This window comes from Xenopus laevis, chromosome 2S (assembly GCF_017654675.1).
Source record: "Xenopus laevis strain J_2021 chromosome 2S, Xenopus_laevis_v10.1, whole genome shotgun sequence".
Lineage (NCBI taxonomy): Eukaryota > Metazoa > Chordata > Amphibia > Anura > Pipidae > Xenopus > Xenopus laevis.
This window is the reverse complement of record NC_054374.1, coordinates 130,738,465-130,882,643: the sequence shown is the minus strand read 5'-3', so window position 1 is coordinate 130,882,643 and position 144,179 is coordinate 130,738,465. Positions and strand designations below refer to the sequence as shown.

The 144,179-nt window shown below is 39.9% G+C and overlaps 3 protein-coding genes across 4 annotated transcripts in view; 2 read left to right on the top strand and 1 right to left on the bottom strand.

The window, feature by feature from the left end:
• Positions 1 to 56,226, top strand: part of LOC108709852 (signal transducer and activator of transcription 6) — a 103,705-nt gene extending 47,479 nt beyond the window's left edge. The window contains exons 2-20 of the mRNA XM_018250056.2: positions 3,556 to 3,693; positions 6,350 to 6,467; positions 10,407 to 10,490; positions 14,026 to 14,187; positions 16,111 to 16,259; positions 17,083 to 17,211; positions 18,353 to 18,541; positions 20,851 to 20,938; positions 22,456 to 22,578; positions 28,921 to 29,013; positions 31,290 to 31,490; positions 31,714 to 31,808; positions 31,989 to 32,125; positions 32,815 to 32,961; positions 35,510 to 35,573; positions 36,116 to 36,217; positions 37,920 to 38,006; positions 39,849 to 39,983; positions 54,114 to 56,226. Of these exons, the coding sequence (XP_018105545.1) occupies positions 3,569 to 3,693; positions 6,350 to 6,467; positions 10,407 to 10,490; positions 14,026 to 14,187; positions 16,111 to 16,259; positions 17,083 to 17,211; positions 18,353 to 18,541; positions 20,851 to 20,938; positions 22,456 to 22,578; positions 28,921 to 29,013; positions 31,290 to 31,490; positions 31,714 to 31,808; positions 31,989 to 32,125; positions 32,815 to 32,961; positions 35,510 to 35,573; positions 36,116 to 36,217; positions 37,920 to 38,006; positions 39,849 to 39,983; positions 54,114 to 54,234 (2,349 nt within the window). The 5' untranslated portion in view covers positions 3,556 to 3,568 and the 3' untranslated portion in view covers positions 54,235 to 56,226. The remainder of the gene's footprint in view (positions 1 to 3,555; positions 3,694 to 6,349; positions 6,468 to 10,406; positions 10,491 to 14,025; positions 14,188 to 16,110; positions 16,260 to 17,082; positions 17,212 to 18,352; positions 18,542 to 20,850; positions 20,939 to 22,455; positions 22,579 to 28,920; positions 29,014 to 31,289; positions 31,491 to 31,713; positions 31,809 to 31,988; positions 32,126 to 32,814; positions 32,962 to 35,509; positions 35,574 to 36,115; positions 36,218 to 37,919; positions 38,007 to 39,848; positions 39,984 to 54,113) is intronic.
• A 6,309-nt stretch (positions 56,227 to 62,535) lies between these two features.
• Positions 62,536 to 95,125, bottom strand: nab2.S (NGFI-A binding protein 2 (EGR1 binding protein 2) S homeolog). The gene is made up of 7 exons (XM_018250055.2): positions 95,073 to 95,125; positions 83,193 to 83,988; positions 78,730 to 78,863; positions 76,509 to 76,560; positions 75,997 to 76,111; positions 72,704 to 72,898; positions 62,536 to 63,209 (listed from the first exon to the last, which is right to left on the bottom strand). The coding sequence occupies exons 1-7, from the start codon at positions 95,123 to 95,125 to the stop codon at positions 63,106 to 63,108; spliced, it is 1,449 nt and encodes a 482-aa protein (XP_018105544.2). The 3' UTR covers positions 62,536 to 63,105.
• Positions 95,126 to 116,740: 21,615 nt separating this feature from the next.
• nemp1.S (nuclear envelope integral membrane protein 1 S homeolog) lies at positions 116,741 to 134,572 on the top strand. 2 transcript variants are annotated; one of them, XM_041583251.1, is made up of 10 exons: positions 116,741 to 117,052; positions 118,848 to 118,969; positions 119,812 to 120,031; positions 121,756 to 121,828; positions 122,814 to 122,907; positions 123,679 to 123,793; positions 124,454 to 124,679; positions 126,801 to 126,974; positions 133,456 to 133,582; positions 134,039 to 134,572. In XM_041583251.1, the coding sequence occupies exons 1-10, from the start codon at positions 116,953 to 116,955 to the stop codon at positions 134,042 to 134,044; spliced, it is 1,257 nt and encodes a 418-aa protein (XP_041439185.1). In that variant the 5' UTR covers positions 116,741 to 116,952; the 3' UTR covers positions 134,045 to 134,572.
• Positions 134,573 to 144,179: the final 9,607 nt, after the last annotated feature.

The following is a 144,179-nucleotide window of genomic DNA, read 5'->3' as shown; positions in this document are numbered from 1 at the left end:
ATTATCGTAGTGTTAATGAATTTGCGCCTGGTGAAGTGGTGCGATGTGGGCGAAGTGCCCTTTAGTAAATCTGCCCCTTTGTATTTATTGAATATGGGACTAAAGTTCCAACTGCTTCTCTTTGTATTTAATCTATTTTGGGTGCCACTAATTCTCCCCCTCATCGTGTAATGTATTTCAGATGTATTTGTTATAGAAGCCAGTATTTTTCCTCTAAAAATTTGTTTTTTTTAAAAAAAATTCTCTGAAACACTAAAAATGTTAGATTTATTAATTGTAAAAACCACGAAAAAATCGAATACAAAACTTCTGCAAGTAAAAGCAGTTGTGGTCCCATAGAAGTCAATGGGAGTTGTACTGATCCTATTGGACCTCAGTGCTATTTGTTTATACTTTTTATATTTGGATCATTTAATAACTTTCATGGCATTCATTTATTATTAAAATTCTATTAAAATAGAATTAAAGGAAGCCATCTCCAATAGACTTCATTGTAATCAAATCATTCTAATCTTTTTTTCTCTGTAATTATAAAATAGTACATTGTACTTGATGGTAACTAAGCTGTGTGGATCCATAGTGATGGTTTTACAATCCTATTGATTTTAATTCAAGTTTAAATGATTTTTAGCAAACTTAAAGGGAGTCTGTCATGATTTTCATGATGTTTTTATTTCTAAATTACACTGTTTACACTGCAAATAATTCTCTCTACAAAATAAAATTTAATTACTGAACCAACAAGTGTTTTTTTTTAGTTGTAATATTGGTGTGGAGGTGCCATCTCGGGTCATTTTGCCTGGTCATGTGCTTTCAGAAAGAGCCTGCACTTTAGTATGGAACTGCTTTTTGGCAGGCTATTGTTTCTCCTACTCAATGTAAGTGAATGTGTCGCAGTGGGACCTGGATTTTACTATTTAGTGCTGTTCTAAGATCTACCAGGCAGCTTTTATCTTGTGTTAGGGAGCTGCTATCTGGTTACCTTCCCATTGTTCTGTTGTTAGACTGCTGGGGGGAAAGGGAGGGGTGATATCACTCCAACTTGCAGTACAACAGTAAAGAGTGACTGAAATTTAACAGAGCACAAGTCACATGCCTGTGGTCACATGACTGTGGGCAGCTGGGAAACTGACAATATGTCTAGCTCCATGTCAGATTTCAAAATTAGATATAAAAAAATCTGCTTGCTGTTTTGAGAATTGGATTTCAGTGCAGAATTCTGCTGGAGCAGCACTATTAACTGATGCATTTTGAAAAAAAAAAACATTTTCCCATGACGGTATTCCTTAAGGTATGGAGATACAAATGACAGAAAGGTCCCTTATCTGAAAACCCCCAGGTCCCAAGCATTTTGGATAATAGAGCTTATACCTGTATAAGATATTCACTACAAAGTGAGTGTTATTTATTAGAATAGTTGTATGCATTAATGCTGCTTATTTATAATTCAGAGGTTGAATTGGTGTTGGATGCCACTTCTGCTTTTGTTGACAAATGCTTTCCTGCTGAGCAGGAAGGTGTGATGTTGCATTTCTGTGTTTGCTTTTATTGTGAACCTGGCCAGATTTGGTGTCATAACACTTGGTCTTGTCCCTCTAACTTCATGACACTTCATCCAATGACTTTGACTTCTTGTGACCAATGATAGAACAGCGCACATGCCCTAGGCCCAACAACAAATGCCCTGAGTATGTATATTCACTAGTATTACTGCTCTTTCTCTGTCCATATAGGTTGTGCAAGAGAAATATTTCAGAGCAGTTTATTTCAAGCAGTGGGTTAGATAAAACCTATAAATCCATGTTATTCTGTTTGCTAAAAAAGATATTTGGAAAAGTAGGTATGAAGTGGTCAAATGTTGAAATAAATATTCTACACTGATCCAAATAAAAAAGAATTGGCATAATTAAGAAACATCACTGAAATCCATAATCCCACTTACAGTCAATGAGTAATTCAATATCCATGATTTGAGAAATGGAGTAAGTGACAGCATGTGAAGGGCACAGTAAAACTGATATAATTCACATTTTCCCTAGCGATTTCACTCACATCAGTCACAAAGTGACAAACTGGAACACTCAGAGCTGTGGTAATGACTGTTTACTTCCCTAAATGCAAACTTTTAGTAGATTGCCTATAATAATAGCTAAACTCCACACGCTCTGGGTATTTTAGGATGAACAAATAAATTATTGACCTCCTTTACAATGCAGGATGCAGAGTGCAAACTACAAAGAAATGTCACAATCGGCCTTTGTTGTGTAACTAGCTACATGCCTCTGTGCTTGTTTTTTGGATGGCCAAGACCTGGGCCCATGTATTGAGCGCTGACTGCATTAGTCATAAGTGAATAAGGGGAGGCATGTATGCACCCACCCCTTATCCACGTCTAACTTGAGCTTCATTTAAACACCTGCATCAGGGTCCTATCCTTACAACCTTCCCTAAGGTAGGGGTAAGGACAGGGCAGTGCCTCCTAATGCTACACTATGGGGCCCATATACTTAGCTCGAGTGAAGGAATAGAATAAAAAAAAACTTTGAATTTCGAATATTTTTTTTGACTACTTCGACCATCGAATTGGCTATTTCGATCTTCGACTACGACTTTGAATCGAACAATTCGAACTAAAAATCGTTTGAATATTCGACCATTCGATAATTGAAGTACTGTCTCTTTATAAAAACCTTCGACCCCCCTACTTCGCCACCTAAAACCTACCGAGGTGCAATGTTAGCCTATGGGGAAGGTCCCCATAGGCTTCCTGGCAATTTTATGGTGAAGAAAAATCGTTCGTTCGATCGATGTATTAAAATCCTTCGAATCGAACGATTCAAAGGATTTAATAGTTCGATCAAAAGATTTTTTGCGGTAAATCCTTCGACTTCGATATTCGAAGTCGACGGATTTACATTCGGCAGTCGAATACCGAGGGTTAATTAACCCTCGATATTCGACCATATGTAAATCTGCCCCAAAGTGTTGTTGGGTTGTTGAGTGTAGAGACCAGCAACCTGGGGAAGCAAGTTTACTAAAGGTTGCACTCTCGGCCCCTTAGCACTCTTGGCCCTAATGATAAGAAGCAGTGAATCTGTAAATAACATCTAAATAATAGGACAGACAGATCACCTGTCATATCACCTGTAATATATGTTATAGGCATTATGAAAAAAGGTCAGTAAAACATGCACTAAGGTGCAGGAATGGTTCCCCAGCAACATGTATTATAGAGCACCAAAGAACACAAGTGATCATCCAATTTTGATTTTTGCATTATAAAAACAAAATCAGTGTTGCCTTAAAATTGGTTGGTCTGAAAAGGGGTAATAGTGCTAAAATGCTAAAAAATCGCAAATATCATGGCACTTCAGCCATTAATTGTAAATGTGTTAGATAATTTATTTGGAAGGTAGCTTATGCAGCATATTCTGATGTAACAGAAATGAAACTGACTAGTTCCAGTATTTCACTTGTTATTAAAAAGCTGAAATAGGAAGGGCAGTTAGGTTTCTGTTTCATGTCATTTCTTTTTTTTTTTTTTTTTCTGTGCAGAACCCCAAATACAATGGCTCAAGTGTCTCTTTGGAGTTATGTGTCCAGAATTGGCCCTGAAAAGTTTGAAAATGTCTACCAGGATTTTCCAGTAGAAGTTCGGAGCCTCTTGGGTGATTACTTGGAGAACCAACCCTGGTACGTAAAATTCGGAACAAATTTGTTGATTTGTTGATTTGTCAAAATGTGAGAGTATCGTTTGCAACAGAAAGACTACTCCACTTTCTATTCATTCCTATGGGATTTTTAAAGGTGTATTTATGAAATGGTGAACTCTAACTTTCAACTACTAATAAATAGAAACTTGGTTAGTTTTTCTGTTGCAAATTGTAATCTCTCTCTCTCTCTCTCTCTCTCTCTATATATATATATATATATATATATATATATATATATCTCAGTAAATGGACTCGCACTCCATAATCAAGTGAATAAATGTGTCTTTATTCTTTAATGCGTATCCGTATACGCATTAAAGAATAAAGACACATTTATTCACTTGATTATGGAGTGCGAGTCCATTTACTGATATATTCAACAAAGTTGACCAAACGCACCCACATTGACTGCAGTCCGGTAAGAGTGCATACGCTGAATACAAGTTATATATATATATATATATACAAGATTTTCTTTGTAATAATAAAACAGTACCTTGTACTTCATCCAAACTAAGATATAATTAATCCTTATTGGAAGCATAACAACATTTTGAATGCATTTAATCTTTAAAGTCACAATCTTACTTTTACCAAATATTAGGATCAAAAATCTTACGTACGCAAAAAGTCTTGACAACATCATGCAACAATTTGAATCGCATGCCTTTTTCTAATTCTCGCCCGAAAAACTTGAAAATATCAGATTATAAAATGAAAACCACAAATTTTTCTGTTTATCGAACAAAAAACAGCGTCAAACAGCCCAAAACTCTTAACAATCATGAAGGCAAAAATCATGTTCCAATTGTAAAAGGGTCATTGACTTTTACATGACTACAACAGGTTTTAGTTGGAGTATGTTCATATTCTAATTTTTAGCAGCTTTGGGACATAATAAATCTAGACACATTCGAGGTTCTTTTTCCTCTACAAATTTAAATTTTTCCCATTAAAAACGTGACCAGGAAAATTTGAGGCTAAATAAATAGGCCCCTCTTGACATATTTAGCACCATTGGGTGCTTCATTCCCTCAGTTAAGTGAAGGATCTTCTCTGCAGATATGGAAAAAATGACTAGTAGTAACATTATGGTTAATGATTTAAATGATATGTGAGTGTATATGGATAATGACAATATATCACTTATACCAGAATTGAGTTATTCTGATGAGAATTTGAATGCACAGATGGCAAATTCAATGGTGACACAAGAATCAAAATCTTCTTCATTGGATATTAATAATCAATGTGGTGACAATGAATTGGAAATGATGTTTACATCATATTATATATATCTTTTCAATATGAATTCTACTAATAATGAAAATAAAATTCTTCAGCAAGAAAATAGGCTCCAAAGTAATAAATTGAAAGAACAAAATTAAATGTCTATTAAGATTAAAAATGCCTATGGTGATCAAACTATGAATTAGTCAAAATATGATTTAGAACCATATGAAATCGATGTGTTAAAGAAATACCGTAAATCAAAATTTAAGGATAATATCAGTAAGAAGCAAAAGAAGGCACTCAAAAAATTACAGAATAACAATGGGATATGTATAAAAAAAGCAGACAAAGGGGGAAAGTTGTCATTCTTGATAAAAATGATTACGTGAATATGGTGGAGGAAATCCTAAAAGATAAAAATACATATGAGTGAATCTCCTAGAGTCATATAAAAGGGAAATGAAATTTGGGGTATTAGATGTAGTTGAATACAAGTTTATATAGCATTGAGTACCCAATTATGGCCCACATTTACACATTGCCTAAAGAACATAAAAATTAAATTGCACCACCTGGGAAACTTTTATTCATTTACATATTTTAAAAAATATGTTGACGTTTCAGTCTGTTCCTAAGACCTTTCTATATATATATATATATATATATATATATATATATATATATATATATATATATATATATATATATATATATATATATATATATATATATATATATATATATACAGGGGCGCGCCGCCAATGAGGCGAGCTGAGACGCTCGCCTCAGGCGGCAACGCCGGAGCGGTTTCCAGGGGCGGCAAAAAGCCGCTCCTGCACCTTTAAGAGCCGAATTTCCGGTTTTTAAACCGGAAATTCGGCTTTACGAATGCGAGAGAGCGCAATTGCGCTCTCCGCATTAGTGTTCCTGCCTCCCCTCCCGACAGGTAAGTCGGCAAGGGGGGGCGGCATTGCAGGAGCCGCCTCAGGCGGCCCTAAGGTACGAATCGGCGCTGTATATATATGTAAATTAATAAAAGTTTGGACATTTTAACCTAAAACGTACCCAGTGCGCATCTCTACTTTTTGGATTTTTTCTATTTATGGCAAACGTGGATAGCACCTGGGTCATTTAAAATTGATGGTGTGCTGGATAAAATTGGGATTATATTATATATATATATATATATATATATACATACTATATACCAGGCATGGCGATAGACATCCTCCCTCCTGTCCACTTGCTGCACCAGTAATCATTCTTGCACCTCTGTTCAGGGGTCTTTGTAAAACTTTAGTGTGATGCCATGTCTGAAACTAAACTACAAACTTAAATTCTACAATTAGACATTTTTGTGCCTGTCATTAATAAAATGCAATGCAAGTTTCTGTTGCTCACAGGGATTACGTTACTGGATCAGATTTATTCAGCTTGGAGTTGGCAAATACTTTGAAACAGAGTTTATTGGAGGAAATTACGAAGATCTCCAGAAATACTGCAGTTCATCTGATTCATCAGGTAATGTTGCCCACTATTGGACCATTTCCCACTGTTAGTCTGAGCATGCAGTGCCAGTGAATTCTAGAGAGCATCTCTTTGCAGCTTGACTTCTCGTGCATTATTCCTTTTGGTTTCCCTGTTCTGATACTGGCCTGGTTCTTAAACCAGCTTCTGTTATACAGTTTGTTATTTTGGCTTTGACATGGCTTGTTCAATATACCTACTGGATTTTAAGTCTACACTCAGACTTTATGCTCTTTTCTCTGCTGCTATTTTCAGTACTAAACTACATCTCCCCTGCACATGACATGTATATTGATTATTAAGCACTTAAATCATTGTCAACAATTTGACCTGTATAGAGGGGTTGAAGATACAGCGCCTTATTTCTTTTGTTTCCTTTTTGTATGGAAGAGCAGCACCTATGATGTGTGGATCCACTAATCCACGTTTTGGGTAAAATAGATAAAAGAAGTGCTAGGTGCGCTGGACAACAGTGTTAGGATCTCCCAACCTATAAAGAAAAAAGCATTCCCAATGGTATAGTATGTTTGTGCCAGAACCTATTAAATTTGATAAATGAAACTACTCACAAAGGTTTAGCAGTTGTCATGCACGTAGGTGTTTAAATCCAGTAAATGCTTGCATCGAAAAAACTTTATACCTAGAGGGAAGAAACTCCAATAGTGCAGTATGGTAAGTAAAATAAAATCGGTGGGCGGTGAATACCGTCCGCGCTTACCCCACAGTGGCCCAGTGATTGCGAAACCAAGAGTGCCTGTCGGAAGTTCAAGAATTGTGCTCGCATTCAGCGCCATGTCTCTTCGTGCTCGCTGGGGTCAGGAGCGGCTCTTACGATCTTACGGCGTCCCTGCAGTAGAGATGTTAACCTCGAGGGCGAAGCGTATATTATAATTGGTCCGTTTAAGATAAATGGAGAGTTAAACACTATGTTAATAAATAATTGGCTTTATTTAAGATTAATACATCGCAACGCGTTTCATATTCAGCAATACTTCCTCAGGGGCAAAGGTTAATTCACACTTTCCGGTAGCCTTTTATTTGGCTGGTGGGTGGTTCTCTCAATTAGCACAATTAAGGATCTAAAACATTACATACATCAAATTTCCAATATAAAATCGATTAATCAATTAAAAAACATTTAAGATCAATGTCAATATTTAACCCTCTAGGTGCAAGTGTCTTTAGTTTGTGGATCCAAACTGTTTGTTCCTGGGAAATTGATTTAATTATATCACTCCCTCTCCAGTGAGTTCTTTTATGGATAATTCCTGCAAAGGTTAATAAGGATGGATCGGAGTTGTGATGGCTCTTAAAATAAGCGGACACACTGTGTGTTAATATACCTTTTTTAATGTTATTCATGTGTTCTCCTATCCGTGTCTTAAGACACCTGCCTGTCCTTCCTATATATTGTAAGTTACATGGACATTGTAGCAAATATATAACGTTAGTGCTGTTGCAAGTGATCAAACATTTGATGTCAAAGGTTTCATTAGTTACTTTTGATTGAAATTGGAAACATTTTTGTCCTTTAATTTTACAGGTTCTGCAGGCTTTGCATTTTTTGCACGGATAGAAACCTTTGTTGTCTTGGGCAAGAAATGTTTTAATTGTTTTCTTTTCTACTGGTATACAGCTGGGTGCTAAATTTTTTTTAAAGTTTGTGGTTTTTTGTATAATATTTTCGGTTTTTCTGTTAGGTGGTGGGACAGATCCTTATCTTTCTTTAGAATATGCCAATGCTTTTGTAAAATCTTTTCAAATTTGTTTTTAGAGCAGTTATAAGTAGTAATGAAAGGGATGGAATCATTATTATTATATTTTCGTTTCGCAGTGTTTTTTAACATTTCTCTGCGGTCTTTCTGATCACACTTGATTTTTGCTTCTTCCACTATTTTTTCGCTGTATCCTTTTTCCCTAAATTGTTTCCTTAGAATCTGACATTCCTTATCATAATCCTCTTTTTTGCTACAATTCCTTTTTACTCTGTTAAATTGACTCAGAGGAATATTATTTAACCATTTTTTATGGTGGCAACTACTTCTTAAAATGAAGCCATTGGTGTGCGTAGGTTTTCGATAAAGGCTGGTAATACGTTTATTGCTGTCAACCGGTATGGTGAGATCCAGGAAGTTAACGCTACTTTTGCTGACGCTGCTGGTTAGTTTGATATTAAAGTCATTTGAATTCAGCGTGTCTAATTTGACCTGTGTGTCATTGTACTTATACAAACTAAAGTGTATAGATAAAGCACTATTCTCATATTTCCCTTCATTCAGAGTGCCTCAATAAAGCATCCTTATCTTATATTCCTTTATCTAAACTATATTAACGTGAATTGTGGAAAGTTAAAGACTTTGGTTTATTTTACAGCCCCAAGGGTAGTTATGAAGTAGCTTTTATCCATTGCACAGGGATTCTGTACAAAGCTGTATGAGTTCATGCAATTAGCCATCTCACTAGTTCTCCTCTTCAATGAAGTTTCACGTTGACAAGAATCTGTCAGTGGAGACCATAGGGACTAAAATAAATTTGGGGGAGGTGGTTACTACCAAAAGGGGACTAGGAGACAGACTGGAACATTGCGGAGTGGGCAAAGAATAGACAGAAACAAAATAACTGGAATAGAATGGAGTAAGCAAAGATTATACAACTGGACATCCAGGAACAATGTAGAACAGAATAGGGCAGGGAATAGGCAGGGACAATATGAAGTTGTTGATGAACTAGACAGGAAGGAACTGAGCATGGCAAAACTAAAGTACAAGGTTAAGAGGGGTCCACGCCAGCACTCTTGGCCTTCCCAAAATCACATTATTGGTTCATAGTAATGAATGAATCAGCACCCTCCCAGCTACTAGAACAAAGAAAATTCACTGGCACACAAGTCAGGTGCTAGTAGGGCAAGAGCATGCAAGGTTATTGAGGAAGTCAATTTCTTTGTTCTAAAATTAAGGTACAGGAAACTAGACAAAGCTGAATAAACTGATCTTGAAAGGAGTTGCAGGAGCTGAGACAAGCAAGCGCTAGGGGACACAGGCTGCAGTTCTCACGCTCAAGTGGGAAAGGGGAGATTCTATACAGGGAGGGATCAGCTAATTCATTCAGTGGATCTAAGTAGTCAGTTGGGCTACTGGGATTTTATATGTGTCCCATTGTTACTGTAGCTATTCACATCCATCATGTGGTTTGTTGTGTTTTATTTTAGGGGGTACTCAGAGTATTTTTTGTAAATTTCCAGTAAGCAGCTCTGCCACATGCATGTGACATTACAAATGGAGATGGTTGAAGTTATTTTCAATCAGTTATGGGAGTACCAAAAGCCACCAAGAGCAACTTCATGGTTGCAATGAGCATTTTGGGTAGAAATGTTGCTTTTAGCCTTTTCTTTGCACTTTGCATCTTGCCACTAGTTAGTTAATGGACTCCATTATCTTTTTAGACTATGAATAGATAAGTAAATGTATTTATTTACACATATATTTATACATAATTAGCACCTCTTGTACTTGCAGTGCTGTACATCTGTACAATAAATTAATAGCACAAACAGGGAGGAGAAACCATTCCGTAAATAAATAGAAATAAATACAGTTAAAAAGAAGTGCCAAGTGGAGGTTCCTGCCCTGCAGAGAGTTACTTACAGGCAAATAGTACGGTAATAAGTGCTGATATTTTTCAATGGCTGGATCACTGAGCCCATAAGTGTTTTTTTTATTTTTATTATTATACTGTTTTTGTTATTGGGTTTTTATTGTTATAGTTTTATTATTATCCTTTATAGTTATAGCTCCAACAAATCTAATATAGCATTTTGAGGTTAATAGGTTTCCAACAAATTACATTTCCTAACTTTTGTAAATGTGTTAATTTAAAGAAAAACAGATTTAAGCATTTCTCTTTCCTGATTTTATTTTTCATTTCTGAATGCAGAAGATATTAAACCAGGATCCAGTGCAGACAGTGCTGCAGATTAAACATCTTTTGGAAAATGAAAAGGCGGTGGTCTTGAAACAGGTAAACACGCGTGTTGCATGAATTCATGGAAAATTCTGCAGCTTTTCAATTTATCCGTATCTAACATTATCAGAATATAAAATTAGTATCCAAGGTATCTTAGTGTGAACTGACCACATGTTCTGTTCCTTTAGTCCAGGGGTGCCCAAAAGTTAGATTGGGATCTACCAGTAGACCTTTAGCTGGTGATCAGTAGATCTCAAGATAGACAAATACAAGAGTCCTGGAAGAGAATTTCTGTTTGGTCAAGTGACAGAGAAGTGTTTTCAAATACAGGAGCTATAACCATGTGATCGAGTGTGGGCCATGACCTACAGGTAGACATCAAGGTTGCCTAAAATCCTACTGGTTACATGGCTTATTGGTATTCTGGTAAACTCTCACATGTACTACAGCTGCTCTTATTACAGGAGTAATATGTGATTCTTCTTACACAAAGAGTTTTGAAGAAGTAGCAGAATTTTAGCACAGAATAATCCATCCAATCCATGACTCAACTTTGTAAAATGAATCATGTCAACTCTAAGGAGCAGATTTATCAAGAGTTGAATTTCGAAGTAATGGGAGTTTTTTTGAACTCCCATAACTTTGAATAAAAAAAGACCAACCAAAATTGAGTAAAAAATGTAAGTTTTTTTCAGTGGGTGAATAGGCTGTATTCGAATCGTTTGAATAAAAGTAAGATCGTATTTGATTATTTTCCAAAAAAAAATTTGATTTTTCAGAGTCCACCAATTGACTCCAAATAGGTTCTACGAGGTCCTCCATAGGCTAAAACAGAAATTCGGCAGGTTTTAGATGGCAAATGGTCAAAGTTTTAAAGAGATAACACATGATAAATTTTCGATATAATTTTTTTCAAATTCAATTCGAATTTCCCTAGTCGAAGTCCACAAAAATAGCTCCAAATTCGAATTTTATTACTTCGAATTTTCAATTCGACCCTCGATAAATCTGCCCCTAAGAATATACATTTCAAAACATGTTTATCATGTAAGTTTAAATTTTTAAAGAGCGGAGATGATCTCTTTTGTGTGCTTTGCTCACCATTTTATACATGGGGTTTTCTTTATTTGTCTTGGTTGTACTTAAAGGTTAACCTTTATTTTACCTTAACAGTAGGGATGTGATAAAATGTTCAGTTGCCTGAATAAACCAAAATATATTAAGAGTTACATGGTTACTTAATAATAGTTTTCAATGATATTGTTATGGCCTATGCATGAAATCTGAGAGAAGTAAAGTAGTAATATAATAAAGTAAATGTTGTAAATAAAGTTGTTGGCCCTTCAACAGCAAAGTCACTTTGGTAACCCAAAATTTAAGTAATATTATAATTTTACAAACATAATTAAGACAGGACTCCTCGGGGGCCTCCACACTCATGGAACCCCCAGCAGTGACTGTCTGTACTCCTTCTACTGCATAGGTTCCCTAATTAGGCTTGGTGGGGTAAGGGGGAGACTCAGCCCTAAGCCTAAATCCAAAATATTTCTGGAAACCCAGTCCTATGGCTAATTAAAGTGGTCATTCTTCCAAAAACTGTGTTTGTGTTAGGGATGCACCTAATCCGCTATTTTGGATTCGGCCGAACCCCTGAATTCTTTGCGAAAGATTTGGCGGAATACCAAACCAAATTCGAATTTGCGTATGCAAATTAGGGGTGGGAAGGGGAAAACATTTTTTACTTCCTTGTTTTGTGACAAAAAGTCATGTGATTTCACTCCCCACCCTTAATTTGCATGGGCAATTTAGGATTCGGATTTGGTTCGGCCGGGCAGAAAGATTCTGCCGAATCCGAATCCTGCTGAAAAAGGCCGAATCCCAAACCGAATCCTGGATTTGGTGCATCCCTAGTTTTTGCCTAATAAAAGAAAATTGTAAGTAACATTACAATATACATTCAATATATATTTTCAATTGTTTTACATTATTTATAAATGTAATTGCTATGGAAAGTAGTGTTTGTTTGTCCCTTTCTTTTAAGGTGGCCAGAAGCAAAAATCATACAGATATCAACTGTTATACAGCCCTACCACTGATGACTCCGGTGGCCTGTATTCCCATCTTTGGGATCTGTTGGGATCACAAGTTGGGCATATGGGGAATGATCTGCTTGTTTGTCAGACTAACCAAACATGTGGATCTTTCAATGTCAATTTTCCTCCAGGTCTGTTAATCCTCTGGCTTTGACTTCATTGTCGAGTGGATCTTTCAATGTACGGGCAGCTCTAGCTGGTTCTAACTCTTAGGGGGTTATTTATCAAAATCCAAATTATTCTGATGTTTTAAATAAAAAAGTCAGACCAAACTAGAATCCATGATTTGCCCTTGTTTGTCAATTAAAAAATCAAAGAAATTGGATCTGGAAAAACTGCAACTTTTTCAGATTGTCGCACAAAAAATTTTTTTTACATTTTTTGGATTTGACGCCTGAAAAGTCTGATATTTTAGTGAAATCGACTAAAAAGCCTTAAATGTTTGGATTATCATACAAAACCCAGTGCAGACAAAAAAATCGCCAATTGCAAATAGGACCTCTGCCATTGACTTCTACAGGACCTCGACGGATTGAAGATGAAGTATTTTCGGATTTGGAATTTTTGCAGCCTCAGGGAATTATAAATCTTGAAAAAAAAAATTTCCAAGTAAAAATTCGCATTTTAAAGTAAGAGTATAGGGTTTTTAGCATTAGACTAATTTAATAAATAACCCCCTTAGAGTTTTCTGATTCTTTTTCTTTTTTTATATATTCAGATCTTTTAATCATTTTCATGGCATTCGTGGTTTTGGAGGAATAAAGTTTTATCATGGTTTAAAATAGCTCTAATGCCGCTAATATTTGACCTTAAATAAATGGGCCTCCCCGTCTGCTGCATGAGCTATCCCGTGAGAAAGGGTGCAAAGTGAGAAAGACATGACCATCTGCAAAAGACAGCAACAGCCTTAAAGGGGACCTGTCACCCAAAACAATTATTCAAAATCCTATTTTATCACATTAGTCAAGCAAAATGAACTTTAATTACACTGTATAAATTATTTGAATCTTGTTTCCTTCAGTCTGGGAATTCAAAATGATAGCAAGCAGGCAGGAACCATTTGGTGGACACTGTTTTTAAGGAAAGCCTTGCATCATCTCAGAATCTTGTTTGTGCACCAGAATGGGGGACTCTATGTCCATTCCCATGCCCTGGCTACACAATTAAATGGTAAAGAGAACGGGGGAATGTGTGGAGAGCAGTGACATCTAGTAAGTGCTGAATGGAAAGTGAAAGTAATTGTCTGCCCCGCCTCTATGCCCATGGCATAGAGGAGGGGCAGACAATATTTGATTGACAGATGAGATTTTAAAATGAGGTTACAACAGCTATGAATGCTTTAAAAAAAATAGAAATTGGATTTCATGTTTAATTTGAAAAGGACTTTTATTATACAGATTTTTGTGTCTGGGTGACAGGTCCACTTTAAGCCAAGAACATATATTAGTGTTTCAGGTTGTCACTGTTTTCCATTTTTCCAATTTTTTTCCATCTAGATTCCACGGTTAAGTGTGAGCCTCGTCCAGAGAAAGGAGGAAATGCTGTTTAATGTTCAGATAATGAAGCTAAAGCATAAGCTACAGCAAATTACAGTGTTTCAACAACAGTTAAGGCGTGCAAAGGAGAACATGGGCTTTCACAATCAAATGCATGACGTGGCAAGTCTACATATGATAACATTGTATTAAGTTTGAGGGTTTAAGATTGAAAGAGTAGTTGACTTGCATTAGGCTCATTGATTAGGGAAGACGGCACCTGCTTTATAGCACCAATCTCTGTACATGCTTACGTGCATATTAACATGCAGTTTATGGTAGAGTGACAGTTGTCTGAATTATTGTACTACTTGATGTAGCTGATTACATTTGGATCCAATAAGGGACCCTTCTGGTGCTACTGAATGATGCAATGACTACATTGCTAAAGGTAATAGATTCACCGCACACCTATTTCTTCAGGTACTGCACTGGTGGTGCTGGCTAACCGTCGACTTGGCTTGGCCCCTGGACATCTGTAAATATACAGAGCCACACATAATCACACCCATAGGAACAATGGGTAAGGGGGTGGGGCTTATGGCTTGAAATGTTGTGTGCACACTGCATATTGTATCCTGATGAAGGGAGGGTGTACCCACCCCCGAACAACATTGATACCTTTGGTGAAGCAATAAATGGGGTAAAACCCAGATTTATAAATCTAGTGTGTGCGGCTCCGTATATTCACTGTTATGTTTTGGTAGCCGAGGATGAGTAGAGTATGACACTGCTTTATTAGCAGGTTCATGCAGCCATTACACTTCAACAGTAACTTCAACTCTAATACTTTTAAGCAGTATAGAAAGTACCAGATTTGGACTAAAAATCAAAATAGGCCCTGGCATTTCAGTTCTACAGAGGCCCACCAGCCCCCACCAGCCCATTAAATAGTGTCTGTCTACGGCAACTTACAGCAGCCCCTCTGGCATTTGCCAGAACCGACAGATTGCCAGTCCGGGCCTGGAAAGTACTATGAACACAGTATAACTCTTGTGCACAGTAACACCTACAGGCCCTTTGTATAAACACCACCCATACATTGCTAAAGGAACATAATGGTTCCACTTGGATCACAAATAGAAAATCTCGACTTTTTATAGGCAGGTTTTATTGTATTATTAATACATGACATAACACAAATAAGAATGTGCAGACTGAGAGAGAAACATGCTGGGGGAATGCTAATCTGATATGCAAACACACTCACGTGCACACCCGAGCCCTATGAAGTAATTGACCCGGTGCTCGGACCCTGGGAAGTCGGCACTTCCGCAATACAACAGGAACGAAGAAAATAGGTACCGGCACACAGGTGCAATTCAAGTAGGGGACTAGACCCTTACGTGTTTATTAAGTCGACACAACGTTTCGGGGGCAATTCCCCCTTCGTCAGGTGATAATCTGAAACATGGCACAAATTGATCTTTTTATTTTACCCTGGAATAATGGCATTTTTTATGTGTATTTTTTTTAATTATAAGTGGGTCTTAAAATATAGCTATGCACAATAATCTGTAACAGGCAACCCAGACTGTGGTGCTTTGTGACAGGCCAAAAACATAGGACACCATTGTAGCATCCTTGTAGTTACACAACCTAGTTATTTTAGCATTATTCTTTCCAGTTTTCAGGCTCTTGCTAGTGATGGGCGAATAAATTCAACAGGTATGGATTTGAGGCGAATTTTCACAGCCAGCGAATACATTTGCAGAGACAAAATATAATTGTTCAGACGCCCATTAACTTTAATGCATTTGGACAAAAGAGTCGCATGTATAAAAATTGTCACATCGCGTCAAAATTGTCACACAACTAAATTATTTTGACACCTAATGACTTCAATGCGTTTTTTTAAAATTTTTGCCATTTCGCATATTTTTTCGCAATTTCGCAAATTTTTTAGCAAAGTGAAACGGAACAGATTCGCCCATCACTAGCTCTTGCTTGTCAGTGTTAATCATTGGGCATATAAAAAAAAAATACGTGTGTGTATATATATATATATGTATATGTATACAATCTCAATGAAGATTTTCTTTATAGCAATGGGAAGTGCTTGTAAAAGAATACTTCCAAATTTTGGAGAGTGCTCAAACTCAGGCCCTTAAAAGGATCAGTATCTGGAAAAGACAGCAACAGCTTGCAGGGAATGGCGCCCCATTTGATGAGAATCTGATTCCCCTGCAGGAAAGGTAAACAAGTTGAAATTCTTCTGCAAGGCAATTAAAACCATATTAAAGGGGTTTATCGTATAATAATTTTAAGATAAGATAAGAATGCTATCATGATATTATTTCCCTTTTGTAAACATTTCCATTTCATTCTCATTTGTTACTATGGAATTATTTCCACTCCATACTAAGTTTCCATACCTCATTAACTCTATTGTAGAAGAACCTTCAATACCTTGAAACTCATCAGCTGAATTTTTACATATTGAATATGCAACTGTTTCTTCATGCCTGTTTACCTGAAGCCAAGTGCCCCTGAAATATTTCTGCTTTTATAGAAGTTGGCTGCTTCATTAAATGGTTTATATTCCCTTTAAAATAATCACCACTTCTCTCAAATAATCTTATTAGTCCTAATTTTTCACCATTGTTTATTTAATGTTTGTCTACCTGATGGTAATAAAGGAGGATGCTAAAAAGGGGGCACCATAAAGAGGGAAAACTATATATGAACAAAGGGTAAAACTTAATGGATATACTATATGTCTTTTACACTGTAGTGCAGATATATTTTTATTTATTCACCCTGCTCCCTATTTGTTCCTACCAATCAGATAAAGAGACATTCTATACTTATAGTTATGAATTATCAACACTATATGAAGCTGACAGTCATCTATAAACAAATTTAAAAGCTGAGACCCAGCAAATGTTTTCATTGCACTGGAAAATGGAAGACTCGGCTAACCTGTACAAACCAGTTCTTAAAGAAACATTTTATAATATTAAGAGCTATGCTTGGGTGTGTTTGTTATGTCTAGTACCTTGATGTTTCTCTTTACAGAATGGAAAAAATATTTGCAATGTATCAAGATATTGATCGAGCACTGAAGGACTTTAGTTTATTGGGGGAGGAGGTGCCACCAGGGCTTCATGAAAACATGAACTCTTCCCTTCGGACTCTCATTACAAGGTCTGTTATCATTTCTGAACAATATGTCACTTACTTTTGTGTGCATGAGTAGTACCTTCCCATTATCAGTATTAAGTGAGGGGAGAAGTGAGCCTCAGCCAGGGCTGCTCCTGCCATGAGGCACGGTGAGAACCTTGACTCGGGCAGCAGCGAGCGGGCAGTCAATAAGCCACCTCTTGTAACTTTGAGAGCTGAATTTTCAGGGTTTAACCAGGAAATTCAGCTCCGATAGTGCGGAGAGTGCTATTGTGCTCAATGCACTAGCGATGCTGCCCCCCTTCGACCCGCTCCAACACTGATTTTTAAGCACAGAGTGGGAGGGGGCGTCAGCCCTGGAATTGCCCCTGGCATTAGCACTGCTCAGCCATCTGCAAATGTTCTGTTATAAATCACCCCCATTTCTCTGGCCCTCTTCTAATCCACTGAAAAGAAGTTTCATTCATATTTGTCTGCCCTAGTGTGAATGTACATTGTTTTTTAGGGCTATGGCCTTTATCATAAGCCATGAACTACCCAAACCTGGAATAACAACACTGACACTCTTTTTCACGTCAAACACACTAACACACACATAACTAATGAATGAATGCATTGACACGCGAACAATGGAAACAAGTAGCTTCATTTGCTTTTACCCTTTTCTACATCCAAGTGAATTTACATTTTGTGAAGTCAAAAATGTGCTTTCAGAGCACAATATTTGTTTCCAACATGGTAGTGAGTCAATCTCTGCATAGGCATCCATGCTGTGGAAGTTGTTAGGTCAAATGAAAGAAATTAAGCAAATTGCAATGGAATCTTGTACACACACATTGTACACTGTACAGATTTGATCACTATAGCAACTCAGTTCATGTGTTGTTCCAGCATTGCTTTTCGCAGAAACCATGGCAAGATGCTCAGAGAAGAGATATAGATATAGAAATATGTCGATTTGCACTATTTGGAAAGCTCAGTATGTGCATTAATGTCAGTTATTTTGGAAATATGAAGGAATTGCCAATAATTTATGAATTGGAATCAAATATTCTTATCCAGTTCTTGACTTCTGTGCTTGTAATATGATTTGAACAGTCCTATTGTAAGGAATATTTTTGTTACTAATTTAAACAGTATGTTTTATGTTTTTTCCTGTCTGTAGTTCCCTCTTGGTTGACAAGCAGCCCCCACAAGTGCTAAAGACACAGTCAAAGTTCCAAGCCAGTGTAAACTTCTTGCTTGGATCTCGACTACTCAGTGGTACTCCCAAAATGCCTGTAGTGAGGGCAACTATCATAACAGAAAAAAAAGCACAGGAGCTCTATCTGACAGCTGCCAGTGAGACCTGGAAGTGAGTATACAAAGGTGCTTCTTGAGTTGTCCTTTCAAACATTGGATCTATCCAAATGTGGTTTATAGGCTATTTAGATGAGAACAGATATAATTTAACAATTTGCATAGAAATATACTTTAACATCGGCAAGCAGTTGAATTGAATTTTTTTTTACAAGGAAAGATTAACATAGAAATTGAAGGCAGAAATCACCAGTTGGACCCAGTTGGATCTTATGGATTCCCTTAAAGGGGACCCATCATCCAAAAAAATAATTCCAAATCCTATTTTATCACGTTAGTCAAGCAAAATTAACTTTATTTACACTGTATAAATTATTTGAATCTTGTTTCCTATGGTCTGGGAATTCATAATTATAGCAAGCAGGAAGCAGCCATTTTGTGGACACTGTTAATAAGGCAAGTTTTGCATCATCTCAGAATGTTGTTTGTGCACCAGAATGGGGGACCTGATGTCCATCCGAATGCCCTGGTTACACAATTAAACTGTGAAGAGAACAAGGGGAATGTGGGGAGAGCAGTGACATCTAATTACTGAATGGAAAGTGGAAGTAACTGCCTGCCGCCTCTATGCCTTGAGTTTACAACAGCTATGAATGCTTTAATAAAAAATAGAATTTGAAAAGGACTTTTATTATACAGCTTTTTATGTCTGGGTGACAGATCCACTTTAAGTTATCAACAAACTAGGAATGCAGAACCTGGGTCCCAGCTCCAAATAATTGAGAAAGAAAATTAGAGACTGAATGAGGGAAAAATAAGTAGGTTTCAGGATTCAGTATATACTGTATATATTTTTCAGATAATCTCCATGCAGAAAATTGTGAGTCCAAGATAAACATGAGAATGCCTTAATTGCATCCTCGTGCTCACAGAATCCAAAAGGGTATTGACAAATTTGACCACAATCTCTTCATGTAATTGAATACCCTTGAAACATTTGATTAAATGAAGATATATAGCATGATAAAGCACATCAAGATAATGCATTTGAGTCTTTGTATTGAACTCTGCTTTACAACCTCTGCTCTACAGACCTCTGGTTTAGATGATGTTTTTGTGGTGCCACAGTGTCTTGACTAAAAAATAATATCAAAGCGATATGAGGAAGCCATTCAGGAATAAAGGAATCTTAAGGAGAGTTCTACTTCATATTAGGTGCAAGCAGTTTCCAAGGTTAAGATCCGTACAATATAGAAGGCCACAGGGAAAGCCCATTGAATGGTGGAGGAGGCTTAGAAGCCATTTTGATGGGTGATGTATCCTGTATCATGAGCCACTTAAAAATTCACTAGAATTTGAATAAGTAGAATAAAGTAACAGTCCTTACTTTTGCTAAGCATACATTGATTGGTCAAGTGATAAAAATGGGTACATTTGCCCAAAACATCCTACCAATTGCAGCAAAACTAGACATAATGAGTAGGGCCGACCATGTGAAGACTTTGGGCCAGATTCAATTCATTGAGAACATTCGTGAAAATTCATGTACGAGATTCAAATCAAGGAGAAAAAATGTTTCTCCAAATCTGTTTTTTTCCCCGTAGACTTCAATAGAGTTTTCATGTGAAAAAAATGAGATGTTTTCTGAATTGAGTTAAATCTTCAATTGAATCTCGTCTGTGAGTTTTCACATGATAAACCTTTATCTCACTGAATTGAATCCGGCCCATTGTATTCCTCCTTGAGAATACTCAGCTGACCAAAATGCTAAATTACTTACACACCTCTACCCACAGCAGTTTCTAAAAGGTTTACTTTCCTTCTGTTGAAAACTCTGGCACAGATGAGTTTCCTTGGTGCAAGGCTTGACAGAACCCTTGGTAACCAAGTTGCAGGCCACTCTGACAGAGGCACTCAGGAGGTCCTTTCTCCCTTCTACATTTCTGAGGCCCTCTTTGTGTTTAACCCAGCGTAGGCAATGGCTCTGTTTTTTGGTGTTATTAATGATCTTTTTAAACCATTCATATATATAACACTGATTTGCTTCTATAGTTTGACACCATGCTCCATATAAATGACATCCAGTGGGACAAAACAAGAGTTTGCTCTGGTCACAGCAGAACCTCAGAACAATACAAAGAGAGGGGCAACTGGAGTTGTTTTAATTGAAACAGATTCTAGTTATTAATGTCATAAGGAAGATTTTAGAATAAAAACTATAAACATTATTTTAATAATGATACACAAGGGTTATGTATTTCTCTCCAAAATCAATATGACTTAACCAGCATCTCTTTCCTTACACAGCAACAATTGTTTATCCAGCAAACAACACTACAAAAAGCTAATTTTGTTTCATTGCAGCGATGGCGCTGGTGAGATTGAGAATGGAAAATCTATCCTGGAGATTGCGCCAAACTCCAAAACGTGTGGTGCTGTTTTCAAAAATATGGTATGATAAATACAAGGCTCAATTTTGCTAGCCATTTTCTGTGCTTTATGTTACATCCATTGTACCAATATACAAATATATCAAGGAGATTTACCATCTCTAAATTTTGCCAGTATCTGTAACAGAACATATAATAATCCATGACATCACAGATCTCCAGATTCCAATTAAAAATCTTCTTTTTAAATTACTATCCAAGAACAAATATTAATAAAAATAGAATGACTGCTACCCTGGCTAATAATCCCATTCCATACAGTAAAACAATGCCACTTTAATTAGCCTTTCCCTAGCCCTGACTATGCCCCATATTTATTGTTCACCTTTTTGTCTTTATTTTAATTTATTCAATTCCCCCCCTTTTCTTCAATTGTTTATTTATTCTTCCCTTGCCCATGCAAGGGAAGAATCTATTATTATCAGACTCTGCTGCACCTATTCTACATATGATGGAAATAATATATCTGACCTACTATAATACTTGTATATACTGTATTATATGTATTATACTTGTATAGCCCAAATAATGTAGTTTTGCATGGACACATAACAGCAATTGTTGAGACAGTATACTAAGTTAACAAATGTGAAATATAAACATAAGCTGAAATGTTAGTTATACAGTAAGTGCAATAAAGGAAGTGGTAAATATTTGCACAACCACCTAAATAACAACAACTTCCCCATATCAAGAAAGAAAGTAATATTGCAATACATTGTAGCAAAGGTATACATGGGATAAACTCGGAGACAAACACAATGCTAGCGGTTATTTATGGCCTCCGAGTGCAAAAAAAAATGGACCCAATGCACCTGTTTCTTGCACTTTGCACACTGCCTTCCTTCCTTGCAGCATTGATGCAGATTTCAGGTGGATCTAAGTGTCTGAGCTACATTTATTATGGGTTGGGGGCACACTTAGGGGGCATGATCTGCAGAAGACATAAGCATCAGTGAACCCATTACATTTTTTACCAGCACAACAAATCCCCCAGGCAGAAGTGATTCCAAAAGGAGCACTCAGTGCACTCTTCCCATCCTTATTGCTCTTGCACTTCTGTCTGAGGATATCGTAAATGACTAGGTAGATGACTAGATACTAGTACTTGTGTTCTATAAACTTATATGACCCCCAATTACTTCCAAGAGGTATCCTTAGTATATTACTTGTCTAATATTTACTCTGAGGCTAGCCTAGGTACGTAGGAAAATTCAGAACTGCAGATATAGCAGAATACCTATTCTAAAAAAACTAATCCCATGCTGTGTTTTTTTTAACCTGCATTTCATAAGCCTGTTTCCAGTAACTAGATGTAACTGGGCCCCACAGCAAATTCAAGTTAAGGCCCTAACATGTTGCTAAGTTTACCAATTCTGCCAAGATAGATTTAAATTGCTCATTAATTACAGCCTCAATGGCCCCTCTAACCATCTGGGGCCCACCTGAAACCACAGGGTTTGCTTCCTCTGTAGTTACACCCATGCCTGTTTCTGATATGTATTTCTCATTCATCCAGTTGCTGAAGAAGATAAAACGGTGTGAGAGAAAGGGTTCCGAATCAGTAACGGAAGAGAAATGTGCTGTGCTTTTTATAGCTGAATTCAACCCGAGCTCCATAAACACAACTTTCCACATACAAGTATGTGCCCACAATACCTGCTTTCTATTGTTACTGTTTTGCTGGGTGAATATTTCTTGCAGGTCCAGAAGAATGTCTGATCTATGTCTAAAGGACAATGCCATCACACAATGTTACCCTTTTTTAATAATTTTGCTTTCTATACTAGGGGGGAAATGTAGTAAAATTTGCAAAGAGGACAAATTTGCAAATACAAATCTGCATGTCACAATGTAATATTCTTCATAAGGCAGACCTTTAATACCAGTGTTGGACTGGGCCGGCGGGAAACCGGGAAAACCTGGTGGGCCCTGACCCTCTTGGGCCCCCGCCGGCCCAGACCCGGTCCTAGATTGGCCCCCCCGAGCGGAAAAAAAATGTGTGCGTCGCTGTATGCTCACCGTTCGCACATGTGCGCAGTAGGCCTGATGTTCGCGCATGCGCATGGTGGGCCTGTCACCCATGCATGCACGCAGTCTGCCATTCGCAAACACGCACAAGCTTTTGCGCATGCGCACAGGGCCCCCGAGATTCAGAACCCGGTAGGCCCCTGTGCCAGTCCGACCCTGTTTAATAACTGCTTGAAGGTGGAGCAAACATAACTTTTTCATTAAGAAGTTTTATTACATACACTACGCACTATCACAAATTTTAAAATTCACAATCGCTATCCTACTGAGGTGCAAAGTGTTCAAGGCATAATGTTCCATTTTGCAATCATTAATTCACACTGCGAACGAATTGTGAACGAATTTTGCGTTAGCGACTAATATTATATTCCCCCATAGATATGATAGTTTAGTTCATATTAGATGCTCGAGTTGACCATATAAGGGAAGAAATAGGGATAACTGATTACGACAATTTCAGGGCTATGTGATAAAATGGGGACGTTTTCATAAAATAGGGGCGGTATTATCGAAGGACACTTGTTCCACATTTCACCATCAGCAGAAAATGTGTTCCATTACCTTGGATACAGAAACCACTTTCATACACAAAGCACTTTTACCATGTTGGGTATAAACTGCATTTAATGTCTTGAGCTGTGTCACAGAGGCAAAGGGGAGACCTGTAATTACTTAAGCTGGTGTTAATTACGACTCCCTTGCCCTTTGCATGCCCTGGCACTTGTTAAGGGAGAAGAAAAGTGTTATTGACTAGGAAGTGCCAATTTGTTGGGCACTCAGTGAATACAATCACTCTTAGTTTAACATTGCATTGGCCCAGGCTACTGTTTTATCGTATTGCCATCTTTCCTGAAGGCCCAGTGATCCTCTGAGCTGTCTGCAATGTGTGTGCAATATACTTGTATAGAGCCTGTTATCTAGAATCCTTGGGACCTTGGATTTTTTGGATAATGGATTTCCGTAATTAAATGTAAAAAATATGAAAACATGAAATAAATCCAATAGGCTGGTTTTGCTTCCAATGAGGATTAATTATATCTTATTTGGGATCAAGTACAAGGTACTGTTTTATTATTATAGAGAAAAAGGAAATCATTTTGAAAAATTGTAATTACTTGGATAAAATGGAGTCTATGTGGGACAGTCTTCCTGTAATTCAGAGCTTTCTGGATAACGGGTTTCTGGATAACGGATCCCATACTCTACCTGTAGTAAATATTGGAACTTTAAGTTTTATTCTCTCAATAAAACTACTTTTAGCTTTTTTTAACAGGACATATCTAGAATTAAACCATGTGAAAGTGTGCATGGGCCCTCAGTTTCTGAGGGAATTTGATGAACTTTATCAGGAGCGTTCTTGTTATTGCAGTCCAAGGAATACCTTTACTAGGCAAAGTGAGAAAAGGCATAGGCTGAACTCGCCAACATACAGTATGTCTATTTGTCCATATGCTGAAATTCAAGACTCAAAAATAAATACAGGCCTCACAAAATGTATGCACTTCTGCAGAAGGCATGAATATCCCTAGACTGTAATACTTTATTCACTAGGGATGGGGAAATGTCATAAGGATTAATAGATTTTCCAGTCCTCTTGCAAGCAGTGAATGTAATGTGGAATGCGAGGAACAACATGAGGAAACCATATTAGAGCAACTAGTATCACTCTCCAAGGTACACGTGCATTCCAAAAATATCTTTGGTATATTTGTATTACTGACAGCAAACAAATACATGATTAAGATAACATTTTCATGGTTTTAAAGGAGAAATAAAGCTTAACCAAAGAAGTAGGCTAGAAATGTTGTATATTATGGGGCACATTTACTTTGCTCGAGTGAAGGAATATAATAAAAAAAACTTTGAATTTCGAATGTTTTTTTTGCTACTTCGACCATCGACTACGACTTCGAATCAAACGATTCGAACTAAAAATCGTTTGAATATTCGACCATTCAATAGTCGAAGTACTGTCTCTTTAAAAAAAACTTCGACCCCCTACTTCGCCACCTAAAACCTACTGAGGTGCAATGTGCAAAGGTGCAACTAGGCCTTAAGGAAGGTCCCCATAGGCTTTCCTATGTTTTTTTGGTCGTAGAAACATCGTTCGATCGATGGATTAATATGCCCGTGAACTCCAATGCCCTAAATCTGCAACAAGGGGTAAGTAAAAAGTTAGGGGCATTTGCCTGGGGTAGCAGCTAGGCTGGGGGGAGGAGGGAGGGCAGTCTATGTAGAGTAGGGTTTTTTTTAATAAGGGGTTTACCTCTCCTTTAAAAGATATTGGATGATGCTTTTCTAGGATTATAATGACACCAAATCTATTCTTACTCTATGTTTATTGCTTTTTTGCCAGTTCTATTCAACTTGTGAATACAAAGTACTGCAACTAATTGGCATTTCAAAGAGGCTTATTTATTAAAGGTGGGATTTAGTGGTTTTAGAGGTTTTTGAAACCACAACTACACTCACAAAATCTAAAACCACGATTGCCATTGAATTTGTTAAAAATTGGGATTATAAAAAGTATGAACGAAAAAAAAACGTCTTGAAGATCTGAAAAAAATCAGAAAACCTCTAAAAATGTGAGTTTTTCAGACAATTCTTAGTGAAAAAAATAAAAAACCGCTAACATTTTGATTGGTTTAAAAATGATCCAATAGCATTAGTGCTGCTCCCATTGACTTCTACAGTACCTTGACAAGTTTTAGTTGGCGAAGTTGATAAAAGACTTTCATGTTGTTTTCACTTGATAAATATAGAATTTTTACAGCTTTCTAGAAATATAGGGGAAAAAATTCTGAAAAAAAAAATAGTTTGTTAGTAAATGGGCCCCTTTGAGTCGATGTAACCCAGAGTAATTTATTATATTTTAATTTCATTGAGTCGATGTAACCCAGAGTAATTTATTATATTTTAATTTCATATGGTTTGTATTCATATGGTCTTGTTAATCCTAGCTTGCAAGGCCACTCTCTTCTCCAATTTTGCCCATTCTGTAGAAATGAATTCTTTAATTTCATTTAACAAAGGAAAATATGATTTCTTCTTAGTTAATGAAGGTAAATCCTCATTGTCCTTCAAGCTGAGAGCTGACTTTAATGACTTAATCAGTGGATTTACAAGTTTTGTATCAAAGGACATATTCAGAGATTTGTCATCTGAAGCACTGTGCTCCTCTGAAATGTCGCTGTATTCCAAACTAAGTTGCTCATCCTATTTTTATTCTGGGAATTGGGCTCAGAGGGAGACTCCTCTTGGTTAGAGGATCGCCTGTAAGCCAATAATACTCTTAAGCATTCTCTTCCATTTTTAAAATATTTCTCCACTAAAGCAAAAAATTAAAATCAAAATAAAAAATATAGCCTTACCTATACACCGATGATGTGAACAGCCTTCAGTGGGCAGATCTGACATGATGGGGCAGTTGGGGCAAAGCAAAAATGAAATGTTGAGCACAGGCGCTTCTTCCACGTTGATTGCAGGCTGTTTAAAAAATCCATATAGTCCTACCATATAGTCCTACTACTATGATGTAACTTTCTGATTGCACATCTTCCCACAACAAAAATGGCTGCTAGTAACTTGTTCCATAGAGAAACATAGAAATGCCCAAATCCAATTTGGCCACTGCCCTGATCTGCCCACAAACTGCAGTGTAAGCTGACAACCCCGGTTTGCTAAAGGGATCCCACGATTAGGAAAGCCCTTGGAGAGGCTCCTTACATGGGGCTTCGCTTCAAGAGGGGGTAACTTGAACGGATGGACCAACAATGGTCCAGGTAAGGCTAAAAGAAAAATCATTCCACAGGATCCTACTACCCTGGCCAGCACAAGAAAAAAAAAAAAGAAACCATTGGTAAAAATCCAAGGCTGGGAAAGAATGATCAGCTCATATTCTGGTTTAATGCTGAAAAAAGAGGTATGCTGTACTACCCCTTTAAAACTGTAGTTAGTAGTTTTATTTGTCATTTTGGGGATCTTCTGACAGAAGTTGGGAAAAGGGGAACCTACAACAAACAGTTGATATCTACTCCTTATTAAATGATAAATAAGGAAATTGTGGTCAGCATTAGATCTATTTTTATATAAAGCAGTACTGCAATGATACTTTGACCTACATTTGCATAAACATCTTCTGTCCTTTTCGCACAGTGCTGTCCAACTTCTGTGGTACCGAGGGCCAATATTTTACTGGCCTATATGGTGGAGGGCCGCTAATGGAAGTCTGTGTTGGTCACTCCCCTTTTAAACCACACCCACTGAAACCACACCCATGTTACCACAAGAACACAAGAAGATCATATCCACATTAACGGTGGTAGCACACCAAAAAACCAAATGGTTGGTGCTCACTGCAGGGAAATCCCTCATCACTCATATGTGAAAAATTGAAGTCATGTTAAAATATACCCCTGAGTAACCAGAGAATGGCACACACAAGCAGTACTGGGCAAGCAGAGAATGGCACACACAAGCAGCACTGGGCAAGCAGAGAATGGCACAAACAAGCAGCACTGGGCAAGCAGAGAATGGCACACACACAGGGAGGGAAGGCAGAACAGAGCAGGAGACAAGGAAAGCTATCATTCTAATATGTACTACATACAGTGACACAGTGCTGGTGCCCCATTAGCATTTTGAATAAAGTGTGAACAGGTGTGAACAATACAGGGGATTACAGTCTGAATTTGAGGATTAAACAATGCAGGGCCAGTTTATCTCTGTAGTGATACCTTTTAAAATTTACATATGGTAAACAGACACAGCATGCGGCCCGCGGGCCGCCAGTTGGACAGTCCTGTTTTAGCATATTAAACAAACCTGACATAAAATGCACTCAATATTACAAGGAAGCGATTTAGTAGAAGGAGATCTGTCTGTTGGTATGTGATGAATTGAATAAAAAGGGATCTGACTTGTGTCAGTATATTGGGAATTAAATTATAAGAAGAGAAAGAAAAGTATCCCTTATTTACCAATCGAAATTAATTTACTAACACAGTTTCTATAAAACACTGGATGCTTGTACTTTCTATTAAATAATCGAAATTAAATTTCTTATAATAAAGTGCTGGTGTAATGATATTGTGGTTTAATTAATCTCTTTATTAGCACCTAAAAAGCATGAGTGCCAAGAAATATAAAGTGACTTGTTGCTTAATCAATCCATAAAGATTTTTCCGAATTAATTAAAAATTACAAGGAAGCTGAATACCAATTTATTCTGTATTTGAGTAGAAACAAGAAGCTTCATTGTTAGGAATGAGCACATTACCGCTTGATCCAGATTGGCGGCAAATTCTGCAGTTTTGTATGTTTTAAAGTATTCCCCATTATAGTTTTGGCGTGTTTTGTGTCTGAAAAACATGTTAAAAACTGCCTGTTGACTTCAATGCATTTGGCATGAGGAAAAAAACGCAGTGAAAAAAAATACCTGCTGATTAAACAAAAATGCTAACTGACCATAATGCATTAGGCATGAGAAAAAAGCAGCAAAGCAACAGCCATTGACTCCAATGCGTTTCATTAATTTTTCTATATTTTCACAAATTTTTCAACAAAGTGGCAGGGCAGTTTCACTCATCGCTACATTCATGGACTCCAGCACACACAAAATCGAACAAAATATCTGACTTTGGCACAAATCTTATTTCTGGTGATTTCAAACAAGTGAGCTCTAATACAAAAATGAGTCTCCCCAAATGGCTCCTTTGGACCTATCTGACACCCAACTCAGAGAATAAAGAGAGAGACAGATGCTAAAACAGGGAGGCAAAGATGAAATAGTTTTTGTAAGAAATGGGACAGAATTCATAATCAATTGATTACAAAATGTCTTATTTTATTATGATGAAGCTTATATTACATTTTCACTTTCACAATAGTTCCCCTTTAAGTTATTGCAATGACTAAGACCCTGGGCGACTAATGTTTTAATTCTCCTTTGCAGGCCTTATCCCTACCTGTCGTGGTTATTGTTCATGGGAATCAGGACAACAATGCTAAAGCCACTGTTATGTGGGACAATGCTTTCTCAGAGGTGGTGAGTAAATATAACTTTCAAAAATGAGAGCTTTTATTACAAATGTTAATGTTTAATGTTTAATGAAATTTCCATTTCTTTCTACTGCCATTTGAAAGCAGGGTGATATTGATGATCGAAAAAGTTAACTTTAAGTTTCATTTTAAGACACTTAAAGGAACAGTAACACCAAAAAATTAAAGTGTATTAAAGTAATTCAAATATAATGTATATTTGCCCTGCAATGTTAAAACTGGTGTGTTTGCTTCAGAAACACTACTGTAGTTTATATAAACAAGCTGCTGTGTAGCCATGAAGGCAGCCATTCAAGGCTCAGGTTACATAGTAGATAACAAATGCACTCTGCAGAATACAATTGTATGTTGTCTGCTAAGAAACTTGTGCCCTTTTTTTCTTTTTCCGGCTTAAATGGCTGCCCCCCCCCCCTGGCAGCCTAATCATATAAACTATTGTAGTCATTCTAAAGCAAACAAATACGTTTTACCAAGCAGGGCAACTGTACATTATATTTTAATTGATTTAAAACACCTTTATTTTTTTGTGTTACTGTTCCTTCCTTTAAAGCCTCTTTTCTGCTTATTTCCTGAGTAGGAGTCCTACCTGCTTTCTTCCATTGATGTAAATATAGCTTATTTACACCAAAAAGAAATGATCTGAAAATACTTTGTTGTGTAATTATATTCCTTGCAAGAACCAAACATGGAGTTGCTTCAGTATCCCAGTTTCCCCTCTTGCCCTGTTTGGGATTAAAACAAAAGAGGAAAAGTATATTCAGCACAAGCCCTGTTCATGGGTCTGTTGTCAAAAAAGGGGTTATCCTGTTCCTTTAACTGGGTTTTGTGCTTCACCAACAAATAGCATAGCCAATGAACAGTAAAAAAATTAATTAAACCCCAGCATTAAAAAACAGCAACTGACCTTTAAATTGGGCTTTTTAAAGGGATTTGACCCAAAACATTCTGTGCAACCACAACCCCCTTCAAAGGTAATTTACAGTTACAGGATTTACTGTGGGAGTTTCCTTCGTTCTTCACTATTCATTGACTATGCTACTTGGTAGCCAATAAAGCAGAATGATTATGGGATAGTGTATTGCTATAATCCACTCAGCTGTGGCTGGATTATGTTACATTAGGGGATAAAGTTGATCTACCTATACTAGATATACCATGACCTGGATGAATGAAACTCTTCATAGTCATACTGATAGGAGAAACATTAATACACGGGGTGTCAAGTTCCCATCTATATTACTCTGTAGAGTAGAGTTTCTACCATCTGTCCTCAAACCACTCCAACAAATTACATATTCATACAAAGAGAATCGAATGTGTATGTTAATAGTCTTGCTACTAACACCTATGTTACTGTTTGATATACAGGCAGTTCCCGGGTTACATACGAGATGGGGTCAGTACATTGGTTCTTAAGTTGAATTTGTATGTAATTTTAAACATCTAAATTTACTTATTAAATGGAGCTTAGACAGATGTCCGTCTTAACATAGTATTTAATTTTACTTTTCTGTGCTCTACAGTAGACCACAAACATCAGAGGGGATTGGGGCAGGTGGTTTATAAAATCTAAATCCTAATAAAAGTCAAACAAACCAAAGTATGTTACTGTAATAAATGCATTTGTAAAGCCAATAAGTCTAATATCTCACCAGTAATACATGGGGTCTGGGTGCTCATGCCCCACACCTACAGCTCGAGGAAGAGGTATCCAACCAAAAGAGAAAACGTCAGGCACTCGCATTTTAGGGCAAAAAGTAGATCAATACATTAGCCTAAGTATTGATCTACTTTTTGCCCTAAAATAAAGTCTTCAGTTTTTTTATAAGCCTGTTTTGTGGGATCTGTGAGTGCCTGCCATTTCTCTTTTGGATGTTACTGTAATAGCCCCCGTTTGTAAGTGTGAGTTGTATGTAAGTCGGGTGTATGTACCTCAAGGACTCCCTGTATTAATACTTATTATAATGTATAAAGCACAAAGAATACATTAAGTAGGTTTATGAGCGTAGAACAGTCTAATGACTGCAGATTTTGAATGTACCCCTTTCTCACAACAGATCTGTAGCACAGAAGAAAGAACTATTACTTTACTTATTAGTTCATGACCAGTGGGTAGACTTCTATGGAGCTAACCTATACTGAAACAGTTCCACAATGACATTCAAAAAAATTCTGATAATCTCTGGCTAATGAGAATCTATCTGGCCATTTAAAAGGTCAGTAGTCTGCTCTTATCAATCTTTAAGTTTTTTCATGTCTTAGGATCGTCGTCCCTTCTTTGTAGAGGAAAAGGTGCCCTGGTCTAAGATGTGCCAGACCCTTAATATGAAGTTTATGTCTGAAGTGGGGACAAGGCAAGAGCTGCAAGCAGACCACTTTGTGTTTCTTGCCCAAAAGATCTTCAATGACAACAGCTTAAATGATGACCAAGACCGCATTGTTTCATGGTCTCAGTTTAATAAGGTAACGAGTCTCTGATGATCCATGTTTTATTCTAGTATGTGAGAGTACCATGGTGCTTGAATAGTGATGCTTCTTTTAACATGTATAGTATACACCACTAAACAATATTGTGTGCAGTTCAACTAGAGGGTTTGTTCTTCACTAAGTTGTTGGGGTTTTATACAAACACTTGACTCTTGGAGAATTTTCAAAGTTTTCACCAGTTTTTTTTTCTCTTTTCAAGGAACCTATTCGGGAAAGGAACTTTACATTTTGGCAGTGGTTTGATGGTGTTGTGGATCTCACCAAAAAGTGTTTGAAAGATTATTGGTCTGACAGGTGAGATAATATAAAAAGTATATCCTATTTTGTAAATGGCTATACTTGGGCAATGCTCTGGCTTTGGGGAATCTAATAAAAGCCAGTATCGGTAGACAGTAGCGATGGCAAAATTAGAGCTACCATATCATGCTATTCTAGATATTCAACTGGACTGCTGACTTTTCTTTTATGCTTCAGGTTGATTATGGGCTTTATCAGCAAACAGTATGTTCACAATATACTAAGTACTCAGCCTGATGGAACCTTCCTCCTGCGTTTCAGCGATTCAGAGATTGGTGGCATCACCATAGCACATATTTTGAGGAGAGAAGATGGTGAGTTTTCCTAAAAACAAGGAATTCTACAGTCCCACAAATACAATATTACAAACCAAAATATCCCCAGTGGTTAATTTTGTGTCATGTATTCTTTTCTGTTGTGAAAATTATAATACCTGGATAAGGTATTATTACAGAAAAATCCTAGAAGATCAAGTCAGAGCTTTATTTCAGGGGTACATGCTAGTGCATTTGTCTCTGGTGCTCTATGTGGGACTACCAGAGTAGTAATTGTGTGGTGGCAGTGTGCATAGATGTTCAATGAATGGCAATGGGAGAGTATATTCATGGAAAAGAGATGTTAGCAGTGATACATTTTATCACTGACTCTGCAGTTTCAACCAACCTCCTTCAGCAGTCACCAGATGCAGGAAGTTGTTGCTCAACGACAGTAGAAAAGTATTGTATTGTACAACTAATGGGAGCCACACAGGCTATTATTCCTTGGGCACCGTGTGAACACACAGAGAGAATTAAGTATAACATAAGGATCAGCCAGCTACTTGTGTACAAACATTAATGTTCGTTTATTGTTTGTAATAAAGACCCTCCCTGCAATGAACAGGCTACTTGCTCAATCCCCAAAATATGGCATAGGGATTATAATGTACTATCTGTGAAGTGTACAAGTGGTTAGTATTATATGCAATTCTTTACATAACTATATTTATTTTGCTCTTTTCAAGGCTCTGCACAGATCCAGAATATCCAACCGTTTACTGCTAAAGATCTGAATATCCTTTCTCTTGGTGACCGTGTTAGAGATCTGAAACAGCTAAAATATTTGTACAGTAACAAATGCAAAGATGACGTCTTTGGAAGACACTACTCAAGTTTGTATCCATTTATTGTGTGTGTCTAGTTAGTGGGACCTAGTGATAAAACTTCTACTTGTTGCATTTTGTTTGCATGCTTAGCATTGATCTGCTATATTTGTGTATCATACTGCTTTACTGCCAAGATTTTTTTACTTTATTACTACAGAGAAAAGCAAATCATTTAAAAAATATGAATTATTTTATTATAATGGAGTCTATAGGAGAAGATCCTCCTGTTATTTGGATATTTCTGGGTAATGGGCTTTTCCTATCCCTATCCTTATTTTATTAGAAACCTAACAGTAATTACCCATAGTCTGAAAGAGAGTTTGGGTAGAGAATGTAGTAATCCCCCTCTTGTGTAATGTAACGAAGCCTGTTTAAACAGCAGTGACCTCTGAGTCTGAAGCTTATTGTAACAACTAATGGAAGATTATGGAGGCTGCTCTGTATAACCTGACAATATTGTGTAGTCACTGATGTTAAGAAGTTAACAGTGGTAAAAAAAACATCGAACATCATCCAACATAAGTAAAGAATTCCTTTCATCTATTAAAGAATGCAAAGAATGTTTTTGGAGCACAAGAATAATATAAGTGTACCTGATCTAGCCAAAAATACTATAGATATACAAATGAAATAAATTGCCCCTCATTTCCTACAATTGTGCTTTATTTGTAATTCCTTCCGTACAAGTGCATACATTTTCATTCCTTAGAAGTGCATACATTTTCATTCCGTACAAGTGCATACATTTTCATTCCATAGAAGTGCATACATTTTCATTCCGTACAAGTGCATACATTTTCATTCCTTAGAAGTGCATACATTTTCATTCCGTACAAGTGCATACATTTTCATTCCGTACAAGTGCATACATTTTCATTCCTTAGAAGTGCATACATTTTCATTCCGTACAAGTGCATACATTTTCATTCTGTACAAGTGCATACATTTTCATTCCGTACAAGTGCATACATTTTCATTCCTTAGAAGTGCATACATTTTCATTCTGTACAAGTGCATACATTTTCATTCTGTACAAGTGCATACATTTTCATTCTGTACAAGTGCATACATTTTCATTCTGTACAAGTGCATACATTTTCATTCTGTACAAGTGCATACATTTTCATTCTGTACAAGTGCATACATTTTCATGACCTGTAGCCTTCCCCCAAACTGGCTAAGACTCACTCACTCACCATCCATTTATTTTGTTAGAATCTTTTGGCCACGACTTTATTGCACCAAACATAATTTAACAATAGATAACACATATATCAATAACAATTTATATTAACAGCATTGTAAACATACAAATAGGAACAGTGATGTACCATTAACTTATAATCCTCTTCAAGGCCCCTGGCAATGGACCCAATTAGGTACAAGCAATCCTACCAGCCACCAGCCGCTTGTGCCCTCCAGCATGATAGGTGTATGCTACCACCAATACAACATACCCTCCCAGAGACCAACGCTCTTAGAGAGGAACACCACCAACCAAGTTCCATTAACCAACTTGGGACTTGGTAAAAAACTCCAGCTTCTCAATTAACTCTCCCCATTGCCAGGGACCCACCACCCAGCTGTGACAACGAGCTATCTCCTCTCATCGCATCCTAATTAGTCAGCCCAATACTTACCATTCCCCCTCAACTTAACCTGTGCCGCACTACCCCAGGCCACAATTGTGACAACTAGCACAAAAGGTTAATACAAGGGAGGGAGGATGGGACTCCTTTTTTTCTTACTAAAATTGATGCCCTACTTATTGGTTAGTCCTATAAATCCCCTTAAATACTCCACCTCCCCAACTATGTCACTAAACCCACTACTAATCCCCTGCCAGGCAGTTTTGTCCCGTCCCTGTCATTTACCCTTTTTCCACCATGCACTGTCCCGGGTTTCACTTTCTGTACATGCATACATTTTCATTCTATACAAGTGCATACATTTTCATTAGCAAGAGGGTCTAGTGAAAAAAACTTGATCATAAAGGGGCAAAACCACAATACCAAGCCATGGTAAACCCCATATTGTGGCACTTACTTGTGATCATGTTTTTCATAAACTGGCACTTCCATGCGTAGATGCATAATCTTAGGAAAAGTATCCAAAGGGTCTCACACTTGCTGTGAGGTCTGCTACTCTATAGCTAACAAGAACACCCTCACACTTCCCCAGTCTCTCAAGTCGGCGCGGGGCGGGGAGTGGGCAAGTTTGGTTAGGAGTGGGCGGAGTTGGGCAGGAAATAGACAGAGGCAGGGCAGGAAGTGGGTAGGCGGATGAGGATCGGAGTGCACCGGACCCCTCTGAAGATTTTTTTGCAGGGGGGCCCAGCACACTCTAGTTACGCCACTGGAGATCACCATTTAAGGGACAAGTTGCCATGGGAGGTTAGAACACCACATAGAAGATTGGCCTGTTTTCCAACTCCTGTCAGATTAAATTAAGCATTATATCCGCCTGATGTTAGTCCATAGCTACAGCACAGTACGTTGATATCTGTTTTAGAAACCTCAGCTCTGATGCATTAACCTCCTTTTTATTTATTTAGAAAACACTTCAAAAACACCAGACGGATACACCCCAACATTGATAACGTTAAAGGTTGCCAGCGGGTGGGTATACACTAATGTCAGAATATGTATCACATATGAATAATGTTTTTATTTACCCAAATGCTAAATCCGCTACAATTATGATTGTTCAACAAACGTATACATTTGTACAACCCAAACCTAAACCTTAATTTAAATATAAATCATATTTCTCATGTGTCGTCTGTGAATAAACATGATTACCATCAGCTGACAAGTGTTTTACCTACATGCAATGATGCGCTTACTGAAATGAAATGTATAGAGTTATTGTACATTGCCTGAAGGAAAAGGAACTGTACGCCCTCAGGTGGTGACAAAATAAGAAACCTTCCCAAAAAGTTTAACTTCCTCTCGTATTATACAGAAAATGTGTTCATGTTGAAAAAAAAGAAAACTAATGAAAATGCATAATGTCTGGGAGATGATCATTGACAAAAGGAGCTTCTAAATTGGCAGGGCAACAAGTATTTATTATTTATTAAAACAATATATTTCTGCTACACAAACTGAAAGTACACTCAACTGTTCTTTAGAAGCTGAATGTCTTTCTTTATTTACAGGGAGACAACCAACCCAACTAACCCGACAATCAGTAACGAACTAATATGGGCGGGTAATGGAGTTGGAGCACCATCTCTGCCACCACCGCCAAGATGCGTACAGTAAGGCACAGGAAGAAACTCTTAATCAAGCTCCTATGTTTATTTCAAAAATAAGTTATTTATTTGCAATGTCAAATTGTATCATTTACTTCTGCTGTTCTAAATTATTTGTCATTCATTTCATAGCTTTAGGCCTTTAGAACTATCAAAATGTGAGATTAGAGCTCACCACAGAAGAACTACCCATGTTCTATGTACAATATGGGATTTTTAGAATCGTATTGATCAATGGAGTTCACCATTTGATGTGCTTTTAAAAATCCTATATAATGAAGAGAAATTGCATGAGTTTTATTGCGGTGAGTTTTAAAGTCACATAATAATAAATCTTCCCCGTATATAAATATATGCTGGAGTTTTATTTAAAGGGGACCTGTCACCCAAAAAAAACTTATTCAGAATCCTATTTTATCACATTAGTCAAGCAAAATGAACTTTAATTACACAATATAAATTATTTGAATCTTGTTTCCTTGAGTCTGGGATTTCAAGCCTTGCTTCATGTCAGAATCTTGTTTGTGCACCAGAATGGGGCACCCCCAATGTCCATCCCCATGCACTGGCTACACAATTAAATGGTAAAGAGAACAGGGGAATATGTGGAGAGTAGTGATGTGGGGGCCGACCCGATACCCGCGGGACCCGCAGGTTTACCCGCAGTGCCACCTTCAAATGCCGGCATCTGACTTCCGGGTTCTGGTTTTATAGTCTTGCCTCTGCTTGCCCTGCCCCTTTTGTGACGTCATTGTGACCTCATCGGCGGGCGGGTCGGCGTGGGTCTATAAAAGGACCCCCCGGAAGCAGGCAGGTGCGGTTCATAGCAGGGAGGGTCAGGGAAACCCTGACCCGAACATCACTAGTGGAGAACAGTGACATCTAGGAAGTGCTGAATGGAAAGTGAAAGTAATTGTCTCCCCCGCCTCTATGCCCAGGGCATAGAGGAGTGGCAGACAATTTTTGATTGACAGCTGATGTTTTTAAATGAGCAGCAATGAATGCTTTAATAAAAAATAGAAATTGGATTTCATGTTTAATTTGAAGAGTCTTCAAAATAAATCTGCATTTATGATTACGTATCTGTTGATACGAAACGCGTTAGGACGCATATCTTTTAACTACATGGAATAAAGTTACATTTTTAACCTCCACGGCCATGGTTGCAGGAGTGCGTGCAGATTTATTTTGAAGACAGAGTTTGCCTAAGCTACGGGTTCGGGGCACGGCACCCGGACCATTCGGCTAACTTGGTGAGTGTAAAGCTCTTTGGCTGTTTTCTATCATTTAACGATTGGAGTGAAGGGCCTGGGGTCTGGACACCCAGGCCAGATTTTTCTGCTTGGTAAGGATTGCCTAGCGGTCTACATCAACGTAGAAATTTGAGCAACTTGAGCATTACATGCATATATATATATATACACAAAAATAAGGGATTTGACCCGCAAAGTTTATAAGTGATTTGCTCTATTGCTCTATTGATATATTATAATTAGTCCAAAGGAGATTGGAGCCGGCATCTTCTCTTTTTTGTTTAATTTGAAGAGGACTTTTATTATACTTTTGTTATGATTATAGGGTTTCTGGATACGAGATACATTAACTGCATTCCAGAACAATTGCTGGAGTTTTAAGCAAATACATTCATTGTGTTCTGTAGCAGCTTCTGATATTTATTGTTTGAATTTTTATATGCATTTGTCTATAGGTCACCATTCTTTCATCAGCCAGTTGAAGGCCATGTTATTCCACAAGACTTTTCGTTAACATCAACAGCACCCATGAATATTAACCAGTAAGTTAACCATGATCTCTTAATTCTCATTTATTAAAATGGATCTCCATCCAAAAAACTGTTTTTTCAGCTTAAGAAATGCTTGGGCAATGTGGCATCAGGCCAGCGGACACCTAAAAAAACCCCGGTTGGCCCCGATCCTCGTGGCAGGACTGGGATTCAAAATAGGCCCTGGCATTCTTAGTACACAGAGGCCCAAAAAGCACCTACTTAAAGGAAAACTATACCCCCAAAATGAACACTTAAGCAACAGATAGTTCATATCATATTAAGTGGCATATTAAAGAATCTTACCAAACTGGAATATATATTTAAGTAAATATTGCCCTTTTACATATCTTGCCTTGAGCCACCATTTCGTGATGGTCTGTGTGCTGCCTCAGAGATCACCTGACCAGAAATACTTCAACTGTAACAGGAAGAAGTGTGGAAGCAAAAGACACAACTCTGTCTGTTAATTGGCTCATGTGACCTAACATGTATGGTTTGTTGGTATGTTTGTGAGTACAGTGAATCCTACGATCCCAGGGGGCGGCCCTTATTTTTTAAAATGGCAATTTTCTATTTATGATTACCCAATGGCACATACTACTAGAAAAGTATATTATTATGAAAATGATTTATTTACATGAAGCAGGGTTTTACATATGAGCTGTTTTATGCAATATCTTTTTATAGAGACCTACATTGTTTGGGGGGTATAGTTTTCCTTCAACAGTCACTTTCTATAGCATCTTACTGCAGCCCCTTTGACATTTGCCAGAACCCCACGAGGCAGGCCAGTCCGGACTCGCTCCCTGCATGACGAAAAAAACATTGGCGCCAGGGCCCCCCCATAAAAGTTTAAAATAAAAGCATTGGTGGCCATGCCCCCCTCTTACAAGTTAAAAAGAAACAATGGTGGTCAGGGGCCCCATATAATATTTTTAAAAAAATTTTGATGGCCAGGGGCCTATGCAGTATTAAAATAACGCATTGGTGGCCAGGGGTTTAATACAATTTAAAAAAACACGTGTTCAATGGAACTTACCTTAGGCTCCTTTTGTGGCTTTGGGTCTTTAGCTTTGGCTTCTTTTGTGGCTTCAGGTCTTTTTGTGTCTCTGGGGCTTCAGCTTCGGCTCCTTATGTGGCTTCAGGTTTTTTCACGTCTTCAGGGCTTCAGCTTCGGGCTCCTTTTGGCGACTTCAGCTTTGGCTCCTTTTGCAACTTCAGCTTTGGCTCCTTTCGTGGCTTCAAGTCTTTTTGCGGCTTAGAGACTTCAGCTCTTCGGGACTTTGGCGTTTGGAGACTTCGGCTCTTCTGCTGTTTGGCCCTGTCAATGGGGGGCCCGGCTAATTCGAAAAGTGCAGCCAGCACAGCCGGGCTTTTTAGAGCTTAATTCTCATATGCAGCTTAGTGAAGAAAAAAGGGAAGTTGTGGCAAACAGAAAAAGACAGGAACCAAAAACCCATGAAATTATAGAAAAACTTCTATTTCTAAAACTACTTGACATAAATAAAATATGGTGACTATGCAAAAGCGTGACTAGATTAACTCTCCAGCTGGCAATACACTATCACTCTCAACACTGCCAACAGATTTCTGCTACTGACATTTTCTAGCAACAACAGATAAGAAGCCACAACGTTTTGGTCAACTGCCCTACTATGGCCTTGCCAGGAAAGCAGATACAATGACTGCTACATGTTATTAAATAGCATTTCAAGACAAGCAAAAAACAATAGATAATGTCAGTTAATAAAAGAGTGGAAAAGCTATGCAGTCAGCTATTTTTATAGACATATATAACGTTAAATATGAAAGATAAGGGCAGGCTTCACAGTTCTTGCTTTGATATTTTAGGCTGCCTTATCCTGAGGGGTGTGATCCAGGATTGTCATGGACTGGACAGACCTTCATTTCTCCAGGGCAAATCATGCCACAACAAACCTTTTCCCAGCGAGAACATTTTCACAATATACCGGTAAACACAAACGAGTAAGTAAAATCATCACTTCATTTGTTTCCTTTGCAGGGGGCTAGGCCAGGGCCATTTTAAGACCTTTGTAGGTCCTGGACACAGAACCAATGTTAGGCACCCATTGTTCATTTTTTTGAAATGATGGCCTTTTTTTGTCACACCCCTAAATACAGCGCCCATTTTACTACAACCCAAAGTTACTAGTTTAATTACTATATAAAGTGGATAATGTGCATATTAACCTCAGACCTGCTGATATAATCGATATAATAATCCTAGATGTGCCAGTATAAATACTACAGAAAATAAATAGTCTACACAATTACCCCAGACGTACATAGTTACAAAGTTAAGTTGGGTTCAAAAAAGACCAAAGTCTATCAAGTTCAACCCCTCCAAATGAAACCCAATGTCCATACATACACTGACCCCTCCATACACTCACATAAACTATATATACCAATAGCTATACTAATTGTAAATTTTAGTATCACAATAGCCTTGGATATTATGCTTGTCCAAGAAATCATCACATCATACGGCAGTGCATTCCACAACCTCACTGTCCTGACTGTGAAGAACCACCAATGCTGCTTCAAATCAAAGTTCTTTTCTTCTAGTCTAAAGGGGTGGCCTCTGGTACGGTGATCCTCTTTATGGGTAAAAAAGTCCCCTGCTATTTGTCTATAATATCCTCTAATGTACCTGTAAAGTGTAATCATGTCCCCTCGCAAGCGCCTTTTTTCCAGAGAAAACAACCCCAACCTTGACAGTCTACCCTCATAATTTAAGTCTTCCGTCCCTCTAACCAATTTAGTTGCACTTAGTCTCTGCACTCTCTCCAGCTCATTTATATCCCTCTTAAGGACCAAAACTGCACTGCATACTCCAGATGAGGCTTTACCAGGGACCTATAAAGAGGCATAATTATGTTTTCATCCCTTGAGTTAATGCCCTTTTTTATGCAAGAGAGAACTTTATTTGCTTTAGTAGCCACAGAATGACACTGCCCAGAATTAGACAACTTGTTATCTACAAAAACTCCAAGATCCTTCTCAGTTAAAGCGATACTGACACGTTCCTATAAAAATCATAGGAACATGTCAGTATCAAGGAGTTGCTGCTCCCAGAATAGTTACCCTCAAAAGCCCTCCTCAAAGCCGCCCCTTCCATAGGCTAAAAAAAAAATCCTATGATTTTTATAGGAAACTCCCAACATACTGGCATTTAGGGGGTTATTTACTAAAATCCGAAAATTCATTATTTTCTTAAAACCCCTTTGACCAAACTCCCATCCGTATTTTTACCATATTTAATAAATTAACTTACAAAAATATGCTGTGGGAAAGTTGTGAATAAATCTGAATCATACAATTTGTTGTGATCATACTGGATTATCGCCCGAAAACCACAAATGTATTGGATTATTGTACGAGACCCAGCACAGATCATGATATCTTCCAGTTGTAAACAGGACAATTTCCATTGACTTCTACATGACTAGGGATGTCGCGGACTGTTCGCCGGCGAACTTGTTCGCGCGAACATCGGCTGTTCGCGTCCGCCGCAAGTTCGCGAACGTCGCGCGACGTTCGCCATTTTGGGTTCGCCTTACCTGGCGCTTTTTTTTGACCTCTCACCCCAGACCAGCAGATACATGGCAGCCAATCAGGAAGCTCTCCCTCCTGGACCACCCCCACACCCCCTGGACCACTCCCCTTCCATATATAAACTGAAGCCCTGCAGCGTTTTTTCATTCTGCCTGTGTGTGCTTGGAAGAGCTAGTGTAGGGAGAGAGCTGCTAGTGATTTCACTGATTTGAGGGACAGTTGATAGTAAGTTTGCTGGCTAGTAATCTACTTGATACTGCTCTGTATTGGAGGGACAGAAGTCTGCAGGGATTTGAGGGACATTTTAGGGTAGCTTTGCTGGCTAGTAATCTACCTTCTACTGCAGTGCTCTGTATGTAGCTGCCTGCTGTGGGCACTGATCTCTTCTGATCTCATCTGCTGACTGCTGTAATAACCCTTGTAAGGACTGCTTTTATTTTCTTTTTTGTTGTTTTACTTTGCTACTTTAACAGCCAAGTGCTATTAGTCTAGCAGTGTTGGGGAGTGGGACTGGTGTGCTACTGTGCTGCTCCTAGTAGTTCAGCAGCACCAACCCGAGAATATTTTTTTTTTTAATATACATATAATTTTTTTTTTTATTTTACTTATCTTACTGTTCTTTAAGGTGTCCAGTGCTGTTTGCTGTTCTTCATAGTAGTGCACCAATAGTAGTGCACTTGCAGGCATTATTTGCCCAGTGGCCATCTAGCTGTGTGAGCTTGTTCACATTCTGTCTAAATATCAATAATAATACCGTCTCCAGAAACACCACCTGAGTGACGTTTTTCAAGCAGCAATAATATATTCCGTATCCACCACTGCTGTAGTGTATACGTTGACCTTGTAGGCATTATTTGCCCAGTGTGTTCTTCATTTTCAAACCACTGCCATCTAGCTCTGTGAGCTTGTTCACATTCTGTCTAAATATCAATAATAATACCGTCTCCAGAAACACCACCCGAGTGACGTTTTTCAGGCAGCAATAATATATTCCGTATCCACTGCTGTAGTAGTGTATACGTTGACCTTGTAGGCCTTGTTTGCCCAGTGTGTTCTTCTTCTTCTTCATTTTCAAACAACTCCCATCTAGCTGTGTGAGCTTGTTAACATTTTGTCTAAATATCAATAATAATACCGTCTCTAGAAACACCACCCGAGTGACGTTTTTCAAGCAGCAATAATATATTCCGTATCCACCACTGCTGTAGTGTATACGTTGACCTTGTAGGCATTATTTGCCCAGTGTGTTCTTCATTTTCAAACCACTGCCACTTAGCTGTGTGAGCTTGTTCACATTCTGTCTAAATATCAATAATAATACCGTCTCCAGAAACACCACCTGAGTGACGTTTTTCAAGCAGCAATAATATATTCCGTATCCACCACTGCTGTAGTGTATACGTTGACCTTGTAGGCATTATTTGCCCAGTGTGTTCTTCATTTTCAAACCACTGCCACTTAGCTGTGTGAGCTTTTTCACATTCTGTCTAAATATCAATAATAATACCGTCTCCAGAAACACCACCTGAGTGACGTTTTTCAAGCAGCAATAATATATTCCGTATCCACCACTGCTGTAGTGTATACGTTGACCTTGTAGGCATTATTTGCCCAGTGTGTTCTTCATTTTCAAACCACTGCCATCTAGCTCTGTGAGCTTGTTCACATTCTGTCTAAATATCAATAATAATACCGTCTCCAGAAACACCACCCGAGTGACGTTTTTCAGGCAGCAATAATATATTCCGTATCCACTGCTGTAGTAGTGTATACGTTGACCTTGTAGGCCTTGTTTGCCCAGTGTGTTCTTCTTCTTCTTCATTTTCAAACAACTCCCATCTAGCTGTGTGAGCTTGTTCACATTTTGTCTAAATATCAATAATAATACCGTCTCTAGAAACTCCACCCGAGTGACGTTTTTCAAGCAGCAATAATATATTCCGTATCCACCACTGCTGTAGTGTATACGTTGACCTTGTAGGCATTATTTGCCCAGTGTGTTCTTCATTTTCAAACCACTGCCACTTAGCTGTGTGAGCTTGTTCACATTCTGTCTAAATATCAATAATAATACCGTCTCCAGAAACACCACCTGAGTGATGTTTTTCAAGCAGCAATAATATATTCCGTATCCACCACTGCTGTAGTGTATACGTTGACCTTGTAGGCATTATTTGCCCAGTGTGTTCTTCATTTTCAAACCACTGCCACTTAGCTGTGTGAGCTTGTTCACATTCTGTCTAAATATCAATAATAATACCGTCTCCAGAAACACCACCTGAGTGACGTTTTTCAAGCAGCAATAATATATTCCGTATCCACCACTGCTGTAGTGTATACGTTGACCTTGTAGGCATTATTTGCCCAGTGTGTTCTTCATTTTCAAACCACTGCCATCTAGCTCTGTGAGCTTGTTCACATTCTGTCTAAATATCAATAATAATACCGTCTCCAGAAACACCACCCGAGTGACGTTTTTCAGGCAGCAATAATATATTCCGTATCCACTGCTGTAGTAGTGTATACGTTGACCTTGTAGGCCTTGTTTGCCCAGTGTGTTCTTCTTCTTCTTCATTTTCATACAACTCCCATCTAGCTGTGTGAGCTTGTTCACATTTTGTCTAAATATCAATAATAATACCGTCTCTAGAAACACCACCCGAGTGACGTTTTTCAAGCAGCAATAATATATTCCGTATCCACCACTGCTGTAGTGTATACGTTGACCTTGTAGGCATTATTTGCCCAGTGTGTTCTTCATTTTCAAACCACTGCCACTTAGCTGTGTGAGCTTGTTCACATTCTGTCTAAATATCAATAATAATACCGTCTCCAGAAACACCACCTGAGTGACGTTTTTCAAGCAGCAATAATATATTCCGTATCCACCACTGCTGTAGTGTATACATTGACCTTGTAGGCATTATTTGCCCAGTGTGTTCTTCATTTTCAAACCACTGCCACTTAGCTGTGTGAGCTTTTTCACATTCTGTCTAAATATCAATAATAATACCGTCTCCAGAAACACCACCTGAGTGACGTTTTTCAAGCAGCAATAATATATTCCGTATCCACCACTGCTGTAGTGTATACGTTGACCTTGTAGGCATTATTTGCCCAGTGTGTTCTTCATTTTCAAACCACTGCCATCTAGCTCTGTGAGCTTGTTCACATTCTGTCTAAATATCAATAATAATACCGTCTCCAGAAACACCACCCGAGTGACGTTTTTCAGGCAGCAATAATATATTCCGTATCCACTGCTGTAGTAGTGTATACGTTGACCTTGTAGGCATTATTTGCCCAGTGTGTTCTTCATTTTCAAACCACTGCCACTTAGCTGTGTGAGCTTGTTCACATTCTGTCTAAATATCAATAATAATACCGTCTCCAGAAACACCACCTGAGTGACGTTTTTCAAGCAGCAATAATATATTCCGTATCCACCACTGCTGTAGTGTATACGTTGACCTTGTAGGCATTATTTGCCCAGTGTGTTCTTCATTTTCAAACCACTGCCACTTAGCTGTGTGAGCTTGTTCACATTCTGTCTAAATATCAATAATAATACCGTCTCCAGAAACACCACCTGAGTGACGTTTTTCAAGCAGCAATAATATATTCCGTATCCACCACTGCTGTAGTGTATACGTTGACCTTGTAGGCATTATTTGCCCAGTGTGTTCTTCATTTTCAAACCACTGCCATCTAGCTCTGTGAGCTTGTTCACATTCTGTCTAAATATCAATAATAATACCGTCTCCAGAAACACCACCCGAGTGACGTTTTTCAGGCAGCAATAATATATTCCGTATCCACTGCTGTAGTAGTGTATACGTTGACCTTGTAGGCCTTGTTTGCCCAGTGTGTTCTTCTTCTTCTTCATTTTCAAACAACTCCCATCTAGCTGTGTGAGCTTGTTCACATTTTGTCTAAATATCAATAATAATACCGTCTCTAGAAACACCACCCGAGTGACGTTTTTCAAGCAGCAATAATATATTCCGTATCCACCACTGCTGTAGTGTATACGTTGACCTTGTAGGCATTATTTGCCCAGTGTGTTCTTCATTTTCAAACCACTGCCACTTAGCTGTGTGAGCTTGTTCACATTCTGTCTAAATATCAATAATAATACCGTCTCCAGAAACACCACCTGAGTGACGTTTTTCAAGCAGCAATAATATATTCCGTATCCACCACTGCTGTAGTGTATACATTGACCTTGTAGGCATTATTTGCCCAGTGTGTTCTTCATTTTCAAACCACTGCCACTTAGCTGTGTGAGCTTTTTCACATTCTGTCTAAATATCAATAATAATACCGTCTCCAGAAACACCACCTGAGTGACGTTTTTCAAGCAGCAATAATATATTCCGTATCCACCACTGCTGTAGTGTATACGTTGACCTTGTAGGCATTATTTGCCCAGTGTGTTCTTCATTTTCAAACCACTGCCATCTAGCTCTGTGAGCTTGTTCACATTCTGTCTAAATATCAATAATAATACCGTCTCCAGAAACACCACCCGAGTGACGTTTTTCAGGCAGCAATAATATATTCCGTATCCACTGCTGTAGTAGTGTATACGTTGACCTTGTAGGCCTTGTTTGCCCAGTGTGTTCTTCTTCTTCTTCATTTTCAAACAACTCCCATCTAGCTGTGTGAGCTTGTTCACATTTTGTCTAAATATCAATAATAATACCGTCTCTAGAAACACCACCCGAGTGACGTTTTTCAAGCAGCAATAATATATTCCGTATCCACCACTGCTGTAGTGTATACGTTGACCTTGTAGGCATTATTTGCCCAGTGTGTTCTTCATTTTCAAACCACTGCCACTTAGCTGTGTGAGCTTGTTCACATTCTGTCTAATTATCAATAATAATACCGTCTCCAGAAACACCACCTGAGTTGTTGTTGTTTTTGTTTTAAAAATAATGCCAGGCAAAGGCAGGCCGCCACGCAGAGGCACTAGGGGCCGTGCTGCTATGCTATCCTGTGGCCCTAGGAAATTGCCCAGTTTTAAAAAGGCAATGACCCTGAACTCCCAAAATGCTGAAGAGGTAGTTGACTGGCTTACACAGCACACCCCATCCTCTACCGTTTCTAACTTTACCACAACATCCTCATCCTCCACTGCTATGGGCACCCCACGTAACACTTCCTCCATCACCGGCGCCCCTTCTTCACTGGAGTCAGAGGAGTTATTTTCACATGAGTTTCTTGAACTGAGTGATGCGCAACCATTATTGGCAGAAGAAGATGAAGGAGATGAGGACGTTACACCAGATTTAATTCTGGCAGAGAACACAACAGAGATGGACATAATGAGTGATGACGAGGAGGTCCCCGCTGCTGCTTCCTTCTGTGAGCTGTTAGAAGAAATCGATGCATCTGAGGAGAATGATGATGAGGAGATTGATGTTTTGTGGGTGCCCAGTAGAAGAGAGCAAGAGGAGGATAGTTCAGATGGAGAGACGGAGAGTCAGAGAGGCAGGAGGAGAATAAGACTTAGAAGAAGCAGGGAGGACAGCTCGCAGGGAACAGTAGGGCAACAACATGTATCGGCACCTGTGGTCAGCCGGCCAACGCACCCGCCATTGCCGCCAACGCCGCCGACTTCTACTTTTACCCCCAGATTGCCAGCCTCAAAAAGGTCAGCAGTGTGGGATTTTTTTAATGTGTGTGCCTCTGACAAAAGCGTTGTAATTTGCAATGAGTGCAGTCAGAAACTGAGTCTTGGGAAGCCCAACAGCCACATAGGTACAACTTCTATGCGAAGGCACATGAACGGCAAGCACAAAGCACTTTGGGAGCAACACCTCAAAGGCAACAGGCAAACTAAAAGCCACCCTCCTTCTGGTCCAGCATCTTACTGCTCTACCTCTGCTGTCCTTGACCCGTCTGAACCACCCTCCACTCCGCCTTCCACCTTGACCACCAGTTCCCATTCCCAGTCATCTGCCCCCAGCCAAGTTTCTGTGAGGGCCATGTTTGAGCATAAGAAGTCAATGTCTGCGAGTCATCCCCTTGCCCGGCGTCTGACAGCTGGCTTGTCTGCACTCTTAGCCCGCCAGCTTTTACCATACCAGCTGGTGGACTCTGAGGCCTTCCGCAAATTTGTAGCAATTGGGACACCGCAGTGGAAGGTACCCAGCCGCAATTTTTTTTCAAAAAAGGGAATACCACACCTGTACCACCATGTGCAGAGCCAAGTCACCGCATCTCTGTCACTTAGTGTTGGGCCAAAGGTCCATATGACTACTGACGCATGGTCCTCCAAGCATGGTCAGGGCAGGTATGTCACCTACACTGCCCACTGGGTGAACTTGGTCATGGCTGGGAAGCAGGAAATGTGTGGCTCAACAACGACAGTGGAGTTGGTGTCACCGCCACGGATTGCACGCGGTTCTGCCACCACCTCTACTCCTCCTTCGCTCTCTACCTCGTCTTCTTCCTCTTCTTCGTCCTCTGCTGCTGGGTCCTCCTCCTCCTCCACACCTGTGCACCCCCAGCTCCCCCTAGGCTATTCGACGTGCCAGGTACGCCGTTGTCATGCTGTCTTGGGGATGACGTGCCTGGAAAGCAAAAACCATACCGGATCTGTACTCCTGTCATCTCTGCAGTCACAGGCCGATCGGTGGCTGACCCCACACCAACTGAAGATCGGAAAAGTGGTGTGTGACAATGGAAGCAATCTGTTGGCAGCACTGAGACTGGGCAATTTAACACATGTGCCCTGCATGGCACATGTTCTGAATTTAATAGTACAACGTTTTGTCTCAAAGTACCCAGGATTCCAGGACGTTCTCAGGCAGTCCAGGAAGGTGTCGGCCCATTTCAGACGTTCCTATACAGCCATGGCACGCCTTGCTGACATTCAGCAGCGGCACAACATGCCAGTCAGGCGTTTGATTTGCGACAGCCAGACTCGCTGGAATTCAACGCTCCTCATGTTGGAACGTCTGCTGCAACAACAAAGAGCCGTCAACGAATACCTGTTTGAACTGGGTGGTAGGACTGGATCTGCAGAGCTGGGGATTTTTTTCCCCCGTTACTGGGTGCTTATGCGCGATGCCTGCAGGCTCATGCGCCCTTTTGAAGAGGTTACAAATATGGTCAGTCCACCGAAGGCACCATCAGCGACCTAATACCCTTTGCTTTCTTCCTGGAGCGTGCCGTGCGACGAGTGACAGATGAGGCTGTAGACCAGCGTGACGAGGAGCAGGAAGCGCACGATTTCTGGTCGGAATCACCAGAACGAACCCAGGCACCTGCTGCAACGCAGGGAGAGGTGTCAGAAGTGGAGTCAGAGGAGGAAGGTGGCTTTGTGGAGGAGGAGGACCAACAGGAGCAGGCTTCCCAGGGGGCTGGTGGTGACCTTTTGGGGACCCCTGGTCTTGTACGTGGCTGGGGGGAGGAGACCGTGGATGATGCAGTCCTTGATAACGAGGAAGCGGAGATGGATACCTCTGCATCCAACCTTGTGAGAATGGGGTCTTTCATGCTGTCATGCCTGTTGAAGGACCCCCGTATCAAGAGGCTTAAGGAGAAGGACCTGTACTGGGTCGCGACTCTACTAGACCCTCGGTACAAGCATAAAGTGGCAGAAATGTTACCAACATACCACAAGTCTGAAAGGATGCTGCATTTACAAACCAGCCTGCAAAACATGTTGTACAATGCTTTTAAGGGTGATGTCACTTCAGGAACTCATCAACATTCCAGGGGCAGAGGTGCCAGTAATCCTGCCACGAGCGCACCTGCAAGGACAAAGCACTTTGGCCACTCTGTAACGTCAGACATGCAAATGTTTTTCAGCCCAAGGCAGCGGCAGAACCCTTCGGGATCCACCCTCAAAGAACGCCTCGACCGGCAGGTAGCGGACTACCTGGCATTAACTGCAGATATCGACACTCTGAGGAGCGATGAACCCCTGGACTACTGGGTGCGCAGGCTTGATCTGTGGCCAGAGCTGTCACAATTTGCCATGAACCTCTTGTCTTGCCCCGCCTCAAGTGTCCTCTCAGAAAGGACCTTCAGTGCAGCAGGAGGGATTGTAACTGAGAAGAGAACTCGCCTAGGTCACAAAAGTGTGGATTACCTGACCTTTATTAAAATGAATGAGGGGTGGATCTCGGAGGGTTACTGCACGCCGGAAGACTTGTTCTGAGTTTCTGATTCTGACTCCCCATGCAGCTGTCCTTCTCTGCACGCCTCATGACTCCACATACAGCTGTCCTTTAGCGTCCTCCTCCCTCCACCACCGTTACAAACTAGGGTGCAAACCCTACTGGTTTAATTTGAATCCAGGTAAATCCTGAGTTTTTCTGGCCTCTGTGCTTCAGTGGCTGCGACCAAATAAAACAGAATATTTTCAGCATTTATATGGCATATTTTTTCTGGCCTCTGTGCTTCAGTGGCTGCGACCAAAAAAAACAGAATATTTTCAGCATTTATATGGCATATTTTTCCTGGCCTCTGTGCTTCAGTGGCTGCGACCAAAAAAATTGAATATTTTCAGCATTTATATGGCATATTTTTTCTGGCCTCTGTGCTTCAGTGGCTGCGACTAAAAAAAACAGAATATTTTCAGCATTTATATGGCATATTTTTTCTGGCCTCTGTGCTTCAGTGGCTGTGACAAAAAAATGAATATTTTCAGCATTTATATGGCATATTTTTCCTGGCCTCTGTGCTTCAGTGGCTGCGACCAAAAAAATTGAATATTTTCAGCATTTATATGGCATATTTTTTCTGGCCTCTGTGCTTCAGTGGCTGCGACTAAAAAAAACAGAATATTTTCAGCATTTATATGGCATATTTTTTCTGGCCTCTGTGCTTCAGTGGCTGTGACAAAAAAATGAATATTTTCAGCATTTATATGGCATATTTTTCCTGGCCTCTGTGCTTCAGTGGCTGCGACCAAAAAAATGGAATATTTTCAGCATTTATATGGCATATTTTTTCTGGCCTCTGTGCTTCAGTGGCTGCGACTAAAAAAACAGAATATTTTCAGCATTTATATGGCATATTTTTTCTGGCCTCTGTGCTTCAGTGGCTGTGACAAAAAAATTAATATTTTCAGCATTTATATGGCATATTTTTTCTGGCCTCTGTGCTTCAGTGGCTGCGACTAAAAAAAACAGAATATTTTCAGCATTTATATGGCATATTTTTCCTGGCCTCTGTGCTTCAGTGGCTGCGACCAAAAAAACAGAATATTTTCAGCATTTATATGGCATATTTTTCCTGGCCTCTGTGCTTCAGTGGCTGCGACCAAAAAAATTTATATTGTTAGCATTTATATGGCATATTTTTCCTGGCTTCTGTGCTGCAGTGGCTGCGACAAAAAAAAAATTTATATTGTTTGCATTTATATGGCATATTTTTTCTGGCCTCTGTGCTGCAGTGGCTGCGACCAAAAAAAAACAGAATATTTTCAGCATTTATATGGCATATTTTTTTCTGGCCTCTGTGCTTCAGTGTCTGCGACAAAAAAAAATTATATTGTTAGCATTTATATGGCATATTTTTCCTGGCCTCTGTGCTGCAGTGGCTGCGACAAAAAAAAAATTAATATTGTTTGCATTTATATGGCATATTTTTTCTGGCCTCTGTGCTGCAGTGGCTGCCACAAAAAAAAATAATATTTTCAGCATTTATATGGCATATTGTTTCTGGACTTCTGGTTCAGTGGCTGCGACAAAAAAAACATAATTTTTCAGGAAAGTACACATGCCTAATTTTTCAGGGTTCTGCAACAGTGGCAAAATCGCATCTTTTATGGTCACCGCAGGTGATCAATAAAGTAGACCAAAACTGGGCCCACACTGCAGAATCAGTGTTTTTTGGTTCGCTTCACTGTACATTGAATTACCTCTGCCTGACCGTGCACGTGCGCACAAGCACGGTGACTGCTAAACACACCACTACAGAAATATTGCCACCAACAGGACGAACATCCTGGAGGTGACAAGCAACTAGTAATTAAAAACTATTATTTGCTCACTTGACGGTATCATTCATTAAAGCTCTTTGCGTCTTTTTGCGTTGCAGTAAGCACCGCGTTTCGTCTTTGCGTGTGAACAGGCTGTAACTTTTACACGACTTGATTGGCATGTAGACGCCGGACGTTTTAAAGCATTTTATTACACAGGTTTAGAAATGTAGTGTGATTTCTGCCCTTTACAGCACAAAACGCAGCGCTGTGTCAACAATGGATTTTTTAGAAACATATTTGCCCTTGATCCCCCTCTGGCATGCCACTGTCCAGGTCGTTGCACCCTTTAAACAACTTTAAAATCATTTTTCTGGCCAGAAATGTCTTTTCTAGCTTTTAAAATTCGCCTTCCCATTGAAGTCTATGGGGTTCGCGACGTTCGCGAACCGTTCGCATTTTTGACGCAAGTTCGCGAATATGTTCGCGAACTTTTTTTCCGACGTTCGCTACATCCCTATACATGACCTCAGCAGGTTTGAGATGGAGTATTTTTTTAATCAGACTTTTAGCAGCATCTGGGTTGTATAAATAACAAAAAAATGTGTAATTTATAAAAGGGTGATTGTTTACCAAAGTTTTCCTACTGGAATATATTTGCTCCCATACAAGTACTGTAGTACAATGAAATGAAAGTACATCAGCATACAGGAAAATTGTTCCTGTAAATACAATGGGGGTCATTTATCAACCCTCAAATTTGAATGTTCTGGGTTAAAACTCACAAATTCGAATTAGAGTTTAAACTCTAAAAAATTGTAATTAAAAAAATCAGCATCAAAAAGCTGCTGAGTTCATGTAGAAGTCAATGTAAATTGTCCCGGGCAAAATTCAAGAGATTTTTTTCCAATTCAAGTTTTTTGAGTTTTTTTAAATGTTTTTGAGCTTGTAAAATTGGAGGTATTCAAGTATTTTTTCCACAATTTTATAAGCAAAGCAATAAGTGAACAATGAAAGCCAGTTGAAGGCTGAAAGCTATAAAATGCTACTGGTGAGCAGTGACTAGTTGCGATGCGCAGGCCACGGGTTGGTTGGGTTCATGCCAGCTTCTGCACACTGATGGCAGGTTGCTTTTCCTTCTGTTTTCTCAGCCTTTGACTTCCCTGTGCGGTTTTTTTTGTTCCAGCAGCATCTATTTATAGATGCGCACCTGCCCAGCACCCCATTTCGTGATGTCCGAGATGGACAGGTCAGGTGCGGGTCTATAGATATTTATGCTGTGTGGGTTAGGGTCGGGTGGGGATTGGGGGCAGGCAGGTTAGGGTCAATTTTTTTTTACTAGTGACCTAGTGACTAGGTATTTGCCTATACAGGAGGTAAAGTTCTGTAATTCAGTTTGTTTCCCTCTGCGAGTAATACATTTATAGAGGGACACAGGTAAAAAATGTTTCCCCTCAACAATACCAAATACCAACCAGCCATAGGTTCTTTAATCAAGCATATGTTTGCCCATGTGACTGCATACATTAGCATGTCTTGAAGATGTACCACAATGCTTGTAGAAGTACAGCTACCAGTAACATTCTAATTTCTAAAGTTGGTCAATTGTTGGGCTCGGGTACAGTGAGTGACAAAACCCCAACTTTTGCTATTGATGTAAATATTACTTAAAGGAGAAGGAAACCCAGTGGGCACAAAAACTCTCCCCCTCCCCTGTGTTGCTTCCCCTCCCTCCTCCTCCCTGCCCCGTCCCGCTGGGCAAATGCCCCTAACTTGTTACTTACCCTTCTGCGCAGGTCCAGTCCACGGAGTTCACAGACACCATCTTCTTCCACGCGATCTTCTTCCTGCTTTGACCGGTGTTTTGGCGCATGCGCAGTAGGAGCATTTCGCCGGTACAGATCTACTGCGCATGCACCAAAAGTCACAAAGTTTTCTGATTTCCGATTGCGCAGTAGATCCGTACCGGCGAAATGCTCCTACTGCGCATGTGCTGGTCAAAGCAGGAAGAAGATCGCGTGGAAGAAGATGGCATCTGTGAACTCCGTAGACTGGACCTGCGCAGAAGGGTAAGTAACAAGTTAGGGGCATTTGCCCAGCGGGACAGGTAGGCCAGGGGGGAGGAGGGAGGGGAAGCAACACAGGGGAGGGTTTTTGCAGGCACTGGGTTTCCTTCTCCTTTAAAGGATCAATATACCTCCGTTTTCAACAAAAAGCTTAATGAAAGTGCTGAACAGACCTTTTCCTTATTTACCTAATTAAAAAATATCTATGGGGTTTTGTTATTACATGTACTTTGCATTCTGATAGTTTAGTTCCATATGAGGCCAACGGCTCCCAGAGATACGTAGTTGGAAGATCGGACACAATTAACTTCCTTCAGAGAGCTGAAAACTATCACAGTAAATGAAAAGACTGACACTCGACTCTTCATTAAAGTGATTTGTGAATTTTCCATAGTCTAACTTAAAATATCCTGTGCTAAAATACCTCTCCCTATATTCCATAGCAATGCACCATTTATGTTTTACTCTGCTTATTGCCATTCCCTTTACCTCTCCTCTGACTTATGAATCCTTTTATGTCAATGGCAGTATCAACATGATGGACGAACTGCAAACCATCGAGGACGCCTTAAGAGAAGATTTCAGTTCATCTCATGTGCTGGACCCACTGAGCATGATACACAATACAGATACAAGCTGGATGGAGTGAATGCAAGTAGCCGGACTCGCTGCAATTTTGTCTCTCCCCATATACATAAACATTTTGGGGCAAATTTACTAAAGGTCGAACTGGCCGTCGCTAGCGAAAATTCGCCAGAAATCTAATCTGCAGGGACATCGCCAATGTACTAACAGGCATAGAGGACAATTCGCCAGCGAATGAAGTCATCACTAATGAAGTTTCGCGCAATTTCACCTGGCCAATTTTTACGTATGAACGTTACTCCACAAATTCACTAGTGCGAATTTTCAATTACTTTACCCCTCTCTCCAGAGTTTCCTTCTCCAGCTTAAACCTGGCAAACTGATAAGATCCTCATCCTACATCCTCCTCAATCTTATGGCAGGGACATTATATCCTGTATGCTGAAAAGTTATAAAAATGGAAGTGGGATTGTCTTTAAAAGTTGTAACTGTTTTTTTTAACCATTTGAAGGCTCATATCTATGACATTAGAGAATCCCTTATGACTTTATTTTGCTTCCTTGGACATTTTTAAAAATAAGTGGCCACTTCCAGCATTTGCACCAACATCACTAATAAAGACATATATACGACCTATATGTACCTGCCCTATTCAAATTGACCTAAGCGTAAGTATATTAACAAGTTTTACTAGGCAGAAATGAATGTTAGGGAAAGTTCATTATGAAATCCTCGCGCTGACGAATGTACGCTAGAGAAACTTCACCAGCATTCAGCTGCCGAGACGCAACTTCGCATTTAAGTGAATTAGCGTAGTGGTAGCAAATTTGCGCCTGACGAAGTTACGTGAAGTGTTGCGAAGCCTTCCAAGGTGAAAATTCGCCCTTTAGTGAATTTGCCCCTTTGTCTCTCCCCATATACAAATAAGCTCTGTCTGTATTAATAGGCAATGCCATCCGTGAAACTTATTTTCTAGGTGCAAGCCAACAGATCCCAACTGCTTACAATATATGGCTCCTCTTTGTATCACTTTCCTCTTTCGATAAAGATGATATTTAGCATTATGGCAAAGAAAAGCCAGCGGGGAAGAGGTTAGTTTTAGGAATGAAGGAATATGAATTCAAACCCACGTGAATCAGCCTACATCTTGATCTGCAGCTTTCTGGCACAGACTAGTCTTGGCTTTACAGCATCTGGTGTTCTGCGTGGGCAGCACTAAACAGGGTGGTTTGCAGGTCTGACCTTTCCTGTGTGTGTGTAGGCAGAACTCCCAAACACTGAATTCCTTCAGCAGACAACTAGGGGCTGGGGGTTTCTCACTGCCTGCATTTGTGCAGTTTAATATCATTTAATATTTTTTTTTATATTTCATATGCACCTAAAGACTTTCCTATTGCTAAATTGACCCAAATCAATCAATTACAATATCTTTATTACTGGAATATCTATCTCCAGGCCAATCAGAACCAATGCTTTATGCAGGAATTTGGCCTCAATGCATCATGTTCCAAGATTGATTTTCTGTACTCCCAACTCTACCACTGCTAAGCCAAAAAGAATAAAGAGAAGGAGGAGCACTGAGACACCCCCCTGGCTTTCAATCCTACTTTTATTTACAATCAGAGTCCTGGAAAAAATCAAGATGACAGGACAAAACTGTGATGGATTGGACATCCCTGTACATCATGAAACAGAGCTGCAAGTTTATATTGGGAAGATTAATTTGCTCTTTGATCCTGGAGAAAGCAAACTCATTGGCCGCTACTGTCTGGCATAGCACCATTTCCATTATCATTAATCCAACATAACTCAGCTAAGGAAATATATAAGGAACTGCTTCTGAGAACAGCCTATTAAAAAGCAAAGTAGTAGCAAGGAGAGGAAGTATTCGCTTGGGGTATATTAAGATTAAAAAGACTGCACATGAGAAGGGGAAACCACAGAAATTTATATTACTTTTACATTCAATATTATTGTATCTTTATTATGAGAGCAGATATATTGTAAAAGTGAAACATGTATATCACAGTCAGTTATTAAATCTTGTATTATTTGCCTTGGGTTTCACATTATTTTGGTGCTAAAAGCTGCACCTGCAACTGCTTGCTTGGAATTTATATACTGTAGGGATTAAAATCCACAGTCAGTAACACTGGGAACTAAATGTGCTCTAAAAAGGATTTACATATGATTTCCACTTAGCTCTACTTGCATCCCCAGACCAGAACGAATCCTGGGAAGGAAACACTGTTTTGCACCTACATTTTCATGGAATACCCTATAGGCTAAGGCTCACTTACTGAAATTTAAAGCACAGTTGTGACAGGGCATGTTTTTATTTTGGATACACTGCCCTTTGAATACACTGCCCTGGTTCTACAGTACATAAGCTGATCAGAAAAGCCTACACTACAATAATGAAGGGTACAACAAGTCAGTTGTCAGGATCTGAGTAGCAACTGCCCTGGCTGTAATTTAAAACTCAGTGGGAGAACTTTAACCTATAAGGCAGGAGTCTCCAAACCTTTTTACCCGTGAGCCACATCCAAATTAAAAAAAGAGTTGGAGAGCAAAACAAACATGCAAAAAGTTCCTGGTTTGCCCAGTGTGGGCTGTGGTTGGGATTTGGTTGCACCGCCAGTATGCTGGAGGTTCTGTTTGGCAGTGCACATGGTTTGTATGCAATTAAAGTTTGCCTTTAACACTGGAAATAAAAGGCACATGGGAGCAACATTCAATGGGTTGGAGAGCAACATATTGCTCACAGGTCACTGATTGGGGATCACTGCTACAAGGTATTCCATGAAAAATGAGAATTACATTACTAGTGCATACATACCTTTCATATTATGCTTGGTTGGAAACATACATTTCATAACTATGCTTTGGATAAAGAACAGCTAAGCAAAAATACCCGTATAAGTCACGGTACTTAATCTTGTTTTGTGTATTATGTATGTCTTGATAAGAAAGTGAGAGAAGCCCTATCCCTCCACTGCTCCTTCATGTTTTTTTTTCTCTCCTTTTCCTCTGCTCAGTTTGGCAATAACAAAATGACATTGCACATGCTGTACATAAAGCTTGTTCTCTGTGTACGCCTTTTTCCAAAAGTAATTACCAAAAAGTGAGTAAAAAAATAATATTATTCTCTTGTTGCCCTATGCCAATTCTGATATTCAAGGAACATCACGGCAACACATTGCACATTTAAATAAAAACATCCAAGGCAGTTAAACTACAAAATAAACTTTATTGTGTCAAATAAAATAAATATTCTACTGTACAAGAAATAAAAAAGCTAACACAGGAGGTTCTACAGAGAACTCAAACATTAAAGTTGCACATTGAGCTGTGATACTGCCATAAGTGGGTGAAGCCTTTCCTCGATTGCTAACCAGTTACCTTAATACAGTGGGGCAGTTTTACTAAAGGTCATATTCTTTCCTCTTTCTTCAATTTTGAATGAAACTGCTTTTTTCCCACAAAGTGGATTTTTTTGCTATTAAAGGAGAACTAATTTTGAGTGTCCCTCTGAGCACTTTTGCCATTTGCACCTGTTTTCTGTAGTTTTGGTCATATTAGCAACTTTAGAAAGCTTTAGGCTCAGAAGCTCTTTTGAGGTCCCAAGAGTGTCAGTGACTCTAAGAGGTTGATTTATCAATGCTCAAATTTAAATATTTACCTTGATTCAAGTTTTTTTGTGCTTAAACTCGCAAACTCAAATTATAACGTTACATTTATTACACTAAGGGGCCCATTTACTTCGAGTGAAGGAATAGAATAAAAAAAACTTCGAATTTCGAATGTTTTTTTGGGCTAATTCGACCATCGAATTGGCTACTTCGACTTTGAACGATTCGAACTAAAAATTGTTCGACTATTCGACCATTCGATAGTCATAGTACTGTCTCTTTAAAAAAAAACTTCAACCAAGTACTTCGCCACCTAAAACCTACCGAAGTCAATGTTAGCCTATAGGGAAGGTCTTTTTTTGGTCGAGGAAAAAAGTTAGATTGATGGATTAATCGATGGATTGTTCGATCGAACAAACGAATTGCGGTAAATCCTTCGACTTCGATATTCGAAGTCGAAGGATTTCCATTCGGCAGTCGAACATCCTCGATATTTGACCATAAGTAAATTTGCCCCTAAAAAAACCTTAAAAAACTCAAGTGTAAAACTAAAAGCTTGCAAAATCATGTAGAAGTCAATAGAAGCTGTCCTAGGCAAAATATTAATTATTTATTCAATCGAGCTTTTCGAGGTTGTAAACAAACAAACTCGAGGTATTCAAGTTTTTTTCCATGATTGTTTAATAAATAAGCAAATATTTAATTTTTTTTAAAATGTAAGTTTATTCAAACTAGAAAAAACCCTAAAACCTCAAAAATTAGAATTTTGATGAACAGGCCTCTGTCTACACACTTAAAAAGAGACAGTGGATGTAAATAGCAAAAATGCTCAGAAAATTCTTAGTTTTGGATGAAAAGTAGATTTTAAGTTACATTTTTGTTCACTTTTTCCCATGCAGAGATTTTATTCCTTTAAACTTTTTGGATAACTCAGGTTTTTCCTTTTATCTACCAAATCATTTTTCTTACTCCCTTTTGAGCATTTTCACCAAGAAGTATTTGCCAGCACTAAGGTTTAACCTATTGCCAAATATCTATATATTTTTTTTGATTCACAAATTGAAAAAAAATTTGATTTTTTTTTCACCAGGTGAATTTAGTAATAATCTATAGAGGAACTTCATTTGCAAGGGATATTTTTTTCACTCTTTATTCCACTTTATTATTCCATGGGAAATAAACATCCTGAATAATACTTTGTTGCTGGAAAAGAAAAGCCTGTTTGACAACTATAAAGGAAGTGAAGCTTTTCCATGGGGAAAATGTTTAAAAAAGAAGTGAAAAGACTGTTTATTTTGGTGTTAATAAAACGGGCCCAATGTAGCAAGGGAAAAATTCATTAAAACGGTTAATTTAAGTCCTAAATCAGAACATGTACCTTTTCTAAGCAGCCACATTATATATTAAAGACTAATTCATTCTTTAACTGATGTGCTGTGCCAAAAGCATTGTACCAATTACCACCTTGTTGGCAATTTTTCATGGTATTTGTTTGTTGTTGATCAAGAGAGAAGCAGAAGAAAGTCAACATTGACTTCCCATTCAGAAACTTCTCATATTTCCTTGGGCAATGTTGCAGAATCTGTTAGCTGATGATCCCTGTGCTTTAGGTGGTCGTTGGCCAAATAGACTGTAGGGCTCTCCTGTGTGATGCAGTAAATTGACAGGATGTAATCTGGCCCTTTATTGGCTACTTTGGCCAACAGAATGTAACTGAATTGGCTTGTTTGGCCATCAAGTCAATGCCAATTTACAATAGAATTTACCTAACAACACTTGCTATGAATTGTAGCTGAACATGGTTTAGACATTACTGGACACCCATTTATGCACTGTTATTTTAAGATATATAGAATGTATATAAAAACCTTTGTGTTAATTAAGGAATGTGGAAAGTAAATAAGAAAACTACAAGCAAAATGCACTGAGCATGAAGAAAGCCTCAAGATAAATATTAGAAGGACATGTGTGACTTTACATCAGACAAATGTTACAATTTTCACCATAGGTGAATCCTGAAGGATATTCTTATTATAATCAAGTATTTAATAAAGTTCTAACATTTCTCAAAGAACAGCACAGTTAGGAGTAGCACACATAGAAAAAAAAAAACCTGCAACCTAATGAGTAAAGGCAGAGACTACTCTCATCTACTGTATGGCCTGTCAACTTCTCAGTCTCGACACAACTTCCAAGGGGCATATTACTTCCTTCCAACTCCAGTGCCAGTGTGGGATCTACTATCCACAGTTCTTGGGGGTTGGGTTTTTTTTTCTGTCATTTAAGTATGCTAAAAACCTTTAAACATAAAAGGAAACCCAATTTGCTTGTTTGACGATCAATATGAATTTATGCAAATTAGTTCAGGGTACTGTTTTATTATTTCAGGAAAAAAAGGAAAGCATTTATAAAAATGAGAACTATAGGCTTAAAATGAACTCTTTGGGAGATAATGTTCCTGTAATTAGAAACTTTCTGGATACTGGGTTTTGGATAAGTGATCCCATAACTGTAATGCGCTTAGCATGTGTTACTCCTTCTTACAAGGAGTAAGAAGGAGTACTGGCACTGGAAGCATTTGCAAAAACTGTTAAGATAACAGTGTGTATGTTATGCCTTTAAAGACTTAAGCAAGTAGATTGTACATACTAGAAGAAGATACATATATACAGTATGTGTGTATATTCATTCAGGTGTTACCTACATTGTGATTTTACAGTAGGTCCATGTTTCACTTAACATTAGCATGCCAAGGAGATATTCATTGGAAATGACTTACACTGCCTATGAGAAAACACATTACATATATTTATATATTTGTTTGTTATGTGTATTAAATGATATTGATTCTGTATGCTAAATCAGGATTGTTCCTAGAAACAAACTACCATAACAATACACTAACTGAAACCTTTTGTTTTTGAGCCGACATAGCTACACAATGAGAATCACATGCTATACATGGGAGCAAGAAGAATTCTAAGGCTTTTGAAAAGAGACAATCTAAAAGAGAAACTACTACTTGTTGTCTTGCTATATACTAATGCCTACTGGTATTACTATTCTAGACTAATTCCACAGCCATCACCCTTGCTAGTAAAATATTTATGAAGTCTTTTGATTGCCATTACAATGCTTTTTTGCTTCTATGTCTACTCTACATTAAGGGGCAGATGTATTAAGGGTCGAATATCGAGGGTTAATTAACCCTCGATATTCGACTAGGAACTAAAATCCTTCGACTTCGAATATTGAAGTCGAAGGATTTAGCGCAAATGCTGCGATCGAACGATCGAAGGATTATTCCTTCAATCGAACGATTAAATCCTTCGAATCGAACGATCAAAAAAAGTTAGGCAAGCCTATGGGGACCTTCCCCATAGGCTAACATTGACTTCGGTAGCTTTTAGCTGCCGAAGTAGGGGGTCGAAGTTTTTTTTAAAGAGGCAGTACTTCGATTATCGAATGGTCGACTAGTCGAACGATTTTTAGTTCGAATCCTTCGATTCGTAGTCGTAGTCGAAGGTTGAAGTAGCCCATTCGATGGTCGAAGTAGCCCAAAAAACACTTCGAAATTCGAAGTTTTTTTACTTCGAATCCTTCACTCGAGCTTCATGAATCGGCCCCTAGGGGCAGATTTATCAAGGGTCGAATTTCGAAGTACAAAAAACTTCGAAATTCGACCATCGAATTAAAAACCGTCGAATTCGAATATCGAATTCAAAGTTTTTTCCACAAATTTGGCAATCCTGTGGTCGAATAAAAATCGTTTGATCGAAAGATTAAATCGTTCGAATCGAACGATTCGAACGATTTTTATCAATCGATCTAAGGATTTCTATTCGACCATAAAAAACTTAGAAAAGTGCTCTGGAAGGTCCCCATAGGCTAACATTGCACTTCGGTAGCTTTAATTTGGCGAAGTATGAAGTCGAAGTTTTTTTTAAAGAGACAGTACTTCGATTATCGAATGGTCGAATAGTCAAACAATTTTTACTTCGAATCGTTCGAGTCGAATGGTCGAATATAGCCTATTCGATGGTCGAAGTAGCCAAAAATTTACTTCAAAATTCGAACTTTTTGAAATTCGAACCATTCACTCGAGCTTAGTAAATCTGCCCCTAATTGTCCCTAACATAGTTTGCCTTAACATGGCATAAATCTATCTGACTAGTTTACATGCATTGCTCAAACAAATATTGTATTTCATTTTCATTTTATGGCATGTGTGTATACTGAATCAACAACACTTAGGGGCCGATTCACTAAGCTCGAGTGAAGGATTCGAATGAAAAAAATTCGAATTTCGAAGTATTTTTTGGGTACTTCGACCATCGAATTGGTTAAATTCGTTCGAATACGAACGAAATCGAACGAAAAATCGTTCGACTATTCGACCATTCGATAGTCGAAGTACTTTCCCTTTAAAAAAAACTTCGACCCCCTACTTCGGCAGATAACACCTACCGAAGTCAATGTTAGCCTATGGGGAAGGTCCCCATAGGTTTGCTAACCTTTTTTTGATCGAAGGATTTTCCTTCGATCGTTGGATTAAAATCCTTCGAATCGTTCGATTCGAAGGATTTAATCGTTCGAAAAATCCTTCGATCGATCGAACGAACGTTTAGCGCTAAATCCTTCGACTTCGATATTCGAAGTCGAAGGATTTCAATTCAAGGGTCGAATTTCGAAGTATTTTTAACTTCGAAATTCGACCCTTAATGAATCTGCCCCTTAATATAGTCCTTTTTTTAGTGAATCAAGTCCTAGTTTGAAAACACAATCACTCAAACACACCTATAAGATTTCAAGCCATTTTCCTAGACTTCGTTATAATCCATTGCCTTCCTGTTCCATAAAATAAAGCTTTAACAACAATACGGTTATCCCCTGAAATTTTAGGAAATACATTGAGCAGTGCCTTTACATCATCTGCTCATTTCCATTGAAATATTGCAATTAGAGAGTCGTTTATTGCTTGATTATCTTCTTCCTCTTAGTATTGCAGGAATGGTGACAAGGCTGTACAATGGAATACAGATGCAGAGGATATATGGCATAATAATTTACTGTTTCAAGAGAACCATTACTCTATATTTATTCTTAGCTCTATCGACTTCACATTAACTATGAGTTTCTAAACTCTGTGGCACAAGTAAGACACAAGTTTTTGATTAGTATAATGTCTGGACCTCATGTCTCATATACCATGTCTGCCCTGTCTGCAATGGCTTTGAACAGTTCAAGGTAAGTTGATTGAAATGGTCCTCTATGCAATATGTAGGAGAATTAACCTTAGCTCTTTAATTCTCTTCATCCTGGCCTTTGCAGTTTGAAGTTCTTAGCTCCGTGATCTGGGGTGACACCGGCAGGCTAGGACAGCTTTCAGATCCACCATCATCACATTCTGTTGCAAACAGGAGAATTAGGTAAATATTGAAAAAAAACCTCAGAATTCAAAATTAACTGTACAGGGTTCCATGAAATGATGGTCATGTTGCCTATAGTCATTTGCCATAAGTATCAGCTGATTTTTACAGGAATTAAAAATGGCTTCACTATAGCAATCGCTGATGATAACAATTAACTTAAAGACAGAAAACAAACCCATTAAAGCCTTAAGATTTAATGGGTTTAAGAAAGATTCTTTTCAAAATTAGAAGTGTTTTAAAAGCTTTGTTTTACGTCATCTATATATATAAATATAAAATATATACATATATAAGAACAGACAGATCCATTGGTAGTCTTTATATATACAGGAGACCCTTTCTTGGATAGTACCTCAGCCACTGTGTTAATTAAAAATGACAGATATTTAACTGAAATTATTCTTCTGGCAAGATTCATTTCACTGTTCAACCTGCAGCTGGCTGAAAAAAAGCTAATCACTGATTTGCTATGGGTTACTGTCACGAGCGCCGGACGGCGCGGCTACTCTCTTCGGCTGCGAATCCAAAATGGCGGCGCCCATAGCCACCACGTGGGTAGCGGAGGCGATGTGATGCCAGAGTCGTAACGCCGGCATGATGATGTCACAAACCGACACCAAATTCAAATAAAAGGACGCCCAGGACGCCGGTTCAATGCCCATAGGTTTGCTAACGTTCCTGGGTGCTCTGTATTTGTTATTGGATTGATTACTAGACTTTGACCTTGCCTGAAATTTGACTTTGATATTTTCTGCCTGCCATTTGATCTCTGCCTGGATACCGACTTTCTTTATTCTTGAACCTTGCCTGTACCTTGAACTTGGACTTTGAACTAGAAGGTTCCTCCTTGGTCCTGACAAATCCCGCTGGGAGCCGATAGGCCCCCTGACAGTTGCTGCCCAGGTGCAAATTTTCCCAGTCTTACCATGAGGTGCATGAGGGAATTTTTATTCCTACTGCTGCTTCTTTAGAGAAAGACTTTGGTTCTAAAAAGGTTTGACTGGGCAGATAGGACACTGGGAAAAAACCCAGTGGGCCTTGGCCCTCTTGGGCCCCTGCTGGCCCAGACATGCTCCCCCGATTGGCTGTGCCACTGTGCACGGTGTATTGGCATCTGTGCAATTGCGAGGCTCAACGCCATTCATGTGGGTGCACAGTGGGGGGAGGGGGGTTCTCGGGTAAGGAAGTCAGAAGGGTCCATGTGACTGTGAGGAGGGAGCAGTCCGGCCCTGTTTCTAAATCAAATGTTGGGTTGCCAAACTGATTTGTTGACTTAATTTAGGGTTCCTTGAAAAGGAGGCTAAGAAACACTGCCACTAGATGATATGGCTGTAGGGATGTAGCGAACGTCGGAAAAAAAGTTCGCGAACATATTCGCGAACTTGCGCAAAAATGCGAGCGGTTCGCGAACGGTTCGCGAACCCCATAGACTTCAATGGGAAGGCGAACTTTAACATCTAGAAAAGACATTTCTGGCCAGAAAAATGATTTTAAAGTTGTTTAAAGGGTGCAACGACCTGGACAGTGGCATGCCAGAGGGGGATCAAGGGCAAAAATGTATCTGAAAAATCTGCCTGTGTGTGCTTGGAAGAGATAGTGTAGGGGGAGAGCTGTTAGTGATTTCAGGGACAGATGATAGTAAGCTTGCTGGCTAGTAATCTGCTTGATACTGCTCTGTATTGGAGGGACAGAAGTCTGCAGGGATTTGAGGGACATTTTAGCTTAGGTAGCTTTGCTGGCTAGTAATCTACTGTTCTCTTTAAACAACTGCCATACGTTGACCTTGTAGGCATTGTTTGCCCAGTTTTTTTGGACGCAGCCACTGAAGCACAGTTGCCAGAAAAAATATGCCATATAAATGCTGAAAATAGTAATTTTTCGCCATACGTTGACCTTGTAGACATTGTTTGCCCAGTTTTTTGGACGCAGCCACTGAAGCACAGTTGCCAGAAAAATTATGCCATATAAATGCTGAAAATATAAATTTTTTTGGTTGCAGCCACTGAAGCACAGAGGCCAGAAAAATTATGCCATATAAATGCAGAAAATATGCATTTTTTTGGTCGCAGCCACTGAAGCACAGTTGCCAGAAAAATTATGCCATATAAATGCTGAAAATATAAATTTTTTTGGTTGCAGCCACTGAAGCACAGAGGCCAGAAAAATTATGCCATATAAATGCAGAAAATATGCATTTTTTTGGTCGCAGCCACTGAAGCACAGTTGCCAGAAAAAATATGCCATATAAATGCTGAAAATAGTCATTTTTTGCCATATACGTTGAGTCAACGTATGGCAAAAAATTACTATTTTCAGCATTTATATGGCATATTTTTTCTGGCCTCTGTGCTTCAGTGGCTGCGGCCAAAAAAACTGGGCAAACAATGCCTACAAGGTCAACGTCGTTGACCTTGTAGGCATTGTTTGCCCAGTTTTTTTGGCCGCAGCCACTGAAGCACAGAGGCCAGAAAAAATATGCCATATAAATGCTGAAAATAGTAATTTTTTTGGTCGCAGCCACTGAAGCACAGTTGCCAGAAAAATTATGCGATATAAATGCTGAAAATATAAATTTTTTTGGTTGCAGCCACTGAAGCACAGAGGCCAGAAAAATTATGCCATATAAATGCTGAAAATATAAATTTTTTTGGTTGCAGCCACTGAAGCACAGAGGCCAGAAAAATTATGCCATATAAATGCAGAAAATATGCATTTTTTTGGTCGCAGCCACTGAAGCACAGTTGCCAGAAAAATTATGCCATATAAATGCAGAAAATATGCATTTTTTTGGACGCAGCCACTGAAGCACAGTTGCCAGAAAAAATATGCCATATAAATGCTGAAAATAGTCATTTTTTGCCATACGTTGACCTTGTAGACATTGTTTGCCCAGTTTTTTTGGTTGCAGCCACTGAAGCACAGAGGCCAGAAAAAATTAAACCAGTAGGGTTTGCACCCTAGTTTGTAACGGTGGCGGAGGGAGGAGGAGGACGCTAAAGGACAGCTGTGTGTGGAGTCATGAGGCTTGAAGAGAAGGACAGCTGCATAGAAGTCAGAACAAGTCTTCCGGCGTGCAGTAACCCTCCGAGATCCACCCCTCATTCATTTTAATAAAGGTCAGGTAATCGACACTTTTGTGACCTAGGCGAGTTCTCTTCTCAGTTACAATCCCTCCTGCTGCACTGAAGGTCCTTTCTGAGAGCACACTTGAGGCTGGGCAAGACAAGAGGTTCATGGCAAATTGTGACAGCTCTGGCCACAGATCAAGCCTGCGCACCCAGTAGTCCAGGGGTTCATCGCTCCTCAGAGTGTCGATATCTGCAGTTAATGCCAGGTAGTCCGCTACCTGCCGGTCGAGGCGTTCTTTGAGGGTGGATCCAGAAGGGTTGTGGCGCTGCCTTGGACAGAAAAACATTTGCATGTCTGACGTTACAGACTGGCCAAAGGGCTTTGTCCTTGCAGGTGTGCTCGTGGCAGGATTACTGGCACCTCTGCCCCTGGAATGTTGATGAGTTCCTGAAGTGACATCACCCTTAAAAGCATTGTACAACATGTTTTGCAGGCTGGTTTGTAAATGCCGCATCTTTTCGGACTTGTGGTATGTTGGTAACATTTCTGACACTTTATGCTTGTACCGAGGGTCTAGTAGCGTTGCGACCCAGTACAGGTCCTTCTCCTTAAGCCTCTTGATACGGGGGTCCTTCAACAGGCATGACAGCATGAAAGACCCCATTCTCACAAGGTTGGATGCAGAGCTATCCATCTCCGCTTCCTCATTATCAAGGACTGCATCATCCACGGTCTCCTCCCCCAGCCACGTACAAGACCAGGGGTCCCCAAAAGGTCACCACTAGCCCCCTGGGAAGCCTGCTCCTGTTGGTCCTCCTCCTCCTCCTCCACAAAGCCACCTTCCTCCTCTGACTCCACTTCTGGCACCTCTCCCTGCGTTGCAGCAGGTGCCTGGGTTCGTTCTGGTGATTCCGACCAGAAATCGTGCGCTTCCAGCTCCTCGTCACGCTGGTCTACAGCCTCATCTGTCACTCGTCGCACGGCACGCTCCAGGAAGAAAGCGAAGGGTATTAGGTCGCTGATGGTGCCTTCGGTGCGACTGACCATATTTGTCACCTCTTCAAAAGGTCGCATGAGCCTGCAGGCATCGCGCATAAGCACCCAGTAACGGGGGAAAAAAATCCCCAGCTGTGCAGATCCAGTCCTACCACCCAGTTCAAAAAGGTACTCGTTGACGGCCCTTTGTTGTTGCAGCAGACGTTCCAACATAAGGAGCGTTGAATTCCAGCGAGTCTGGCTGTCAGAAATCAAACGCCTGACTGGCATGTTGTAGCGCTGCTGAATGTCAGCAAGGCGTGCCATGGCTGTGTAGGAACGTCTGAAATGGGCCGACACCTTTCTGGACTGGGTGAGAACGTCCTGGAATCCTGGGTACTTGGAGACAAAACGTTGGACTATTAAATTTAACACATGTGCCATGCAGGGCACATGTGTTAAATTGCCTAGTCTCAACGCTGCCAACAGATTGCTTCCATTGTCACACACCACTTTTCCGATCTGCAGTTGGTGTGGGGTCAGCCACCGATCGGCCTGTGACTGCAGAGATGACAGGAGTACAGATCCGGTATGGTTTTTGCTTTCCAGGCACGTCATCCCCAAGACAGCGTGACAACGGCGTACCTGGCACGTCGAATAGCCTAGGGGGAGCTGGGGTGCACAGGTGTGGAGGAGGAGAAGGAGGACCCAGCAGCAGAGTAAGAAGAAGAAGAAGACGAGGTAGAGAGCGATGGAGGAGTAGAGGTGGTGGCAGAACCGCGTGCAATCCGTGGCGGTGACACCAACTCCACTGTTGTTGTTGAGCTACCCATTCCCTGCTTCCCAGCCATTACCAAGTTCACCCAGTGGGCAGTGTAGGTGACATACCTGCCCTGACCATGCTTGGAGGACCATGCGTCAGTAGTCATATGGACCTTTGGCCCAACACTAAGTGACAGAGATGCGGTAACTTGGCTCTGCACATGTTGGTACAGGTGTGGTATTCCCTTTTTAGAAAAAAAATTGCGGCTGGGTACCTTCCACTGCGGTGTCCCAATTGCTACAAATTTGCGGAAGGCCTCAGAGTCCACCAGCTGGTATGGTAAAAGCTGGCGGGCTAAGAGTGCAGACAAGCCAGCTGTCAGACGCCGGGCAAGGGGGTGACAGTCAGACATTGGCTTCTTACGCTCAAACATGGCCTTCACAGAAACTTGGCTGGTGGCAGATGACTGGGAATGGGAACAGGTGGTCAAGGTGGAAGGCGGAGTGGAGGGTGGTTCAGACGGGTCAAGGAGAGCAGAGGTAGAGCAGTAAGATGCTGGACCAGAAGGAGTGTGGCTTTTAGTTTGCCTGTTGCCTTTGAGGTGTTGCTCCCAAAGTGCTTTGTGCTTGCCGCTCATGTGCCTTCGCATAGAAGTTGTACCTATGTGGCTGTTGGGCTTACCAAGGCTCAGTTTCTGACTGCACTCATTGCAAATTACAATGCTTTTGTCAGAGGCACACACATTAAAAAAATCCCACACTGCTGACTTTTTGGAAGTGTGCGATCGGGCGGTAACAGTAGAAGTTGGCGGAGTTGGCGGTATTGGCGGCAATGGCGGGTGCGTTGGCCGGCTGAACACAGGTGCCGATACATGTTGTTGCCCTGCTGATCCCTGCGGGCTGTCCTCCCTGCTTCTTCTAAGTCTTATTCTCCTACTGCCTCTCTGACTCTCCGTCTCTCCATCTGAACTACCCTCCTCTTGCTCTCTTCTACTAGGCACCCACAAAACATCAATCTCCTCATCATCATTCTCCTCAGATGCATCAATTTCTTCTGACACATCACAGAAGGAAGCAGCAGCGGGGACCTCCTCCTCATCACTCATTATGTCCATCTCTATCGTGTTCTCTGCCAGAATTAAATCTGGTGTAAGGTCCTCATCTCCTTCATCTTCTTCTGGCAATAATGGTTGCGCATTACTCAGTTCAAGAAACTCATTGGAAAATAACTCCTCTGACCCCAGTGAAGAAGGGGCACCGGTGGTGGAGGAAGTGTTACGTGGGGTGGCCATAGCAGTGGAGGATGAGGAGGATGTTGTGGTAAAGTTAGAAACGGTAGAGGATGGGGTGTGCTGTGTAAGCCAGTCAACTACCTCTTCAGCATTTTGGGAGTTCAGGGTCATTGGCTTTTTTAAAACTGGGAAATTTGCTAGGGCCACAGGATTGCATAGCAGCACGGCCCCTAGCACGGCCTCTGCGTGGCGGCCTGCCTTTGCCTGGCATTATTTTTAAAAAAACAACAACAACAACAAAAACTCAGTTGGTTTTTCTGGAAACGATAATACACACAGCTAGATGGCGGGTTGAAGAAAACACTGTGCAAATAATGCCTACAAAGTCAACGTATACACTACTACAGCGGTGGATACGGATTACGTAAAATATATGAATGCTGCTTGAAAAAAAGTAACTCAAGTGGTTTTTCTAGAGACGATAATATTATCAATATTTAGACAAAATGTGAACAAGGTCACACAGCTCGATGGCGGGTTGAAGAAAACAGTGTGCAAATAATGCCTACAAGGTCAACGTATACACTACTACAGCGGTGGATACGGATTACGTAAAATATATGAATGCTGCTTGAAAAAAAGTAACTCAAGTGGTTTTTCTAGAGACGATAATATTATCAATATTTAGACAAAATGTGAACAAGCTCACACAGCTCGATGGCGGGTTGAAGAAAACAGTGTGTAAATAATGCCTACAAGGTCAACGTATACACTACTACAGCGGTGGATACGGATTACGTAAAATATATGAATGCTGCTTGAAAAAAAGTAACTCAAGTGGTTTTTCTAGAGACGATAATATTATCAATATTTAGACAAAATGTGAACAAGCTCACACAGCTCGATGGCGGGTTGAAGAAAACACTGTGCAAATAATGCCTACAAGGTCAACGTATACACTACTACAGCGGTGGATACGGATTACGTAAAATATATGAATGCTGCTTGAAAAAAAGTAACTCAAGTGGTTTTTCTAGAGACGATAATATTATCAATATTTAGACAAAATGTGAACAAGCTCACACAGCTCGATGGCGGGTTGAAGAAAACAGTGTGCAAATAATGCCTACAAGGTCAACGTATACACTACTACAGCGGTGGATACGGATTACGTAAAATATATGAATGCTGCTTGAAAAAAAGTAACTCAAGTGGTTTTTCTAGAGACGATAATATTATCAATATTTAGACAAAATGTGAACAAGCTCACACAGCTCGATGGCGGGTTGAAGAAAACAGTGTGCAAATAATGCCTACAAGGTCAACGTATACACTACTACAGCGGTGGATACGGATTACGTAAAATATATGAATGCTGCTTGAAAAAAAGTAACTCAAGTGGTTTTTCTAGAGACGATAATATTATCAATATTTAGACAAAATGTGAACAAGCTCACACAGCTCGATGGCGGGTTGAAGAAAACAGTGTGCAAATAATGCCTACAAGGTCAACGTATACACTACTACAGCGGTGGATACGGATTACGTAAAATATATGAATGCTGCTTGAAAAAAAGTAACTCAAGTGGTTTTTCTAGAGACGATAATATTATCAATATTTAGACAAAATGTGAACAAGCTCACACAGCTCGATGGCGGGTTGAAGAAAACACTGTGCAAATAATGCCTACAAGGCCAACGTATACACTACTACAGCGGTGGATACGGATTACGTAAAATATATGAATGCTGCTTGAAAAAAGTGACTCCGGTGTTTTTTCTGGAGACGGTAATATTATGGATATTTAGACAGAATGGGAACAAGGTCACACAGCTCGATGGCGGGTTGAAGAAAACAGTGTGCAAATAATGCCTACAAGGCCAACGTATACACTACTACAGCGGTGGATACGGATTACGTAAAATATATGAATGCTGCTTGAAAAAAGTGACTCCGGTGTTTTTTCTGGAGACGGTAATATTATGGATATTTAGACAGAATGGGAACAAGGTCACACAGCTCGATGGCGGGTTGAAGAAAACAGTGTGCAAATAATGCCTACAAGGCCAACGTATACACTACTACAGCGGTGGATACGGATTACGTAAAATATATGAATGCTGCTTGAAAAAGTGACTCCGGTGTTTTTTCTGGAGACGGTAATATTATGGATATTTAGACAGAATGGGAACAAGGTCACACAGCTCGATGGCGGGTTGAAGAAAACAGTGTGCAAATAATGCCTACAAGGCCAACGTATACACTACTACAGCGGTGGATACGGATTACGTAAATATATTATGGCTGCTTGAAAAAAGTGACTCCGGTGTTTTTTCTGGAGACGGTAATATTATGGATATTTAGACAGAATGTGAACAAGGTCACACAGCTCGATGGCGGGTTGAAGAAAACAGTGTGCAAATAATGCCTACAGGGCAAATAATGCCTAAAAGGTCAACTTATACACTACTACAGCGGTAGTAAAATAAAAAAAAGTAAAATAAAAAAAAATGAATATTAAAAAAAAAAAATTAAAGTTGGTGCTGCTGAACTACTAGGAGCAGCAGATTAGCACACCAGTCCCACTCCCCAACACTGCTAGACTAATAGCACTGGGCTCTTATAGTAGTAGTAGTAGTAGTAGTAGTAAAACAACAAAAAAATAAATAAAAGCAGTCCTTACAAGGACTACTATTATTGCAGCAGTCAGCAGATGAGATCAGAAGCAGGACAGCTGCCCACTGCAGCTACATACAGAGCACTGCAGTAGAAGGTAGATTACTAGCCAGCAAAGCTACCTAAGCTTAAATGTCCCTCAAACCCCTGCAGACTTCTGTCCCTCCAATAACAGAGCAGTATCAAAACGATTACTAGCCAGCAAACTTTCAACTGTCCCTGAAATCACTAACAGGCAGCAGCTCTCTCCCTACACTATCTCTTCAGCACACACAGGCAGAGTGAAAAAACGCTGCAGGGCTTCGGTTTTTATAGGGAAGGGGAGTGGTCCAGGGGAGAGCTTCCTGATTGGCTGCCATGTACCTGCTGGTCTGGGGTGAGAGGGCAAAAAAAAGCGCCAACAATGGCGAACCCAAAATGGCGAACGTCGCGCGACGTTCGCGAACTTCCGGCGAGCGCGAACACCCGATGTTCGCGCGAACAAGTTCGCCGGCGAACAGTTCGCGACATCTCTATATGGCTGTATGTTGTATAGAATTTGTCCAAAATTAGGCAATCAATGCAGTAAAAAACTTCTGTTAAGGTGGACTAATTATTTGCACAGTTATCGTTAATTCACTCTCCCTTTACCTGAAAAGATCTCATTAGATATTCAATAATTTATTTTAATAAAGCCATTTATTTCCATGTAGCTTTTCCATGTGACCTTAACAATACTTGTGTCTGACTGTGATTAAATATTAGCGCACCTCACCTGAAATATGGGGGGTGCCAGGCAAGCAAAGACTGAGGCGGCCCATGCGGTCACGTGATACTAGTCTGGCCAATCGTAAACCCTCATCCATTAGAGTCTGCTGCAGAATTTGCCTGCTCCATGGTGCAGGATGTGACAGGTTTAGAGAGAGGTCTGTAGGGCCACTGGGAGATGTAGGCATTCTTACTGACACTGCTGTAGGTGAAAAAGAGATATATTCATTATAGACTTCCTTATAAGGAGTGGGACAATATTTATATGGGATTTTTATGTTTGATTTATGCACCACTCTATTGTACAGTGTCGGACTGGCCCACAGGGATACCAGGAAAAGTCCCGGTGGGCCCCGGTGTCAGTGGCCTCTCATGATGTTCAATATTTGGCCTATTTCATGGCCATTCCCTATTTCTATGAAGCTAAATAGATGGAATAATAGATTATAGTATGTAAAGAATAGAGACTAGTAGAATAGAGCATGAGTGAGGAGAGGAATTCCAGTGTAACTGCACAAACACACCTAGTTGGCATTGGTTATTTTGGCAAGTTGTGATGGACAAGGCATTAGTATTGCTGCATGTTATTAGGAGCCGTAACAGGGAAAAACCTTTGTAAAGGTGAGTTTGTTTTGCAAATGCTCTCCCAATCATAAATGAGCCTAAAAGGGGACCCGTCACCCAAAAAAATTATTAAAAATCCTATTTTATCAGATTAGTCAAGGAAAATTAACTTTAATTACACTATATAAATTATTTGAATCTTCTTTCCTTCAGTGTGGGATTTCAAAATTATAACAAGCAGGCAGGAGCCATTTTGTGGACACTGTTATTAAGGCAAGTCTTGTATCATCTCAGAATCTTGTTTGTGCACCAGAATGGGGACATGATGTCCATCCCCATGCCCTGGCTACACAGTTATATGGTAAAGAGAGAGGGGGAATGTTTGGGAAGCAGTGACATATAAGAAGTGCTGAATTGAAAGTGAAAGTAATTTTCTGCCCCGCCTCTATGCCACGGGCATAGAGGAGTGGCAGACAATATTTGATTGACAGCTAAGATTTTTAAATGAGCTTACAACAGCAATGAATGCTTAAATAAAAAATAGAAATGGGATTTCATGTTTAATTTGAAAAGGACTTTTATTATACAGATTTTTGTGTCTGGGTGACAGGTCCACTTTAATGTAGGTTTGTCACAAATTCCCCAGTTTACAAAATATATTATAAATGTATCTGCTGGATAGATGAGGGTGATCCAGCATACTGATTATATAAGTGAAAGCAATAGTACGGCCCCCCATTCAGAATGTCCATGCAGCTGCCACAGCAAGATCATTACTAAAGTCATGCACATAACTGGCTATACCAAATTCTTTCAAGGAGCAAAGACAAGAATAAATACCCATCTACGGAAGTGTCTGCACATGTGTTTAGCAAGGAATTAAATAGGCAATACCTAAAATTGCATTCAAATTATTACTTTAATTCGTTTTTTTTTGCAACTAAATAACATAAAAACATATAGGGGCAGATTTATCAAGGGTAGAAGTGAATTCAAGGGAATTCAAGTAAAAAAATTCGAAATTCAAAGTAATTTTTTGGATACTTCGACCATCGTATAGAATACTACGACTTTGAATTTACCACGATTCGAAGTAAAAATCGTTCGACTGTTCGACCATTCGATAATCGAAGTACTGTCTCTTTTAAAGAACTTCGACTTCAATACTTCGCCAAGTTTTTCGGTTTCGAAGAAAAATCGTACGATCGGAATACGATCGAACGATGAATAAAATCCTCCGACTTTGAATTTGAATGTCGGAGGATTCTATTCGATGGTCGAATTTCGAAGTATTTTCCACTTCGAAATTCGACCCTTGATAAATCGGCCCCATATACTTAGAAAGACAGTGTTCTCTCAGAGCAGAGAGATCATTTTCAGTCAGAAAATACTCTAGTAAGTTATAGGAAAACTCACAATCGTGAAAAACAAATTGATTTATTCCAAAGTCAGAAGGGCTCATTAGTGTCCGCAAGTGCAGTTGCAGTCCCCCCAATCACCCTGTAGTCAGTTGCGGGTAAACAGTGCAGGTTATAACACTGTATTTATTCTTTAGAATGCTTTTCCATACCAGAGTAAACAGCTCTAGACACTGTCTCTGTTTGTTTAGGTAGCAGCTTGGTTTGACATCACTTCCTGCCTGAGTCTCTCACTGTTTGCTCATAGCTCTGACCTCAGATAACAGCAGGGAGGGGAGGAGGGAGAGGAGCAAACTGAGCATGTTCAAGCCCAAGCCCTGGAGCTTTAAGCAGGAAGTCTAATGCAGAAGCCCATGTGTACACAATATAGAAGGAATGAAATGGGATGTTTCTTTTGACTCTGAGCAGCATTACTTTGAGGGTTTACTAGTGTATTCAAATAGACCTTTCTGATAAAACTTACTTAATTTTAACCTTTCCTCCTCCTTTAAAGGTACTTGTATCAAAATACAGTCCTAGCACTTGCCCTATGTGCCACTCAGACTTTCCTGCCTTCTCTTAAGTGCTGCCCTGTCTCTTGACACAGGGGAACCCTGGATCTACCACCAACTCCTGACCAGGTGGTTGATCCAATGTTTACTTTGCGTCTAGCGTCTATAGGCGCAGCACACTTGTACCTAAAGTATAAAGAGCAGGCATCACTTGTACAGCAAAAAAAAAGAAATTACACCAGACAGACTTGTGCACAAAAACTGACAGGTAAAGTATGATTTAATTTTGTTGTGCTTGGATTCAAGTATCATTGATAAATGCAGATGCAATTAAATTTTAAGACTGAGGGGGGGTTATTTATCAAGGTCCGAATTTATCTCAATATTTCTAAGTTTGAAATCTGACCAACTCAGATTGTCTGAATGGACCTTATTTATGAAGAAAAAAGCCTGAAAAAATAGGGTCGGGCAAACTTCAGCGCTTTCCTTAAAAACTCTGAATTGTTTGGAGTTTTGAGCAAAAACTATGATTTATTCGTAGTAGTCTGAGTTTTTTTGCGCAGAAACCACAAACTCATTGTATATCGGTACGGACATCAGCACAGACACTGGGACCTTCCCTATTGACTTGTACAGGACCTCGAGAGCTTTTAGATGCCGGGGTTTCGGATTTAGAGTTTTTAAACCATCAGACTTTAATAAATTTCGAAAAAAATTTAGTTTTTTCCCTCCGAAAACCACAAATTTTTTTGAATTTCGGATATTCAGAGCATAATAAATAACCCCTTGAGTGTTGGAATTGAACCATACCAAGGAGATACTGTTACCTTGCAAAGCGCCGTCCATGCTCTCCCCCGACATACAGCCATTGCCTTCTTCTAGACCGTGTCGCATTGATACAGACCCACCTTTTGATTCTAACTGCAAAGGCATCTCCACTGCCTGAACAAAGAAAATACATGAATTAATTCCTCATATCGTTTAAATAACAATTAAGAACTATCACTTTGTCTCTAAGAAAATACGTTTAATATTTACTATTCAGTAATTTTTTTATCTATATACAGTTTTAACTATGATATGTTCAACAGAACATAAAGGTTTGTTCCATCCACTAGCCACTGACTTGCTAGATATATACAGTCCTGACTATATATCATTTAACCTCTTACAGTATTTTGAGTCAGATTCAATCAGAGGAGAAACACTTAAGAAAACCCATTGAAATCATTCTCACTTAACACTGAATTGAATCTGGCCCTTTATGGAGAAATCCCAATATCATTCCTTTCATAATAAAAATAATGACTGAATGCTTCCTCTATACACAGGTACTTACTTCTTGCTTGAGGATTTTAGGCTGTGATGCACCAAGTTCTTCACTATTCAGTCTAAACAAAAATAGAATATGTTAGGGCAACTTAAACAATTGCTCTGCAGTATCTTATAATTATGGGTTAATTTCTTAACAGAGGGTTGGGAACAGAGCATTTGTTGTGTTAAAAACATGATATTGTGATAAGGCTTTTTTAAACTGACTGCATTTTTTTTACCACCCTAAGGAGTATATTTATCAAAGAGTGAAGTTAATAGTGAAGTTCCGCCACTAGAGTGAAATTCCGCCACTTCCCATTCATTTATATGGGGTTTTTAAAGGCGTATTTATCAAAGGGTGAAATTTCACTTTCACCCATTGATAAAACGCCTTTCAAAATCCCATAGAAATGAATGGAGAGCTGTGGAATTTCACTTTAGTGGCGGAATTTACCCCTAATTCTTTCCTCTTTTTTTTTCTAAAAGCAGTCAAGCTTTTGAAAAATCTGGCCAGCCTGACTATTTGCCTGATACCTACTGGCCAGGTTAGAATATTCCATTGGATGAAGATTATTTTTATGTGGTCCTCTCGCAATAGGTTTCCACAGATCTGCAGTATGCTCTTTTCTCTTGCCAAGGGACCCAATGAATACACAAGCTTGATTTGGCCTAGTGGGTAGTTGCCAAATAAGAAAAACTGAGCACATTTTTTATAATTTTTTTTTATTTTGTTTTTGAATATATTTTATTTTATCTAAAACTATAAAGCTCAACATTGGGAGGCCAATTAATCAGAATTCGAATTTAATAATTTTTGGAGGATTTTTTACATTTTTAAATAAAATTTGAGGGTTTTTTTTCAAAGACTTTTTATAGAATTTAAAGAATTACCAAACTTGAATGTGTGCATATTTACAAAAAAACTTGAATGTGAATGCCAATTGTATTCTACTCATTATTTTCAATGGGTCTAACGACTCTCAAAAAAAAATCAGAAAAATCGGAAAAACTCAAATTCAAATAAACACTAAGGGGCTGATTCACTAAGGGTCAAATATCGAGGGTTAATTAACCCTCGATATTCGACTGGGAATTGAAATCCTTCGACTTCGAATATCGAAGTCGAAGGATTTAGCGCAAATAGTGCGATCATACGATCGAAGGATTATTCCTTCGATCGAACGATTAAATCCTTCGAATCGAATGATTTGAAGGATTTTAATCCAACGATAGAAGGAATATCCTTCGATCAAAAAAAGTTAGCCAAGCCTATGGGGACCTTCGGTAACTTTTAGATGGCGAACTACGGGGTCAAAGTTTTTTTTTAAAGAGACAGTACTTCGACTATCGAATGGTCGAATAGTCAAACGATTTTTAGTTCGAATCCATTCGATTCGAAGTTGTAGTCGAAGGTCGAAGTAGCCCATTCGATGTTCGAAGTAGCCCAAAAAAAACATCGAAATTCGAAGTTTTTTACCTTCGAATCCTTCACTCGAAGTTAGTGAATCAGCCCCTTACAATTTAACTATGACAACTCCCATTGACTTGTGTATGAACCCTTTATTAAGGGGTTGCTCTCGATGGACTTTGGTCATTTTCAACCCAACTTAACTATTTTACTATGTAATATAATGAATCAGGTTAATGTTATTTACCAACTTCATTATCCTTTCCATCTTAAACTGACAAATCTATGGATTACTGGGTGGGCATAAAAATAACTTCTACAGTCCTGCTCTATAAAATAATTGCAAATACCTGGATTGGTATATTGACCAACCTGATCATTCACCTTTTTGTAGAGGTTTACACAGTAACAGCTCTCACATTTATTATGCATCTGGGGCACATGTACTTTAGTTGCAGCATTTATATTTTGAGGTTTGGATCTGGATCTATCAATTTGTTAATTGTAAAACTTCCTTTGTTTCCTATGTCTAAGATTTCTTATCTCTTATATATACCAGTCAAATACATTACATTCCACTCTAGAAGGATATGAATGTAAATGATTTTTTTTTAAGGACATAATTAGAACTTGGTTCTGATTATATTCTTAGAATTCCTGCCATAAAGCAAGGCAGTACTGCTGAAGGAAGTTGCATGAATACCAGGGGTCACAAGTAACCTTTCATAAATAGTTAACAGAGACTGATTGTACAAGTAGATTGCATTTTTCCAATGAAAAAGATTAGTAAAATATGCAGAAGACCCTGAACCCATTTACAATGTGAAGCTGAACAAACCTGGAGCATTTAAGAGATGCCAGATAAGAACTCTCTCGGGCTGCTTGCCGAGCAAGTGAAAATAGCTCCACCCTCCTTAGGAGTAAGGTGTTATCTCTCATACAGCACTGGGCTGCTGCTTCATTAATTGTAAGCTGTGGGGAAGAGTATAAAGCAGAGATGTTATTTAATGCTTATTTAATGCTTAAATACATATCAACAGAACAGTAAGGGAACAACCTACGTGAATCATTTCTACAGGCTGGTGCCTGTATCATATGCTTGATCTGCTGGACAAACGTTTTCTGGCGTACATGGTGGAGGGCCGATAATATAAGCAAGTGTTGACCACTTCCATTTTTAAACCACTCCCACTTTAAACTACATCTGTGTTATCACATGAAATGTTAAGGCCATACCAACATTAATAGTGGTAGTGTCCCACAAACTAAATGGCTGGGGTTCATTGCAGGGATATCACTTATCATCATCATTATGTCGTATTAAGAGATACCCTTAGATCCATATGCCTCCTCTCCTCCTATGGATAGCACAGCAACCCCGGCACTTGATTAAACATCTTGGGGACCCCTAATAAGTAATTTCCTAATGCTAACAAATCCCCACCAGTTTCACCTCCCACAGGTAGAGTAGGGCAGGCAGATTATGTACTATGTGCAGTGACACAGTGCCAATCTACAAGTCTGTCTGAGGTTTTGAACAGGTGAAAATTTGGCCACTGACAGTCTGAGGTGTGATCAATGAAAGGCCTTACAGGTGTGAATAATACATTGAATTACAGGTGCAAACACAGGGCTTTTAGAGCCTGAATCTGAGGTGTAAAGAATAAATTAATCTCAGTTCTGATATCTTTGTAAGGTTACACAAAGGTAAGCAATAAAAGCAGCCAGGATGAAGACACACAGAGCTACTGTATGTATAGCAGCTACTTGTCATGGCTTCAAAAATAGACTATGCTGATAATTTACTGATAACTGTCTCTATGTGTGTTTTAGCAGAGGCAATTCTCGGTATTGTCTATGGCAGGTTTTTTGGGCACTTTGCAAGTAGCTCCATGTGTCTTCACCCTAATGGAGGTCCACACAAGGGGGATTGCAGGATGCCAGTTGGACAACACTGATCTATTGAACATTTCTTGATTATAAAATCCATTTCATCAAATGATTCTACATAACTGCCAATGAGGGATCACATACACTAATTGTGACCTGTGTCTCAAATGTCTTAGGGGACCACAAGATAAAGGCAACACTTATTAAGAAAGAAAACTTTACACTTCCAATTGCATTGCAATTTTAGCAACAAAAGAAATGATGGCTCTTTATGACAGGGTCAGACTGCTGGAGTACAAGAGAATATCCCAGTAGGCTCCAGTTTAGGAAAATTCCCACCAGCTCTTATTTTTACCATAAGTCTATATATCCTGCATGTAAGGTTCTCTGGCAGCCCTAGGAGGCCCAGAGCGACACTGCTTTATGACATGGCAAAGTAACTTTAGCTCAAGGCAGCCCAACAGTGTCTGATGAATTAGCACATACAGCTTACTAAATAAATGTTTCCATTTCTTCTTTCATTTCTGACTGCCTGGAACATTTTACAGTTCCTTCAGACAGGAAAGTGTAAAAAATTGGGAAAGTACTAAACTGCTGGAAATCTTTCGAGATTCTCCAGTTTGATTTATGATAAACTTGTCCCCAAAAAGTGACAAATGGCCATAGACTATTATGGATAGCTAAAAAATGTTGCACAGTTAAAAAAAATGCCCGTGGATCTCAATGCTTTTTGGCAACTTTTTTTGCTGTTTGGCAAATGTTTGGCGAAGCGAAACAGTTCAGATTCTCCAATCACTAGTGAGAATCATTTGTGAGACAACGTCAGGCGCTGAAGTGACTAGTTTTAAAGAATGGCAATTAAGTCAGTTTGACATCTAATTCATGATGTGCAGTGTGGTATTGTAACAATGTCATTTATATCTCAGAACACCAATTTTATGGTACATATACCAATAATCTTACTTCTGCCACTTTTTACCTCGGGAGGAGCCCTCGGCTAATTGGATGCTGCCAGGTCTTATTAAGAGAGGAGCCAAGCGAAGGTTCTGAATGAGCAAAGGGGCCCGATCGTTTAGCAAGGTTTAGGACGGAAGGCACAATTCTAGGAATAGACAGAGCATAGCCAAACAGGCCGGGTCGGTGCAGGTTCAAGCGAAGTCAGACAGGCAAGGGTCAAAACCAGAAGATCTACAGAATGATCAGGCAGGCACAGGTCAAGATAACGGATTTCAGAATAGTTAGGCAGGCACAGGTTAGGATAACGGATTTCAGAATAGTCAGGCAGGCAAGGGTCAAAACAGGAATCAGCGACAATAATAAAGCACCCAGGAAACTAACAAGTAGAACCAAGCAACGGGCAAAACTCGCGCCAAAACAAGATGACGTCATGACGCCGGCGACGCATAAACCCGGAAGTGTGCATGCCTAAGGAACTCTGCCTCCTGAAGAGAGAGCACGGTGGGCATCCCCGCCGCCCCACTAGACCACCAGGGTAGTTTATATCAAATTAAGTGGCATATTAAAGAATCTTATCAAACTGGAATATATATTAAAGTAAATATTGCCCTTTTACATCTCTCGCCTTAATCCACCATTTAGTGATGGTCTGTGTGCTGTCTCAGAGATCACCTGACCAGAAATACTACAACTCTAACTGTAACAGGAAGAAGTGTGGAAGCAAAAGACAGAACTCTGTGGCTCATGTGACCTAACAAGTATAGTTTGTTTGGTATGTTTGTGTGCACTGTGAATCCTACGATCCCAGGGGGCGGCCCTTATTTTTTAAAATGGCAGTTTTCTATTTAGGATTACCCAATGGCACATACTACTAAAAAAAGTATATTACGAAAAATGGTTTATTTACATGAAGCAGGGTTTTACATATGAACTGTTGTATGCATTATATTTTTATAGAGACCTACATTGTTTAAGGGGTATAGTTTTCCTGCTGAATTTATTGTCATTATGCGTGACCACATTCAAAACTTTGTATTTGTTTGTAGAGCAGGCACTCAATGAGCAGTCCTCCAGGCAAACTTGTAAAAAACAGATGTTTATTGAAGTATAAAGGACGTTGACAGCTATTTGAGGCCTGTTTTTTACAATTCTGCCTGGAGGACTGCTCATTGAGTGCCTTCTCTACAAACAAATACGGTGATTTCCAGTGCCTTAAAGGAGAAACAATATCCTTTAATAAAAAAACAACCTACCCCCCTACCCTACATAGACCCCCCTCCTCCCCAGCCTAGGTGCCCCCCCAGGCAAATGCCTCTCTGTGCAGATTCTGTCCAGTGGAGTTTACGGGCGCCATCTTCTTCTCTCTATGGAATAGGACCGGTGAAGTGGCGCATGCACAGTTGGAGTAATTTTCTGTTTTGCGACACCTGCGCATGCGCTGAAAAACTCACGAAAATTGCAGAAGCGCCGGTCTCATTCCAAAGATTACCGAAGCAGCTGATGATGGCGCCCATGAACTCTGATGTCTGAATTCGCACCGAGGGGTAAGTAAAGAGTTAGGGGCATTTGCCCGGGGGGTACCTAGGCTGGGGGGAGGGGGGTCTTTGTAGGGTAGTGCTTCAGCTTAAAGAGAAACAAACCCTTAGCCTCCCCGTATATTTGGTGAGTCTCTGGGAAACAAAATATCTTATTATTTCACATTCATAACCTCACAACCTTCACTTTCCTACAAGTTGTAACTCTAAGGGTAGGACTACACGGGTGTTTTCGGCGCGATCCGACGCTCTGCGCAAAAACTGAGGCTTTCTAGTCGGATGCGACCGAAATAAGGTAACATATACAAATGTTGGATGAAGTCGCAGCGTTGATCCGACGTGACACGACTGTCGGATGCAGACGCAGCGCACAGCATCTGCAACCGACAGTCGTGTCGGATCAACGCTGAGACACCATATGACAATCTTACCTTATTTATGTCGCGTCGGATCACGCCGAAAATGCCCATGTAGTCCTACCCTAAGGGCATAGTTAGAAACTGATGCAATAAAACCTGAGCCAGATTAGGATCTCTCAAGCTTTTTACTTTGTATTGCCTGAACTCCTCGTTTTTCAATCAAAGGGATGAAGGCAATACCGTTATTACCTTTATATGATGATAGCAAGTACATACAATTTTCTATCTGAGCCTATTGTTACATTACCCCAATAGGCCACTCTCAATATGGTCAGCCTGAAATTAGAAACAGGAAAATGTTTGGAGCTCAGCTGCCATATTACCACTTTGGTGACGTGGCATTTATATAATCGTGAGTTTTTGGTACAGCAGAACAGTAAAGGAATTATTTCATTACATCTCTTCTTTTAAATTTGACATGGTGAAGAGCTCAATAAATTATTTTTGTACAACGTCAGCTAAAAATGACCAGTTAAATACAAGTCTGCGCCGTTGCTGACCTCATGCAATGTAAGTCTCTTCCCTTCCCGTCTCTTGGATTCACTTCGTCCATAGATAGCGCTGTGTCTGCGTATCTCACGCTCCTTCTTCTGACTTCCATTACTCATGAGAAAAATGTGTCCAAGTGAACGCCCCAACTTCTTGTTTGACTTTAGCATTGATCTGGCTTCACTGATATCTCCTTGAGGCAGTCCTTTCATCAGCCTGTCCACACTATCAGACACAACCTGGACTAGCTCAGGTTCTAGACTTTCCCCGGGTGAGAGATATTGATCACCTCCATTTTCTTCCTCAACGTCTTCCTCATCTGGATCCTCTAGCTCTGGAGAAATCTGAGCAGTCCACTGTCTCCTATCCAGCTGGGAAGGGGATATTTTCTCAGCTTGTTCTAAAAGAACAAAATTTCCAGGGCTTTTGCCTTGAACTTCAGGAACATTGATGTGCCCATTAGTATTTCTGCCAATTCGTCCCACTGTCTCAGAAATCTTGAACAATGGTATACTGCTGCTGACAGGTATACTTCCCAATTGAGGCTGGTTAAACAATCCTGGGTTGGTCGCCCAGTCTCTTAAGGCTTTTTGTAATCGTCTGACGTGCAATGGTTTGGTTGCCATGCCAACCAGAGACATGATTTCCAAAAATTCATCCTCACCCGCCTCACAGAGCTGCTGCACATCATCTCCCCCCTGCTGGATGAAGGTGTCATAATAACCAAGCAAGTTGGCTCTTTGCAGGACACGGTACAACTGCAGCTCACCCAGGGTGCGAGGAAGTATAACTGGGTCCGCAGGGATCCTGCAAGACATACATTTGAAGAAATGTTATAAAAGAACTTGTTTTAAATTTTCCTGGTTATAAGACTAAATGAGAATCTAATCCGCAAGTCTAAGCAGAAAAAAAATCAATGCACAAACTGAAAGAAATGATTAAATAGTTCCACAAACTAAACCAAAACCGCAACATAACTACCCAACTGCAGTAAAGCATCTAACCAACTGCCCACAACATCTAGGGGCACATTTACTTAGCTCGAGTGAATGAATAGAAGAAAAAATACTTCAAATTTCGAACGTTTTTTTTGGCTACTTCGACCATAGAATTGGCTACTTCGACCTTCGACTACTACTTTGAATCGAATGATTTGAACTAAAAATCATTTGACTATTCGACGATTCGATAGTCGAAGTACTGTCTCTTTAAATAAAACTTCGGCCCCCTACTTCGCCAACTAAAACCTACCGAACATCAATGTTAGCCTATGGGGAAGGTCCCCATAGGCTTTCTAGCAAATTTCTGATCGAAGGAATTTCATTCGATCGATGGATTAAAATCCTTCAAATCGTTCGATTCGAAGGATTTAATCGTTCAATCGAACGATTATTCCTTCAATCGAAAGAATAGCGGTAAATCCTTCGACTTCGATATTCGAAGTCGAAGGATTTAACTTCGATAGACGAATATCGAGGGTTAATTAACCCTCGATATTCGACCATTAGTAAATGTGCCCCCTAATGTCATTTAGCAAAAAATAAGATTCAGAGCTACAGGGGCATTTTGGGAGGCACAGAATCACTGTTAGAGGGTTGCCGTGGTTTTGCGTTGGCACAGACCCCCAAGTTTAACATTTCTAGCAAGTCCTTTGCTGAACCTTAGATCTCCTTTAACCATGGAAAAAGAATAATTTAATGGCAAATAACAACTTCCACTGGAAACAGAGTAAATGTCAGGCAGGCTTAGAGCCTATTTACAATATTCTGGAAGTACATGTAGGTAGACTGACCACCCACCAATACTTTTGATCACTCAGGGAGGCCCATTTATCAATATTCTCATTTTAGGCCCCTTAGTCGGTGCTTTGCAAATGTCAATGTTTTGTAAGCCATGGGTGATGGGACAGGTATCCCTAGCAGGTAAATTGAGTATATCACCTGCTCACAACACGTTAGGAACTCAAGTCAGTTCAGTATATTACACAGCTCTAGGCTATAGAGTGTGCACCATTACCTGTACTCCTTGCTTTGTAATTTACAATCTCATGATTAGTAAAATAGGACAAAGAAAAGCTGCTTCCAGGGTCCTATATACAAGAACAGATTGAGTTTCAAAGGTGGGTCAGAGTGCCCCACTTCACATTCCAAGTAATATTTCCTGTTATGCAGGGTGTCATTATTGTGTTATTATATACAATTATATATGTGACTATGTGCTTAGGATATACAAGGTGCTAAATTCCACCTATGCTCTGCTTTCGAGGGCATAGTTTATATATCTTTTGACATTTTTATAATTCACTAATGACAATGCAATTATCTCTCAGGCTGAAAAAGCATATTTCTTTGTCTAAAACAGGGCAGGTGCCTGGTAGCAAGGTATGGTGATAGTGTCGGACTGGGACACCAGGGGCCCACCCAAAAACCTTTGACCAGGGGCCCACCAATTAATCTTAGACCAGGGGCCCACTCTCAGTACTATTTTTCTTCCTCTCCTCACTCAACCTCTATTCTCCTAGTCTCTTTTCTTTACATACTATAATCTATTTTTTCAACTATTTAGCCTCTTTGTTCTCATAAAAATAGGGAATGGCCATGACATAGGCCAAATGTTTAGCAGCATGAGGGCCCACTGACACCTGGGCCCTCCAGGACTTTTCCTGGTATCCCGCTGGGCCAGCCCGACACTGTATGGAGACAATTACCGTCAGAGTAGTGCTGCTTTGATTTTGGTTAAGTTTTTTTTTCCTTTTTTTTGTCAGGACTGCCAGACGTACCCGACCCAGAAGTATCCGACGGCACTGTTTACATTCCCGGCGGTCACAGTGAAGATCCAAGATGGCGGCGCCCATGCTGAACACATGGCTGCAGCGTCGCTGTATGATGATGTCATCTCTGGTGCCGGGATCTCATCATAAAAGGGCGCCCAAAACACTGTGACGGCGCCCAAGAATAGGATTTGCTGCCATTAATCCTGGGTTCCTGTTTGTGTTTCCTGTATCCTGATTCCTGCTCCTGCCTTGGTTTTGACCCCCTGCCTGGACTCTTGTTATTTGATCCTGATCTGCCTGCCATTGAACTCTTGCCTGGACTTTGACCTTGATTCTGCTTAACCCTTTGGATACCGCGACCTTGCTCCCTCAAGAGGGCTTCCTCCTTGATCCAGACTACCTCCCTGGAGGGAGCTCCCATCTCCCTGACATTATTCTTGGGCCATGGATCCCACTGAGGAAGCTCAGCCAGATTTCGGCAGGGCCTTTCGAGGTCTGCATACTCGCATGGAGGCGTACGAAGCTCGGCAAAATTATGTCGGACGCACGCTGGAGGCGATTTTGGAAAAGTTATCTATGCTGATGCCGACTACTCCAACGCCGACAACGCCCACGCTAGTTGCTGCCGACATGGCTACACAGTCCTCCACTTCTGGTCCACGTATTCCTGCACCGCCTCTCTACAGTGGCGACCCTCAAGCCTGTCGTGGTTTTGTGAATCAGTGCCAGATTCGGTTCGCCCTGCAACCTGCAGAATTTAACTCTGAGCGAGCAAAGGTTGGTTTCGTGATCACTCGTCTGGCAGGGAAAGCGCTCGAATGGGCATCTCCGCACTGGGAGAAGGAGTCTCCTTTAATTGATGATTCCAAAGCCTTCCTTCAAGAATTCCGGACTGTGTTCGATGCTCCCGGTCGGGTGGCGACCACTGCTTCTCGTCTGTTCCAGATCCGCCAAGGAAATCGCAGTGTTGCAGAATATGCCATTGAATTCCGTACTCTCGCTGCAGAGACTTGTTGGAACAATGATGCCTATCATGCTGCCTTCTACAATGGTCTCTCTATCCGCCTCAAAGATGACCTGGTCTCTCGTGAATTACCCACGCAGGTTGAAGACCTCATTGCTTTGTCTGTCAAGGTGGACACCCGTCAGAGAGAACATCAAGCTGATAGGGACCGAGTCAAGAAATTTCAACCCATGTTGGCTCCTCGCTTTCAAAGACCTCTATTACCTCCTACCCCCCAGCAGCCTTCTGTTATTCCTCCGGAGGAACCTATGCAAGTCGGAAGAGCTCATCTCTCTGAACAGGAGAAACTCCGGAGACGTACGGCTGGACTTTGTCTCTACTGTGGGGGTCAATCTCACTTTGCCAACTCCTGTCCTGTGAAGCCTCAGAGTTCCCCTCTTCAAGGTAACCTTGGAAAGACTCATGTAGGGGGCGTTACTCCCAAGTTGCAAGAGAACTCTCACAGGTTTCTTCTGCCTTTACAGATCCGTCTGTCCACTAAGACCATTGTTGGCTCAGCTTTTATTGACTCTGGAGCTGCCGGAAATTTCATGGACGCTCTCTTTGCCAAGCATATGAATGTTCCCCTGTTTCCATTGACTCCTCCACTTCGAGTAACCGCCATTGATGACCGACCCCTTGAAGCCGAGTTTATCTCTATGACGACTGGGGAATTGCCTGTGCAGGTTGGGACTTTACACAAAGAAAAGTTATCGTTCCTGATTATTTCCTGTCCTTCTGTTCCAGTCGTCTTGGGGCTTCCCTGGTTACGCCTGCATAACCCTATCATTGATTGGTCCTCGGGGCAGGTTTCCCGTTGGAGTCCATACTGCCAACAGCATTGCCTTCCTGCTGAACCCATCCAGAGGGTGAATATTTCTACGTCAGATTTGAAGACGCTTCCCTCCTTCTACAAGGAATTCTCTGATGTCTTCTGTAAAAAGTCTGCAGAATTTCTCCCTCCTCATCGTCACTACGATTGTCCAGTTGATCTCCTGCCTGGAACCATGCCTCCTAGAGGTCGCACTTATCCTCTCTCCCCAGCAGAGACCGCTTCCATGAAGGAATATATCCAAGAAAATCTCCAGCGGGGGTTTATTCACCCTTCTACTTCTCCTGCAGGGGCTGGAATCTTCTTCGTGGAGAAGAAGGATGGAGGCCTACGTCCTTGTATTGACTACCGGGGTCTTAATAAAATCACCGTTAAGAACCGGTATCCTTTGCCTCTGATCGCAGAACTTTTTGACCAACTGAAGGGGGCTAAAATCTTCACTAAGTTGGATCTCCGTGGGGCGTATAACCTCATCCGCATCCGTGAAGGTGACGAATGGAAGACAGCATTCAACACTCGTGATGGGCACTATGAGTACCACGTAATGCCCTTTGGTCTCTGCAATGCCCCCGCTGTCTTTCAAGAATTCGTGAACGACATTTTCCGGGATCTCTTGGGAAAGTTTGTGGTCGTGTACCTAGATGACATCCTGATTTTCTCCAAGGACCTTGCAAGCCATCGCTCCCAGGTGAAGGAAGTACTCTCTCGTTTGAGGAAGAACTCTCTCTTTGTCAAACTGGAGAAATGTGTGTTTGAAGTGTCCAAGATTCCTTTTCTGGGCTATATCATCTCCCCAGAGGGTTTCGAGATGGATCCTGTGAAAGTGTCTGCAATCCAAGAGTGGCCCCTACCGCTGAGCACTAAGGCAATCGAGAGATTCATTGGTTTTGCCAATTACTACCGGCAATTCATTAAGGGGTTCTCTTCTCGCATTGCTCCTATCCTGGCCCTCATCCGAAAAGGGGGTAAACCCAGCTTGTGGCCCCCGTCTGCTATTGAAGCCTTTCAATCCCTGAAGGATGCCTTCACTTCCGCTTTGGTTCTCCGCCATCCTGATCCGGAGTTACCTTTCTTCATCGAGGTGGATGCTTCTGAAGTTGGAGCTGGAGCTATCTTGTCCCAAAGACATCCCTCTGATGGAAAGTTGCACCCATGTGCATATTTCTCTAAGAAGTTCTCTCCTGCCGAACATAATTATGATGTAGGAAATCGAGAACTCCTGGCTGTCAAGCTTGCCTTAGAAGAGTGGCGTCACCTCCTTGAAGGTTCCTTGATCCCAGTCACGATCTACACAGATCATAAGAATCTTGAGTTCATTCAATCTCTCAAGAGGCTGAATCCCAGACAAGCAAGGTGGGCTCTCTTCTTCTCTCGATTTAACTTTGTCTTGACTTATCGCCCTGGCTCCAAGAATCGGAAAGCCGATGCTCTGTCTCGAAGTTTCACTCCGGTGGATCGTACTCCTGAAAGACAAGAGCCAATTATTCCTCCTGTCAAGATCATCGCTTCTTTATACCCTCAATTTGCTGATCAAATTCTGGCTGGTCAATCTTCTGCTCCTCCTGATACTCCCATCGGAATGGCATTCGTACCTCCTGAACTTCGTCTGCCTATCCTGCAACAGACTCATAGCTCCAAGCAAGCGGGACACCCTGGTCCTGCTAAGACTCTAGAACTTTTACGGCGTCTAGTCTGGTGGCCGACTATTCGTAAAGATGTCAAAGACTTTGTTGCTGCTTGTACCGTTTGTGCCACTTCCAAGCCTAGCCATTCTCGCCCTAGCGGGTTACTACAGCCTTTGCCTGTCCCCTCTCGTCCTTGGACGCATTTGGCAATGGACTTCATAGTCGAACTTCCTCCCTCCAGTGGGAACACCGTGATCTGGGTCGTCATAGATCGTTTTAGCAAGATGGCCCACTTCATCCCTTTACGGAAGCTTCCATCTGCAGTGGAGTTGTCACAGTTGTTTATTCAATTCATTTTCCGCCTGCATGGCTTCCCGGCGGAGATTGTCTCTGACAGAGGTTCCCAGTTCACGGCGAAATTTGGCGTTCCTTATGCAAGGTCTTGGGTATTGCTCTCCAATTCTCCTCTGCCTATCATCCCCAAATGAATGGGGCAGCGGAGCGAGTGAATCAAGCCTTAGAACAATTCCTGAGAAATCATGTCTCCCTCTGCCAAGATGATTGGTCTGACCTTCTCCCATGGGCGGAATTTGCTCATAACAACGCCTGTCATTCATCCACTGGAAGATCTCCATTCATGTCTGTGTATGGCCAACATCCTCAAGCCTTTCCGCACTGATTTGACTGATGTCCCAGCCACTGATGACCATGCGGCCCATATGTCCGCTATTTGGGCTGCAACCAAGTCTAATTTGGAGAAGAGTGCTCTTGTGCACAAGACCTTCGCGGATCGGAGACGTAGGTCCTCTCCTCTCTTCAAGGTTGGTGATAAAGTTTGGCTTTCTTCCCGAAACATTCGTCTGAAGGTGCCATCTCCCAAATTGGGTCCGAAGTTTGTGGGTCCATTTCCCATCTTGGAGATTATCAATCCTGTGGCTGTCAGACTTCAGCTTCCCCCTGAGATGCGAATCCCCAATGTGTTTCATGTCTCCTTGGTGAAACCCGCTACCTCCAACCTCTTTTCTATTGACCAGTCTCCCCCTCCTACTATCTCTGTGGATGGTCAACAAGAATATGAGGTGGAAAAGATCCTTGACTCCAGAATCTCCAGGGGTTCTCTTCAGTACCTCATCAAGTGGAAGGGCTTTGGCCCTGAAGAATGCTCCTGGGAAGGACACTCTGATGTTCATGCTCCTCGTCTTGTGAGGGATTTCCATGCCAGGTTTCCCCAAAAGCCTTGTCCTGGTGGTCCAGAGGCCCCCCGTGGGGGAGGGGGTACTGTCAGGACTGCCAGACGTACCCGACCCAGAAGTATCCGACGGCACTGTTTACATTCCCGGCGGTCACAGTGAAGATCCAAGATGGCGGCGCCCATGCTGAACACATGGCTGCAGCGTCGCTGTATGATGATGTCATCTCTGGTGCCGGGATCTCATCATAAAAGGGCGCCCAAAACACTGTGACGGCGCCCAAGAATAGGATTTGCTGCCATTAATCCTGGGTTCCTGTTTGTGTTTCCTGTATCCTGATTCCTGCTCCTGCCTTGGTTTTGACCCCCTGCCTGGACTCTTGTTATTTGATCCTGATCTGCCTGCCATTGAACTCTTGCCTGGACTTTGACGTTGATTCTGCTTAACCCTTTGGATACCGCGACCTTGCTCCCTCAAGAGGGCTTCCTCCTTGATCCAGACTACCTCCCTGGAGGGAGCTCCCGGCTCCTTGACATTTTTCAACTGCGGTCTGTCAATAGTCGTGATTTTCTCAGTGGGTTTAAGACTCACATAGACTCTTGTAACAGATGTGTGACTGTGACACATGACATAAACTGTAGCAGGACTGCAAGTTTGTTAAATAATTGAGGCCAATTATGGAATTTGTCTATATGAGTGTCAGGTGTGTGTGTGTGTATGCACAGGCATGTGTGGGTGTGAAGGACTACCACTGGAACACCACATTCTCATTACCTTTGTTCTCAAATTATCATTTTTCTACTGATTGCCTCTGCTTACCACCCTTCTTGTTGTTTCAACCCTTCTCTTTCCTCCCACTCTCAATGTTTTTTTATCCTCTGCTTGCTTCCTACATTTGTTTAATACCTAAACCCCCTCTTCCCCAGCCCTCCTCCTTCTATAATATTAACAAAAACTTTCTTTGTTATCTCAATCCACCTACTTACCCAGCCTTGAAATCAGAACACCAGCAGGGTGTTGCCTCAATCTTTAACATCCCACATAAATTCCCACACAGGAAGCTTTTTTGCCTTGGTAATACAGTATATTTCGGATAAATAGAGTAGGAAGAAAACCATCACTGCTGTGTACTTCCCCTTACTCTTTTTTTTTGGGATAACCTTTTAGTACTGTTGTATATAGATTTGAAAATCATTATATAAATAATGAAATCTTCTGTTTTGAAAAAGTATTTAGTATATCTTATTCAATACTTATTTTTTATAGTAAAATGTTATATAAAATGTATATCTTGGCTGCTTATAATACTTCTCTGCCATAATTCTCTCTCTGTAGTAATGACAAATGATACATGTATCATGTGCTGTGGTTCATCTTTAATGTCAGGGGGAAATGTTTAGTGATACTATCTATAAATATTTTCAGTGGCGTAACTCCCACACAGCACTGCAGGGGGACCCTGGGTACAAGGGGGACCAGATCACAGGGTTCCGTATAGTAGTTCCCCCTTCCCAGTCGCTTCAAACTTGACTCTTGTTTGCTCTTTGCTGTGAATGCGGCTACAGCAGGAGGCACCAGCACAATGAATGTATACTGGTTATAAGGGGTCCAACTAAACCACAAACGTTCTTTATTGTGTACTTCTCTCAAGTATATGCAGCTATGGGATCCAATATCCAGAAAGTTCAGAATTATGGAACGCCATCCCCCAGGTTATTTTTTTTCCTCACTTTAACAATAACACAGTACCTAGCCCTTGATGGTAACTAAGCTGCATAAATTCATGTTGGTGGCAAAACAATCCTATTGAGTTTTATTTAGGGGCCGATTCACTAAGGGGTATTATTAATTAACCCTCGATATTCGACTAGGGACTAAAATCCTTCGACTTCGAATATATTAAGGATTTAGGGCAGATAGTAGGATCGAACGATCAAAGGATTATTCCTTCGATCGAAGGATTTTAATCCAACGATCGAAGGAATATCCTTCGATCAAAAAAAGTTAGCCAAGCCTAAGGGGAGGACCTTCCCCATAGGCTAACATTGACTTCGGTAGCTTTTAGATGCCGAACTAGGGGGTCAAAGTTTTTTTTAAAGAGACAGTACTTCGACTATCGAATGGTCGAATAGTCGAACGATTTGTACTTCGAATCCTTCGATTCGAAGTCGTAGTCGAAGGTTGAAGTAGCCCGTTCGATGGTCGAAGTAGCCCAAAAAAACGTCGAAATTCGAAGTTTTTTAACTTTGAATCCTTCACTCGAAGTTAGTGAATCCGCCCCTTAATGTTTACATTTTTTAGTAGTCTTAAGGTATGGTGATCTAAATATATAAAAACACCCTTATCTTGAAAAAAATAGGTCCAAGCATTTAAAATGTTATTTTTTAATGAGATATGATGTTATTTTGTCTTTCTACTATATTTTGTGTTTTTTTAAACCTTCCTGCTATAGCTATTTGTCCTATAGCCAAACATTGTTCTGACAGTAATGACATTTTCATGTCATTTAGTGTTTTTTTTGTAATGGCCTTAGTTTACTTACATTTAGGGGAAAATTTACTTATGGTTGAATATCGAGGGTTAATTAACCCTCGATATTCAACTGCCGAATTGTAATCCTTCGACTTCGAATATCGAAGTCGAAGGATATACTGCAATTAGTTTGATCGATGGATTAAAATCTTTCGAATCGAACAAATTGATCGAACAAATTTTTCTTCGACCCAATAAAGCTTAGAAAGCCTATGGGGACCTTTCCCATAGCCTAACATTGACTTTGGTAGGTTTTAGGTGGTGAACTAGGGGGTCGAAGTTTTTTTTAAAAGAGACAGTACTTTGACTATCGAATGGTTGAATAGTCGAACGATTTTTAGTTTGAATCGTTCAATTAGAAGTTGAAGTCGAAGGTCGAAGTAGCCCATTCGATGGTCAAAGTAGCCAAAAAAACATTCGAAAGTCGAAGTTTTTTTTTATTCTATTCCTTCACTCGAGCTAAGTAAATGGGCCCCTTACTGCCTACATTACAACCTACTTTCGATTTTTAGTTTGAATCGTTCAATTAGAAGTCGAAGTCGTAGTCGAAGGTCGAAGTTGCCCATTCGATGTCAAAGTAGCCAAAAAAATCATTCGAAATTCGAAGTTTTTTTTATTCTATTCCTTCACTTGAGCTAAGTAAATGGGCCTACATTACAACCTACTTTCGTTTCCAAACAGAGGTACCGTACATGTACACCTGAAGGTTTGGATATCAAGGGCCCTTCAGTATCTGGTCATTAATAATGTCCATTATAGCAAAATGTATTTATTTAGAGTTGATCTATTTTAGTCTGAGCCTGAATCCACTGTCTCGCATTGCTCTATAGGTCCCAAACTGTAGTCTCTAAGGGCACATGTGCAACTTTCCTGATAATTCTCCCTTGTGAATTGACAAAGACAATATGTTTATACAAACAAAATGGGGAATGTTATAATTCCAATTGCTGCAGGAAGTACAGAGCTATTTTAAATTCCTTATTACTCATTTCATATAACTTTAGAAGCTTTTTGCAAAGAAATGAGTAATGACAAAAAAAAACCTTCTCCCAATCTTATGTAAACAACCCATTTCTCAAACTTCTACCCTGTCGGATAAAAAGGATCTATAAAATACAAACACATTTGTTGCAATGGACATGGTTGAAAATGTACCATTTTTACAACAGTTTTTGAAACTATACCATAGTACAGTATATACAGATTATTAGACTTCTATCTATACACAACAGTGCTGCACAGTGTTGTGTAGAGATTGTTTATCATTCACAGTAGTCCCTGCCCTAATGTAAGCGGTATAAGGTGCTTATAACCAATTATGCTGCATTTATGTTTTTGGAGTGTTGGAGGAAACCAGAGCACCCAAAGGAAATCTACACAAGCATGTGAAAAACGTCCATAGTCTCTGCAGAGTCTCCTGAATGAATTTGTACTTGGGACTCTGTAGGTTCAGCATGCACTGAAACATATTTATACTGTCAACATAAACAAGAAAATAGATCCCCTCTGCACTTGACTATTTCCCAGTATAAGTGGTATGTATTACCCCCAATCAGGCTAGTGTACATCAGTGTAGTACAGTAGTTCTCAAACCTACAGCATCACAGATACTTTTTAGATATACAAACAGATGCACAGGCACTTGCTCGTAGTTATTATCTAGGACTAGGGTTGATATTTAAAAAGAATGATTAATGCAGGGATATGGATGTGAAGTTCTGCAACATCTAAGTACCAAATGTTGCCTATCCATGCTCTTGAGAGCCCCGCATACATGCTTGCCTAGACTGGAAATGACCATCACTGTTAGAGGAAGCTGAGAAAAGGTTTAAGAACCACATTACACTGGTAAAGTTATTAAACCCAGGGTTTCATTCCAATGACACAACACCTGTGCCCACCCCATATGAACCCATTACTTGGCTAACTTACTTGCCTTGCTTTGGGTGCTCGTTTCAGTTCTTCTGCTCTTGCACCTCTCTCTGCCATGTATGGTGAATTCTTCTGCATGTGCCACAGGATAACCAAGGAGTCTGAGCAAAAGTTTCCCCTTTAAAGTGACAGCTCAGCTCAGTTGTTTCATTGATGTCTGTGCTCTTTCATTGGATTGTCCCGTTCCTGCTTCTGCTCGTAAAGAGCTTTGCCTTGGGATTTGCTGTTTATATTCAGTTTCAAGCTCAGACCATATTTTAAATCAGCTTCTTGTTCTTCTCTTCTACCGCCTGACACATCTGTCCTGTATCTCTTAGCTTGTGTCCTTCACCTCTGTGCCTGGCCCCTGCCTGTCTTTTCCAGTCAACACTATTCTTTTGTATCTCTAACTTGCTGATTGAGAGGAGTTCTTCCCTGTCTGAGGTTGGCGAGCACTCACTGCTGTTTCCCACCCACATACACATTGCATCGAGAGACTTTCTCTGTGTGTCAGGGTCTGTGTAGGAGGACTGGGGGAAGGGCCACATTAAAGCTTCCATCGCAATAGCAATACAATACAGAGGCAAGACTGGTCCTCCTATAACCATTTCTGTGCTGGAACTGCCCACACAGCACAGCCCCACACAGGAGAGGCAGAATGAGATCAGAGTTTCTTTGCTGCTGTAGACAGAGCTGAGCCAACTGTGAGCTAATCTTACTGGATACTTTAGATAATCATTTGGAACTTGGGGCATATATTGAAGAACTGTACAGTATGGGTGCACGGACAGCACTGAATCTTCAGCAGCACCTACAGCGATCTGATTGTTGCTGAACTACAAATACTGTTCTCCCACCCAGTAGCTGCTGGGGGATGCTGGAAATTAAAATATAACAATTTCTAGAAGGTCGCAGGCTGCCTATCCCAGATATCTGTTCTCAAATTTTTGGGCATACCTTGAAAACAGCCCTGTGGCACACCTCCTTTATGCTCTCCACTCAACTGAATTGCATGGAAATTATTGGTTCTTTTAATATGATTCTATCAGTTGTCTGATTTTTAACTTAAGACAGATAATGCATGTAAAAAAATATATCTGGTAAATTTTGGCAAACAATCGACATGTAAATGGTATTTTTGCTTCATACAGGAGAATCTGGCACCTGACTGTCAATATTGTTGTTTTTTTATGTATTTAAACACGTGACAATGAAGTACAGCCTTTTGCTAAAATAATTCCTGAATAATAGATGATCTAGAGCAGTGATCCCCAACCAGTAGCTCATGAGCAACATCTTTCTCCCCAACCCCTTGGATATTGCTCCAAGTGGCCTCAAAGCAGGAGCTTATTTTGGAATTCCAGGCTTGGAGGCAAGTTTTAGTTGGATAAAAACCAGGTGTACTGTCAAATAGATCCTCATAGTGACTACCAACAGCCAATCACAGCTCTAATTAACACCCCAGGGACTTTTCATGCTTGTATTGCTTCCAAACTCTTTTTACATTTGACTCACAGGTTAAAAGGAAAGTTGAGGACCGTTATCTAGACGATGGGAAAAAGTAGATGCCTGCAGCTGAACTCTGCATAGGAAAAATTACTGTCTTAGGCTAGGTCCACACAGGGGCCCAAAATCAGCTAACTGAAATACGCTGGCTGATTTCAGCCCTATTGCGGGCATTAGTCTCTTCTCTTTAGTAGAATTGAATTGATTTCAGCGCAAACAGACTTGGTGGATTTTGGCAGAGAACTGCAAGTCTCTGCATTCTGAGCCGAAATCCGCCGAAGTTTGTTTGTGCTGAAATGCTGAATGCAGAAAATAGAGGAGGCTACTGCCCGCATTAGGACTGAAGTCAGCCAGTGTATTTCAGCTAGCAGATTTTGACACCCGTGTGGCCCTATCGCTAGTCCAAAATGGCAATTACATCAGTACCTGGATCTACCTTGTACTACTATAGAGTGACTAAAAATAAGCTACTTTATGGCAAGACATGCCCTATTTTGTAAAAGAAAGGTTTTTCTGCAGTTCTGCAGTGAGTGTTGAATTAAGGAAAGTCCATCTCCCAATAGACTCCATTTCATCCAAACAATCCAAATTTTAAAAAAGAAATTTCTCAGTAATAATATTACATTGTGCTTGATCCAAACTAAGATATAATAAAGATATAATAAATCCTTATTAGAACCAAAACCAGCCTATTGGATTTGTTTAATGTTTACATGATTTTCTAGTAGACTTAAGGTATGAAGATCCAGATTACAGAAAGATCCGTTGGTTCACTTGTTGGTTCAGGAACGAAATTTCATATTGTAGAGTGAATTATTTTCAGTGTAAACAGTGTAATTTAGAAATAAAAACTACACCCTAAAAATAAACAGCAAATGAACAATCCATATTGTTTTTACCACCAATATGGATTTGTGTAGCTTAGTTAGATTCAAATATTTAAATCCTTAAAATAAATCCTGTAAAATAAATCCTGTAGCCTAATCTGGAGCCTTCTGGTTAAGGGATCATGTAGTGTTTTAAATGGGTAGGATAGTCTCTGGAGTTTGACCATGAAAATGTTACCTTAAATACAATGATTTGCCTGCAGAGCTCGCTAGTGTTCAGATGAATATATATAAGAATTCCTAGCATGGCAGGAAAGTGGCTAGTCTTGCTGCCTTGAAGTTTGAGTCCATTCACAGCACCTTAAAAACCATTGGACTAAATGATAATAAAGGTTATAAAACCTCACAGTTCACTTCATTTAGTATAACACAGATCAGAAACTATGAGGGATGGTCAAACACTACCCACCCAGTACAAATGTTTTTATAAATGGAAATACTCAGGACTCCAATAATCTGGCAGTCCTGAACTGACTAAACTAAGAAACAACGTCGATTTTTATCCTGTACTTTCAAAACAGGCATATCTGTGGTTTAAAAAAAGTCTAATATATTCTTAAAGGAGAACTAAAGTTTAACTAAAGGAGTAGGCTAGAAATGTTGTACATTATGTTTTGGGCTTCTGTACCAGCCCAAGGCAACCACAGCCCTTTAGCAGGGAAGATCCGTGCCTCCAAAGATGTCTCAGTAGCCCATCTTCTTTTCTGCTGATTCACTGCACATGCTCTGTGCTGCTGTCACTTACTGAGCTTAGGCACCCACTCACGATATACAGTACACATAGAATATAAATGTCTCAATATATGGCTGACTAGTTATTAATGTAGATAATTACTACATGGCAGCACAGAAACCAGTGCAACTAGCCTATTAGCATCAGCTTATATTACACGCCATCCTCATTTTCTGCTTGATAATTAGCACTAAGCTTAGCTTCTCAACAGCTGCTCAGAGCCCACTGAGCCTGTGAGTTGTGGTGTTTATACAAATGGCCTGTAGATGTCACTGTGCTCAAGACTTATACTGTGCATACTATCTATACAGCTTGTGGTGTTAGAGCGACAACACTAAGCTTAGCTTCTCAACAGCTGCTCAGAGCCCACTGAGCCTGTGAGTTGTGGTGTTTATACAAATGGCCTGTAGATGTCACTGTGCTCAAGACTTATACTGTGCATACTATCTATACAGCTTGTGGTGTTAGAGTTGCTTGCTGTTTTGTAATGGCTGCATGAGCCTGCTAATAAAGCACTGTTATACTCTACTCATCCTCGGCTGCCAAAACATAACAAATTGGCGACAAGATGTCTCTTCTACCTCTGCAGCAGCCTGCACCTTTTCTCCCAAACCCTGGTGAGCCTACCATACCTTTCACTGCTTGGATCCGTATGTTTGAAAATTACATTATAGCTGCTGACCAAGGGAAAATTTCTGCTGCTATAAGTGTGCTTTACTTATTCACTGCCTGGGAGCAGAGGATCAGGGATTCTATACATTACCTGATGAGACTTATGAAACCGCACTTACTGCTATAAAGAACTTTTTCATGCCAAGAGTAAATTTGGTTGCTGAAAGATATAAATTCTGCCAACGTGGACAACATAATGGTGAATCCACAGAACAATTTGTAGCAGCTTTGAGAGAGCTGGTTGTTACCTGTGAGTTTGGGAATCTAACAGATGAAATGCTAAGAGACCAAATAGTGGAAAAAAAAATTCATCTCGCATTAGAGAGAGACTGCTCCTAGAGCAGGATTTAACCCTTGCAAAGGCTATTACAATTGCTATAACAGCAGTAGCAGAGGCTAAACTCTCAGTCGGGAACTGCTGGGAATGTACAGACTGTGAATTCAGCACTGTGGCCTAATAATGCACAGTCACAGGCAAAATACAGTGCTAAGGAAAGGGATTCACTGCAAAACTGTGCAGCAAATACAAATAAAAAATACTGCTTTCGCTGTGGTTCAACACAACACATGTTTACATGTTACATGTCCTGCAAAAGCTGTACAGTGCCACAAATGTAAAAAAGTAGGACATTTTGCTAAGATCTGCCGTAGTTCTGCTAAAGATGTTCATGAAGTCACTACTACAAATGTCACAGTATTAAAGAGATACTGACACCAGAAATGAAACTGTCTTTTTACATCTGTCATAATATTGCCTTTGAAAGCTACTTATAACTTTGCCATAAAATATTTGCACAATGCCTTTACATTACCTGTCTGATGCCCCATGTTCCTGTATGAGGGGGGCTGCCATATTTGTGCAGCAGGAGTCTGTTAGCATTAGAAACTTTAACTGACAGGCTGAGATGGGACAGTTAGGTTGACAAAACAGTCAGGTATAGGGACTGCAACTAACAATAACTTACAAAAGCAAACCTCTCAGCAAAAAACGATCAACATGACCTATAGGTAACATTTACTGTACATTCATATTTTAAAAAGTAGTTTTTTAGTGTCAGTATCACTTTAAGTGTAGATAAAGCTGGTACATTTATTCCAGACAAGTTTGTATGCACTGTCAGTGTCAGTACTGCTTCTGCTGACAAGGGACACTCCATTAACCTGATGCTTGATACAGGTTCAGCTGTTTCTATGCTACCAAAGGATATTTTCTTGAAGTACTTTGCAAAAGATCCGCTTGTTAGAACTGCCCTGAGACTGTTCGGTTACTTAAAGGATCCAATCCCTGTGCTTGGCTGCTTGGCAGTGACTGTACAATTTGAATCAAATACTGCAAAATGTGACTTTTACATTGTGAATAAGAATACTGCTATACTTGGAAGGGATCTCTTTGCTCCATTAAACCTACAATTAGTTGATGGTCTCATTACTACAGCACCAGTGCCTGCCACACAGCGAGTGTCTAAAATTTCACCACAAAGCAACACTTCACTGAGCTGTGCAAAAAACTTTGTACACAAATTTAAGTTGAGACCATATGTAAAACCAGTACACCAGAAATTGAGGCGAGTGCCCTATGACAAAAACTCTATCACACATACACCACCACTTCAGCCAGTACCATTTCCTGATTCAGCATGGGAAAAACGTGCTATTGATATTGTCGGTCCTTTTACAGATGCTCCTATAGACTGCAGATTTGCTATAACCTTGATAGACTATTACAGTAAATGGCCTGAAATTTAATTTGTTTCTCATATAACATCAGCTACAGTAATAAGATTTCTGTCTACAGACTTCAGCAGAGAAGGTAATCCAAAGGAGTTAATATCAGACAACGGACCATAGTTTGTCTCATCTGAGTTTGAATTCTTTCTGAGAGAGAGGAATATTGCGCATAGGAAATCTTCAGTGTATTACCCACAAGCAAATGGAGAAATCTATCGAATCAACAGAAGTCTGAAAGAAACACTACAGACAGCAAATCTTACTGGGAAATCTTGGAAAGTATTTACAACAGAGTTCCTACATAACTACAGAGAAACGTGCCATGCAACAACCCAATCATCTCCAGCTGAATTACTAAATGGCAGACAGATGCTCACTAAGTTACTTGTTGCAGACATCAAACTTCCTCAAAATACTGTGCCTACAAAATCATCTACTGCTGACATTCTGACATTGTGAAACATCAACAAGCCAAATGCAAGGCTTATACTGACAAAAAATGTGGTGCAAGAGAAGTGCACTTTCAGCCTGGATCTTTAGTCAGAATTAAGAAACCAGGAATACTGAAACAAGGACAAACTAAATTTACTAAACCACTTGAAGTGAGATGCCAGCGAGGACCATACACATATGAACTGTCTGATGGACGCATTTGGAATGCAAGTCGTCTTGCTCCTGTTAGGAATGACTTTGGAGAAGCTCCATTTAATGAAGGACATTTTCCTACTCCTGATGTCAACTGCAATAGGCCTGAAGAAAGTGAACCTATGAAGCGTACTAAGAGAGTATCAAAAAACTACCTGCATGGACCCAGGACTATGTGATGTGAATAATGCATAATATTGCTTTAAGATGCATACTGTTTAATTGTTGCTATTTATTACATTTGCCCAAATGCTTTCATACTAGAGGGGGAATATGTGGTTTTTATACAAATGGCCTGTAGATGTCACTGTGCTCAAGACTTATACTGTGCATACTTTCTATACAGCTTGTGGTGTTTCAGTTGCTTACTGTTGTGTAATAGCTGCATGAGCCTGCTAATAAAGCACTCTAGAGTTATACTCTACTCATCCTCGGCTACCAAAACATAACATGAGTGTAGCAGACACTTTCCAAGATGGTGACCCCCTGTGATAAGCTTCAAGTCCTGGATCATTGCTGCTATTGAGGAGCTGAAACTTTAGGCTAGTGCAATAAGTTCAGTATATAAAATGTGGCATTTTTAGCCATATTAATTTTTAGGGTTTAGTTCTCCTTTAAACCTCATTCACAGTAGTTGCTGTTATGCAACAAGATTTATGCTTTGCTCCAGTTAGCACTGATAATACCTGTTTAAGGCACCCTGCACTAAAAATATCTGCTTTGTGCTGCACACTGCAGCCTCCAAACAGCAGATATCATAAATAACAAATATCTTAATGAATAAGGACAAAGGGATTAACAGAGGAGGAGCCAGGGGTTAGTTCATGCCAAATACCTTCATGTAGTCATTGTCAATTTAATACAGGAGCCCACAGTTACCATAAGACATTATATTATCAAATACAATATACAGTTGTGCCCAAAAATGCTGGCACCTTTGCAATTTTTAACAGATTTATTGCACAATAAGTGTAAAGTTGCCAAAAGCAGCCTTCATTTTATCCTCTGTAAACAAAAAGATGTTGTGCTTTACAACATGGCTCTAATTTCATCTCAGCTGTCTACGTGACATTCTCCCACAACATTTTTGGCTTGATCTAGTATGTTTTTCCAAACTCCAGTAATGGTATATGTTTTTGAATCAGTAGTGGGTCATCCTGGTTCTTCTAATATAGAGCCCCCTGTTCATTGGGTTAGTGACAAATTGTGAAACTTTTGTATCTTGCTCCAGAAGGTCAGCTTTTACATTACCACAAAAATAGTAACAAATGGCAATTCAAATCGTGTTCTTTTTATTTCGGTGAGATCAATAAGCATTATTGATCTCACCGAAATAAAAAGAACACGATTTGAATTGAAGCAGAAGCATTGAAGTGAGTGTGCCATTTGTTACTATTTTTGTGGATATGTGATAAAAGCTCTTTAATTGCAGCAGAGCTAACATTTGAGCACCTCTTTATTTTTCTACACAAAAGAAAGATAAAAGTTTAGCGGAAGAAAAAATTGACATTTTGTACCTACAGCTTTTACATTAGACCATCAAGAGGCAAGGAAGTGCAATCCAGGATATAAGCAGTGAGATGGAGGCATCATGTCACACAACTTGTACAGATTATTGTTTACAACAACAACATTAACTTTCATCGGACCCAACTATTGCCAAGTTACATATATATACAATCATTGAATTGAGTATTGCTATTACTGGTAAATACTTGCACAATCCTTACTCAATTTGGTAACCATTATAATGTTTGAAAGGATGAACATTTTTAATGCTAATGATATAAGTGCTGCGAGTGCACATTCTAGCCTCTACTAAGTTTAGCACCTTGATAGGTGCTTATAATACTGTTCTGCACACAGGCACACAAACCCCTCTATAATCCATGGCATTAAGGATGCTCCTAGAGCATCCCTGCATTTAGAGTCTCCCGCCATGACTCAATCTGGTGTCTACCTCTTCGGCAATAGTCCATATGTAACCTCAGGAATCAAGGCAACCAAGACACTGATCTAGACAACCCCAAGCGTTTCAAGAGTTTTTTCAATTAGGAAATATGTATAAAATACACGCATTACAGTCAGTCTCCATAATTGTCCACCCCATCAGTCTCATCAGTGACAACATTACAAATTCCTCTGGTTGCTTACACTATTATGCTCTTAAAATGATACTTATATGGACTGCAACTGATTGTGTAGCATCAGTGGAAATAATGAGTTCCTCTTGTCCTTGCAATGGATGTAAGGGGAAAAAGTAAGCTGAGAAAATGTCAAACCCACACATATACTGTGGGCTGGTTTGATGAGCTGCAGGAGGTGACATCAGAGTGCAGAGCCCAGCAATAGAGTGGGATGGTGGGTGTACCTGCCTGACAGATGTCAGACTCATACACATTAACCATTTAGCTGCACCTACTGCATCAAGGCAGAGCTACATATACTGTATAATAGTATATATGTAACTGAGTAGTGTGATGATTTGTAGAGTCAGGCCAGAATAATGTGCATGGAAAAAGTGTGGTCATAAGAAGATTAATCTCAAGCGATAAATCTCTGCTTCTGCAGACGACTATTCTCCTGTAAAAGCTTTCCAACTGGCAATAATGTGAATCGTGATAGTAAAACCTATGTGTCACTTCACTCTCCCAAAATCATAGGTATATACAGTAATTAAGTTGGGTTGAAAAAAGACCAAAGTCCATACAGTTCAACCCCTCCAAATGAAACACAGTGCACATACTTACACATACCCATTGAAACTATATATACCAATATCTGCATTCATTTGAAGTTGCCTCAAGAAATTTAGGAAGACTGAAGTGACACATGGGTTTTACCACCAGCAATTCACATTATTGCCATTGGGAAAGCTTTTACAGAAGATTAGTCGCCCGCAGAGGCAGAGATTTATTGCTGCTGATTAATCTTCCTGGAGTGCCATTGCACTTTTGTTGCAGAAACTAGTTTCTGTGAAAGCAGAACTAAGTTAAGCTTTCATTGTCATTACTTTAAATTCAATTGTGATGGGATCTATCGAGATATGCCAGCAATAAAATAGGATTTTTCCCTTTTCCTTTTTTTAGAGTTAATTTGGTAACCTTAAGCTTGCCATACATAACTAGATTTGGTGACGCATTTTGAGCTTGCTCGTCAGTGTTGAAAGACCACTCTGTTGGAAGACCCTTCTGTGGTATCACAACTTTAAATGTCATCTTCAGGTGAAGATGAGGAAGTGAAGAAGAGTCACTGCTATCGGCATGAATAAACAAAGCAAAGCAATCCACGTGTATGGCCTGTCCTATAGTATCCATCTGCCCATGTCAGGGGACCATCATTTGAAGAGTAAGTGGAGAGGATTCACAGCTATCAGCACAAATGTACAAAACATAGGTGTTATGTTTTGGTATCCGAGGATGAGTAGATTATAACAGTGCTTTATTAGCAGAGTCATGCAGCCATTATACAACAGTAAACTTTCACTTTCACTTTTAAGCTACCAGGAAGTATGCACAGTATAAGTATGAGCACAGTGACATCTACAGGCCATTTGCATGAACACCACAATAGGATTTGGCAATCCATGTGTATTGCCTGGCGTATAGTATCCATCTGCCAAAAGCTGAAAAAGTCGCAACAATATTTATGGATATACACACAAATTGCAATGGGGGCTTTCAAAAACCAACCACAGCAATAAAGGAATCTTTATGATAAAAACTGGAGTCTAATAAAAATAGCTTTTAAGGTAAAAAAATATATAATTAGCACCAACAGAAAATGTTAAATCCAAGCCTCAGGGTTCTATAGTGAAAAAATAACTAAATTGACTTGGCTTCTGGATTCTAATGTTGACTGATTAAAGGGGACCTGTCACCCAAAAAAAATATTTCAAATAATATTTTATCACATTAGTCATGGAAAATAAACTTTAATTACACAGTATAAATTATTTAAATCTTGTTTCCATCAGTCTGGGAACTCATAATTATAGCAAGCAGGCAGCAGCCATTTTGTGGACACTGTTTTTAAGGAAAGCCTTGCATCATCTCAGAATGTTGTTTGTGCACCAGAATGGGGGACCTGATGTCCATCCCCATGCACTGGTTACACAATTAAATGGTGAAGAGAACGGGGGAATGTGGGGAGAGTAGTGACATCAAGAAAGTGCTGAATGGAAAGTGAAAGTAATTGTCTGCCCCGCCTCTATGCCCATGGCATAGAGGAGGGGCAGACAATATTTGATTGACAGCTGAGATTTTTAAATGAGCTTACAACAGCTATGAATGCTTTAATAAAAAATAAAAATTGGATTTCATGTTTAATTTGAAAAGGACTTTTATTGTACAGATTTTTGTGTCTGGGTGACAGGTCCACTTTAAATCATCTCAGTTTCAGATTCAGGAGCTATTACTGATAAATGGTCTAAGCGACTTTTGGAACAGTATAAGACTAATGTCACAGTGGTCGTTGTTCCATTAGCCAGTCCATTGCCTTCCCCTTGTATGTATGTGTGTACAGGCACGGCATCAGTGGTAAAATAAGCGTGTCCCATTAGCCTAAAAAGTGTTTTTGGTAATGTTTTGCTCTTTGTATTTTTGAAATTTGAAATTAATTTTCTCGAACCGTTTTTAAACTCCTTTCTTGTTTGACCCACATACTATTATATTTCATTTTGACGGAAAGGTAAGCCAGGTTAGTGGTATTGCTGTTATAAAGGGTACAAAATATAACAATATCTTAAAACTTGAGGAAAAATACCTTTGTAGACAAGCATACAATGTGCATAACCACATTTAAAGGATAAGGAAATGTTAAAATTAAATCTGTTTTTTTTTTAACATTATGGCGCATGCTCCTTTTGATCTTTCATGCTCCTTCTGTAGAAGGGGCTTTAGCGCATGCGCAAAAGGGTCTGCAGTTTGGACAGCTAGAGTCATGATATATGGGTAGCTGAATGACTTTACAGCAATAAAAACCTAGCGATTCAGGACACTATCAAGAGGTCTTACATTCCAGCAAACTATGTCGGGTAAGCTTTCGTTCTCCTTTAAACAAAGGCACAGTTTTTCACACTGCACTGCTCACTAGTTATGGGCGAATTCCTCCTGTTTCACTTTGCCGGAAAATGTGCAAATTTCCCGCAAAATTCCTGAAACAGCGGGAAACTCAAATTTTGACACTCGGGTCAAAAAAATGCCGGCTTAAAGTCAATGGGCATCCGGATATTGTGCGACGCTTTTGACGCGATTGACTTTTCCGATGCGCGTCCATATTTTTTTGATGCCGGCAAATTTTCGCAGGAGTTTCATGAATTTATTCGCCGGTGATGAAACACGAAAATTTGCTGCAAATTCGCCCATCACTACTGCTCACGTGGATATCATTAATGACTATGCAACAGGTTATGTTCTAGAGTTCTGTATGCTCGTGTAACATATCTGTTCTGAGCTCTTCCTCTATTATGTAACTAACAGGATCACTTTGTAATATTGCCATAGTTATTTGGATAGTATTTTAGATACAGTAGCATGGACTTGTGCACTGTATACGTAATTACACAGTACAGAGTTCTTATTCTTTTGAGAGAGCAATTCTCTACAATCAAGTTAAAGGGAGAGGAGATATTCAGCATCTCAACATTGACTCTGTATTTCATAAAAATTATATCTTTAGACAGCTGACAGCTCTGTCAAAACTTTCAATATATTTCTGAAATTGTACCTAGACAACATACTATATATGAATAAGATCAGATTTCTCTAATATAACTGGATATATTGGATTTTGCGCTGTGAGATGCCAGATGGTTGCAAAGAGAGTGGATGAGCGAACTAAAGTGTTATACTGCACTTTGCAAATCTGTGCCAATCTTTAAGGGACCTATATATTTAACCTCAAATTTTTCTGGTCAAGTTTTTAAAGTGGAAAAAAAAAGCTACATTTTATTTAAAATCTACATTTTATTTAGATTTATTATGCTCTGAAGCTGCTACACAGGGCCGGAACTAGGGGTAGGCAGAGTAGGCACGTGCCTAGGGCGCGAAGCTGAGGGCGCGCCAGGCACGTACCTGCTCTGTCGCCTACCCCGTGTCCGGTCCCGTCTGCCGCTGGTGGCGCGCATAAATTCTCTTCTGCGCATGCGCGCACATATTTCGCACATGCCCGCCGGCGCGAAATTTCGTGCATACACGCTGGCACGAAATTTTACGCATGCGCAGTCAAGCGCGCACAGAGCCGGCGCCGTGGCCCGCCAGGTTGCCTAGGGCGCCTGGCCAGGTTGGCCCGGCTCTGCTGCTACAAATTCAAATCTGAAAATACGCCAACTAAAACTTGTCGAAATCATGTAGAAGTCAATGGCAGATGGTCCCCTAAACAATTGGTTTTTTTACCTTTAGGATTCTTGATAGTTGTTTGTGCTGGTTTTTTTTCAATAATCTGATAAATTAAAGTTTTCGGGATGACAATTTTGGGATCGACGCTAAGTTTTGTTGTGACTTTGTGTGGTACTAAGGTTTTCTACTTTGTATTGGTAAATTAAGAGGATTCAGGTTTGGGAGTGAGTTTGAGCCAATTTTTCTTTAATAAAGTGAGAAAAAGTCGAGTTTTAGTATATAACCTCCTAAATGTAGGGTGCATGTAATTATGACACAGAGAATACAAGTATGGGAACCTTTATTTGGAAACCCATTATCCAGAAAGCTCTAAATTATCGGAAGTTCCATAATCCCACAGAGTGCATTTTAATCAAATAATTCTGATAATTCTGATTTAGAACATGATTTCCTTTTAATGGTAACTAAGCTGCAAAGATTTCATATTAGTGGCAAAATAATCCTATTTGGTTTATTAAATGATCTGAAGTGCTGCTTAAAAATGCAGGCATTAAGTCGGATACGACGGAAATAAGGTAAGCAATAGGAACGTCGAATAGTGTTGCAGCGTTCGTCCAATGCGACACGACTGTCGGATGCAGACGCTGCACACTGCGCCTGCATCCGACAGTCATGTCGAGTCGGATGAACGATGCGACTTCATCCGACATTTCCATCTCTTACCTTATTTCCGTTGCATCCGACTTGACGCCTGCGTTTTTGCGAAGTGCATCGGATCGAGCCGAAATAGCCAAAAATTCGCTCTTCCCTAATAATAAATCATATACCTACTCATATACCTCATATACCTACTGTACATTTATAGGGCTATGCTCCTTGATTGCAAATGTTAACACAATAAATCGTCATTGTCAGGATCTCATTTGGTCAAGTGGGCGCAGAAGGCAAAAGGGGACCAGCTTTGCAGACGGCACGTGAAGGAAAAGCCCTAGGGGCAAATTCACTAAGGCGCGAAGCGCCGAACGCTAGCATTAATTCGCTAGCGTTTGGCATTTTCGCTACTGCGCAAATTCACTAACGAACGCCGGCGTAGTTTCGCTAGTGTTACTTCGCAACCTTACGCCAGGCGAATCTTCGCTAGCGACGAAACTACGCAAATTCACTAACTTGCGCAGTGTAGTGAACGCTACCTTTTACGCTAGACTTCCTTTGCCACCTCAGACCTGGCGAAGCGCAATAGAGTAGATAGGGATTGTTTAAAAAAAAGTCCAAATTTGTTCTAAGTCCCAAAAAACGCTGGCGTGTTTTCTACATGATGGCTGATAGGCTGAAAAAGATCGAAAATTTTTTGGGGCTCCCCTTCCTCCCCCCTACATTTCCTGACTCATGGCAACTTACCTAGACAGTGGGCACATGTGTAGGGCAAAATAAAATTTTTATTTGCAGATTTGAAGGTTTTCTAGGCATTTGTAGTGCAGATACGGGTTCCTCCATTGAAATTTGAATTTCGCGCCGTATGCAAATTAGCCTTCGCTAGCGCAACTTCGCTTTATATAGCGAAACAACGCTAGCGCAACTCCGCAACCTTACGCTACCCCTGTGCGCAACTTCGGATTTTAGTGAATTTGCGAAGCGTTGGCGAAACTACGCCTGGCGAAGTGCGGTGAAGTGCGGCGAAGTTGCGCCTGGCACTTAGTGAATTTGCCCCCTAGTATCTCATTAGTAAGAGATATTCTGCGAGGCTTGGGTATGGAAAATTTGATTTGCTTCCACCTGACTTCCAGCATGCTAGAAGCCCACATATTTCCAGCAACACACCTACGGTTCTGAAAGGGTTAAATATAAAGCGTACAATGGGCTTGCTGGCCTGCTGTATGTGCAGAGCTGATGGGCCCTATGATCCTGTTGGTGTTTGTTTTACTGTCTATCACTCCCCTTTCTTCCCAGTACACAGGCATGCTATTTCAAGCCGCCTGTATTTTATCTGTGCATCTACGTGTCCTTGTGCCCACACTCTCCCCTGACGCACTTCCTTCCTCCCACAGACCAAGAAATGATCTTGCTGCCAATTTTGAAGTTCTCTAGCCACCCACAGCCCTCCATCCCTCCGGGACCCCAAACAACCACAAGTCAGAGAATAATAGTGGGAGGGGGAGGAGAACAACCAGAGAGGGTTCAATTAGAACATGTAGTGTGGTTTATAAATAACCTCTATGATTTTCACCTTCCTTTTTAATTCTCATATTGCCAAAATGTGTAAATTCAAAAGAACTGTTAACCCTTTTAACCAATAACAAAGTTGCACTTTATATATTCTGAGGATTTGTATGTTACAGGCCTGCTTAGAGGCTAAATGTGAGTGAGAATAGCTTACTATATACTGCTTATGTGCACATATAAGACAAATATAGATTCTCAGATATTGCATTTGTTATTGGTGTGTATGGAGAATTAGAGTCTCTGCCATTTGCATAATTGCTTTATAGCTAATGGTACCCAAAGCAGAATACGCCTTATTACAAGAAGGCATTTGAAGAAGAACGAAAGTTTAATCAAAGAAATGTTGTAAATTATGTTTTGGGGTTCTATACCAGCCCAAGGCAACCACAGCCCTTTAGCAGTAAGGATACGTGCCTCGAAAGATGCCCCAGTAGTTCCCCGTCTCCTTTTCTGCTGAATCACTGCACATACCTGAGCCTAGGGACTGAAGCACAATATACTGAATATATATAGAATATAAATGTCACAATATAAGGCTTATTAGTAAGTAATTCAGATTATTGGCACATGGCAGCTCAGTAACCAACAAAATTAGCATCAGCATGTTATAATCAGCCCTGTAGCATCAGCTTATATGACAGGCAAACCTCATTTTCTGCTTGATGATTTGTGATGACCCCTAAGCTCAGCTACTCAGAGCACACTGAGCATGTGCATGTCGCAGACACTCCAAGCAAAATACAAGATGGGAAACTCCTGTGACAAGTTTGAAGTCCTGGATCATTACTACTATAGAGAGGCTGGATCAGGGCCAGGGGTGCTGCGCCAATGAGGCGAGTTGAGAAACTCGCCTCAGGTGACAGCGCCCCACTAGGTACCAGGGTGGCTACTTCTGGTACCGAATTTCCAGTTTTTTGGCTCTTCTAGTGCAGAGAGTGCAATTATGCTCTCTGCGCTAACGTCCTGGCCCTCTCTGCCGCCCTCATGGACCCCTCCAGTGCAAAAAGGTGAGCGCACGGGGGAGGGTGGCAGCAACAGCAAGCTGCCTCAGGCGGAGGGGCCAGGATCGCCCCTGAATATAGCATTTCTAGCCACATTCATTTTTATGGGTTAGTTCTCCTTTAAGCAATTATATGTATGTGTATCCATTTTTAATTACAATTCCCATTCAGAAGTTCTTCATAACATATGGACCTTGCATTTATTGAGAAAAACTGCAGTCAGGGGATCAAAGGATCCAATAGAAAGAGTGAAATTGCTGCAAAAGCCAAGGGATATCAACAATGGGTCATTTTATTAGTCAAATGCGAAGGAAGCTACAAATATCACTAGATATCTCTGAAGTAATATGCTGCTGCGTTGTTGTCAAACAAATACTGGGCAAGCTGCCCATGACAACTCCAGTTTGCACTCATTAAATGGGATTTTTTGTAGCGATTACTGTAAAAATGGCAGAAATGCAATGTTCGGGGGGACAACAGCTGGTTGAGAGAACAGGTCAACTCCTGACTCCTCACATGATAGTTGCCCCTTTAATATCTGGCATATTAAAATCTCTACTTAATAAATACTGCCCCAGGCTTGCAGACTTTTCAAGAGTCTGATGCCTCCTTATTTGTGTGCGCTTATCTGTTCTACATACAGTACATGAAAAGTGACAAATGGTTTTAGCCCAGAGATATATGTTTAACAATCCAAAAAAGCTGGAGAATTGGAAACGATGGTCCACAGAGGGCTGAATGGTAGCACTGTAGTAGTAATGGGTGAATAAATTTGCAGGCGCCAATTTGCGGTGAAATTCCGTGCTTCGACGGCGGCGAATAAATTTGCAAAACTCCCGTGAAAATTTTCTGATTAGATGTCTGATCAAGTCAGGACCGTTGCTCCCGTCAAAACGGTTGCGCGTCAACACTATTCGGACGCCCAAAATTGACGCAATTGTCAAAATTGACGCGAATTGATGCGGGTGTCAAAATTCGAGTTTTGCTAATTTTTCGGCAGAGAAATTATCCCATCACTACACTGTAGTACTCAGGTTGAAAGGAAGTTCTATGGTTGCTCATCCACACAGAGACCTGTGGCTGTTATATTTAGAAGGTGAATGACGTGAGCAGCAGCCTACGTGGGTTGGCACACATCACTTGTAAACTGTATTCTTTATATGAGCATCTCTCTACCAATGAAAACTTTACCTGGAAAACAAATATTGCTGAAATCGAACATTCTGCATCATTGTAAAATGACACGACCGATGTGTGTTGCCTTTTGACCCAACATATACAATACTCTACAAACTTCCTTTGAATCCCTATTGTCAGTTGCGGGAGGAAATCTGTATGTATTAGGGTGATTATGGTGACCCACCCTAAACAGCATGGTGACCCAATAACTGTCTGTCTGTGGCATTCCTTAGTCTTCAAATTAACAAAACCATAAACAATACATGTATTGGAAAGGGGGGGGGGGGTGTCAAGCATCATAGAGTATTATTAAAAGTAACTTTTTATATGGTGTAAACTTGATTTTCTGAGACAATTTGCAATTGGTTTTCATTATCTATTACTTGTGATTTTTAATTTATTTAGCTTTTTATTCAGCAGCTCTCCAGTTTGCATATCCCTCTGGTTGCTATGGTCCAAATTCTCCTTGCAACCATGCATTGATTTAATTTGGAATATGAAAAGGAAAGACCTGAACAAATGAGTAATAAATGAGTAATAAAAAGTAGCAATAACAATAAATGTGTAGCCTTACAGAGAATTTGTATAAGAAACGTACCTGTGCGGCGGGGGACGACCGCCACATGGTCCTTAGCACCGGCGCCATGTTGCTTTAGGGCGCCTGCGCACCTCTTAAAGGCGCAGGCACGCAGGCGTGTTGCGCCAGCACGTTTTGGCGCGAAATTTGAATGCTATTTAAGGGCCATTCATTGTACAGCCCCTTGCCCGTGATAGAACATGTTCTTGTGGTTTCCTGAGCCTTGAGTGTCAGTTTTGTATTCTGATCTGATTATCCGTGTTTGACCCAGCCTGCTTTCTGACTATCCGACAATCTGTATCCTGACCTTTGACTGCCTACGACAACTCTCCTGCTTAACCCCTTGATTGACTACCCAGTTTTGACCCTTGCCTGCCTGACGATTCTGATATCCGCCTGCCTCGACCCAGCCTGTCTGACCATCCTTCTGCCTAATCCTGTTGTACTGTGACGTTCGACCCAAAAGACTCTGCAACCAGCCGTACCCCTTTGCCAGCCAGAACATCTCGCCTTGTACCTCTCGTTAAGTCCAGGTGGCACCCAAGTAAGCTGAGGGCTCCTCCCGAAGCCCAAAGGTGGTCACACTACTGGTGAAGCCGAGACCAGGGTACTTGGCACTTGTCCTGGTATCGTGACAATTTGTTTTTCAGATGGGTCAGTTGGAAAGAGTCAGAAGAAGAAGGCAAACAAGTCAAGAACTATGATAAATAAGAAAAAATTATGGTCAATTGAAAAGTTTATTAGACTTCACAGTTACATAGTTAAATCGGATTGAAAAAAGACCAAAGTCTATCAAGTTCAACCGCTCCAAATGAAACCCAGTGTCCATACATACAGACACTCACACTGTCCCATCCACACACTCACATAAACTATATAAACCAATATCTACAATACATCTTATCATCACTATAGCCTTGCTTTTTAAAAAAATCATCCAAACTCCTCTTAGAGGCATTAACAGAATCAGCCATCACAACATCACCCGGCAGTGCATTCCACAACCTCACTGTCCTCACTGTGAAGAACCCCCTACGTTGCTTCATATGAAAGTTCTTTTCTTCTAGTCTGAAGGGGTGGTCTCTGGTACGGTGATCCACTTTATGGGTAAAAAGGTCCACTGCTATTTGTCTATAATGTCCTCTAATGTACTTGTAAAGTGTAATCATGTCCCCTCTCAAGCATCTTTTTTCCCGGAGAAAACAACCCCAACCTTGACAGTCTACCCTCATAATTGAAATCTTCCATCCCTCTAACCAGATTCCACACCCTACCCAGTGCCATCAATGTTTATTTCTTTTGAGCATGGCTTTAACTCAGGCTTTACATAGAGACAAACTCCTCCACCCTTTTTAATCCCTCTAGGTTGAATTCTCCATTAAAATAAAATAGTTTGTTGGATAATAAAGGACCAATAGTGCCAAAAACTGAAAATGATTTAATGGTAATTCATACCCTCTCTCCAATTTTTTCTACAAATGCAGAAAAGGCATATTAAACACACTACAGTGCAAGTGTTTATCTACAGAAAGAATATGGTGTTCCCATTCTGAGTATAGAAGTATTTTTAATGATTTACTGCCAGATACTTAAATCTGAAAACATTGAGATATGATTTACAGTGTGCTGTGTTTTGGATTCCGAATATAAGAAACATGCCAAAGAGAAGTTCTCATGAGGCTAGGGTTAATGTTTTGGAAATTGCAGTAATGCCATCTACTGGTCTGTTATATAACTTTATGTAACTTTACCAATAAATGTATGGAAAAACCATTTTAATCATCAGAGATAAATATACACATGAATTTAAAGGTCAAGTCAATCTCTAAAAAAAACAGCTGGTCCTATTATAAGTCTAAGTCTGGTGGGATGGAGTTACTGTGCCACTTGCAATACAAGTAGCCTTGTCCCATGTAAGTTTTGCAGCCCCTTCTGGGTTTCACTGACACAGCCTTATTCCTCCTTCTAGACTGAAGATGTGCTACAATAGAGTACAAGCCAGTAAAGCATGTAATCCATGTTAATTCACGTCAACCCTAAATATCAAGTCAACAATGAGCAGTTGTTTAGAGGTGGGGGCTGTGACATCAGGAGTGTTGCCACCACCATTGGTGTGCTCCTATGTAAAAGGGAATGTATACATGAGTATACAGTGATTTGGATCATATAATTCATTTTTAGGATGTGAGACTAGAATTCCCATTAGAATGAGACTTGCCTAACCAACATCAATGCCATACAACCAAAAGGTTTTTATATGAAGTACAACAAATGGTTATGGGTGGATAGGGGGTCCAAGTTCTAGCCCCTGATAGCAAGCTGAATCACTCCATTTTTCCTCTAATTGTCAGCTCTCACTTGCCCATATCCATGGTTGCCCTAACTGAACACCTACCTGCCAAATAACGCTTCACTACATACCAACCCACTTCCTTCTGAAAAAGGTTCTGGCACAAATTTCCAAGCCCACTCCAGTACAATATTCCTTGATCCGCTATTTACCCTACTTGAGGCGCAATGACATTAGACGCCATGTCAAAATAAAAGGACATGCGCGAGCTGGTCGTCAGTTACAGAGGGCGTCTATAAGTTAGAGAAGCTAGAGGCACACAAGTAATAAGAGCCCACAGCGCCTGGCCAAATTCACTATAACCACATCTGTGACAAGGTTGCCCCCTAGCCTTCTGTTAGGCCACGTACCTCTTGCTAGAAGGGAAGCACATGTGTGCCTACTTTAGAGTGAACAGCAGACTCATTTTCCTTCAATTTGTGTCTATATGTTATTTACTCGCTTAGATTGAAAGCTCTGGAGGCCAGGGACCTTCTTACTGTGTCTTTAATGGCACTTAATCCCTGTATATTTACACTTTTTACAGGTATGTTATCCAGTAACCTGCATGTATTTAAAAAAAGAAAAACAGGGTTTTTTGTTACAAAGTTATGATCATAAAGTTGATAAGCCACCATACCACGTCAAGGTAAACCCCATATGGTGGTCCCTAACTTGTTTACCTGTAATCAAAATATAAAAGGTCCTATACCTCTCTTAACAGCATTACAGCAGAGTAAAAATCTCCTGAGGCTTGATTTCAATCTGTGGACTAGATCCTCCCCCGCCACCTGCATATGCGGCTTTTAAAAGAAAGACTGCCCAAACCAACGCCCACTTTGCTAAAAAAAAAAAACCCTGTTTTTCTTTTTTAAACACATGCACTTGCATATTCATAGAATTATTTAGACAGGGGATTATTGTACTTAAATATGTTTTTATATGGCCTTAGGAGTGCACCCAGAACCACCCTTTTTGTCCTCTAAAAATGGGACAGTTAGGAGGTATGAGCAGTAAAGAATGGCCGAGAGCACAAGTCACATGAGTGGGGGCACATGGGAAACTGACAATATGACTAGCCCCATGTCAGATTTCAAAATCAAATATAAAAAAATCTGTTTGCACTTTTAAAAAACGGATTTCAGTGCAGAAGTCTGCTGGAGCAGCTCTTTTAACCATACCTCCCAACATTTTGGAAGTAAAAAGAGGGACAACAATTTTTTTTGTATGTAGAGCAGCAAATTTTTTGACCATGCCCCTTTCTGTGGCCGCACCCCCTAATTACCATGTTAATTTTACAAAATTTGGCAGGTTACGAAAGTCTGAAAATATTTCTCCTTATCTAAACTGTTTTTTTGTGTCTGAAAATTGTTACAAAGTATCTTATTTGCACCTGTTAGCTGTCCTGTGCTCTCTGCTAAAAGCCAATTAAGTGAGAAACTGTTTCTTTTTCTGGCTGTTCAGTGCAGAGAAAATAGGGACTTTCCAGTACAAATGAGGGACTGCAGGTTGAGCTGTCAAAAGAGGGACTGTCCCTCCGAAAAAGGGACAGTTGGGAGGTATGCTTTTAACTAATGCATTTAAAAAAAAAAAATATAAACTATTCCCATGACATTATCCCTTTAAAAATAGATATCAACTGAATTCCTTTTCATAATGGGAAAGAATCGCTTTCTGTTGTTTTATTGTTTGCACAGACATGCCCGTTTCAGTTAATTCCTCTGTGTAATAATGAATTTAGCAGCAATTGTTTCCCCGCACCCCAACTGTAATGATTTCAAGACGTTTGATAACGTTCTAAATGGATGACTACGCCGTAGGACGTAGAGAAAGAACGTGAAATTGTGGTTGTACGCTGTCGACGTCACTATCACCGTCCTGTAAGTATTGGAGAAGCAGTTCAGGAAGCCTTTAGAAGCGGTAACGCCACTTCCGAGATAGCTGGAGAATTGAGGGAGCGAAGAGTATAGAGAGGAGGTAGCATAGAGCGGCTGGGCGGAGTCTTCCCATTGATTTAGTGTATCGGCCTTGGTGACTGCAAGTTGCTTGCGTTCCAAGCCTCGATTTTACGCTCGATTCAAGTCTGGATTATGGCGGGAGACGTGGAAGGAGGAGGCTGTAGAGTTAGTTGGGGAGCTCTGCTCACCTTGCTCTTATTACCGCTGCCGTCATTATGTACATTGGCCTCAGGTAATTTAAATTAAACTGGCAGTCTGTTTTTATTTTTAAGTTTCCCATAGCTGATGGCATATGAGCATGTTATGGGCCTAGTTTACAGCTTTTCTCTGTTTTTACACTGGGGAGCTGAACCCTTCTTTCCTTGACCACAACTGTATCTCCTCTTTACAGGCCAAAAAAAATTTAATTTTCTTCTGGACACACAATGTTTTAAAAAGATATTGGCAATGTTACAAAGTGTAGCATTTATACACCCAAGTAAAATTCCATATGCATGTCTGCTGTTGCATTGTGCACAGAGAATGGCAAATGGCTTACGTGGTGCCGTTATTTATAAAGCCCGCCTTCAAAGAGGAGGTGAGCTGAAACCTAGACATTGGCTTGGCAGTGGACTTGATCTACTTTGCTAAAGCATTTGATACACATCCACGCGCAAGGTTACTGATTATTGACTTGGAACATATTTGTACTTGCACAGAGGACTGCCTGAAGGATAGATTACAAAGACTGGTGGTAAATGGAATATTTTCTAATTTGACAACCAGAACTAAATCTACACGGCATATCACCTTTTATATAACTGCTCCCAAACCTTCCCAATCTGTCACCAGAGGGAGTGGGAAGATGGGACTATGTAAATTGATGGATACCCGTCAATAAGATGAGGAACTTGAACTTGCTGTGGGTGCCACAGAGGACCGAGTTCTGCCCACAACCCACTAAAAAGGAGAGGGTTGTTTTTCCCCCATAGAAACCTATGTGATTCCGGGGCTGCTGCTGCAAATGTCGCCCCTCTCCGTGCTTAAAAATCAGTGTTGAAGGGGGGCAGCATAGCTAGTGCATTGAGTGCAATAGCTGGCATTTAAAGATGGCGGGCGGGGAGAGCAGGAAAAGGGCTCAACCTGCACCTACCCGCCACCCGCGAAGAGGAGTCCGAGGTCCTGCGGCTATCGGGCAAGCCCGCACATCACTAGTTTACATCGTATTAAGTTTCATATTAAAGAATCTTACCAAACTGGAATATATATTTGAGTAAATAGTGCTCCTTTACATCTCTTGCCTTGAGCCTCCATTTTGTGAGGATCTGTGTGCTGCCTCAGAGATCACCTGACCAGAAATACTGCAGCTATAACTGTAACAGGAAGAAGAGTGAAAGCAAAAGACCGCTCTTTGTCAAAAAAATGGCTCTTGGGACCTAACATGTATGGGTTGTTTGTGTGCACCATGGATTTTAGGATCTCAGGGGATGGCCCTTATTTCTTAAAATGGCAAATTTCTATTTAGGATTACCCAATGGCACATACTACTAAGAAAGTATATTAAAATGAAAATGGTTTATTTACATAAAGCACGGTTTTACATATAAGCTGTTTTATGCAATATACTTTTATAGAGACTTGTATTGTTTGGGGTAAAGATGTCCTACAACCTATGAGCAAATCCTTTATATAATTTGTTAGTTTGTATTCTATTTGTAGATGCACCTCCTAATATACATTTTGCCATTGTTCTCTGTCCGCTGCATTGCAACTTATCTGAACCACTGATTCACAGAATATGTAAGTGAGACTGTTGCACTAGAACAGTATGTTTTGATTCTCAGCGTATTAGGATTTAAGGTATTTTGCCAAGAGGTGCATCTTGATAAACAGTGTTTATTGTGGGCCATTTGAATACATTTACCATTATTTTTGATGGAAAGGGCCTGTTGCCAAGTGGAAGCAATGAATTAAGCCTCACCAAATTTGGCTTATGGTTTTACAAAAGCTAGGAATCAGAATTTAATTTTTTTTTAATTCATCCCAAGGAAAGGAACCACATGTGATTAAACTCTATGAAGGTAAAGTGGTCCGGTACAATGAGTCTAAAAATTTCTGCTACCAGAGAACATATGAACCAAAATGGAGTGACGTTTGGACTAAGATACAGGTAATGTTGCAACTAATAAATACAAGGGTGTGTCATTTATGACGGGATATTCTTCAAAAATATTTAATTTCAAGCACTTAGGGAGTTATGTAATAAATGGTACACGGTTTGCCCAGGAGCAGTAACCCATAGCAACCAATTGGCAGGTATAATTTCCTGGTCACCTGTTTAAAAGCAAACCTTTTCTTTTGGCTGTCTCTTTTTTTATGTATTTTTTTACTATTAGTATTTCATTATTTTGTACTATTCCTGTTCAGGGGCATTTACTGAAGGGAATTTTTAGGTTTGTCTAGACAGCATCAGCAATGCAGATGTAACTGATTCCAAATTCCACAAGATGTATGCCTCTAAATACATTTTCTTTTGAAATGTTGGGTACTTCATAATATAAAAATATATTTTTATATGCATGAAATCATAAACTATTTTGAGTCTCACGCCCCATAAAGTTGTGAATAACAAACTTGTGCTGTTTTTGGTGAAATCTGACTTATTTAGATCAAGAACCCACAGCAATGCAAACAAGGATTTTCAACAAACCTAGAGCAAGCATAATGTTAGCCCAAAACGCACAGAAAAGTCATAATTGTAACCCCCACAACCTATCTGTTTCACCAAGTTAAAAAAAAACCAAATACTACTAAAAATTATTGAAAATACATTTCTTTTAAAAATCCACATCTGCGTGTTCACTGGGGTACAAAGAAATGCTTGAGAAAATAAATCACTAGAATCACTGACTGTCAAACAGGGCACTTTGACCACCACTGTTTTTTCACCTTATGATATTGTTTTTTTTATTACTGAATGTTTGATTTTTTTTTTTTTTGTTCTTCGTGTAGATTCGTGTTAACAGCACTAAAATGATAAGAGTGACCCAAGTGGAAAATGAAGAGAAGCTAAAGGAAATGGAAACTTTCAACATGTTTGACCTTTTCTCATCTTTTCTCAAGGAAAAACTAAATGATACATTCATATATGTGGATCTCTACAGCAACAAAACTTGTATTAAAGTGCATGTAATAGACACTGACACTTACTACAGTGTTGCGCTTTCTCGAGGTGAGTTCTACTACAGGCATTAGGCGGACTGCAGTGTCTACTGAACAATAAATTGATAACCGGTTTAAAACTAGAATCCTTCTTTAGAACACTTCATTTGATGTGTAGCAGTGTTATGAAGGATTCATTTTTAAAAATAATTTTTAGGGATGCACAGGATTCAGTTTGGGACTCGGATTCAGATAAATCAGAGTTCCTGGCCAAACCAAATCCGAATTCTAAAAATCACGGGACTTTTCATCACACATGGAAGTTAGACATTTTTTTAATCTTTCCCAGTCCTAATTTACATATACAAATTATCATTTGGTTCTTTTTTGGGACAAATCTTTCATTAAGGATTCAGCTGGAAAAAAAGAGTGGATTTTGTGCATCTCTTTTCATTTTTGCTACAAGACATTTGGACTAAACTTGAATGTATGTCGACTTGGTTAGAAATGATGTGTTATGGTGACCAAGGTATAAGCAAAGTTCACTCTGGAGAGCCAAATTAGATTCAGTGTACTTTATTCAAACACAACATGTTTCGGACAGACATGTCCTTCATCAGGTGCACCTGATGAAGGACATGTCTGTCCGAAACATGTTGTGTTTGAATAAAGTACACTGAATCTAATTTGGCTCTCCAGAGTGAACTTTGCTTATACCTTGGATATTGCGTGGCTTGGACGGTGCCACTGACTCTGTTTGATAGAGCCTTGATGCTTTTGGAGTGAGGGACCACCCGACAAACAATTGAATTATTTGTGTTATGGTGACCATTTGCTGCTTAGAGTGTGGTGGGTTAAGTTAAATAGTTAAATGGAATGATGAAGCTGTGGTTTGCATTTTTCATGCTCTGTAAATGTGTGGATGAAGCTTCTGAAATTGCAGTCAAATTCTATGATGATATATCTACCACCCTCATTGGAATTACTTTCTAAAGTTGCTTATTGTGTGTCCAATGAAAATGAACTGTTTAATTTAGTCCATAAACATAATGTTAAATTCTGAGCTTCTACTATGGATAAAATTAAAATGGCATTTATTTATATTAAATAGCAGCAGTTTAAATCATATGTATATATATATATATATATATATATCTTGCAAGTCTGCTGGATCCAAAGAAAACTCTTTCTTTAATATTAAGGCAATTTATTGAATTGCAGGTTCCCTCCAGCATTGCAATAAAACATAGATCATTAAAATAACTCCTGCCTTCTCTGCACTTCCTGCATACTTTGTGAATTCCCTAAATATATTGGGCCTTTGTGAACTACCAGCCAGCCAAATACAAATGTTTGGGGTCACCCCTCTATTCTATTTATCAAATCTGGGGATTACTCAAATGCACTTAGGGGTAGATTTATCAAAGAGTTAAGTTAGAGATCTAAACAGTCCGCAGAGTGAAATGGTCAAATGGTGAACTTTCACTATCACCCTTTGATAAATACGCCTTTAAAAATCCCATAGAAATGAATGGAGAGAGGCGGTATTTAACTCTGCAGACTGTGGCGATCTCTAACTCCACCCCTATGTTTCTCCCCTCTTCCTCAGAGAGACCTTCCTCCCACCTCTTCCTACCTTAACTAAGCACAAAAAGCATTTTCTCTGTTTAGCAAATCCTTCCCTGGAAGGGGAAGCCTTAAAAAAGGATTTGGAAGTTTATAGGCAACTGGAATATCATTCTTCCCATGTTGCATCTTCTGAAAACAAGTCTGCTTTTCTTGTATGTTTTGCAGGATTTGATCCCAGACTGTGCTTTCTGTTCTTATGTGGCCTTTTGCTATTCTTTTATGGTGACGCACTGAGCAGGTGAGCTTGGAATGTTTTGTGGATCCTGATGAAAACAAATGGTATTATCTGCTGGGGCAAAATACATTATCATTCATCATATCTCTGCCATGTTATTGTTATGCAGTACTTTTACTTTGTAGGGAAAATATTTTTTTATATTAGCCTGGCCACCTGAAGGCATAACAAAATAGAAATATTTATTCACTGGGTTCTCACTTCCAAAATGATGTCCCTTTTGTCTTGCCAAAGGAAGCTGAACATTGAAGACATTCCTCATTCATTTCAGCATAGTGTACTTTTTCAAATTACACATGCTTGACTGCTCTTGCTCAGGAAGCTGGACAAAGCCCTCTCTCCAATTCTGGTGGAGATCTTGAAAATAGTGCCCTCCTTGGTTGGTACCAGTGAATGCATTATTTTCCATATCCATCTACAGATTTCTCTCTATTCCTCTTCAGCAGAGGATGCACTCAAGCCAACCACCACATACTGTACTTGCTATGCATGGAGTATTGGTGCATCTCAAACAAAATGAGATTATAATCAACTTCCAAGATTGCATTACTTTAAAATTGTAATTGATTTTAAGGTTATCTGTAAAAATGTAATTGCTAATGACTGCAAATAAAGAATAATAAATGCATCAATCTATGTACATACGTTTAGACATATACGTCTAGAAATAAGGAATGTTAAACAGCAGGTAAAGGTTAAATAGCTTGAATTATAAAGTTACAATAATGCACAGAAATTGCAACTGTGTGCAGTTTTTTTTAGTGTGGGTTTTGCTTACAGCTGTTTGCAATTCTGTGTGCGAATATTATTTCTGAGTTCCCTATATCTGACATATTTTAACTTTATAAATAATAATAAATCAGGAAGTTGTTCTCACAGTAACTGAAATTGCCCCTAAACAATGTGCCATACAGCTCCAAAACATTTAAAAGAATTACAGAAAATGTCCTACATTATGTTGTAATAGTTTATTTATGTTTCTTCACAGAAGCCAACTCTTCTTCTACAGCACAGGTATCACAATAGGAATGTTGGCTTCAATGCTGATACTTGTGTTCATGCTCTCCAAACTGATGCCAAAGGTAACCTTTACAGAAATTTATATAAACTTGACTTTATTGATGTGAAAGTGGTGCTGTATGCTGCACAAATGTTCCTGGCGATGTTAGAATACAATCTAATATATTGTATGAGAAAAACAATGGTTGATTATCTCGCTGTGCTGCTCATCATTTTCTAGTAAAAACAAATCTTTATTTTCTGGGTTCCAGTGGCAATTCCATCACATTGAGAATGGCACTTGTAAGCTTTACTTCCTTTTCCTATTGGGGTTTCGTACTTCCTTTTCCTATTAGGTTCAGGTTGCACAGGCTGTGAGTCAACAGGTTTGGTTGCAGAATTGTCTCCCTTCGTGTGTTCCACTGCCTTCTTAGGGTAGAACTCCATGGGCGATTTCGGCGAGATCCGACACGCAGGGCAGGCGTCAAGTCGGATGAGACGGAAATAAGGTAAGAGATGGAAATATCAGGTAAAGTCACATCGTTATCGGACACAATGCGACTGTCTGAGGCAGACGCCGCATCTGCATCACAGTCGTGTCGGACGAATGCGCGACACCATTTGACGTTCGTCTTGATTACCTTATTTCCATCACATCCGACTTGACGCCTGCGTTTTTGTGCATCGCGTCGGATCTCGCCGAAATCGCCCGTGGAGTTTTACCCTTATGACACCGTTTAAGATTGTATGATGATGCCACTTTATCATTCCTATATCTATAGGAAAATTATATTGATGCATGATTATATTGTAACCGTGCACTGAAATAATAATAAAATGTTCACTCTTTTCAGAAAAGTCCATTTGTTGCATTACTGCTTGGAGGATGGTCTGTTTCCATTTACATAATCCAACTGGTCTTCAAAAATTTACAGGCTATCTGCAGTGAATACTGGCAGTATCTTTTGGGTAAGTAAGAATAGAGTTAATTGTAGGATAATGGGTAGTTAGTTACTTTTGGACAGGCTTTGAAACATTATGGTAAATTCATTGTGGCATGCAGTACTATTGTGGCATACCATTAACTATTGGCACACATTCAAAAACAGCCTATTCTTATATAATATAATGATTAAATATATAATGATTAAAAAAAGTTAAAGGAAAAGGTTTATTCACTGTGGGGGTGTCAAAGTAAGGCACTCCCTAGTAATAATAACCTGATAACCCAGACTAGTGGAAAGCACTGCACTGGGCCTAGGTACCTCTGAATGAGAAGCATGGATCGATCTTCCTGATTCTTCTTCCTTGCACTGGGTACGCATGTGCAGTAGAGTGAAAAGCCTAACTTAAAGCAAAAGAACTTTCACTACTGTGTATTCATTGGCTTGGCGCCATTGAAGAATAAACAATCAGAAGAATATGTTTGTTCCATGGTGCTGGCTGAGAAGTACCCTGGGCCAGTGCGTTGTTTTTTTTTTTTTCCCAACCGGAACAACAGCCCTGCTGTCGGGTACGTGTGACAACCCTAGTGATTTCTCTTTTATGGGTGAGTCATTTGACACAGACCTTTATAATCATGTAGTTTGCCAATTTAAATTGTGATCATATGTTTATATTCTTTTTCAGGTTATCTTGGTATTGTTGGATTTGTCAGTTTTGCTTTTTGTTATAAATATGGGCCCTTGGAGAATGACCGCAGCATCAACATTTTGACCTGGACACTACAGTTGATTGGTCTGCTGCTAATGTACATCAGTGTGCAAATACAGCACATAGCTGTGACCATGGTAGTCATTGCATTTTGTACCAAACAGATAGAATATCCAGTACAATGGATTTACATACTATACAGGTGAGCTGCTCAAAATTGCTGCTTGGTGTTTTAGTTCACTAAAGTACATGATTAAACAAACCCTACTTCCTCTATTGGCAGAATAATATGGCACAAGGGTCACTTTGGGAACATCTGCAGCTTTTTCTCGGCAAGTGCTTCAGATGTTGTATTTGCCCGACTAGTACTCTGGGGTGTATATTAAAACTTTATTCAAGGGGAAGTAAAGTCTAAAATAGAATAGGGCTAGAAATGCTGTATTTTGTATACTAAACATAAACATGAACTTACTGCACCACAAGCCCAATCAAACAAATGATTTATGCTTTCAAATATGGCCCAGGGGGTCACCATCTTGTAACTTTGTTAAACATCTTTGCAAGACCAAGACTGTGCACATGCTCAGTGTGGTCTGGGCTGCTTGGGGATCGTCAAAATGATCAAAACAGCACAAGTCAAATAATATATCTGCCAGAAGCTGATACAGCAAGACTGATTAATAATCAGAATATACAGACTGCACTGGTTCCTGTGTTGTTGTGTAATCGAATGTGGATTTTATAGTTTTTGTATTGTTGAATACAAACTTTTTCCAACTCTGCTGCAGCAAAATAATCCTCCAAATAGAATCCCAGTTTATCTGTTTAAATCTGGCTCCATGATCCTGCAGCTGGAGTTGGAAACGGTAAAGGGGATGTAAAAGCAAAAATAAAATCCAAAACAAATCTCTACACAGTCGACGACTGCTCTACAGTATCTGACCAGTACAACCTAAACACGTTTCATCAAACTACATATATAGATTTTTGAAAAAAAAAACAAGTTTTAAAAAAATCCCTTACTTTGCCAAATGGGTTCTTTCACTGAGGGAGTCCATACAGAGACTACAATATGCAGATTTCAGGAGCATGCTCAGATTGTGGCACTGCCTTGAGTATTCTACCCAGAATGCCTTGTTTTAGTAAACTCCTCCACTAGAAGTATCACAAGATTTTCTTTTCTTGTTCCCTGCTGGTGATGTTATTATGCAAATTAAGGGCACACCCTAACTCCAGAAGGTGGCAGCACTACTGAACAGCAGCTAACACAGAGGTTTGGCTGATTTAAAAATAGCTTAGAAGGGTTGATAAGCAACCAAGGAATTTCAACTGAGCATGTGCGAGATTTCAGAGCTACAGTTGGCTGGGAAAATATAGGTAGGAGGAGCAAGTGAACCTGCATGTTTTAGACCTAACCAAATACTCTAATGATTAAATGAGTGGTTGGCAACATCCACTGTATTAAATATCAGGGTGCTGGGAATTTTTTCCAGCAAGCCAATTGTTTGGTTATTCCTTCTATGCAGAATCATGGTTCCACTGTAAACACTGGGAGACACATTTATTACAGTTCAAATTCATGTTAAGTGAGTTTTATTTTTAACTCTACTAAATTCGAATATACTCAAAATTCAATTGGGGGGTTATTTAATAACAAAATCTGAATATCTTAAACTTGCACAAATTTTACCAACTCAAATTCAAATCTAATCAGACTAAACTCGATTCGAGTTTTTTCTCCAAAAGAAGCTTGACTGTCAGGAAGGCTACTAATGTCCAAATTAGTCCCTGGACCTCTCCCGTAGACAAATACACGAAAGCGGCAGGTTTTAGATGGCAGTTAGTAGAATTTGAATTTTTTGAATTTTTAAAGGGCCAGAGTGTGATAAATCTCAAAATTAAAACTAATCGCGTTTGGATAATTGACAATTCAAATATGAGTTTTGACTTTAAAAAAAAAAAAAATTTGAAAATTAAATTTTTTAATTCGATCCTTAATAAATCTGCCCCTTAATGTACAGATTTTTAATACATCAACATTTATCTGCAGGGTTCTATACAATGTTTCAGGGGAAAAGAGAATGTTCCACTTAAAACTTTGTATAGGAGCCTGCAAATAAATGTCTTAAAAATCTGTGTGAGCAGTGAGTTTTATGAGTCTGTGCATATAGACTAACCAAATATTATCTTGTGTGGTAGAATAGCTGCATTTCAAGACAGGAAATACACCGTATTCTAGTGTAATTTCACTTTTTTTTTAATTACCTCTCTATTATATTTACTTTTAATACCCACAATGACCATTATATATCACCATTTATAGAAAAATAAAACGTAAGAGAGCTAAGCCAAGTCCTCCCCGCCTGCTAACAGAAGAGGAATACCGAAAACAAGGAGAAATTGAAACCAGAAAAGCTTTGGAGGAGTTACGAGGATATTGCAGTAGTCCAGATTTTGCAACATGGAAAATGATTTCTCGCATCCAGTCACCCAAGAGGTAACCTTGGCTTCAAAAATACATTACATACTTGTTTTAAGGAAGTCATTTATGTTAACTAGTATTTGAAAATAATTTACATTTCATGGTCAATGCTTTTTTTTTTTTTTTTTTATAAACAGTCCAACCTGGTGCAAGCAGATAACAAAAAAAAAAAAACCTATGCTTTTAGCCATACTTCCAAAAAAAACATACTGCCAACTCTTGAATTAAAAGCCAAAAAAATTGTATTCAACAATTTCGCTCTAAACTTCCCTTCAGTAAAATTTAAACACCAAAGGCGCACCAACCAGTCATTCTTATAGATGTGTTGTGTGTGTATATTTAAAGAAAATGCTACCAGTATATACATTTGCTTTACATTGTGAATGAAAGAACCTAGTGTTATTTAAGTGCCCTTTATGACTTTCAACCCTCCATATAGAGACAGAACTGCTAACATGCATTTAGATCCACTGAAAGTCAGAAACTGAATCAAGGCAGTACATAATTAATAGACCTCTTGGATCATTGACACATTTGGCCTTCAGAAACTGTTGAGCTGAACCCTGCCTTGAAGTATAAAACTATCTGAAACTATGCTAATATTTCAGAAACCACTTGAAATCGAAAATTTATGCAAATTACAAGCCTTAAGAGGATTTTTTTGTTGTTGCTTATGATCCCCTTTAAAGGGCACCAATCATAACTAAAATCATTTACTAAGTAAAGACACTATGTGAAAGTTCAAGAAATCCAATTTTTCTGTCGTCTTAGGGGGACAGAGGGATGATGGGGTTAAGCACCACCCTCCAGGAGGCAGGACACGTGATAATTAATTAAGAGGCGTGCCCTGTTAGGCTTAACCCCGCACACTTTGCTCTACCAATCCAGTGTCCTGCTACCAGGTCGTTGGACAGCGCTCTCTATCTAAGATTGTAGAGGATTCTTCGGTCAGCTATGTCTGACACCCAAGGTGATACTAGGAGCAGGGTTATCGGTCTCCTCCACAGTTAACCCCCATCATGGAGTAGCCCACCGGGGTCAAATTCTAGCCTGGAAGGCTATACCGACCACCCAGACGGTTCCTGCACCTCACTAGAACGCAGAGGGTCTGGCCGGTGGAAGCCCCCTTATAAGTATCGGCATGGGGCTCTAGCAGTGTTGCTGCAGAATTCCCCGCCCCCTTGGTGTCACCCCCTGGTTGCGCATTAATTGAGCCGTTGGTCTGAGGTCCGACATTGCCGCCCTCTCGCTCGCCCTCCCTCCACAGTAGGAAAGGGCTTAGCACAGCAGCTTCCAGAAAACTCCTTGTTCTTACTGGCCCTTACCCTCCTGGACAGCTGCCTTCAGGTTCCTCTCCAGCCAGTTGGTAGCTATATGTAGTATACAAACAGAGTGCGCCGAAAAGGACAATCTTGGGAGAGTAGAGTGGTGATCCTATTGCATCTATTAGGCAGCCATTCCACTCCAGTCACGTGGTATTCCAGAAAACAAAGCGAAAAGGCACATAGACTGCCATAGACATGGGATCCATAAGCAAAAATAGTAAAAAATATATAAATTTTATTCAAAAATAGGTTGCAGGCAGGATGAGAGCATGGCCATGCTCTCATCCTGCCTGCAACCTATTTTTGTGTGCACTATGTTTTTAATGCAACATCCTTGAATAAAATTTATTTTTGCTTATGGATCCCATGTCTATGGCAGTCTATGTGCCTTTTCGCTTTGTTTTCTAGCCATATGTAGTGTGTGCCTTAGAATCGGCAGGGAGAGAGGCTGGAGGTGAGCTCTGCCTTCAGGAAGGGCGGGCAGCAGGCGCCATCTTGCGCAATCGCATGAAGCTGGAACGCAAAAGCAGATCTGCACATCGTTCACACTTCGATTAGTGATAAAAGCCGCATACCATAGAAGGCAAATAAGACCCATAACAAACCGCAGCGGACAAGACTGCCTCTTGACGGGGCATCCCCTCTGGAATTGCGGGTGGAAATTCACTCTTCTGATAAATGGGTCAACAAAATCGTGTCAGAAGACTGCCATCTAGACTTCACATCTCTATCCTGGAACATTTTTTCATGTCCAGCACACCCCGACAAGGTACAAGCCCTTGTAGACTGTATCACCAAGATGGAACAATTGTACAGGTACCACAGCTGGAGGCATTCTTGGGGTTTACCCCAGTATCTCCTTCAGACCAGTACTAGACCTCAAACAATGGAACAAGTTCATTCGGTTCAAAATGGAAACCCTTGTTAGGTAATTCAAGGAATGGAACAGGGACAGATCTTGGTGTCGCTAGACATTTAGGATGCATATCTACATGTTCCAATATGGCCACCTCACCACAGGTACATCCAATTCGCCTTGTGAATCAACACTATCAATTGTAGCATTACTGTTGGGCCTTCATCTGCACATCTTGTGTCATCAGAATGATGGTGGTAACAACAGGGACCTTACGACTAAGTAATTTCAGTCACCCCCTACCTAGAAGATCTTCTACTCAAGGCTAGGTTGGATGACAAGGTCAGGAAGGATCTGGACCAACAATTTTGATGTTTCAGAAACTCTGGTGGCCCATCGATGGTAAAGATCCAATCTACAATCCAACCCCAGATATTCTAGGGCTAGAACCAACACAAGTACACAGTTGGTACATCTTCCACGAGACCAACAAGACAAGATCAGAGGTCTGCTATCCAATCAGAGGCCAACACTTCACTCAGCAATGAAAGTGCTGGGACTAATGGTGTCTGTCCTAGAAGCGATTCCATTCACACAGATAACGCTTACGCCTTTTCAGGCGAATATACGATCATATAGAAAGGGGGACCTCTATCTACCTGTCTCATTCACAAGGGACACTCTCCGATGGGGTTTACGCCGAACAATCGGGCCACAGGGCAGTCCTGAGAGACTCCGAATTCGAACGGTATATTCACAGATGCCAGCTGGCAAGTCTGGGGAGTAACATGGAACAACCTATCCGCACAAGGTCGGTGGTCTCCGGAGGGGTCCAAACTATCGATCAACATCTTGGAATTACGAGCCGTAACTAGCATTAAACCAATGGGAACATCTGTTGCAAGCAAAGCCAGAATGTCTCCATTACGACAATGTGACCACAGTAGCTTACATTCACCGACAATTGGGAACACGAAGCAGAGTAGCGTTAGCAGAGTTGGGCAGAGGACAGCTCAGTAGGAGTGTCCGACACAAATGCAGACTTCCTCAGCCGAAATCAACTGTGACAGGGCGAATGGGATTTTCACCCAGAGGCATTCAGGGAACTAATGAATTCTGGGAACAGTCACAGATAGCTCGGATGGCATCCAGAGTCAACAGAAGTGTTATAAGAGTCTTCGCTCACCATTGGGACACAGTGGCAATGGGAATTGATGCCATGGCACAGTGCTGGGGATTCGATCTAGCCTACATCCCCTTCCCATGCTTCCTCTGGTCCTTAAGAAAAAATAGACAGTTGGTCCATACTGGAGTCGGAGGACGAGAGTTTTTTTTGGGTCTGCAAGACATGTCGATAGCACAACCAATCCATCTGTTTTAATTGGGGTTCTATGAGTCTCTCGGAAGTAATTCAAACACACCGGCTATGTTTAAGCAAAGGTTTATTACATACATAGTATGAAGAAGATATACATTACCGAATGAGTAAAAGAGCGAAGCAGACAATCTACAACCAAGACTGGGAGATCCCGGGAACAGTCAGCAGATTGAATCCCTCAAACGGTGCACGGAAGGTCCTGTGGTGGCACACGTTAACCCCACAAGTGAGATCTCAACTGACCGAATGTAGACCCCCAGGTTATATAGGTTTAGCAAACAATGAGCTCATATAGTAATTTTAGTAAGAAGATACAATGATTTCGTTAATAGCAGATCTTGCTTCGCATGCGCTCATCAGGATCTGGCCAGACTCCCAACAAGCACATCTGAAGCAGAGATCTTATCTTAGCTAACTGGTAGCTGAATAGCATATTGTGCCCCTAGCTACAATAAAGGAAAGTCTGATAAGGGCTGCAGAAATCATAAAACATAATACATATGAGAATAATAAACAAGTATTAGGTCATCGAGTTGATTACTTCCCATGATTTCTCTTGCACAACGCTTCATTATACAGGATTATGGATTATAAGGCTGCCTTGTATACTATCATACAAAGCTTTGTTATACACAATTATAAGTCATAAAGCTGTCTTTTTACACTATATTGGGCTCAACATACGACGTTGGGTTCAACAGTAGAACAGTTCTTTGTGTTATAATTTATACAGTTCTTTATAAAAGTATTGCGACGAGCTATTGGGTTTAATCAGAGTATTACCATGAGCCATTATTGAAAAAACTCCTATTAATACACCATCTCAGATGCAGACCAGATCTTCATCTTCAAGGTCAGATAGTGCATCCCAACTCCAATCTATTCGCTTGACAGGATGGCTGTCCATTTGGCGGAGACAAGGGCTAATGGAAGAGGTTGTAGCAATATGTTCTAGACACGCAAATCAACATGGAGATCCTATTACAGTGCGTGTCACTCATACATTGACTGGTGTAAGGAGGCTGATCTGTCTACACTTAGGTCTAAAACTCAGAACCCTGAAAGTACAGGTTTCAGCATTATCTACTCTTCTCTGGCATCGACTAGCGACGGAGGACTCCATACTTACATTTCTGCAAGGAGTAGCGCACATAGTTCCGCCTATTTCATCCACCGGTCACTGGTTGGGATTCTTTATTTAATACTCAAGGCTCTACTGGACCCACCATTAAGCCACTGAACTCAATCAGACACTTGGCTCACCTGCAAGGTGGTGTTCCTGAGGGAAATCTCATCGACCAGCAGAGTGCCTGAACTGAGAGCACTATCCTGTGATCCAGCATGCTAGTCTTTCACAAGGATAAGGCAGTACTATTTACCAAAGGTAGTTTCCTCTTTGGTGGTACCTGGATCGGTCGAAGTCTTCCGCCGTTTGCAATGTTTTAACAGCGGTACCTCTTAGAGGTCAGGCAGCTTTCAAGATTTCCATCTCTAGGTGGATCAGAGAAACCATCTAACAAGTCTTATTGAGAAAAGTAAAGTCACCAACCAAGGGTATCTGGGCCCACTCCGTTTTACACCATTGTGTCTAATTAAGCTTGTTCCCACCCTGTTGGCCTGGGACCGTTTTAAGTCCCCATCGTCCCTCTGTCCCCCTAAGACGACAGAGAAAACAGGATTTTTAATACTCACCGTTAAATCTGTTTCTCTGTAGTCAAAAGGGAGACACCGGGCTTCCCGCCCTATTCAGACGAGCTTAACCAAAATGTTTTATATATTATGTTCCTACTGTTCTGGTTACAAGGTCTTTGGGACAAACTGAATTGGTAGAGCACAGTGTGCGGGGATAAGCATAACAGGGCACGCCCCTTAATTAATTAAGTGTCCTGCCTCCTGGAGGGTGGAGCTTAACCCCATCGCCCCTGTGTCCCTCTTTCGACTACAGAGAAGTGGATTTAACGGTGAGTATTAAAAATCCTGTTTTTTAAAACAGAATTGTTTGTATAATGTAAATCATCAGTTTACTTATACCTTCTGCAAGATCTCCCATATCTCCACTGCAGTTCTAGCTGAGCCAGGCATCTTGGGTTTCACTGGCTCCTCCTACCTCCTCCTGTATCTTCACAGCCAAAACAGAAATCTCGCACATGCTCAGTTGAAATTCCTTGGTTGCTTAGCAACCCTTCTAAGCTATTTTCAAATCAGCCAAACCTCTGTGTTAGCTGCTGTTCAGTAGTGCTGCCACCTTCTGGAAGTTAATAACATCACCAGCAGGGGACAAGATAGGGAAATCTCATGATATTCTAGTGGATGAGTTTACTAAAATAAGGCATTCTGGGTAGAATACTCAAGCCAATGCTACCATCTAAGCATGCTCCTGAAATTTGCTTGTTATGGTCACTGTATGGACTTTCCACACCCCATTAACTTTTCTATCCACTGTATCCTTGGATGAAGTACAATTAACCTATCTATGCCTTGCTCATATAGACAAGTAACATCCAACAGAGAGGATTCTCTTGGCCATTGAGGCTGTTTTTGAAGTATAAAAGACCATTTAACAGATTAGCCACAATGGTGCAAGCGCAAACACTATATTTATTCTGTAAAATGCTTTATCATACCTGAGTAAACGGCTCTAGACGTTTTCTCTGTTTGTTTAGGATAGCAGCGGCCGTATTAGCTTGGTGTGTCATCACTTCCTGCCTCAGTCTGATACAGAAGCCCATGTGTACACAATAGAAGGAAAGAAATGTGGTGTTTCTTTTGACAGAGGACTCAGATCAGCGTTACTTTGAGGGTTTACTGGTATATTTATATAGACCTTCCTGATAAAGCTTACTTAGTTTTAACCTTTCCTTCTCCTTTAATGATGTATTTCTGTAGAAACTAACTATATTTACTGTTTTTCTTTTCTCCATTTGTGATCACTTTAAGATTTGCTGATTTTGTTGAAGGGTCATCTCACCTGACACCCAATGAAGTATCTGTTCATGAGCACGAGTACGGTTTAGGGGGTTCTTTCTTGGAAGATGAATTGTTTGGAGAGGACAGTGACATTGAGGTAGAAATGGATATTGAACAGCCACTTTATCTAGTTCCAAGATCTTGCTTTTAGGATATGAAGATTTTTTTAATTCTTCACCTGTGAAAACAAGGGATAAAGCCATGCTGCTAAGGCCTGTGATCCTAATACAGCACGTGTTCCTCATAAATCACTGATCATTTGGCTTGACAATCCGTTAATCTGGTTTCTAAGAGCCATTAATGTGATCAGTGTTTAAAGGACACTTGAGTGGTAAAACTATCTTTTGAATGCCCGTCGAAAGCTACATAAAAAGATAAAAATTCACAATCGGTCACAAAATAAATGAGAACATACACAATGTAAGGTTATCTGCCCTTTAGATGGAAACAATTCCCTCGCAGTTTCTGTGCCGCCCTTTACCGCTTGTAGGTGCCTCCATCATTGATTTTTGTTTTTTAAACCAAAGATATTTCTGATGTACAACTATTTCAGAACTAGATAAAGAAGGACATCTCCATCTCAACTCCTCACCCTAAGTGAAGTATATATGCAAAATGGGTAAAGAAGATCTGGGTTGTGTTAAAGAACATGGTGCTGTCCCACCAGCCACATACAGCAGCCCTATGCAACTCCCCTGTATTTGCCCTCAAGATCTGGCTGTGACCTTCCAATCAGCAATACCATCCACATGCCTGAATCAACATTCATACAAAGCCACCAGAAGCATGTGACTTTACTGTGATTTATCATTAGAGAAGGATTTCAGCTGCACAGTGTAACTGGCCTCATGTCTCCTTACAAACTGTTTGCCAGTCGTTTGGGGTTCAGGTCCCTTTTTTCCACATAATTTGTTGGTTTATTTTTTATTTTTTTTATATAAAAAAAAAGGTACCTATGTATAAAAAAAATCTTTATTTTTAAGTACCAATAAAACGAGGAACAAATAAAAAAAACAAAAGCGCTTTTATCTCCTGTTTTGTCATAATACTTTCAATGTAAATTAAAATGAATATTTAATCCTCTGAATCACGCATATATGCATTTGTATATATCAAAATGAGCAGGAGCCTTCATACTTGAATTTTTTATCAAGGTATTCATTTGAGTTAAATGTCTCAAAAGAAGACAGGACATATTAAAATGAATATTTAATTATCTGAAATATACACATATGGGATCCGTTATCTGCAAACCAGATATCCAGAAAGCTCTAAATTCTGGAAAGGTCGTCTCCCATAGACTCCATTATAATCAAATAATCCAAATTCATAAAAATCATTTCTATTTTCTCTGTAATAATAAAACAGTAGCTTGTACTTGATCCAAATAATTAATCCTTATTGGATGCAACACCAGCCTATTGGGTTTTAATGTTTACAATATTTTCTAGTAGTTTTAAGGTGTGAAGATCCACATTATGGAATCTTCTGGTTTCTTCTTTCTTCAAATTTCCCAGGGGCATTTAACTCATCTCAACTCAAAATTAATACCTTGATAAAATTCAAGTATGAAGGTGCCTGCTCCTTTAAAACAAGTAGCCGTTCCTATACTTATTTTAAACCAATCCAATGCCAAACTGTGCAGGCAACTGGGACTCCAAATATGTGTAGACAATGTATATTTTTGGTTTCCTGTTCAAAAATCTGAACATGTATTAATATAAATCTAGTGCTTGAACTGATTATTTATAAGTGTGTTCCTTTTGATTATAAGGGGGTAGAGCTTTCTAGGTCTTCTGTGCTTCACATACCAAGCAGAAAACAAGAGGAGTCTTAGGTTATAGGACTTTTGTAAAATGCATCTATTACTGTATAGGTATGTTGGTATTTAAAATACAGGTATGGGACCTATTATCCAGAATGCTCAGGACCCAGGGTTCCGGATAAGGAGTCCTTCCGTAATTTAGACCGCCATACTTTAACTACTAAAAAATCATTTAAACAAACCCAATAGGATTGTTTTGCCTCTTATAAGGATTAATTATATCTTGGTAGAAATCAAGTCCAAAGTACAGTTATTTCTGTGTAATAATAAAACAGTACCTTGCATTTGATCCAAACTAACATATAATTCAGGGATCCCCAACCTTTTGAACCCGTGAGCAACATTCAGAAGTAAAAGGAGTTTGAGAGCAACACTAGCATGAAAAATGTTCTTGGGGTGCCAAATAAGTGCTGTGATTGGCCATTTGGTAGCTGGATTGTCAACCTACATTGAGGCTCTGTTTGGCAGTGCACCTGGTTTTTATGCAACTAAAACTTGCCTCCAAGCCTGGAATTCAAAAAAAAATCATCTGCTTTGAAGCCACTGGGAGCAACATCCAATGGGTTGGAGAGCAACATGTTACTCACAAGCTACTGGTTGGGGATCACTGATTATTATAATTAATCCTTATTGGAAGCAGAACCAGCCTATTGGGTTTATTTAATGTTTACATGATTTTCTAGTAGACTTAAGGTGTGATGATCCAAATTACTCAAAGATCCGTTATCTAAAAACCCCAGGTCCCGAGCTTTCTGTATAATCGGTCACATACCTGTATAGAAAAAGGAAATCTTTCTGGATAGTTGGGGAGCTTTCTGGATAACTGATCCTATACATGTACCCTCTTGCAACACTCCATACCTTGTGCTAAAATGTCACATCCCTGGCATATGTGTAGCACATAACCTCTATAGTCATAGCAGTAAACTCTTGTTGCTGTCCATAATCTGCACACTTTTCCTCTTGTAATCACAGTTTCCCATAATATTTTACTGATAGTAGAGGAGCAGCTATAACAGTCCATTAGCTATTGTTGTTGACACTGAGGCTTGTTTAAAATGCTGGACAAATTTGCGCCTGGGTAGCCTCCCATGGGAACAAATCCAGTTTTTTAGTTCATTGTTCCAATAACAGCTGGATCAAAAATGCTGATTGGTTGATATCTCTGCCCAGGTGCAAATTTGTCGAGCAGTCATAAACAAGCCTCCGTGTCATAGGGAAGAACTTTATTAAACTGCTCAAAGCAGTTACCCTATATACCAGAGTATAAGCCGAGTTTTTCAGCATCCAAAATGTGCTGAAAAAGTCTACCTCGGCTTATACTCGGGTGGGCTACAGCTGAGATTGCAGTCACTTTTAATCATTCCTATACCAACAGTACACTTGGGGAGAGACTGCAATATCCCACAATGCCCTCTGTTGGTTATATGAAAGAATAACAGTGCGCCCTCTGTTGATTATATGAAAGAATAACAGTAACTGCAATATCACACAGCGCCATCTGTTGGTTGTATGAAAGAATAACAGTGCGCCTTCTGTTGGTTATATGAAAGATTAACAGTGACTGCAATATCACACAGCGCCATCTGTTGGTTGTATGAAAGAATAACAGTGCGCCCTCTGTTGGTTATATTAAAGAATAACAGTGACTGCAATATCACACAGCACCCTCTGTTGGTTATATGAAAGAATAACAGTGCGCCCTCTGTTGGTTATATGAAAGAATAACAGTGACTGCAATATCACACAGCGCCATCTGTTGGTTGTATGAAAGAATAACAGTGCGCCCTCTGTTGGTTATATTAAAGAATAACAGTGACTGCAATATCACACAGCACCCTCTGTTGGTTATATGAAAGAATAACAGTGCGCCCTCTGTTGGTTATATGAAAGAATAACAGTGACTGCAATATCACACAGCACCCTCTGTTGGTTATATGAAAGAATAACAGTGACTGCAATATCACACAGCTCCATCTGTTGGTTATATGGAAGAATAACAGTGACTGCAATATCACACAGCGCCATCTGTTGGTTGTATGAAAGAATAACAGTGACTGCAATATCACACAGCGCCCTCTGTTGGTTATACGAAAGATTAACAGTGATGGCAATATCACACAGCACCCTCTGCACATGGTAGTGGGACAGTGGGACAATGCACACAGTAATCCGTTTGGCAATTCTCTGTCACCATCAACTTTGCAAAGAAGTCCGGTTGATCGCTGGGTGGGTCGCTTTGGCAGAATGTGCGCTGCTGGGAGACAAGGCTGTAGTTGTGTCTAGGCTTATACTAGAGTCAATAAGTTTTCCCAGTTTTCGTAGGTAAAATTAGGTACCTCGGCTTATACTCGGTCGGCTTATACTCGAGTATATACGGTAAATTATAATATATGGGAATCTACTTTTACGTTATTAAAGGGGATGTTTACCTTTTTCAAAGTCCTACCGGAGTGGTGGAACTTTTCAGCAGAATAACTTACAATCAATGTTTATGTAAAACCAGATTGATCTACAGAGGAAGAAAGATAGATCACACATGAGCAGTAGCACATAACACCCATCTAGATCCACTTTATTTAAGGCGGTTATTAAAATTCTTTTCAAAATCTTTTTCTACATTAAGGGGGTTATTTATCAAGGTCCGAATTTATCTCAGTATTTCTAATATCAAACTTCGAGCAACTCTGAATTCCCGAATGGACCTTATTTATGAAGAAAAATGCCAAACAAAATAGAATCGGGGAAAACTTCTGAGCTTTCCCTGAAAACTCTGAATTGTTCAAAGTTTTCTGCAAGAACTACGAGTTTTCAAAGTTTTTTTGCTCCTAATCCCCGAAATCATCAGATATCGGTATGGACATCCGCGCAGACACTGGGACCTTTCCCATTGACTTATACAGGACCTCAAGAGCTTTTAGAAGCCGGGTTTTAGGATTTGGAGTTTTCATACCATCGGACTTTAATAAATCCCAAAAAATGTGACTTTTTCTGTTTTTGGCTATTCGGAGCTTAATAAATCCCGCTGATGATTCTGCTTTTGTAAGTAACTGTTACTTGACGTTCCTAAACCTGACTTTTGCCAACCTGACTGTCTCTTCTGAACCTGTCAAGAGTTTCTAATGCCAACCGACTACTGCTGCACAAATATGGCAGCCCCCTCATAGGAACATGGGGGCAAGAAAGGTAATGTAAAAACATCAGGCAAATACTTATATGTCAAAATTATAAATTGTTTTCAAAGACAATTTTATGATGGGATCTAAAAATGTTTTTTTCTGGTTTCAGTATCTTTAAGAGCAGGTGCCTGTGAACATCCAGAACCGTTGTGTCTGCCCCGGGTGCAGGAAAAAGCAGCTAATTTTAGCACAAGAATGCAAACTCTTAAGTTTCTTCACCGAAATCCACCACGTGTGCCTGCACCCGGGCTGACAAAATTGTTCTAGATGCAGGCGAAACCGAAAACTAATTCCAGTGTAGGGCCTGATTGTCTGCAGGACAATTTTCAAGCCAGTGTGGCATTAGACTAATTGTTAAATATAGGTTATTGGGGTATGTTTTGGCCTTTAGGTCTATGCTTATTTCTGCTGTGGGTTTTTGATGTATATTAATCCATAAAATGATGCACCTGCATGTCTATTGTCTAATAATTCCATGTACATTTATGGCTGAACATACAGATGACTAAAAAGAGGTATGATGCTGAATAAAATGTAATCTAAAAATCAATAAACCACATTTTCCATAGAAATGTACACTCAATTTGTTCCGATGACTATACACAGACGGACAAAAATAATGGAGGGAAAATGGGATTAGTCTGCCATAAAAAAAAAAATGCACATCTGACAATTTGCAGTATATTCTTTTTGTGATCACAGTGTGTGGCTTTAAAGGAACAGTTCAGTGTAAAAATAAAAACTGGGTAAATCGATAGGCTGTGCAAAATAAAAAATGTTTCTAATATAGTTAGTTAGCCGAAAATGTAATGTATAAAGTCACTAGAACACTACTTCCTGCTTTTCAGCTGTCTTAGTTTCCACTGATTGGTTGCCAGGCAGTAACCAATCAGAGACTTGAGGGGGCCACATGGGCGATAACTGCTGCTTTTGAGTCTGAGCTGAATGCAGAGGATCAATTGCAAACTCACTGAACAGTTGTGTACCATGTGCCCCCCCCTTCAACTGACTGACTAACTCAGAGTTAGAGAGCTGAAAAGCAGGAAGTAGTGTTCTGTTAGACATCCAGTCACTCCAGCCTTTATACATTACATTTTAGAAACATTGTTTATTTTGCACAGCCTATTTATTTACCCAGTTTTTATTTTTACACTGAACTGTTCATTTAAAGTAACCAAAAAATTAAAGTGTTTTAATGTAACGACAATACAATTAACTGGTGCCCTGCACTGGTAAAACTGGTGTGTTTGCTTCACCGATGGGGGCAGCCATTCAAGCACAGGATACACAGTAGATAACAGATAAGTTCTGATGAATCCCATTGTATACTACAAAGTGTATCCTGTGCCTTTTATCATTTTTCAGCTTTGAATAGCTGCCCCCATAGCTACACAGCAGCTTGTTCTATAGTAGTGTTTCTGAAGCAAACACACCAGTTGTACCAGTGCAGCACAACAGTACATTATAATTTAATTACTTCAAAACGCTCATTTTTTGTGTAACTGTTCCTTTAAGTGTTAAGGACAACAGAGCTTCGAAAATATGCAATTTATGTAAACCTATTTTTTACACCATTGTGTAAACAAAATGTATTCAATGTTATACATGATTTTGTAATTATTTTTTAAAAAAATTTTATGTTGATGAATTTATTCTTTTGAGTTGCCCTTTTGCCTGGGGATGTTTTTACTGCACTCGCTGAGAGTACTCTTATCGGCTGCTGATCACTTGATTGTTTTATGCACACTCGCTTTAGTCCTGCCCAATCACTCCCCTCCATCACTTTAACGGGGACTTTGCCCAATGTGTTTGCATTAGGAAAGAAAATGCAATTGTGTACAAATATTTATGAAAATGTACAAGTAGGGGATCCGTTATCCGGAAACCTGTTATCCAGAAAGCCCTGAATCACTTTTAAACAAGTAATTCAATGTTTTAACAACTGTTTCCTTTTTCTCTGTAATAATAAAACAGTACCTTGTACTTAATCCAAACTAAGATATAAATAATCTTTATTGGAGGAAATCCATTTTATTCGGTTTATTTAGGGGCAGATTTATTAAGGGTCGAAGTGAAAATTTCGACTATCGAATAGGCCAAAACTCGATTCGAATTTGATATAATTCAACTACTCGAAAAATCTAAAATTTATCATGTACTGTCTGTCTCTATAAAACTTCCACTTCATCCATTCGCCATCTAAAACCTTCCGAATTGCTATTTTAGCCTATGGGCTAGAACCTTTTTAGAGTCAATTGATGGGCTTTTTTTATTTATTTATTTATTTTTTAAAATATTTTGAATCTAATAGGATCTTACTTCAATTTGAATACGACCTATTCACCCGCAGAAAAAAAAAATGTAGATTTTTATTAATATATTTCGGTTGGTCTTGTTTTCTTTGAATTTTGAAGTTATGGCAGTTCAAAAAAAATCCCATTACTTCAAAATTCACCCTTGATAAATCTGCCCCTTAATGTTTACATGATTTCTTGGTAGACAGATTTATTAAGGGTCGAATAGTAAATCTGATTTTCTTTTTTTTTGTCGAAATTTACACATTTGAACTTTAATCCCCCAATTCGAATGTAAAATTGAATGCGAGATTAATCGGACCTCAATCATGGAAACTAATTCCAATATTCTGCACCTAAAACCTGCTGAGTTCATGTACAAGTCAATGGCAGAGGTCTGTTGAACCATTTGAATACAATTGCCTTCCTGACAATCGAGTTTTTTTCAGAGGGAAAACTCGATTTGAATTTTTGGATCGGGACTATTCGAATGAATATTAGACGTTAGAATGTTTCTTAAATAACCAACCATTCGAGTTGTGAGTATATTTGAATTTATTAGAGTAAAAGAAATTCACATACAAATCTGCCCATTAAGGTATGAAGATCCAAGCTGCAGAAAGACCTCACATCCAGAAAACACCAGATCCCAAGCATTCTGGATAACTGGTCCCATACTGGTATAATTTGTATTGTAAAGTTGCTTTAATGGGATTTTCTTTTAATATGCAAACAAATAATACTTGAGAATGTTTTATATGGCTTCTAATGTTTCTATATCTGTATGTTTGTGCATGTTCATCTCAGCCATGTTGGTTTTCTGTATATGCGTTTATGAGTTTCCATATTGGTGTCCATGTTATGGTTGGTTGGAAAACACCGGGAGGCTGTGCTTAGATTAGGATGTGCTATAAAAGCATTGGGCACATAAATAGTTTCATTATGTGACGGGAGAACGTCAGGCTGGACTTCTGGCCTCACATTAACAATTGTAAAAGACAATCTGTGTGTGCGTTTGCATTATATATCTGCCGCACATTTTATACTTGTACAAAAAAAAAAAAATATATAAAAAGACAAATGTCAACATTCGCAATTCGATAACAGTCTCTGTTTAAATGTTATAGGAAAAGCAACTCGTTAACAACTAAAGGAGAATATTGTCTATCTAATATTTCTAGATGATCCTGAACGGATTTGTTAAGGTGCCGCAGCAGAGGTAGTTTATCCATTCAATGCCACATTCATTACACCGCTGCACTGGTGCTATTCATTTGAAGACGTTTTTCTTCTAGTATGATAGTCTGTTTTATGCAAATAAATATAGAATTATTTATGAAGTTTAATGTACAGTTTATTATAATAATATTTTTCAATGTGTTGTATGTTTTATGTGTATGAGCACAACTATTAGAAAAAATGTTATAAAACAACTGTCAACAGTCACAAACTTTTTTTTCTTGTTGCATATGACTCTTTCTTTGTGCAAATAAAATATGAAAGTCTATTATTTGATTGAGTCAGTGTTTCTGTAACGGCACGCCAGCCCCTGGCTTATTTTATGTATTTCATACCAGTTCCCCGAATGGTTATGGGATCCTTGATCCAGAAACCCATTATCCAGAAAGCTCAGAATTACGGAAAAGTTGTCTCTCATAGACTCCATTATAATCAAATAATCCAAATTTTTTTAAAAATAATTTACGTTTTCTCTGTAATAATAAAACAGTACCTTATACTTAATAACATAGTAACATAGTAAGTTACTGTAGGTTGAAAAAAGACACATGTCCATCAAATTCAACCATTTAACTTTTTTTTTACCTGCCTAACTGCTAGTTGATCCAGATGAAGGCAAAAACCCACATCCAAAATGGCATTCGGACTAGTCCCTGGATCAACTTGTACTATGAGCTATCTTCCATAAACCTGTATTCCCTTACTTGCTAAAAAGCCATCCAACCCCTTTCTTAAAGCTATTTATCCGCCTGTACCACTGATTCAGGGAGAGAATTCCACATCTTCACAGCTCTCACTGTTAAAAACCCCTTCCAAATATTTAGGCAGAACCTCTTTTCTTCTAATCAGAATGGGTGACCTTGTGTCATCTGGAAAGACCTACTGGTAAATAAAGAATTAGAGAGATTATTATATGATCCCCTTATATATTTATTCATAGTTATCAAATCACCCCTTAAGTGCCTCTTCTCCAGCGTGAACATCCCCAATTTGGCCAGTCTTTCCTCATAGCTAAGATTTTCCATACCTTTCACCAGCTTAGTTGCCCTTCTCTGTACCCTCTCTAATTCAATGATGTCCTGTTTGAGTGATGGAGACCAAAACTGAACGGCATATTCTAGATGGGGCCTTACAAGTGCTCTATACAGTGGAAGAATGACCCCCTCCTCCCGTGACTCTATGCCCCTTTTAATACAGCTCAAGACCTTATTTACCCTTGATGCTGCTGACTGGCATTGCTTGCTACAGCCAAGTTTATCATCTACAAGGACTCCAAGGTTCTTTTATATTATGGATTTGTCTAGTGCAGTCCCATTAAGGATATAAGTGGTTTGGATATTTTTACATCCCAGGTGCATGACTTTACATTTATCAACATTCAATCTCATTTGCCACTTAGCTGCCCAGATTGCAAGTTTGTCAAGATCCTGTTGCAAGGATGCCACATCCTGGATCGAATTAGTTGGGCTGGATAGTTTTGTGTCATCTGCAAACACTGATACATTACTTAAAAAACCCTCCCCTAAGTCATTAATGTACCATTAACAACCACCCTCTGTACCTGATCCTGTAGCCAGTTTCCTATCCATGTGCAAACGACTTTATTAAGCCCAACAGACCTTAGTTTAGAAAACAGTCATGTGTGGGGCATGGTGTCAAACTCTTTGGCAAAATCCAAATAGATCACATCTACTGCCCCCCACTGTCCAGCATCTTACTTACTTTATCATAAAAACCAATCAGATTTGTCTGACATGACCTATCCTTCATGAAGCCATGCTGATTGCTGCTCATAAACACTTAACAAGCCTTCACATCATTTGCTCACCACAGATTTACAATTTACTGGCCTATAATTGTCAGGCTGAGATTGTAATCCCTTTTTAAATATTGGAATGACATCAGTTTTTCTCCAATCCATAGTTACTATACCATATGAAAATGAATCTGAGAAATTAAGAAATAGGATCCGGTCTAAAACGTAACTAAACTCTCTTAGAACCCGGCATATATGCCATCTGGACCTGGAGCCTTGTTTACATTAATTTTTATTAAAGCTTTATGAATCATATCCTGAGTCAGCCACTGACTAGATTGAGCTGAGCCATCAGTGCAGCTATGAAGTGATCCTGGGAACTCAGACTCCTCTATTGTATA

Coding starts and splice junctions, on each gene's coding strand:
- nab2.S (XM_018250055.2), bottom strand. CDS start 95,125: ATGGCAGAGAGAGGTGCAAGAGCAGAAGAACTGAAACGAGCACCCAAA. Junction 78,864..83,192: donor AGAGACTTACATTGCATGAG/GTCAGCAACGGC, acceptor TCTTCCCCACAG/CTTACAATTAATGAAGCAGC. Junction 72,899..75,996: donor CATGGACGGCGCTTTGCAAG/GTAACAGTATCT, acceptor TTTCACCTACAG/CAGTGTCAGTAAGAATGCCT.
- nemp1.S (XM_041583251.1), top strand. CDS start 116,953: ATGGCGGGAGACGTGGAAGGAGGAGGCTGTAGAGTTAGTTGGGGAGCT. Junction 118,970..119,811: donor ACGTTTGGACTAAGATACAG/GTAATGTTGCAA, acceptor TTCTTCGTGTAG/ATTCGTGTTAACAGCACTAA. Junction 121,829..122,813: donor TATGGTGACGCACTGAGCAG/GTGAGCTTGGAA, acceptor GTTTCTTCACAG/AAGCCAACTCTTCTTCTACA.